This window comes from Schistocerca gregaria, chromosome 4, assembly GCF_023897955.1.
Source record: "Schistocerca gregaria isolate iqSchGreg1 chromosome 4, iqSchGreg1.2, whole genome shotgun sequence".
Lineage (NCBI taxonomy): Eukaryota > Metazoa > Arthropoda > Insecta > Orthoptera > Acrididae > Schistocerca > Schistocerca gregaria.
In genome coordinates, this window is record NC_064923.1 from 250,815,970 (window position 1) to 250,953,984 (window position 138,015).

A 138,015-nucleotide genomic window follows, 5' to 3' on the forward strand; every position below is an offset into this window, starting at 1 on the left:
GAATTCCACCGCCTAGAACACAGTGTTGTTGCAACAAGACGAAGTTTTCAACGGAGGTTTAATGTAACCAAAGGACCGAAAAGCGATACAATAAAGGATCTGTTTGAAAAATTCAACGGACTGGGAACGTGACGGATGAACGTGCTGGAAACATAGGGCGACCACGTACAGCAACCACAGAGGGCAACGCGCAGCTAGTGCAGCAGGTGATCCAACAGCGGCCTTGGGTTTCCGTTCGCCGTGTTGCAGCTGCGGTCCAAATGACGCCAACGTCCACGTATCGTCTCATGCGCCAGAGTTTACACCTCTATCCATACAAAATTCAAAGGCGGCAACCTCTCAGCGCCGCTACCATTGCTGCACGAGAGATATTCGCTAACGATATAGCGCACAGGATTGATGACGGCGATATGCATGTGGGCAGCATTTGGTTTAATGACCAAGCTTATTTTTACCTGGACGGCTTCGTTAATAAACAGAACTGGCGCATATGGGGAACCGAAAAGCCCCATGTTGCAGTCCCATCGTCCCTGCATCCTCAAAAAGTACTGGTCTGGGACACCATTTCTTCCAAAGGAATCATTGGCCCATTTTTCAGATCCGAAACGATTACTGCATCACGCTATCTGGGCATTCTTCGTGAATTTGTGGCGGTACAAACTGCCTTAGACTACACTGCGAACACCTCGTGGTTTATGCAAGATGGTGCCCGGCCACATCGCACAGCCGACGTCTTTAATTTCCTGAATGAATATTTCGATGATCGTGTGATTGCTTTGGGCTATCCTAAACATACAGGAGGCGGCGTGGATTGGCCTCCCTATTCGCCAGACATGAACCCACACTAGAAAGACCAGGTGTACCGCCAGAATCCAGAAACAATTGAACAGCTGAAGCAGTACATTTCATCTGCATGTGAAGCCATTCCGCCAGACGCGTTGTCAAAGGTTTCCGGTAATTTCATTCAGAGACTACCCCATATTATTGCTGCACATGCTGGATATGTGGAAAATATTGTACTATAGAGTTTCCCAGACCGCAGCGCCATCTGTTGTTGACAATTGTAACTACTGTAATTTCGAAAGTTTGTCTGCCTGAAAATCTACTGTTGTCCCAAGCATATTGCAAAAAACAGTGTATTTCTATCGCTGCTCGTTTAGTTTGTATTGCCGTTTCAAATATACCGGTCATTTTTGAAACACCCTGTATCTTCTATAAGCTTTTAAACATAACTGACAAATTGAATAGAAATAAATTTGTCAATACGATCCATTAAAGTTTTTTTATTAAATGATCAGTATTTTCACATCTAAATTAGATCAGTTTACATATATCCAACAATAGAAATCACCTTATCTGCAATTTGCTTATTTACTTATTTTTCCGAGGTTTCTTTTGGTGGCGCTTAGAAATGCAGAGTACTTTGTTTTTCGTACAGTTGCATTTGTTTGTTGTACAGTTTTTGATGCAACTGCATTTCACGAAGCTTTGCCCTGATCCAACAGAATGTTTTGTTACTGAAGTGCTTAAAGATATTTCCATATCATGGTAAATATCTCCCACATGTAAAAACTTCTGAATGCAGACGTCGAAAACAGTTCTAAAAAAATAAAAAAAGATGTTATGACAAATATTTAATATCTTATTAAAAAAATTATGGATAATTTTAATAAAATTATACCTGCAATAATGTTTCTGAAGTACGTCACGTTAGATGCCAACTTTGTAGAGGCCTTCATCAGTCTTTTGGAGTATTACTCCAATTATGTTTCGAAGGTCACCTCTGCCTTTATGTACATCTGGAATAGGTATGGTTATATTGTCTCCAATGTTAGCTAGTGGATGGGATTTTTTACAGGAAGCTTTCATTCTTTTAACTTGTTTCTTTAAGTTTTCTGTCGCAATTTTTCTAACATTTTGAATGTCGTTTCTGTCGATTTTCACAATGTTATTACCACCATTCTTTTCGTACTGTCAGTATTGTTCTCATCTTCGATTGCCTTCTTTAGGTCATCTTCATCCTGAGTATCATTTATGATTTCTTGAGGCAACGAGGAAGTGGAAAGTCCTATTTTAGGTTCGCTTCTTAATAATGCTTTGTAAGGTGATTGTTTTATGCCAGAGTGGTAAGCTCCATTTTTCATGAATTGGACATACCTTAATCCTTCCGACCACTTAGTCGAATTGTTGTCCTTTAACCAAGAACTTATCATATTTTCAATGACTTGGTTGGCACGTTCAACAGACCCCTGACTTTGGCTCTACCTTTGTTTTCCATGCACAGTTTTCAGTTCTCACGCAAGTTTTGCGAGTTCATTATTGACAAATTCTCTGCCATTATCAGACTGAAGAATTCCCGGTGCCCCTACAGTTACGAATATGTCATTCAAATGATAAGTCATTTCTTCAGCCCTCTTTGATATTAATGCACGAAGGAGAACAAATTTTGTGAGATGGTCTTGGTAAACTAGAATGAACTTTAAATTCTCGTCTGGTTGTGTTTGGAAATCAGTCACATCGACTTGGCATCTGCTGTTCATTTCCAACTGGAGAATTGACTTTGAAACTAGCCCTCCTTTCTTCTTTGTCTTATTTTGTTGACAAATATCACACATTGATAAATAGAGGCACATCATTTCCTTTGTGATACTGGCATATTTTTTGGATGTCTCATCTTACATCCTATCGCGGTCACCATGACCCACAACTACGTGAGCAGCGTCAATCAGATCATAAAGTTCATCAACAGGAACAAAGTATTTTATATTCCCTTCACTCCGTGCAATGAGTTTTTTCACATCACCAATTTTCAAAACAGCAAATCGTTTCAGTCTTCGTTTTTGTAAAGATGTTCTTTTTCCCAACTTTCCCGCGTCTTCTACTTGTTTAACCAAATTCGAATATTCCTCTACTAATATCACATTATAATGAGAAGACTTTTTGTTTTTACTCTGCAAAATTTCCTCCGGAAACTTTTACCTCCACAGCTTTTGCTTGGCTCGTCCATGCTGAAACGCCTCACAGTAATAACACTAGGATTGTAATAAAATCTTTAAAACGCAACCAGCAACGTAACACGCGCACTCGTCGACGCAAAATACCGTTAAAAACAAAGAACAGTGCGAGGGAAGAGCGGTTGAGGTGCGCGAGGGGCGAGCCGGAGATGATTCAGGGATTCCCTGTTCGTACAGGCAGCGACATGCGTTCCGACTAGGCAAAACTAGTTCAGACGTACCAGTTTATCCTAAAGCATGTAAATTCTAACTATAATAAACCGATTGGACCTAGGCTAAACTGTTTTATCCTATCGGTAACAGGATGAACGAGTTTGACCTAGGCGAAACTAGTTCATCCTAAAATCAGATTTTTCCGGTAACACATACATCGGATGTCTTTAACAAATGTCGTCACTGTCAAGACACAAATGCAGCAAGAGAGCACTGTGCATGGTTATTTGAAACCTACAACCAAAAATGTTCGAAACTGGTTGAATATTAATAACGAATACTACTGATGAAAAGGCGTGACTAATGATCATGTAACCATTCTGAAATCGTGTCCGGACCAGCGTGGTCTAATTACAGCATGCGGAGGCGAAGTTAACATCCCTCAGTGAGTGGTCATCGGCTATTAAGCAAAGAACTGATGAAATAAGCGATAAAACTGTGAGGTTCCGTTTTTTTTTTCGTGAAAGTGTGAAGCATTGGTATGAGAAGGATGATCCAAGGATAAAACGCACTGTGTGATTCTCTAGATGCTCGTTTCTGATTTTGTGGATAATAACTGTCGAATGAAAAATGCTATAATTATAGCAGCTGACATATAAACATTAAACTTACAGCAAAGTGTCTTCTGGACAGCATATGGTGCCTCTCACTACAATGACTGATCTCCCGACTACAGAGCACAGGCCGAAAATGGATAACAACAGCGTAAGACTGATACATAATTCAGGTACTTTTGGACACTAAATTAACTATGGGCATTGACGATCACGCCAGTGTGTGTGTGTGTGTGTGTGTGTCACAAGTGCGATGCCATCGTTATATCGACATGATGAATATTATGCCAGCGTATCCAATTTCTCAATTATACAAACAGATTTGATGCCAGATTTTGCAGGCTATGCTATGATGTCATTAATTTAAACTGTCAAAGTATCTTACCTCACCAACTACTACAGCGTCTGATCTCCTCACTGCAAAGCTAATTGCCTCGAAAATGTAGAACCCTATAGCATTTTTATTTTTTGAATTTTTCGGTTTATTTCCGATTCCACAACAGTGCATGATTAATGAATAATTCAGAGCAGCTCTCGTCACAGTAGGCAGATATACACACACATCCACATAAAGCATTCATTTATCTTGACTTCATGGGGGTGGGGAGTTGGAGGCCTGGTGTCAGGAGGCAGGGGTGGCCTTGATGATTCGAAAGTGCCTATACGGATTCAGGGTTCCTGGAATGACTGAGCTTTGTTGCAGGACGCCATGATGTCATGACATTGACTACAAGGAAATGCTGATTCTGATAAGCAAGTGCTGATAGATGATGAGTCAGCGAATTCTGCCAAAATGCCCAGTGAGCCACTACTTTTAATATCAATTAAAGCATCTTTTATACTTATCTTAATACGCTACTGAAAGAACATGTAAATCATTATTTGACTAAATAACGTCTACCTGAAGAAACGAATGTGGGGAAGACTAATGTGAAACTGTGACACATATCTTCGTGGCAGTGTACTAAGACGGACATATTTACATCTGAGGAAGATTCAAAAGCACAAGAAGTTACATGTACATCGCAATTAAAGTTCCAGTTTCAAAATGCTGTAAATATCACTGCTCAGAATCAAGTCAAATCTTAACGGAATTTTATGGAAGAATGTGGAAACGGTAAGGGGAAAAAAATTATTACTAGATGGCACTGTAGGCGGCAGAATAAAAGACGCTCAACGTGATTGTCTCATAGGATTGCGCGCTGCTGGTAAACCTCTTTTACGAAGACGATGAGTATCTGCAGAAGTTCAGAACGCTCAGCGGTATGAAAAAAGTCGTTGGTTTGATGTCTGTCAAAAGTCTCTAGAAAGCAGTTACGAAATTCAGATTCCTTTGAAGTACATTGCGGCAGGGGGAGGAAAACAACTGATCCAATGTCAGTAGAATACGAGGTGCGACAGTAAAGTAATGAATGTGATGTGAAAAAAAATGTTGCTTACCGTTTTAGTCAAGTTTAGTGTTGTCTCCTTCAAAGTGGTTCCCTTCTGACTGCACACACTTTTTTCAGAGCTTCTGCCATTTATGGTAACATTTTTGGAACTCATCTTCTGTAATATCCTCCAAGACGCTCGTCAGAACTTTATGGACATCTTGTGTTGTTTGAAAATGGTGTCCCTTGACCGCCGTTTCGACACTTGGAAAGAGAAAAAAGTCGCATGGAGCGATATCTGGTGAATAAGGTGGCTGTGATAGTACTGAAATTTGTTTTGAGGTTAAAAATTGCTGTACTGACAGAGCGGTATGGGATGGCGCATTATCGTGTTGCAGAATCCAGCTATCAGCAATGTTGGTACGGACACAAAGAGAACTTTTCTGAAGTCTTTCTACAATTTCTTTGTAGTAATATTGGTTAACTGTTTGTCCAGGAGGCACCCACTGTTTATGAACAATTCCCTTGGAATCAAAGAAGCACACAAGCAAGCATTTCACTTTTGACTTTGACATGTGAGCTTCCTTTGGTCTGGGCGATTCTTTTCAGCACCATTGCGAACTATGGCGTTTTGTCTCTGTATCGTACTGAAAAAACGAACTTTCATCACCAATAATAACACGGCTCAACAGTTCTGGATTGATTTCCGTTTGCTTCAACAGATCGGCTGCCATATTTTTCCGTGCTTCTCGCTGTTGTGGTGTAAGATTTTTGGGACCATTTTTGCACAAATCTTTCTCATACCAAGATCTTCAGTTATTATCAGACGAACCATTTCTCGATTGATATTCAGTTCTTCTGCAATCATTTTCTCCGATAATCTTCGATTAGATCGTAAGAGCTCACGCACCCTGGCCAAGTAGACATCCGTCCGTGAGGTTGATGGTCGTCCACTGTGGTCTTCAACATTCGTTCTGCCTTCTCTAAACATTTTATGCCAATGACAAACTTGAGCTCTTGACATAACCTCCTCTCCAAAAGCCTTCTGAAGTCTACCATAAGTTGTCGACGCGTTTTCACCCAATTTAACGCAAATGAAATTTCATACCGCTACGCAATATTATGCGGTTTCATTTCCGTGACGAGGGACACAAACACATGTTAACTTATTACAGCACAACTCACGACTGAGCAGTTGCATCGATGTGCCTCGTGGACTAGAAACAGCTTATAGACCAAGGTCAAAGACATTGTGCCTACGCAAGCCTGCAGGGTTCCCATGGGGTTGCCACATCTTGCAAAGAAAATCAGTCTCATTACTTTATTGTCGTAGCTCCTATATGGTCACAGTATTGCAGGATGGGTCAAGTGGTGGAGAGCAATCATGGAAATTACCCAAACTTTGAACATGGCTTGGAATATGGTGTACAAAATTTCACGAAATATCTTGCCCTGTTGTCCATATAAGACTACCAATGTGCAGGGGTTGCTTCATGCTGACCTGCCAGTAAGACAAACATCTGAATTTCTTGCTCGCATGGAAGTGCACAATGAATGGCCATGGTACATTCTGTGGAGAGACGAAGCCTAGTTTCATCTCCAAGGACATGTCAGTGTGCAGAACTGTTGGATAAGGGCAACGGAAAATCGGCTTGCATGTCAACTGGTTCCACTTCATTCTACACAGCTGCTGCATATGCTGCAGGTTGTTGACCATATGGTTGCGAAGAGATTCGTCCAGCAGGTTCTGTTATCTGTCCTGTCATTGTTAACACTATGAGAGTCTTTTGCATACCAATTCATTTGAAACCTTCAACAGCGTGAATGTGTGGGTAGGATCATTTTTATGCAAAATGGAGCTCCACTGCACATTGCACAGCCAGCGAAGCAGCTGCTCCAGAGACATTTTTAAAATGCTAGAATTTCCAGCCGTCACATCCATACAGCCTGGCCATCCGTATCACCTATCTTAATCCGTGTGAATTCTGACTGTGGGGTTATCTGAGAGATGCAGTGTTCAATGAGCCGATTACAAAGGTAGCTGAACTAAAGGAATGCATTGCGCAACGCATCTGAATGTAGCCCTTGAGACACTGTTGTGGAGCATGGTGTTTCTCAATTTCACGAGGAAGAGGAAAAATGACAATGTTAAATTAAATGTAGATGGCACCTCTATAGACTGTGTAACAAATGCAAAATTTTTAGGAATGAATATTGATTCTCAGGTGAAGTGGTGTGAACAAAGAAAGGTACTTGCAAACAGATTGTCATCAGCTTAGAATGCTATCATCAGTATGTAACATGCAGTGTCTTTTAATTACATATTACTCATGTGTACACTCATTGTAAAGGTCTTTTCAAAACACTGGGGATTTTAACTGCTCCATGTGAATACGTCAAACTAGTCGGTTGTGCACATCAAAAATAGCATTGATAATTACTGCACAAACAGCTCTGTCCATGGCCATGCAACAAGAGATAGACTCAACTTACATTTACAAAAAAAAAAAAAAAAAAAAAAAAAAAAAAATCATAAAACTCAAGACAGCACTTTTTACCAAGGAATAAAACTGTACAATAAATTACCAAAAGAGATTAAAGAAACTGCAAAAATACACTTATTTAAAAAGGCAGCTAAAAAGTACATGGAAGGATCACTTAGATAAAACAGAGCAGGGATTAGATACAAAAATGTTATACAAATAAATAATAATTATTATTATTAAACATCCAACATCCCACATAAAACCTTCACTTCATGTTTTTTCCCTTCTTCACAATACTAACACCTTTTCCTCTTTCTGAGTTCAACACCTCACTCATTATGGAGGGATGCTGACTCAATTTTTCAGGACTTCAAATGGGAAATTGCGGTACAGAGAATGGCCCAGTGATCACCAGTGTGTGTGTGTGTGTGTGTGTGTGTGTGTGTGTGTGTGTGTAGTGAGTGAAGTGTTATGAAACAATGTATGTATAGTGTGTGCAGTGACTGATAGTGAGATATGAGTGAACAGTGTGGCATTACATTATTTAATAAGTCATTTGTAAAGAAAGTATTATATACCAGGAGTAAATCTAATGATTGTCTCTAACTAGAAGTCCGTAAATATATGTGTATACGAATTAGCTTACTTTAAATTGAACTAATCTTGTAATACTTTGACATGTCATATATCCTTACAAAAATAGATCTGCAGATGAATAAAGCTACTACTACAACTACTGCTACTACTACTAGAAGGTGAATGCAAATTTACTACCTCGTGTTTCACAGCTCACGACGCTAGCAACTGAACTACAGCTTCAACATGGCAGCCCGAGTACACGGAATGAAATTCGCAAATACTTCTTGCGCTGGTATCGACATGCCCCCTTGTTTATTATATTTGCCATGTGACTGGTTAAACTCTGCTGCAGCGTTACTCATTCATCCATCAGTCGCCAAAGTTTAAATTTTTCATTTTCCGTCGATACTTGTACGAATATCGAATAGTAACCAATGTGCATAGCTCCTTCGTGGTTTTATTTTTATTTTACTTTTGTCTTAGAGTGTATCTGTTAGAAATGAGCACGTTTGTTGAAATAAGGTACTCTGTGTATAAGAAATTCACACAGCGACTGACTAACCGAGTCATCACTACATTACTAAATCGTCTGACGTCGTAGCAAAATTCTGATGCTTGGACCCAAAGAAACTTCGTGTTTTGCGCAGCACTATACAAATAAACAAAAAAAAAACCTAGAGAGTCCGCTGACCAGCATTTCTAAATCTGTTTCTTGTGAGTTGTTAGATAGATCGTAAAATGTTAATCTACCCACACATCTAGGCGAATTGTGTGCATCCATCATCTCGGTGAGGTTAGCCTGTCGGGAACACCTAGCAGAAATGCCGTATATAAACTCGTGCATCCCTACAAAAATAGGGTTAGGACGTGTTAAAACGAGCTAGTTCTGACATTAGTGGGAATAACGACATGATAGTGAAATTCTGATGCCTGCAACTAAAGATACAGTGTGTGTTTGTGTGTGTAGCACAATGCTATAAAAATACACAACTAGAGAAGTGGACAATCTCTCAAACAACCCTCCAAGTTGGCGGCAGGGTAGCCCACTCCCTCAAACTCGGACGTGTTGTATGTAGCAGCGAACACAACCCCCGCCCGTTTCCCACCCGCATGCGGTCAACAGCCGGGGAAGTTGCGTTAGAACTGGGGTAATCCTCTCGTATCTGGTTGCTACATAAAAGACATTGCTGCTGTATCACTTCGGGCCGAGGGATCTATGCCCACGGTAATAATGGCGAAAAGATCCCAACATGTAGTGTAAATACGAGAGACTGCTCCAAAGACACGTCTAGACTACGAGAAAGTCTCCCCCTTCATTCTCTAGATAACTCAGAGCGAGCGAACCAAGTGAGACACCTTCAGGGTATGGAACTCTTCGTGCGGCGGCGACAACTACCAAACCCTTGGCCGTGAATAAGAGAGCTCCACATGTCTGTCCAACACTAGGCCACACCATCTCCCCAAACATTTTAGAGAAATTTGCGTTGTTTAAGGGGACATCCACAGCTTCAGATTTTAAAAAGGTCTATTTTTCAAAATTATTGTTTCTTATGTTCCAAATGCTTATGAAATTTTGGTGAAAAAATTGTTTCAATCTCTCAACAGTTTTCGAGTTATCGATTAAACAGAAAAGCGGTGCCCTCTCATCTGTCCGTTGAGTCACATCCCTTCAGAGTTTAATGTTGCTTTCACGAAGTTTGTCATATCGTTGTAAGCAGTTTCGAAAATAGATTTCGCATTCTAGCAGTCATCAACTTGGAAGCTAAATTTCTTATATTTCTATCCCTATTGTGTGAGGTAAACTGTACAAGGGCAAAAAGCTTTCCGACGGAATACTCCTGTGTAGTATAAAGATACAGACAGATGCTGCCATTAGTACAGTAATCTCATATTATGGGAACACGATCACAGAAAATTTGATTCTGTTATTAAAATAAGAGCAGCTATATGGGCTATATTGTAATACAAATTATTTTCTGATTCAAACTCGATGCATTATTTTTGTCGCAAGGGAAATGAGTCATGGTGTCCATATTAACATTTAGTGTCTGAGGGAATTTTAATGCCTGTAGGCACAAAAGTAGTTAACTACCTGCAGTGACGGAAAGTAGAAGGAATGTGTTTAAAAATTTAGTTGCCAAAGAGCTCTTAAAAGATGTGTTGGATCTAATATGCAAAGTGTTAATGAGTCACTGAACAGCAAAATTTAGAAAGTTTGATCCAAAATTGAATTTATTGGAAAAATTGTTATTAAAATTGCTACCAGAGATGTAGTAACTGCATTCAATGAAGGAATGAAAGCTGGACTGGAAGTAATTCAACAACTAGGAGTTGAAGTTGGGAAGTTTTGTAAACTTGCATTGGACCAAGTGAATACAGCGCGAATGAAGTCAGCAGAGAAGAAAGCAAGAAACTACAAAGGAGGTAGGAAAACGAAGGAGAAAGTTGAGATTAGTAAAGACACACCGCCGATCATAATTACAAGGGATAACCTACTCTACTGGTAACTTTTGATTTACATTTATACAACAACAGAGCTAATAAAAATGCATTAACAATGTTTATCGCTCTTTTCCCACACTTTTTGTTTTCCTGAGACATTCACTCCATAACTCAAAAACTAAGTAACATATAGCTTTGAAATTTTTTGACTGCATGTGATTATATACTATCAACAGGATCATGCAAAATCTTTCCAATAGCCCCTCAGTTAAAAATATGTTACAAGGTTTAAAAAGTTTAAAAAACTAAATTCGTAATCTGAAAGGTAATTTCAGATATTTCTTCATGTGGTATGCAACTAAAAGAGCTGTGTAAATATGTATTTAACCAATAAAGCAAACTGAAGACAACAGTAAAAAGTCTAAAGTTATTCCATAATGAGGGAAGTACTACACTCCTGGAAATGGAAAAAAGAACACATTGACACCGGTGTGTCAGACCCACCATACTTGCTCCGAACACTGCGAGAGGGCTGTACAAGCAATGATCACACGCACGGCACACCGGACACACCAGGAACCGCGGTGTTGGCCGTCGAATGGCGCTAGCTGCGCAGCATTTGTGCACCGCCGCCGTCAGTGTCAGCCAGTTTGCCGTGGCATACGGAGCTCCATCGCAGTCTTTAACACTGGTAGCATGCCGCGACAGCATGGACGTGAACCGTATGTGCAGTTGACGGACTATGAGCGAGGGCGTATAGTGGGCATGCGGGAGGCCGGGTGGACGTACCGCCGAATTGCTCAACACGTGGGGCGTGAGGTCTCCACAGTACATCGATGTTGTCGCCAGTGGTCGGCGGAAGGTGCACGTGCCCGTCGACCTGGGACCGGACCGCAGTGACGCACGGATGCACGCCAAGACCGTAGGATCCTACGCAGTGCCGTAGGGGACCGCACCGCCACTTCCCAGCAAATTAGGGACACTGTTGCTCCTGGGGTATCGGCGAGGACCATTCGCAACCGTCTCCATGAAGCTGCGCTACGGTCCCGCACACCGTTAGGCCGTCTTCCGCTCACCCCCAACATCGTGCAGCCGGCCTCCAGTGGTGTCGCGACAGGCGTGAATGGAGGGACGAATGGAGACGTGTCGTCTTCAGCGATGAGAGTCGCTTCTGCCTTGGTGCCAATGATGGTCGTATGCGTGTTTGGCGCCATGCAGGTGAGCGCCACAATCAGGACTGCATACGACCGAGGCACACAGGGCCAACACCCGGAATCATGGTGTGGGGAGCGATCTCCTACACTGGCCGTACACCTCTGGTGATCGTCGAGGGACACTGAATAGTGCACGGTGCATCCAAACAGTCATCGAACCCATCGTTCTACCATTCCTAGACCGGCAAGGGAACTTGCTGTTCCAACAGGACAATGCACGTCCGCATGTATCCCGTGCCACCCAACGTGCTCTAGAAGGTGTAAGTCAGCTACCCTAGCCAGCAAGATCTCCGGATCTGTCCCCCATTGAGCATGTTTGGGACTGGATGAAGCGTCGTCTCACGCGGTCTGCACGTCCAGCACGAACGCTGGTCCAACTGAGGCGCCAGTTGGAAATGGCATGGCAAGCCGTTCCACAGGACTACATCCAGCATCTCTACGATCGTCTCCATGGGAGAATAGCAGCCTGCATTGCTGCGAAAGGTGGATATACACAGTACTAGTGCCGACATTGTGCATGATCTGTTGGCTGTGTCTATGTGCCTGTGGTTCTGTCAGCGTGATCATGTGATGTATCTGACCCCAGGAATGTGTCAATAAAGTTTCCCCTTCCTGGGACAATGAATTCACGGTGTTCTTATTTCAATTTCCAGGAGTGTATAATATTACTGTTGAAGGAAGACCAGAGTGACAACTTTTATTCTTGTGAGTTTTGTATGTTAGAAGAAAAAAATTGTTGAATGTTGTCAAACTTTTGGTGAGTTATGCTGTGTCCAGCGCCTTGAACAATATCTCCGACTTGACCAACCTGGGGCCTGGCACAAATGGCGATCATTCAGGAAGAGAACTTCCGCCACAGCAAATCAGTCGTAACTCGCCGACGCCCTTGCAGCACAAAATGCAACCACGCCTAACAACAACAATGAAAGTAGAAAACAATGGAATCTGCTTAAGGCTGTTTCTAGTGTACATTCCTTCGAGTGGTTCTGAAATCAGTCATTAGATTTAAAAATCGACCAGGAAAGAAAAACAATGTGTTCCTATGTAAACTATCGTCCAGCCCAACACCCTCTTCCAGTGATAGTTTTCGCAAATGTTTCGGACAGTCTGTGTAGTATATAACCTGTGGCGGCTTCCACGATTACGCGCGTTTCATCGACTCTGGCCATCGTCGTATTATCTTTGCTGGGTTGTGTGTTTCCTCTGGGGCTGAGTGGTGGTGGGTGGTGTGCCGGGCATGGAGCTGAAGAATGGCTTGAAATGGCTCTGAGCACTATGGGTCTTAACTTCTGAGGTCATCAGTCCCCTAGAACTTACAACTACTCAAACCTAACTAACCTAAGGACATCACACACATCCATGCCCGAGGCAGGATTCGACCTAGCGACCGTAGCGATCGCGCGGTCCCAGACTGAAGCGCCTAGAACCGCTAGGCCACACCTGCCGGCAATGGAGCTGAACGGGCGTGATAGCGTAATTGGCGTCCAGGGCGATTGAAGCGAGTTAATACCGGCGACTGTTGGGCATCGGGGGCCCGCAATTTCCTACAGCATTGACCGTTAAGATCGGCAAGTTTAGTGGGTGAGGAGCCGCTCTCGTCGTGTGCAGCCAGGTTACGACGTGCATCAGTCAATCGTGCTGTGCTAAATATATATCGAACAACTTGTTAGCAGACACGAGCAGCGGGGCAGTATTATCCGGTGCCTAGCTCGAGTCATGAAGCTATTGGCCTCCGCGGCATTTGTTTGAAATTATCTATGAAGACTGTTTAGTAAGTACTGTACTTAAAGACTGTTAATTCTGCCCGGTGTGAGCTGGCAAGGAACACAGTTTCTTTATACCTTTCGCTGACCCTTATGGGGCTTTGTATCTCAATCTGGAGGTTTCTGCATGCACCCAGATAGTATTTTGCAATTTTCATCTTGTACTTGAAATTATGGTTTGTTATTATTGAGTATTTGATTCTATTGATTGTAATCCCTGTTCGTTGTAGGCCTCATGGTCCCTTCTAGGGTGATTTATTGGATTTGGCCTGTAACTAAAGTTGTGTACGATCAGCATAAAGGTACTCACGTGTAGGTCAGGTGTGTGTGTGCTTGTATTTTCACATTCTCTTACTCTGTGTTGAGGAGCTCGTGTAGGTCAGGTGTGTGTGTGTTTGTATTTTCACATTCTCTTACTCTGTGTTGAGGAGCTCTTCAAATTATAGGTGTGCACTTTAACCGACCAACTTTTAGCGTCACATCCCGTTAATTGAGATTAATTATTTCACTTGCAATTAATACGAAAGGCAAATTCGGATTGGGAACTATTGCCATATGAAAATGAAACGGCAAAGTTAAAAGAAATTGGGGCCTCTTCCGTTAAATGACTGACGTACTTCAGAACATTTACGAAAGTTAATGCAATTTCTTCTGAAATTAGCAACAGTCCACGATATTGGCTCAGAGAGCAAATATTTTGGTAAAATTTGTTACTGACCATGGATTTAAGTATGTTCCCTTTCGGAACTTTGTATTAAACTGATTGTCGGACTTCGTAATATTGAAACGATTGCAGGTTCTATCGTATTTCACCAACAAAAGACTACAGCACATAAAATGTAGCACGCAAACAATAATAACCAAAAGAAATGCTTCTGTATTTAAGAAAACACACAAAATTATGAGTCTGGAAAGCAAGGACAGGTTTATAAATGAGATATGGTTAAACGTTAGGAGTATATTTTAGAGAAATAACAGTCAACTTACATTATTACGCATGGCCTAATATTTAATATTGCACTTCTGTCACGTTGGACGATTCTCTTCAGTCGTCGTTGGTCCCGTTCTTGCAGGATCTTTTTCGGGCAGGAACGATGTCGGAGATTTTATGTACCGGATTACTTATATTCACGGTACATTCGTGAAATGGTCGTACGAAAGAATTCCCACTTCATCGCTACTTCGCAGATGCTGTGTCCCATCGCTCGTACGACGACTATAACACCACGTTCGAACTGCCTTATATCTTGATAATCTGCCATTGTAGTAGCAGTAACCGATCTAACAAATGCGCCAGACCCTTGTTACCTTATATAGGCGTTGGAGACGGCAGCACCGTCGTCTGTCTCTTTACATGTCTCTGTATTTGGATACGCATGTCTTTACGAGTTTCTTTGGCGCTTCAGTGTATTTGCGGGGACAGAGTTCCGCCGCTGGTTTATTTAATTAATTATCTGTTTGTAGTCCGGCCACCATTGTGTTGCACAGCTGCCATTTTTTAAAGTACTACTTGATTTGTTGTACAATGCAAATCTCCTAATACATTGTGAATTTAATCTAAAAATCTTAACTATTTATATGTATTTCGCAAGAATCTTGGTTGGCTCATGATTAAATTGATAATAAATAAACATATTTGTTTGAGAAAGATGAATGACGCATCAAGTTGGGTCATCCTTCCACGTGTTTTCCCTAAATTAATCCCGATTCTTGTTCTTGGTTTCAGTATTTGTTTGTGTCAAAACGTCTTCGAACTTGGAACAGCAAAGAAATCTCCCATTACAAGAAGGAATCAAAGAAATGAGTAACATTGTAGTAAATAAAAATAAAGAATTCTAAAAACATTTCTTTCCCGGTTTCCTGCGGAACTTTGCCTCCAAAACGTCGCATCGTAAGCAGCAGCAGTGGTCGGACAACACTGCCGTAATCCATTCTCCTTGATAACTCATTTAAAATTGCGAAATTTCCGGTCGCAGTGGTCAGCTAATCGCGGTTCTCGAGCCACCTGCGGCTGTTTGGTATCTCACGTGTGGCTCTACCACAAAATACCACGTACGCGTGTGCACGTACACCGCAACTGAAACTTCGTTGCCCATGCGAGAATGACCAGAGTTGTAACTCAAATTTCACACCCACGTGGTTGGCGATTCCACCTCCCACTAACCTGCAGGGTTCCCTCGCCAGAGGCACTTTCCTCTCTACTCGCTGCCGTTCCACACATTTAAGGGAGACTAAGTTTCACTAGGAGTAAGACAGATGCCGCCTACAGAAAAATCTAAGAAATCTTTGGAGGAAAGAGAACCACCTGTAAGAATATCAAGAGCTCAGATGGTAAACCAGTCCTAAGCAGAGAGGGGAAAGCCGGAAGGTCGAAGGAGCATGTAGAGGATTTGTACAAGCGCAATTTACTTGAAGACAATATTATGGAAATGGAAGAGGACGTAGATCAAGACGAGACGGGAGATATGATACATTGCGAAGAATTTTACAGAGCACTGAAAGGTCTAAGTAGAAACAAGGCGCCAGGAGTAGACAACATTCCGTTTGAAATATTGATAGCCTTGGGAGAGCCAGGCCTGACAAAACTCTACCATCTGGTGAGCAAGATGTATGAGACAGGCGAAATACCCTCAGACTTCAAGAAGAATATAATAACTCCAATCCCATAGAAAGCAAGTGTTGAAAGGTGTGAAAATTACCGAACTATCTGTTTAATAGATCACTGCTGCGAAATACTAAGACGAATTCTTTACAGACGAATGGAAAAATTGGTAGAAGCCAACATTAGGGAAGATCAATTTAGATTCCGTAGAAATGTAGGAACACGATAGGCAATACTCACCCTACGCCTTACCTTAGAAGCTAGGTTAAGAAAAGGCAATGTTTCTAGCATTTGTAGACTTAGAGAAAACTTTTGACAATGTTGACTGCAATACTCTCTTTCAAATTCTGAAGGTGGCAGGGATAAAATACAGGAAAGCAGTGATAAACAGTCGAGGGGTACGAAAGGGAACAATGGTTGAGAAGGGAATGAGAAATGGTTGCAGACTATCCCCAATGTCATTCAATCTGTACATTGAACAAGCAATAAAGGAAATCAAAGAAAAATCTGGAGTATGAATTAAAATCCAGCGAGAAGAAATAAAAAATATGAGGTTTGCTAGTGACACTAATTCTCTCAGAGACAGCAAAGGGGTTGAAGAACAGTTAAACGGAATGGACAGTGTCTTGAAACGAGGATATAAGATGAACAACAACAAAAGCAAAACGAAGATAATGGAATGCAATCGAATTAAATCAGGTGATGCTGAGGGAGTTAGGTTAGGAAATGAGACAGTTAAAGTAGTAGACGGGTTTTGCTATTTGGGCAGCAAAATAACTGGGGATGGTCGAAGGAGAGAGGATATAAAATGTAGACTTCTATGGCAAGAAAGGCTTTTCTGAAGAAGAGAAATTTGTTAACAACCACTATAGATTTAAGTTCAAATGGCTCTGAGCACTATGGGACTCAACTGCTGTGGTCATTAGTCCCCTAGAACTTAGAACTACTTAAACCTAACTAACCTAAGTACATCACACACATCCATGCCCGAGGCAGGATTCGAACCTGCGACCGTAGCAGTCGCACGGTTCCGGACTGCGCGCCTAGAACCGCGTGACCACCGCGGCCGGCATAGATTTAAGTATCAGGAAATCTTTTATGAAACTATTCATACAGAGCGTAGTAATGTATGGATGCGAAAGAGAGTGGAAGTTTTTGAAATGTGGTGCTACAGAAGAATGCTGAAGATTAGATGGGTAGATCACGTAAGTAATGAGGAGGTACTGTTTGGAGTTGGGGAGAAGAGGAATTTGTGGCACAACTTGACTAGAAGAGGGGATCAGTTGGTAGGACACTTTCTGAGTCATCAACGGTTCACCAATTTAGTACTGGAGGGAAGCGTGGAGGGTAAAAAAAACGTAGAGGGAGACCAAGAGATAAATACCTTAAGCAGATTCAGAAGGATGTAGGTTGCAGTAGTTACTCGCGGATTAAGAGGATTGCACAGATGGAGTAGTGTGGAAAGCCGCATCAAACCAGTGTTTAGACTGAAGACCACAACAACAAAAAGTTTCGCTCTGCGTGTAAACGCGGTGGAGGTACGCACGATTCATGCAGGACTGCGTAAGTTGCTTGAGACAATCAGTGAGCAGTCTTATTTTGCAGTGGTTAGCCGCGTCCCAATATTACGCGCGTAAGACAGAAGTACGTAGTCGAAGGATGACGCTAACGATATTTTTCCAGCTATCTGCAAATCCTACAGGTATTTTTGTCATCGATTTAAAAATTGTAATTAGTTTCTATTCGGTAGGATTATTAATATACACTGTGGTGCCGGCCGCGGTGGTGTCGCGGTTAAGGCGCTCAGTCCGGAACCGCGTGACTGCTACGGTCGCAGGTTCGAATCCTGCCTCGGGCATGGATGTGTGTGATGTCCTTAGGTTAGTTAGGTTTAAGTAGTTCTAAGTTCTAGGGGACTGATGACCATAGCTGTTAAGTCCCATAGTGCTCAGAGTCATTTGAACCATACACTGTTGTGACAAAATTCATGGGACAGCGATATAGATATATACAGATGGCGGTAGTGTCGCGTACACAACGTATGAGCATAAAAGGGCAGTGTATTGGCTGAACTGTCATTTGTATACAAACGATTCATGTGAAAAGATTTCCGACGTGATTATAGCCGCACGACGTAATTAACAGACTCTGAATGCGGATTTATAGTTTGAACTAGATGCGTGGAACATTCAATTTCAGAAATCGCAAGAGAATTAAAATCCCGAGGTCCGCAGTGTCAAGAGTGCTTCGAGAGTACCAAATTTCAGGCATTACCTCTCACTACTTAACGACCCAAACAGCGGTATTTGCGTAGTATTGTTAGTGCTGACAGACAAGCAACACTGCGTGAAATAACTGCAGAAATGAATGCATCCGTTAGGACTGTGCGGCGGAATGTGGCGTTCGTGGGCTATGACATCGATGCGAGTGCCTTTGCTAAGAGCACGACATCGTCTGTAGCGCCTTCCCTGGGCTCGTGACCAAATCGGTTGGACCGTAGGCGACTGGAAAACTGTGGCCTGGTCAGATGAATCCTGATTCAATTTGGTAAGAGCTGACGGTATAATTCGAATCTCGCGCAGACCCTACCAAGCCATGGACCCAAGTTGTCAGCAAGGCACTCTGGAAGCTAATAGTGTCTCCATAATGGTGTGGACTGTGTTTACATGGAATGGACTCGGTTCTCTGGACCAACTGAACAAATCATTGACTGGAAATGGTTACATTCGGCTACTTGTAGACCACTTACAGCCATTCGTGATTCCAAACAACCATGGAATTTTTATGGATGGCAATGCACCATGCCACCGGACCACAATCGTTCGCGATTGGTTTGAAGTACATGCTGGGCATTTCGAGTGATTGATTTGGCTACCCAGATCGCCCGTCATGAATCCCATCGAACATTTGTTGGACGTAATTGAGAGGTCAGTTTGTGCATAAAATCATGCATCGGCAACACTTTCACATTTATGGACAGCTATAGAGGCGGTATTGCTCAAAATTTCTGTAGGGTACTTCCAACGACTTCTTGAGCCATACTACGTTGAATTGCTGCACTACGGCAGTAAAATAGAGGTCCGACAAGACATTAAGAAGTATCCCAGGACTGTTGTCACCTCAGCGTAAAAAGAAAAAAAAATAGGCACCCAGTTTGACGGACCTACAAAGGAGAAGCACAGAAAACAGTAGACAACACTTTTAATTCAAAGCTGAATCGATCGAGACTTTCGCGTTTGCTAGAAACTTAAATGGCCTTCTAATCCTTATTATTATTCAGGAAAAATTGGCTCATAACAGGAAATCAAATTTGGAGAGGTACTTTTCAACTGAACACGCGTCATTTAGTACTCAATATCCTGTCGGTGATACAAGGAGGAAAGTAGTTGAGGAAATTGAGAAGAGTCAAGAAAAATGTTCTGTATTGATTACTAGATGAAATCTTCTAACAACGGCCTATTGTAAGTATGGTGCTTAGTCAAGAGATTTGCAACAGATGGAAACCATATTTACATATGGCGAATATACAAAAAGATGTTTGGGGATTTTAAGAACAAAGCAGATATTTAAAAAAAATTGAGAATTACCATTGTCTGCTGAAACAGTGAAAGGCTAAACAGTTAAAATGTTTTCAAATACAACCGACTAGCAAATCAAAGGTATTCATTTGTTTTCAACATTCGCAATAGCAGTTGAAGAATCTTGTGACGTGAATGATACACTGCAGGTTTCACTTTTTGTGCAGTTTATTTCATCAACAGGTTCTAAAGATGAACTATTAGGACCCATAGCTATTCAATGGTAAAACATGTCTAGAGGTTGTAGCAAATGTAGTAACTGTGTGCACTGAGAAACGTCATAGTCCAACCGATAAAACTGTCTCCTTTTCAACAGCAGTGTGAAAACCACGAATGGCGTAAAAAAGGGTTTTGTTGTTATTTTGAAATAAAAATATCATGACTTACTTATTTACCGTTGCATCATTCATCACGAAGCACTTCGTATGCAGACAGCTCTAGAAGAAGTTTTAAAAGTTGCAGAATTTATGATTATTAACTGCGTTGAGCGCATAATCATCATCAATTATGAGAACCTTTAGCTGAAATGGTAACTGAGCCCACTCATTTTTTGCTGCATAAGAAGGTACGCTGGAAATCAAGAGGACACGTTTTGAAACGTTTTGTTTCTTGAAAAACTACAGGGTACAGAAAATACAACTTTTTTGAAGTCAGAAGAAGTTATTTCATTAAAAAAACAAGTTACCTCATGCGAAAGATTAAACTTTGATTCACTTTGCGGTATCACACCTAAACTGACTTCCACAGTCTCGTATTCCAGGCGACGTAAATGAAAAGAGCATGCCCCAGCAGTGCAACTTATTTAAGAACTATAGTTAGAACAAACTATTACATATTTCACAACGTCATGATTTATACAATATAATATAGAAGTGTGCACTTGCTATTATCAACATCTCTCTTGGTACTAATATTGTGAGCACCTGTTTGCAGACTGGTGTTATACAAGCGTGTAAATGTGGAGACTACTGTTCCTTTGCCTCCTTCCGTGTACATGCGAGAATCTTTTTCATTGCCATTATCGAGACCCATACCTTTTTTGGTACTTAACACTACGACGTTGGCTGAAATAGATATAATTGGGGGGGGGGGCAGAGATGTGATCGTGACCCTAATGACCCCAGCATTCGATACGGATTTACGACAGGTTTTTGAAGAGTGCATTTATTTAAATGATAGTGGACAACAAGAGGTGGTGTTGCAATGGCCATCGGCGGCCCACGCAAGACCGTGATAAGGGCGCTTATATATACGAAGACTGTGCCCCACAGATGCAAACGTCACGATGCGCTCCTCAGGATTGAGTCTGCTGCTGTTGGCAACACTGTTGGCGTCCGCGCTGGCAGCCGTCTCCTACAGGGGGTGAGTGAATCTGACAGGTGTCCACTTGCCGTTCATAGAAATGCACTTAAACTTCACACATTTCGACAATGTAGTAAATGTTTCATTTCGCTGATGACTGTTAATCTAACTTTCACAGCATCCTCACTCTTCCAGTTTGCTTAACATTTCTATGAAACAAGCGAACCCGGCAATACTTCGTAACTGCTAAATATGTAGGGGCATTAGAAATATGCCCTAACTTCCGTCTGCGCCCTCTCTCTGTCCATAATATTCTTCCTCCTACTTCTCTTCCCTTTCTCTCTGTCCATCTTAATTCCAACGTTTCCCTGACCTTCAGCTTTGTTTATTGATAATTCAAACGGAACCTTAACTGGGAACTGAAGTCGCTTAAAATGTATCGGGAAATGGTTGCTGATCTTCGGTGTACGGCGTATGGCAGAGATCTCTCCATCTGCTGGTTCTGGATATACATGGTGTCCGTAAAAGACCCAGTTTCAAAATGCTGTAGAAAGAGAAGCAATGCTCAGAATGACGTCAGACGTGAACAGCATATTGTTGACTCAGTGGGAAACGTCATAGAACAGAAAAAAGTAACAAAAAATTGACCAATCTATGGCACTGTAAGCGTCGGAATATGCATACCAACAAACGCGCGGCACACAGCTGTTCCTCAGTTTGGGTCCAAGACGCCCAATATGAACTTTTCCCTCAAAGGATTGCACGCTGCTGATAAAGCTCTTCTATAAGAATGACGATTGTGGGCCAGTAGCCTTCGGGACACTCAAGGGTATGAAAAGAGGCATTGGTCCGATGTCTGCTAAGTGTCTGCAGAAAATGACTGCAAAATTCCAAAACGGATGTTTTTTCAAATGGTTCAAATGACTGTAAGCACTATGGGACTTAAAATCTGAGGTCATCAGCCCCTAGACTTACAACTACTTAAACCTAACTAACCTAAGGACATCACACACATCCATGCCCGAGGCAGGATTCGAACCTGCGACCGTAGCTGCAGCGCAGTTCCGGACTGAAGCCCCTAGAACCGCTCGGCCACAGTAGCCAGCTGAGGTATGATGTGGATTTGGGCGGAGGGAGGAAAGTAGTAGATCCGATGTCCGTCGGAGATGTGGCCACAGAATTGCGGCAGGAGTCGAGCGATGGTGTGCAAACACGCAGTGCACGGGGAATTGCCTGAATGTTGGACAGGTCTGCGAGCAAGGTGCACAAAATCCACGAAAAATCCTGCATTGCTATCCGTTCAAGAGATGCTCCCTGCTGACCTGCCAGCAAGACAAAGGTTCGCTCTGGAATTTCTTGTTTACATGGAAGTGGGCAATGAATGGCCATGGGGCATTCTGTGGACAGACGATGTCCAAGTCCATCTCCAGGGATTTGTCAATACATATAACTACAGAATACGGGAATGGAAAATCCGCACACATATCAACCGCTACCACTTCATTCTATAAGCATGTGTGATAATGGTTAACGGCATCGTTTATCGTGGGGCCATATTTTTCCGAGATGAGTCCTGTGGGCCCTGTAACCTGTGCCGCAACTGGTAAACGTTATGAAAATCTTTTGTGCACCAAAGTCATTCCAACCCTTCAACAGTGTGGATGAGTGGGTAGGATAATTTCTATGCAAGATGGCGCTCCTCCGCGTACTGCACAGCCAGTGATGCGGCGACTGCAGAGACATTTAGGAAGTGCTAGAACTATCAGGCGTCATTTCCCTACAGCCTGGCCTTCCAGATCACCTGATCGTAACCCTTCTGACTTCTGGCTGTGGGTTTATCTGAAAGATGTTGTGTTCAGCACTCCAATTACGAACGTAGCTGAACTGAAGCACGCACTGTGCAATGTATTCTGAATGCGACCCCCGAGACATTCCGATCTTTTGTGGAAGAAGCTGTTTCTCGAATTCAACTTGTGGCAGGAAAAGATGGATACCATACTGAACATGTCTAATACCAGTTTCGCGACACTTAGACACCGCTTTTTGGCGCTAGGACAATTAAAAAGCCATGTCAATTTATTTGTAACGTGGTTTTTGGGCTCAGGATAGTTAAAAACCGATTTTCCCCTTCAGATGTGGCACCACCTTGTTGCGGTGCATGGGCTTACCTAACTACCAGTGCCACATCTGCTGACTACTGAATTTCTGCGGTCGTGCACACTGAATAGTACGGACGGTGTAACGTGCAACTCAAACCATAGCAATCGTATTGCGATTTATTTGTCACATTTACGTGAAGACGCCGTCTGCTGCGCCATAAATTGGTGGAATTCTCGTCAATTTTTTTTCCTTCCATGACGTTCCCCCCTGTGTCAATAATATGCTGCTCAAATTTCATTCTGAGGAGTGGTTCTCTTCCTACAGCGTTCTGAAACTGCAACTTGAACTGTGGCTTATGTTTATATGAGCGTTTATTTGAGTATCACTTAAAAATTTGAAGTAAATCGACGAAGAAATTCTCTGGATTTTTGCTAGCAATGTTTTCCCCTAACACATATAATACACTAGCAGAGAAAGGCGTACCTTATTGGTGTGTGTCCATGCCAATACCACGCAGCGTATGGCGTTGTGCTTAATGTATGAACTCTGTGTCGTACAGTGATATAATTTTGTAGGTATATGGAAAGGGGCATATATGAATACTGTCTGCGAAATTTACTGGGAATAGCATTCGTAACAAAGAAGTAATAAATTCAAATGTCACTCTAATACGGAAGTTTTCAAGCTTCTCATTGTTTATTACGTCATATCTCCTGAACTATGTGTCATACATTGATGTAATTTGGTATTTACATTCACTGGTACTTGTGCATACTGTCTGTAAAATGTGTCGCAAATACAGTTAGTAGCAAAGAAGGAATAAAATAAGTGTTTAAATCATAATGTCATGCCTCATCCGGTAATTTCACTGCTTGTACGGCAGTAAAGTTGTAAGCCATAAACATTTTTCATTTAATCATTTTGTGGGAGTAGCCAGCGAGAAAACATTTCAATTGTTGCAAAATTGCTTGCAAGTCGCTAATTGCTCTCATGGATGAATAAAGTGTGGGAAATCATGCCTCACGGGCTTCGCTTCTTTTTCATCCCCGTTCCCATCCAGTTGAACTCTCACAGTGATTGTTGTCTGATTGTACGGTATATGTATACTAAGTTTCGTTGAAATCGTTCAAGTTGATTAGAAGGAGATGTGGAACAAACACACACACACATATCCATTTTTATAATATGTATTGATTTACATTTAAAATATATGAACCCTATACCCATACAAACATTTATTAAAGCATCGTGAAAAATTTGAAGTAAATCAGTTAAGAACATTTCGAGAATTTTGATATCAACGTTAAAAAACTACTTTTATTTATGCAGTAGTACAGATATTTATATTTACATACTACATAAATTAAAAATATGAATTCTATCTTTTAGAGATTTTTACTAACAAAATTTCCTCTTTATAAGTATTTTTTAAAAATGTGAAGCTTATGTCGGTCCGAACTTTCATTAGAGGCTCGTGTAAAAATGTGATCTATTCTAGATTTTTGATGACAAAGTTAAAAAAACAACTTGTCATTATATAGTATTATAACTACGTTCACTGATACCAGTGAGATAGTGATAATGAGAATTCGTTACAAAAATACACACACTGTAATAAAACACAGTAGAAATCAGTTAGAAGAAGTAGTTACTAACGAAAATTTAAGACATGGGTTGGTTGGATTATTACATACCATCTTTAACACTTACTTTGAATTCATTGTTCATAAATGTAAACGTAAAAGTTTATAGTAATAAAACGAAATCAATGGCCTTGTGAGGAAAATGTCCAGTCAGATCAAAAATTGTTTTAGATAATTCCATTTAGAGCAAGTCTATCTCAAATCTCTTATTTAGCTTGTGCTGTAAGTTTTGCTTTCGACTCTGGTACTGAATATAAAGTACACAAATTTCAAACTACTCGTGGCAGCATTTTCAGAACACTGGGCCATAAAGTACAAAAGGAGGCCGTCACGAAAGTCTATAAAATGATGGGGGTTGCTGTGTTATTCTACGGAAGCGAAAACCGGGTTTCCACAAAAACAAGAAATTAAATTCAAACAGTGGAGATGAGGTTTATAGGAACAACAAGAAGAGACATGATCAGAACTGAAGATATTAGAACACAATGAATTATTTTCAACATGAGTAAAAAAATTCAAAAGTATAGTGAATAGGGGATAATGCCAGGTCACGGAATTCATCAGAAAATCCCAAACTACAAGCCAAACGGGAAAAAGAGATATTGCAAGACTGCAAAAAAGATATGAATGATTTTGGCTGTGATTCCAGAACAGGAAATAGAAGAATTCTTGAAAGGAAGGTGATGAAGATGATGATCATGATGACGAAACTGTGGTACGAGGGTGACTCAGACAGCCCTCCTCCCCGTTAAGCTTCAACAGGATGTAAGTTAGGTAACTGTAGTTGCACACATACTTCTCAATGAAAACAAAAATTTTGGTTGTTCTATATTACTTATTTGTTTCGTGAAGCAGTTTTCCATTTACAAGGCTGTCGCAAGACAGTAATGAATATATCGCTGCCAGATATTACTTATGAACGGTCTGTTGCGAAACTCACAGGCCAAAAGCCACCTTCGTTGCACGGAGTGAATTCTCTTTAAATTAAAAGTTCAACTAAGTCAAAATTTGTAACAAGGAAATTGCCTACAAGTCACAGGTAATACATAAATTGGGGCATAATATAAATATAGCTACCTAAATGATGTGCACCTGGTAAATCAGAAGAATATCAAAGAATTTAGATCTTGAAAATATCAATAAAGTAAATTCAAAACAAAATAGGTAAGCAAGACAAAATAAGCAATGTGGGAAACCTAGCGAAATGAGAGGATGAGGTAAAGTTCAAGAGCGGGAAAGTCATAACCTGAGTTTGATCGTTTAATGTTAAGTATTGGCTGTCAGATGTTTACGGATATTAGATTAACTTTCGGTCTTTTTGCACCTGTAATCTGCACGCCTGGTATCTGTGACGTTTACCCAGCACGTGTGGAGATCTCTGCAACTTCCAATTACATTCTTGTTTATACAGTACAGCTACCGCCAGCTTGTTCTTTGGGGACGATTGTCAGCTATTGTTTGGAAACCAAAATCCTATTCACAAAATGAATCAATTTTTAGAGGTTCACAATGTATGCTGTCATTCATAAATTCATAATTTTTCCGACGAGCAGTGACGACAGAATTTATCGACACACACAACTGCTCTAGATAGTTCGCTTCTTTATGGCAAATCAAAAGGGGGCTTCACTGGAGCCTTTTTAAAAAAAATTAAAATTTTGTATGTTAGCTATTTGTGAAAACGTACGTCCTTTCTTTAACGCTTCTCCTTCCTTCACTCTCTGTCAAATAGGCCTATCTTTTTTGTTTTTATTTTTCCCGCTATGTATATGTAGCATTGACGAGTACTGTTAAATATATTGCACTAGCCTTGGCAATATTCTTGATCCTGTATCATCTGAAAGAGGTAGTAACTGATACGCAGTCACGACTCATATAACAGTACCTGATGAAAAATGATCGTTTCCTAAGAACCATCGAGTGATAGGTGCTGAATCATACTACCATAAATCATTCGGATTTTTTCTATCACTTCTTTAATGACATACGCCCAGTCCAATGCGTCCTTGTATTGATCAAAATCATTAAACTGTCATCAACTCTGAATTCTATATGGAAAGGTGAACAGCTTATAATTAACTTCTGAAATGTCTAATCAGAGTTGGGCTGGCAATAATTTTTAAAGTGCGTATGCCTGCCCAAGCGTTGTCTTTCCTTTAGAGATATCACAGCGTAGTCGACTGCACAAAAATGAATGCTACACAAATGTATGCTTTTACTATATCACGAAAAAAATACGAACTCTTTCAATTATGTTTCTAAACTTCTTTTGTATCTTCTGATGATGTTGACTGAATGTTATTGTTTGACCTTCTTACGGTTTAAATCTTTGCCGCATTCGAAGAAACATTTCGACATTAAAACTGGTTTTTTTCTATCTAACTCAGTACACTGGTTGGTTCGGCGCTGATTCCTAGGAAAACCTGATAAATGCACTAATTCTCTACTATTAGAAGCCAATGTTTCCTATTGCAAAAAATGACATTTAAATCAGTGCTAATTCTACATGGCTTCGCGACTTCCACACTATCACTTCCCACGAGGTTTTGTAAATTTACTCAAAGGCCTACGAAGCGTTTGAGAATCAAAGCATGCTTACCGCATATTAACACAAAGTTCAGAATATAATACACAGTGCTTCATATGCTGGTTCAGGCTTAACTGTCTCCAAAAATCTTACATACATCCTCAAACGGTCAAAGGAACAGTACTTACATTAGTTGTAATACTAATAGCCTTCAAATTAAGCTGCCAGCTCGGCACTGACCTCCGACAGCACGTAGGATCCGCGTTCCCGTTTCTTGATGACTCTGGCCTCGCTACGTCTCTCTCAAACGGCGTGATACACATGCAACCTAATATTATAATCACACTGAATGTACATTACAAGGTAAATATTGTCTTTTAGTCAACTCTTTACTTTAAAAAATTTAATTAGCAGCTCGAAAATATGGTACTTACTGAAATCAGTAGACCAAGGTGGAATCTCATATCTCCTTCTCACACCAAGTAAAAAAAGAAAGACAAAACATTTAAATATTAAGATATTTAAATATTAAAAGTGAAATCAATAGCTACTGCGCCGCCTCAACGCTATTCTCATCTCCTCATTCCCCAGAGGGCAGTCTGCCCTTGGCAGTGGTGAAGCACAGATGTCTTGCTTCTCTCTTACCATCGGAGCTGTGCAGGGGGAGTTGTTCACTTCCCAGCTGTTGTGAGACATTAGAAACAAGTTCTAAACATCAAGCACTCCTATAGACAGACCATGATCAAAATCACGCCAGACTACATGCATATGAGGTTGAAAGATTCCTGTGAGACAATCTTGACATCGTGGGCATCCACTTTTCAATTCCAACCAGGGTCATTTACATCAAGATGACAAATGCTGAGGCTTGCACAACTGTGGAGAACAAATTTGCTAAGTCGCTTAAGTTCAAACACTCCAGTAATCACATTGGATTGTTACAGTGGACCACATGAGCGTGGGGTGTGTACCATTAGAGTCTAAGAACTTCCCACTGAGGTGCTGGCCAATCTCGAAATTGTGGCCTTTCGACTGTAGGGAAATGTGATCAGCCACGTGGCTCAGAAATGACAGATGTTAGGGCCTTATGAGGTGTACGATGGTACATGAAATATAAAAATTGTACTGATAAAACACATACTGCTATACTGTTGTGCTATGCCGTAGTGATGTACAACGGCCAACCATGCATATGTTTTAGCTGTGGACAGGAAGGTCATGTCAGGTCGTCGTGTATTCCGTGCCGACTGATGCTAAATCCGATTGGAGAATTGGAGCCAGCGGAGGTGAGGGTGATCCTCCCCTCGCCTATGTCAAAACAGCACTGACATCCCTCATGGACGGAGAAACCACTGATCAACTGTGGGTGCTGACATACTGTGAATCGAGGACACGACCGAGGCGACGACAACCTTGCAACATCCTCACCCACCACAAATGAGCGAAACACAAGAAAAGAAGGACGTCAACAACAGGGGCGTGCCGAAAGCAGCCTTCCTTACTGAGGGAGCAATGGTGTCTTATCAGCTCCACACTCTGACACAAAAACTTACGTCCGCAAGTAACGATTGAATCATGAACACAATGAACGGTGGCAAGCACGTTCTGACAAGTGAGCAGACAACATTGAATGTGGCGCTCTAACAGACGACATGGAGAATGTTAGGGGTGATACCCAGTGTGTCATTACTGTTCCGGCGCCCAAGTAAGTGGCAGTGAGTCAATGGCGTTTTTATGAGGATATTCCTTCTATCGTCGTCCATGACAACACCACCTGAGGTGGAGACAGGGCAAAAAACTTTTCAGCTGGTAGCGAACAACCTCCTCACTCACAGAAGGCGCAAAAAATTCTCCATGCCGCAAGAAATGGTTAACGCTGCAGAGATAGCATCGCTCTTTTGCAAGAGGTCTACATAGCCGGCTTTCCCCATCCCTTAGGTTACGCAACTAATGTCGCCCATGCTTCGCTCTTTGGCAGCAGCATCACCATCTTACTTAAAGAGAGCTTGGTAGAAGATGACGTGCGATATCTCCTCAATGCATGGGTCGTGGCTGCCACAGTGAACTGAATCTGAATTATCAATATCTATGCCCCTTCTGGTACAGAACGACAGCAAGAACGCTTCGGCTTTTTGCCAAAGACATCGCGCTGCTCCATCAGTGCCGTCTAGACGACATGGTGGTTTGGAGAGACTTCAAAAAATGGTTCAAATGGCTCTCAGCACTATGGGACTTAACATCTGTAGTCATCAGTCCCCTAGAACTTAGAACTACGTAAACCTATCTAACCTAAGGACATCACACACATCCATGCCAAAGGCAGGATTCGAACCTGCGACCATAGCAGTCGCGCGGTTCCGGACTGCGCGCCTAGGAGAGACTTCAGTTGCACACAAGTACCAGCTCTCGCGCCATTACAGTGAGACTGACATCCACGATGTTCAAGTGGTGGGCATCTGGCGCCACATCCATGGCGACAGACACAGCTATATTCACTTCACCAGTCACTCCTCCAGCCGACTCGAATGGATTTATGTCACGTGCTCCATAGAGACAGCGATATGCGAAGCGGAGGTATGGCCAACAATTTTATCGTATGACTTGGCCTTCATCTGTGACATAACCCTCAGTTCACTCAGAGAATGGTGAAGCACAAGCTCACGGAAGCTAAATATTGCCCACTTGATCTTCCTGATCTGTCGAGTAGCTGGAGAAGGTACATGGAGTAAGTGTGTTCGCAGCCATGGTCTGTACCACTCGACCTTAAGATGGTAGATTGATTGCACGAAACTGGTCCTCAGAAGAACCTTCTTGGCATGCAGTAGAGGAGCAGCTTAATGGCACAGACACAGAATGGACTTTTATTTTACGTCCTCATGGAGTGTTTCCATCAGCTGCATTCATCGAACATACAGATGTCAACTGGCCACAGCAAAGATCGTTTGTGTTAAACGCTTCCATTTAGAAGGAGCTGTAGTACACATACGTGCACAAGACAGTCTGGCCTTGGAACAACTTCAGTCTGCTGAATGAAGACTGCAATAACAACATTACAAAGCCAAACTGATTCCCTCACATTGTTTGATTTTGGAAACGAAATAAATCACTCCAGAACTCATTTCTGTTGTTATGTCAGACAGTGTGATTTGACTCACGAAACGTTTTCAGTAAACGTATCACAATAATCGCTTAGATAGTAAGCAGATGGCAGCAACACAAAGTCAGCAGAAATCTTCGTTGATGTAATGTTACATACAATAAACATGCACCAGAGTAATCAAAAATAGACTGTTAATTGACAAATTGATCACTGAAGCTGCAGTGAAAACTTTTGAAAAAGAAAATAATAAATAATATGTTAAATTTTGAAAATGAAGGACGTTTCAAACGGATATAAATGAGTTTTAACCAAAGCTATGACCAATATTTTCTATATCTCTACGTGTGAGATTTACAATCCAATGAAAAAATAGTTTGAGCCGCTAGGTACATGTAACATTACCAGTTAACATTGATTGTAGGAATTAACGTATCTAAGTGTGTCGTACGAAGGCAAGGCCCTATTAACGACAGGTCTCTGCAAATTTCTTAAATTTGCTATGAAGAAGCAAAGTCCCCACATCAGTTGTCAGAAGGAACAACGAAAAAAATGTGTGCCTGAGCGCTCTCGAAACAAAGAAAACTTTATTTTTATGAAATTGAATTTAGAAATGCTGGTAAGTAGCTTACGTAACACAGATCCAGATACTATTGAATCCTTTAATGTGCTCAAGCCGCCTTTTCTAGAGTAGCCCATCATCAGATGAACATTTCAGATCATTAAAAGCATAGACAAGGACACTGGAGAATGTCCGCGCAATTATCGTAAATGGTCATCTGATTATAGGTTAAGCTCGAAATGCGTCATGAGCACATTAAAGGATTCAGTACCACTTGGATCTGTATTACTTATATGATTAACCAGCATTTTTAAATTCACTTTCGTAGTTACTGTTATGACGGTCGCACACTTCTACCAGGACTTCAGGTCAGTTTTACAACATTTCTGTTTATTGTGAAATGCTTCACTATTTCACAAATTTTTAATGTTTCTGAGAGTCTTGAGAGTGTTGACAGCACATCACTGGAGTGATCTACATGTAAATAGCAACGAATGCGCCTACCTGTTGGTCTTGGTAGGTGCTTCATGAGGAATCGAGGTGTCGGGAAGTCATCTGCGTTCATTGAGTTACTTCTACGTCTGTCGATGACTCTCCACACAAAATAACGTACTGGTTCCTCCCTATCAAGGTATCCTGAGTCCAGCCACAAATTTGATTCCACATATGATTGTATACACATTAATGGTCGTTGGGCTAATACTGTGTCAAAGGTTTTCTGGAAGAAGTACTACATCTCCCTGATTTCCCTGGTCCATAGCTTTCAAATGTCAAGCCAGCAAAGAAAGAATTGGTTTTCATTTGAGAGATGTGTACAGGATCTATTCTCTTTGGTATGTGCGAGGTACTATTCCTCGATATAGCTCATTACATTTGAGCTCAGAATACGCTCTCAAATGGCGTAAAATATGGATGTTGGTAACACTAAAAGGTAGTTTTGGAATCACTTCCATTGTGCTTCTTCTACAAAGGTAAAAACTTTGTTTCGTCCAATTATTGGTAACAGTTCTTTGTGGTAAGGATCTACGATGTATTGTGGTTTAAGGAGGGGTAATTCAGCTACAAATTGTGTCTGGCAGGGATTCCATCGGGCTCCACGGTCTTACTTACTTCTAACTTTTTCAGCTGTTTCTGAACGGAACTGACACTAAAATCTAAGTTACTCACCTTAGAAATGGTGCAAGGATGAACTGAGGTAATAATCCTGCATCTTTCTTCATAAAGGTGCATTTGAAAACATAGTTCGACATATCTGAGTATGCATGCTTCCTTCACTTTCTGTGTCTGTTTCTTCTAAGAGTTTCTTACTTTGGTGCTAACGACGGGCAGAACAAATGATTAGAATTTTTTTTTTTGATTTGCTGAGAGGTCTTCGATAAGATTCTGCTCTGGCAGTCTTTGAAGGCTTCACGTATTTCCATTTCGACAAACGCTTTTCCTGTAGCATTTACATATATTTGTAGGTTTGTTTTAGTACCATTGTCTTCGTATCTCTACTACTACTATGGTCCCTCCCAATGTAAACTAGATGTCCATTTGGGTCAAATTACGAGTGATAATAAATCATACAACAAAGTATGTACTAAAGGTGTGAAAACCGGAACACCTTGCGCAAATCTTTAGAATAAATACAATCTTGGAGAATACACATAACAGTTTTTAAGCAGTAAATGATTTACATCAATGGCCAGCACACACAGCGTCCGTCCATAAGGTTCCGGGACTGATTTTATGCCTGGAGTATAAGCGACGTCAACGCAGTAAGTACTGTGGCAGCCTGAACTAACAGTTGTAAACAACAGATGCGCATTCGACCAGGAAGTCGTGTGTGGACAGTAGACAGCGTTAAGTAGCGGAATAGCGTTCGTAGTACGCCAACGTAGTTCATTGTCACAAAATGCAATGGAGCAACATCTTTAATTTATCTTATACTTTTGAGTATGGCTGTCTTTCAGCAACCGTATGCAGGCTGTTACCGTAAGAGTGTGCAAATCTTTAACAGGACATAGAGGATGCTTCGCTGAACAATTTGAGGCAAGGAACTTGGTGTCGGCGAAGCCATCTTGAGGAAAAATTAGGAATAAAATAATATCACTGTGTAGTTTTTTACTTACATCAGTTTACTGCAGATACCAACATTAACACAATGAACATACCGTTTGGACTGTGTCTCAGAAAATATGCTGAAATGGCGGTCATCAAGCTCAATGCAAGCGTGAAATCGACAAGCAAGATTCTGATGCACCCTGACAAATATCGCTGGTGTACTCCGAATCACAGCACTGGCAGATATAATTCTGGCAAATAATTCCATCTCCGTATCCACATGTCAGTTTAGATATCCGCATAGGGAATAATCAAAGGCATTCAGGTCCGGTGACCTCGCAGGCCATGGAATAGAGCCACCCCTTCCAATCTAGTGACCAGAAAGTATTGAACGGGTTCCGCCCCATCGTATTGTGCTGTATGTCTCTGAAGAGAATTGAGTAATGAATGAGTCTGTCGTTGATTCATAACGCCTTCTTTCATGGGATAATGTATATACGATACAACAGAGCCATCTCATGGACAAGAAAAGTAAACAGAACCTGCATCATGACTTCCTAGTAATCAGGCTCGCCCTCCATGGCTCCTTGCAGGAAGTAAAGAATGTACATGTAAATAAACAGTACAGTTCGTGCAAACTTGTACGCATGTTAGTTGTAAATAAGCTGGAAAACAGTAATGCTAGACAAAGCGATGTACAAGTTTACTTCCATATCTCCTTAAGCAGGCTTCTCCGACCCGAGATTCCCTAACTCAAACTGCTCAGTGGAGCATTCTCTATGTCGTGTTACATTTTTGCACGCTCTTACGGAAACACCCTGCATAACTTTCAGTGGAGAAATAACACAGCCAACCGTATGTAAATAGTTGTTTAATACATTTATCTAGGTTTCGACGCCTCTAAGAATTTCTTCATCGGACAGTTTGTGTTAACACGCCTGGACTCAAAAGCCCTCTCATTGAACCATGGTAGCTCTCCTTATATCATGATAATCCTGGCGGGCGGCTGTTCTGCGTGGACGTCCAGAACCATGTCTACGGGTGTGAGAACGTTCACGTGACTACTGATTTCAGAATCGCTGCACCACAGACGTAACACGTCCAGCGCGTGTGGCAATTTTCCGAAAGGACAGTTCCTCCATTTGGAAGGCCACAATTCGAGTCCTTTAAGACTCTTTCTGCGTCGCATAGTTGTCTACTTGCTTAAAAAAAATGGTTCAAATGGTTCTTTGCACTATGGGACTTAACATCTGTGGTCATCAGTCCCCTAGAACTCAGAACCAATTAAACCTAACTAACCTAAGGACATCACACACATCCATGTCCGAGGCAGGATTCGAACCTGCGACCGTAGCAGTCGCGCAGTTCCGGACTGAGCGCCTGTCTACTTGCTTCACACCTTTGCACCACACTGAGGCTGGCAATCAACATTGTCTGTGACAGGGTAGACTCAGATGTCGCTCTGGAAACTATGCCACTATGTTGGCGGATGACGTTGAAACAATTATCAGTACACCTACTATCCCCAGATGGCATATGTCGTCATCAGGCATACTAATTTTTTTTTTTCCGGCAGAGTACATTTCGTCTGCGGTGCTTCATTCTTCACAAACGCTATGGTATGGCAGTTCCTCCGCAGTCCTCAAGTAATGCATTTGTTTAAATAGATATCAGGAAGAACGTAACGAGGCAGTTGTCGTGTTTCTGCGGCAGACACAAAGTCTACCGGCTGGTGCCGACGGCGGAGCAGCTGCAGGCGCTGTCTCAGCTGCGGGAGCACCCGGCGCTCGACTTCTGGTCGCGAGCCCACCGCGCCGGCCACCCCGTGGACGTGAGGGTGCCGCCGCACGTGCACGACCACTTCCGGGGATTCCTCGACCGCCACGGAGTGCTGCACCACGTGCTCATCGACGACCTCGAACAGTAAGTTCTCGACTCTCTTTGATAGACCTCCTTCATGTCACATCTCTCCTACACGTAGCGTATATGCTGGGGGAATTAGGTAAGAGTGATACACTAAAAGTAATAGACGGGTTTCGTTATTTCGGCGGCAAAGTAGCTGGTAATGACCGAAATTGAGAGGGTATAAAATGCACACTGATTATTGCAAGGATATCATTTCTGGAAAAGAGGAATTTGTTGACATCGATTATAAATTTAATGTTAAGAATCATTTTCTGAAGAAATCTGTCTCGAAGGTAGGCCTGTATGGAAATGAAACGGAGACGGTAAACAGATCAATTATTCTCGACGGCCAGTGCTCGTCAGAGACAAGTGCATCGTCTGGAATGACCCAGGAAAGTGTGATGTGAATGCTGTTACTTTCTGTGTGCACTGGTGTCCAAAGTTAAAGCAATAACCTAAGTTTTCCAAGGGTGCGTTTATTTTGTCACACAACAGTGTAAAAAGGTGATACTAGAGTGGAAATAACATAAAGTACAGAAAATGTGAACAACCGCAACATGCATAACAGTAGACGATAATATTCTTCGTTTCTTTCCAACTTAACAGGTTTGCACACAAATTCCGACAACTGGCTCACTGTGGTGTGTGACCACCTCTCGTAAAAATACAGGCCTGCCAGCGACGGTGCATGCTGCGAATAAAGTCGTCAATGTCATGGTATAATGCTCACTCTTCCTGCGGAGCTGCTCCCATGTCCTGGAGAGTGGTTCGTGGATATTGACGTGATGCAATCCGTCTCCCAAGTGCATCTCAGACATTCTCAGTGGGATTCAAATAGGGAGAGCGAGTAGGCCACGCCATGCATGCAATATTTTCTATTTTCAAGAAAATAACAAGCACTCGTGCTCTATTAGATCGAGCATTACCGTCCATCAGTACGAAGTCTGGACGCTCACTACATCGCAACAACCGTAAATGAGGTTCCAAGATCTCGTCACATTACACGTTAGCTATTAAATCTTGCTGATTCCCCCGTAAAATTTCATGAAGGGGTGTTCCAGTAGTCAACATAATCCCTGCTCACATCATTAGCGATCCTCCTCGATATCGGTCTCTTATCACAATATACGGGTTTCAAAATCTTGTTCTACTTTTCCTTGAGATGCGAATCCGGCGAGAATCACTCTCGGGACCAGATCGGGACTCATCTGTGTAAAGAACTTTGGCCCACTGTTCGACTGTCCAGATGGCATGTAGACGGCCACGATGTGGATGCTGCGAGGTCAGATGCCAGCTGCTGCGGAATACTAAGGTGGTAATGTCGTGCCCTTACAGCTAAGTAACGGTCCTCGCATTCCGATGCAACTCGTAGTCGGTCCTGCCCTCGTCTTCTGGATACAGTTTAGGGCTCTGTAAACTGTCGCCACATCCGAGAAACAACAGAACGATTCACGTTAAGCCATCGGGCCACATGAGTTTACGAATGCCCTGTTTCCATTCTTGATGTGGCCCTCCACGCACAGAATCTGGTAGGCGTCTTCTCTGTGTCAAACTGCACGGTCTGTGACTGTGTACACAGAGATTGTGGATGTGGGACTACCCGGTAAACACTAGCTCGTTTGATAGGTGCCCTGACTTCATCGTTGGTGTGGTTTTCCGTTGACCGAAATGGCATCTTCCGTGCACAACTAGAACATATGGACAGTTTGTATGATTATATCGTGGAGTAGACACAGGACTGGGAGACAGCGTTCTGCATTAATTTTGGACACCGGTGTATTTGGTATGACGAATGACAGCGTGGTCTAAATGTTAAAAACGTAAGTTGATGCAGATCAGCGGGAATATCGATACTGTAAAGTTTTAATATAACACTAATAGTGTGTTGCTTGACACACACACGTCAATTAAACCTCTAGGGGTTGCAAAACGGTGTCACATAGAACGACCACGTAAGGACGGTAGTAGCGAAAGCGAATGATAGACTTTGGTTCATTGGGACAACTTTAGAAAATGTAGGTCATCTATCAAGGAGCCGGTGTACTGAACGCCAGTGCGATCCATTCTTGAGTACTGCTCGAGTGTTTCGGATCCAGTTCGAATTAAAGCAAAACATCGAAGCAGTTCAGAGGTGTGGTGCTATATATATTACCGGTAGGTTCGACCAGCACGCAAGTGTTACGGAGATTCTTCGGGAACTCAAATGGGATTCCCTGGAGGGAAAGCGGCGTTCTTTTGGAGGAAAATTCAGGGAATCAATATTTGAGGTTGACTGCAGAACGATTCTACTACAGCCAATGTACATTTCGCTTAAAGGCAATATGAAAAAAATTACGGCTGTAACAGAGGCATATAGATAGTCGTTTCTCACTCGCTCTGTTTATGAATGGAACTGGAAAGGATATGACTAGTAGTGGTACAATGTACCCTTCGCCACGCACCACAGTGTGGCCTTTGGAGCGAAAAATTGATACAAATGAAGACAAAAGGTGAACAGAAACCGTTTTGTGTGGTGCTGTAGAAGTATTCTGAATATCAGATGGGTATCTCGAGTAACTAATAAAGATGTACTGAATCAAATTGAGGTAAAACAAAATTTGTGCAAAACTTTAACTAAAGGGAGGGATTCATAAAGAGGACACATCTTGATTAATCAGGAGTTAACCTGGTAATGCAGGGAACAATGCGGGTATAGTGGAGATATTCACAGAAACTACAAAGTAGTTGATCACTTTTTTTAAATTTTTGATATGCGTAATGTACACAATTATGTTGCGTACAGATCATTTTCTAGTGTCTACAACGTCACTGAGTCCAATCGTCGCGTTCATGAATTAAATGAAATAACTTGGTACCAATGATGATTTCTAAAGCAACAAAGGAAAACTGAGAAACAATATTAATTAATGACGAATAAATTTTATGCACTAAAGAAGGCAAACAATGTGTAATACTGATACGTGGCCACTAATAGTAACATTAGTTAAACGGTATTGTTAATGTTTATGACATAATTCGTTAACACGTTCTGGAACAAGCAATTAGAACACTAAGCTAATTGAGGGAGTGGTGCTGATTTTGAGTTTGATTTGTGTCTGTATCATGAAACATATGTATAGATAAAGTTACTATACGTTATTTTTTTGCGTTCATTCACGTCTGCTGTTTTACTCAGTGATCTATATCCGATGCTTTGAATACAGGAATACTTTGGAGTGTAAACTTCAGGTTGAAAACGGTAGGAGATAAAAAGCACACTGCGCCGTAATTTCTCTAGCGATATGCTTGGTAAACAGTGTACTAAAACACAGTACTTACGCTATAGCTTTCTCGCAGGCTACTTTTATTTCCCTGATCAACTCTTTTTCTCTTTGTTGTTCGGCAGGAGAATGTCACGAAGGGCCTACGATTGTTTTGTTTTCTTTTCCCCTCAACTACTGCAAAGAACTTGGACCTGCTCGTACAGTTTAACGCACTGTGCGCTAGCTTGTGAGACAGGGAGGTGCACCAGACCCGAACAGAATTCGTGCCGCCGATTAACGACCGTGGACTGCTACAGCGGCCAACCTGAATGTGGTTTTTATTCAGTTTTCCACTCTTACGCTAATGCTGGGCTATCCCCCAAACTCCGCTTGAGAGAATACGACAAACAAACAGTGAAAATACGATAATGCACAAGACAAAGTGCACACTGTTCACTGACACATGCTCACACAAATTCCCCCCCTTAACGACTGTGGCTCTAGGAAGAGTATCCGACAGCAAGGTTAAGTAATACAATAAAACTTGCAGGTCAGTGGCAGTCAACGTGGTCCCTCACACACACTAGTGAGCGTGCCAGCTTTCGTGGTGAGCGGTGGGCGGCGCAGGTTCTGAAAATCTTATTTAGGTTTTCATAAAATTTTGACATAAAGTATTTGGGAAGCAATTATTATTATTTCCTTTAACTTGTTACTTCACTACTTTAAAAGAGTGCGAAAGACGTTCAATAAGTAATGCAACACATTCTTTCTTGTTTGTTGCGGAAAGCGGATTGGTTTTATTCAGGATTTTAGTACACCATATTATTCCTTATTCTATTGCCTACAAAACGCTAATTTTCAACGTAATCTTCGTTCGATGCTGCGGCCTTACGCCATTGTGCTGAGACGGCCTGTATGTCCGCATGGTACCGCTCTACTTGTCTTGCTGCATCAATAACCTCTCAATCATCCACTTACTGCTTACCGCGAAGTACATCCTTCATCTGGCCAATCAGATGGAAATCAGAAGGTGCGAGATCCGGGCTGTAGGGTAGGTAAGGAAGAACAGCCCAATGGATTTTAGAGAGCACCCCTCGGGTGTCCAGACTTGTATGAGGCTTTGCGTTGTTATCGAGAAGTTTTGTGGTGGCGAACGCGCTGAAACTGTTTCTTCAGTTTCGTGCAGGTAGCGCAGTACACTTCAGAGTTGATCGTTGCACTATGCGGGAGGACATAAGGCAGAACAACCGCTTCAGAGTCCCAGAAGACAAACGCTAAGAACTTACCGGCCGAGGGTCAGGTTTCACGTTTTTCGTCGGAGGAGAGATGGTGTGCTGCCAGTCCGTGTATTTCCGTTTTGTTTCGGGTTCGAAGTGATGAACCCATGCTTCATCGCCTGTGACGATGTTTGACAAAAAAGTATCGCGATCAGCCTCGTAACGCGCAAACAGTTTCTCACAGATGGTCCTTCATTGTCTCTTTATTGTCTTCTGTTATGTGGCGAGGAAACCAGCAGGCATATATCTTTGAATACCCTAACTGGTGGGCGAGTGTGTTAGCACTACCAAGAGAGACGTCCAGTTGAAAATCTAGGTCTTTGACTAAGATCCATCGATCAAATCGAATGAGTATTGCATTAAAATGTAATGGCAGTCGCGAATATGGACCACCATGAGTTGCATACTGGAATGACGACAGTGAAAATTTGTGCCGAACCAGGACACGAACCCGGATTGTCCACTCTGCGTGAGAGGTCGCCTTACCAACAGCTATCCGAGCACGGCCAGATCCGTAGCTCCATATACCGTCAGCCATGTGGCTACAAACTGCATCCATTGTATATATTTCCGTACAGATAGATATTTTAGCTGAAAGACGCTTGCCTGATTTCTTCGGATAAATACGGAATTGCAGTGCCGGGTACTACAATATCGTATCGAATGAGAGTGTCCGCACGTTCCATATTCACAGCTGTGTGCGGACAGCTGGCACGCTGGAGGTAGGACAGGTTTGCGCGACCTTGTTGCAATGACGACCGACGCCCCGCCTAACAGCTCACAGTACTTTTGTTCGCAGTCAAGTCTGTGCAGACATTATGGAAGCGCCTGTCAGTATCTGCGATGCTCGGGTTTTCCGCCAATGACAGCTCTCTGCTTGGAACACACCTCCGTTGCAGACGCCACTTTGAAGGCTGCATGTAGCGCCGCCACCTATCGGAACTTGATGAAACTAGGGGGGCTCAAGCAGGGATATTGCACGAAGTCCCACAACAAATTCTACACATTTTCAGTCGGAACTGGTAGAGAAAAAGAAAGTGTTGCGTTACTTATTGAACGCCCTTCGCAGATTACTAATAGTGTAGAACCGATAGGTGGTTAGTAAATTTACTACTGCAGACATACGAAAGTAGGCGCTATGAAAAAACGATTGGCTACCCCTGCTGTCGATGGTGTATAAAGCGTATCTGGCGTTAATATAACGCTCTTTTGTTGTCGTCCTCACTCCTACCCTCAAATACCTTGACCTGACCCTCGACCGCCACCTCACCTGGACTCCCCATCACCTTACCATCCAACACAAAGCTCACAACAGACTCCGCCTCCTGAAACTTGTACAGCTGGACATGGGATCTGCACCCGTTTACCATCCTTCACACCTACAAATCCTTTATCCGCCCCATCCTCTGTTATGCTAGCATAGCTTGGATTTCTGCCCCTCCCCGGTTCTATAAAGCCCTCCAAATCCTCGAAAGCCATGCGCTCTGCCTCACCTTCCGCATCCACCTTCCATCCCCCATGTGCATCCTCTACGACCTCATCCCCTTCCCCCACCTTCTCCTTTTCCTTGAACACATCCGCACAATGTATATTGTCCACCATCTTGATCCCCCTCACTCCCTGTTGTCTCCCTTTCTCTCCACCCCCAACCTGTTGCTTCGCCTTTACCTTTGTGTCCCACCCTCTCTCCATCTCCACACCCTCCATCTGCTTTCCCAACACAACCTCCACCATCTGCCCCACCTGAATGATGAGCTTCATCCTGACATCTACGCTTCCTACCAACTCTAACCCCATCTTCCTGCTTCCTCCTCACGGCTCCCTCTCCTCCCCATCCCTTCTCCTGACCGGCTTCCCTTTCCTACTCGCTCTCCCTCTCTTGTGCTCCCTTTCAGTGTCTCTGAACTCCCTCCTGCCTTGTCTTCCCTCTTCATCTCCTGCCCCACGTATCTCCTGCCTCTTAGTGTACCCACTGATGCCCCTACTCTCTTTATCCCGCCGCCTCCCCTGCTGGCCCTTGCTCTCCCCTCCTTTTCCATCCTCTCTGACCTTACCCTCAGCAGGTCTCACCTGGCAGTTGTATTCTTCATCATGTGTGCTCCAAGTGGGTTTTAAGTGTGTTGTTCTGGAGTGCTTTTAATACTGTGGCTGACTTTTAAACTGTGCATGTGCATTCAGTATCTTCTTTGTGTTTTACTAATCGCCAACTGTGTTTTTTAACTATCTGGTGACTTTTTTAATTGTCCCCCATGAACGTCTCCATGTGACTGTATTATTATCTCCATTTTCTCCCCTTACTTTGTTTTATGCTCCCTTTTTTATCGCCTTATATATGTAACATTTTATTCTTGTTGTAGTTGTCAAGTCACACGGCTGAAGAGCGGCGGCTTGTGCCACTGACAGCCCTCCCCTACCCATATGGGGCAGGGGAATGAAATCACAATAAGGAAAACAGAAAATTGTCGTAACACATGGCAGTGAAGTGCTGTGCATGTGACAGTAGATGGTACGGAATGAGCACATTAAGATGGGTCGATCTGGAGGTATGATAGAATAGCAAAAAGGAACTGTCGTGCTTGGATTATCATATTACCTCACTTTGAATCAGGTTGATCGATCTGTTGGTGCCGGCCGCGGTGGCCGAGCGGTTGTAGGCGTTTCAGTCCGGAACCACACGACTCCCACGGTCGCTGGTTCGAATCCTGCCTCGGGCATGGATATGTGTGATGTCCTTAGGTTGGTTAGCTTTAAGTAGTTCAAAGTTCTAGGGGACTGATGACCTTAGATATTAGGTCCCATAGTGCTCAGAGCCATTTTTGATCTGTTGGTGTAACAAAACGAACAGTGCAAAGTGCCTACAAACACTGGAGTTCCACTCGTAGGCATATAAAGTGTCATATGAAAATCGCCCGTTAAAATGATCCCATACTACAGGGACTGCAGACGATCGTCACAATCAATAAGAAATGATTTCAAACCCGGCTTACAATATATATCTATAACAAAAAAGGGATGTCAAATGACACAAAACTCAGATACAACAACGTAGTCATGAAAGGACAGTGACTTCATGAGCCTGTAAGACAAATATTAAACAGCAAGAGAAACACTGGAGGAGACCAAAAGAGATAACTAAATGTAATCTGGAAACTTTTAGGTTCAAATTATGAGCTCGTGCTGAAAAGTAACGCTTCATAGCTTTTTATACAGAAACTATTAAAGCTTTTTAAACATCATAAATGTTAGTAACATCCCACATCTTTCTTCTTCATGTCAACAACAAAAAATGGCTCTGAGCACTATGGGACTCAACTGCTGTGGTCATTAGTCCCCTAGAACGTAGAACTTCTTAAACCTAACTAACCTAAGGACATCACACACATCCATGCCCGAGGCAGGATTCGAACCTGTGACCGTAGCAGTCGCACGGTTCCGGACTGCGCGCCTAGAACCGCGAGACCACCGCGGCCGGCTCACGTGAACATATTTGCAGCGTTTTACCCTCATCCTTCTTACGGTCCCGACATGACCCGATGCAATTTTGATTAGTGTCCAAAACAAGAAAAACACCTTCGAGGACCTAACTTTAATATTGAAGAAACGGTGCAGCAATAGGTTTCATCGAGAAAGTCAAATGTTCTACACTGATAGTGTCATCAAACGGGTTTTTCATTGGGAGAAATGCTGAGAAATAAATATGTGCACATGAGGAATGATGAGGCAGAATGTTAATAAATTTTGTTTTATTCGAACACGTAAGAGTATTGTGATAAAACATTCAGAGGCATTACATTTCACCCTGTTATCGTATACTGAAACGTGAATGTATAGACCAAGCACAAACAAATAACTTGAAGATTATACCAACATCAATTCATATACGCAGAACCTCGTTCTAAAATTCTACGGAAAATTAAAAGAATGGATCCAAACCGATTCACAAGGAGGGCTGCGCAGTTCTACGAATTTCGCAATAACGCTAACAAGGAAATGTGAAACGGATTGAGGTCCGGAAGTAAGCAAGTATAACACGACCTGATATATTGGACAGAAAAAAAAAATAGGTAAAAATTCACGAGTGAACGGTTTTGTTTCTGAGCCCTCAGTCTTCTGTGCCACCCTCTTCATCTCACAGTAGCACTTGCAACGTACGTCCTCAATTACTTGCTGGATGTATTCCAATCTCTGTCTTCCTCTACAGTTTTTGCCCTCTACAGCCCCCTCTAGTACCATGGAAGTCATTCCCTCATGTCTTAGCAAATGTCCTACAATCCTGTTCCTTCTCCTTGCCAGTGTCTTCCGCATATTCCTTTACTCTCCAATTCTGAGCAGAACCTCCTCATTCATTATCTTATCAGACCACCTAATTTTCAACGTTCGTCTGTAGCACCACAACTCAAATGCTTCGATTATCTTCTGTTCCGGTTTCCCCAAGTTCATGTTTCACTACCATACAATACTGTACTCCAAAAGTACACACTCAGAAATTTCTTCCTCAAATTAAGCTCTGTGTTGGATACTAGCGGACTTCTTTTGGCCAAGAATTCACTTTTTACCAGTGATAGTATGTATTTGATGTCCTCCTTGCTCCATCAGCTATTGGTTATTTTGCTGCCTTGATACCAGAATTCCTTAACTTCATCTACTTCGTGATCATCAATCGTGATGTTAAAGTTTCTCGCTGTACTCATTTCTGCTACTTCTCATTACTTTCGTCTTTCTTCTATTTACTCTCAATCCACATTCTGCACTCCTTAGACTGTTCATTCCATTCAGCAGATCAATCAATTGTTCTTTATTTTACTCAGGATAGCAATGTCATCAGCGTAAAGTAACATCGATATCCTTTCACCTTGAATTTTAGTTCCGCTCCTGAACCTGCCTTTTATTTCCATCATTCCTTCTTCGATATACAGATTGAACAGTAGGTGCGAAAGTTTACATCCCTGTCTTACACCCTTTTTTATCCGAGTACTTCGTTCTTGGTCGCTCTTGTATCTTGTACATATTGTATATTACCCGTCTCTCGCTACAGCTTACCCCTATTTTTCTCAGAATTTTGACCATCTTGCCCTATTTTACATTGTCGAACACTTTTTCCAGATCGACAAATTCTGTGAACGTGGCTTTTCTTTAGACTTACGTTCATTATCAACCGCAACGTCAGAATTGCCTCTCTGTTGCCTTTACCTTTTCTGAAGGCAAACTGTTCATCATCTAACACACCCGCAATTTGCTTTTTCTTTCTTAGGCATATTATTCTTGTCAGCAACTTGGATGCATGAGCTATTAAGCCGATTCTGTGATAATTCTCGCACTAGTCAGCTCTTCCAGTCTTCGGAGTTATGTGGATGATATATTTCCGAAAATCAGAGGGTATTTTGCCAGATTCATACATTCTACATACTAACGTGAATAGTCGTTTTGTTGCCATTTTCCCTAATGATTTCAGAAATTCTGAGGCAATGTTATCGATCCCTTCTGTCTTATTTGATCATAAGTTCTCCAGAGCTCTTTTAAATTCTGATTGCAATCTGAATCCGCTCTATCTTCTAAATTCTCCTGTTTCTTCTTCTAAACAAAACTTTTCCGTATAGAGTCCCCCAGTGAACTTTTTCCACCTATCCACTCTCTCCTCTACATTTAGCAGTGGAATTTTCGTTGCACTCTTAAAGTTGCCACCCTTGCGCTTCATTTTATCGAAGGTTGTTTTGACCTTCCTATATGCTGAGTGAGTTCTTCTGGCAATCATATCTTTTTCGATTTCTTCACATTTTCCATGCAACTCTTTCATCTTAGTTTCCCAGCACTTCCTACTTATTTCATTGCTCAGTGACTTGTTTTTCTGTATTCCTGAATTTCCCTCAACATTTTTGTATTTGCTTGTTCTATCGATCAACTGAAGTATTTCTTCTGTTACCCATGGTTTCTTTGTAATTATCTTCTTCGTACCTATATTTTGTTTTCAGCTTTTGTTATTGCCCTTTTTAGAGATGTCCATTCCTCTTCAACTGTACTTCTTACCATGCTATTCCCTATTGCTGTATCTATAGCCTTAGATAACTTAAAATGTATCTCGTCATTTCTTAGTACTTCTGTATCCCACTTCTTTGCGTATCGATTCTTCCTGACTAATGTGTTTAACTTCTGCCTACTGTTCATCACTGCTCACTGTGATCTGAGCATATATCTGCTCCTTTGTATGCCTTACAATCCGGTATCTGATATTGGAATCTCTGTCTGACCATAATGTAATTCAACTGAAACTTTCCCGTATCACGTGAACCTTTCCAAGTATACCTCCTCCTCTTGTGATTCTTGATTCACTGTTACTAACTGAAATTTATTACAGAACTCAATTAGTCTTCAGAACCTGCCAGAAAGTTTCAATTAGTCTTTCTGCTCCCTCATACTTGTCCCAAGCCCATATTCTCCTGTAACCTTTTCTTCTACTCCTTCCCCTACATCTGCATTCCAGTCCCCCATGACTGTTAGATTTCATATCCCTTTACTCTTGGTATTACCCTTTCAGTATCCTCACATACTTTCTCTATTTCTTCTTCTTCATCTGCTATATCTAGATTGAGCTTTGGCATTTCCCTTTTCAGATATTCCAGCTTCCCCACCACGTTCAAGCCTCTGACATTCCACGCCCCTAGTTGTAGAACGTTATACTATCGTTGTTTATTCAGTCTTTTCCTTATGGTCACGTTCCCGTGGGCAGTCACCTCCCGGAGATCTGAGTGGGGGACTATTTCGGAATCGTTTGTGAATGGAGAGATCATCATGTCACTTTTTCAATTATAGGCCACATGTCCTGTGAATACACGTTATTTGTCTTTACTGCAGTGGTTTCCATTACCTTCTGCTCCCTCATCACTTTGAATATTCCACCTTTAGGAGTAGTTTCCCATACTAAGGGCAAGAGAATGTCCTGAAACCCGGTCCGCTCCTCTGTCCTCTTTGAAAAGGCCGTTGGCAGAATGAGAGTGATTCCTTATGCCGGAAGTCTTCAGCCGCCAAAGGTGATTATAATTAAAACTTAAGCAAGGGCGCCTTTCGAACCCAGGACCGAGGACGTTTTGATTACTAAATTTACCCCTAGCCCGCTGGTGATTCGGGTACTACAGTGTCATAAAAACCCAAGGAGATGGGAACGACTCGGTCTGGCGGACGGGAAGGAGCCGATTCTGAGACAATGAAAGTGGAGTATAGTCGTATTGCATGTAATGTTAGGAGACCACAAAGGACAGGTTCAGCTTTCTAATTGGAGAATTGTTTACTATGCATCCACGTCTACAGGCATCTTTCCTTCGTCCTTGTGTGGAAGTGTATATGTTAAGTGTAGGTGACACTAATAGATGTGCGTGTAAAGTAGCATCGCGTTCGCGCAGAAACAATGAGAGAAGGGGGAGGGTGAAATCCGGTGCCAACACACAGCCTACTCCTGTCGAAGAGGACCAAGGGGGCCGCCCCAGCTTAACCTCCCCATCCGACCACCGTATCACCCTCAACACTTCACGAGACACTGCTGACAAATATGGATTTTAATCCACGATATTGGCGCAAAGACAAAAGATCCACGATTTTCGCAACCACCCCTCCTGTCACCTTTGTCTTTAACAAACATCGATACAATGAAAACTTAAAACGTAACTCACAAAATGTGCTTTGTTGTACATTGCGTGGTTCACTAGAAACGTACGTGCAAATAATAATAATAATAATTATCATTAATAATATTATTTTCTTCTCGGAAGTGCCAACTAAGGACGAAGTGCTATTTCACCTCCTCATTCCTTGTTCTTCCTTTCAGCATTCTTTCATCTGTTCACTACGTTTTTTCTTCATGTCTTCTGGCGATTTCACACCAATTTTTGCACTCACCTACCTTGGAATCCTTCCATTTTCGATACGTTTCCCCTAAACGCTTCTCTGTCTGTCGCTTCTTCACCTTATATATTATTATTTTTTTCTAAATGCTCTTTTACTTCATGGACACAAGTTGTAGACATCTTATCCCACAGCTATTTGAAGGTCTTCTTTTGGATAATCTAGAGTCTTGTATTTGATATAAACGTCCCAAAACGTACCAGTCTTTTTCTCTCATTAGTTCTGGTATGTTTTACATGTTTGATAACGTTCATCATTGCTGTATAACTTCCAAACTGCCACAGTTTGTCGTGGGCAAATATTTACCTAATGATTTGGGTTTCTAGTATTTCTAATTGATCTAGAATATGTTTTAATGCTACAAGCAGCTCGGATAGCGGCACCTATAAACACTCCTCTACTGGAATTACGACAGGCGTGCCGGCCCCGTATCTAATTCGCCCAGCGTATTAACGATGAGATCCAATGTGTCGGCCAGCGTAGTTGTGATTTTAGGTGGTTTCCCACATCCTACTAGGCGCATACTGGGCTTGTACCCAAGTCCCCCCTCAATTACACTATTTGCATTCATTTAGAAAACGTTCCCACACTTTTACATCACATGACGTTCCCACACTTTTACATGATACAGACGGTTGGGGTACACAAATTCCTTCCCAGGGGCGAAGGGAAGGTGACAGGAATAGCAGCTTGCCACCCTCTAACATTAACGGTGCCAAATTAGATACTAACAATGACGACCCTCTGTAAGTACGGGATAAAGTCTAAAGAAAATGAAAATAGTTTAATACTAGACATTCGCTTGCATATAGACATTCCGGCTTCGTTATTCTATTGTAATGTCTAGCTTTTGCAATAATAATAATAATAAAATTTATTATTATTATTACTATTACTACTACTCTTATTATTATTATTTGTGTTGTGATAACGATGTGTTCTATTATAAACAGAATCATTTCTATGATAAACAAGTACTACCAATGACGATTTTCAGGATTTTCGAAAAGGAGCGAAATCTGACGCTAGTGAGATCCATCCCCAAAAGCCCCGAGGACCGCATATCATTCACCGAGTACCAGCGCTACGATGATGTGAGTATTGCCAGAGCTAAGAGTGTATTGTCTGGCTCCCTATAACAGCAAAAGGATGGAAGTTCAAAATTTACAACAATTTATGTACGACCAATACTAACATATGAGCCGGACATAGATACCTATACATAATTTGTAAAATCCTTACCCATTCTCTTGCGCCTGTCTGCTAATTATGATGAACATTTCTCTTGAAACTGTTACAGTATCTTTACACGTTTTATCGAAACCACACTGTTTCCTATTTTATAGTATCTCGTACGCCTAGACGATAAGCTGAGAACATGGACCATGGTTGTTGTATGCCAAATGTTTCATCTTGGTTACAATGCTTGCTGTCAATCGTCTGTTCATTGACACAGCAAAGCGCAAATTCCTGTTCAGGAAATATTTCCTTGTATTTAATGCTGCCACGTCATGACATAGCGTAGAAAGCTTAATTTGCAACGTGGCATTGATAACGGCGCTGAATATCTCGTAACTGGTCATGCGCGTTAATTAACTGGAAAGTGCTAACACGGCTGTACTGTCCTCATAATGAACTGACATCTTTGTACGCTGTTAAATGCCTACGCTTACCACAGAAGCGCTTCTTTTGTCGTTCGCTGAGATAAACATCACATCGAGGCACGTCGGGACTGTAGGGAGGACTCCAATAAATCCAGTAGAACCACCGAAAAAGATAACGTATGGTCTTATTCGAATGTGGTGGGCGTTATCATACCGAAATACTATTTAAAATTGTGGGGTGGACCATTTTCAACCATTCCAGCACCTCTCTAAAGGAGAATGATTTAAGGTAGAGCGACCTTACAAAACTAATACAAGGTAAGGCATATGTCTGACTGAGATTCACTGGAAGAATCCTCACCTACTGTAGTCCACCCACAAAGGAAGCAGCCTATAAAACCATTGTTCGACCAATACTAGAGTATTGCTTGTCAGTTTGTGATCTGTGCCATATAGAGCTAATAGAGGAAACTGAGAATATCTAAAGAAAAGTATCGTGTTCATTACAGGTTCATTTATTAAGAATGAGGCCGTCGCGGAGAGTTTGTGGTCATGTCGAGTTCTGAGAAGTGGGAGTGCATAGAAGGGCAAAAGAATATGTAAACTCACATGCACCCTGCTTTAGCGAAGACGTTATTAATCATGCAGCGACACGAAAAAATAGAGAAAAAATGTCGTGAACTACTACCGTCCACGTGGGATATGCCAACATTACATCAAAATCGACGTCATCTTTGAGGTGAACTAATTTATTTCCGGCTGTGTAGTAGCCGCTCTGGACTTTGAATTGTTTGGCCCGTCCATTCACCTGGCTACGTGCCCCGTCCAGCTCCATTTCGTTTTCAGTATGGCTATAATTAAGGCCTCCACTCCAGTCTTTTTCCTGCTCTGCACGCTTGTTCCATTGACTCCCTTAGGAATTCACATCATGCATCTGTTCATATGTCGGTGAGCAGCCCACAGTGCTTGTTTCTCGCACCGAAAATCTTTGTCTCACTGTTAAAATCTAAGCTAGTAATGCAGTGTGACTACCACTCCTTTAACTCCTATATTCAGCTGAGGTCCCAAAACTCATCCCTCCTGCATACCTACTACAGTATGCTGAGAACATGACCTTCCCTGCACTCAATACTATCCTACATTCATCCCTGAAACTCCATTTCAACAACTTTATCCCATGAAATAATCAGTGATATCTCTCCATCATTCCTGCAAAACCCCAGTCACTAATTGCAGGAAATGTCACACAAGTATTTTGCACCAAAAGCCTTCACCTGACAAACTACAACAGTCAAATAAACTAAATTAGTCTTAAAAGCACACCATATCCTCTCCCCGTCTAATTTCTACGCCATCCCCTTCCATATCACGAACTAAGCGCTGAAATCTATCCCTCCCAACCCATTGCAAAGGTAACCTCCAACGTACTCTTTCCGCGCCCAACTCACATCCTATTCGTCTCCTGACACCTACAATCCAACTATCACTTCCTTCCCACATAGCCATGCCACATATTTTTCCAACTAACATCTTCTGCAGTATTTGCAACATCGCAATTCCTACCCATAATTACTGGGAGCCTTCATCAAGACGTTCTCATAAGGAATATAATCTACGTAACATCATTGTGTCACGAAAATAATTTACACTGCCTTACAGAAAACCTGAAGCTCCCAGAAGACATGGTCGATTGTCAATGTAACTTCGCACACATACTCACCATTGACTGGTATGTTAATCATTTGAGTTGTAATTCTCTGTGACAGTTAGAATGGCCACTGGAGTAGATTAATGTTGTTTGTGTTTAGTGCTGTTACCAAGTCCGGTAGGACGTGGACAACGTTAGAAGTTGAATGATCACTGTGAAAGCCACTGAGTTACCATTACTCATATGACACAGAATTGTCAGCACATGGCAGAGTTCTAAAGCGACGTCATTGAGGTTTCCATTTGACCGGTTGCTCCAATCGGGCAACATCAAGATTTGTGGGGCAGTCGAACCTGACAGTAGCCCGTTGTTGCGCTGCAGGTGAAGGTGACTGCAGACATACACGTCCTCAAGATTCTAGTCAACCACATCTGACCAACACAAAGATGGATGAACATAATGTGTACCGAACACATGGTAACCCCTTCACACCTGCATCTGTCATCCGAGATAAAGTAATGGACTTCCTGCAACGTTCTGTGTTATTCGACACTATCGGTCGGAGAACAACAGCGTCTGGACTAGAGAATTACCGTCCCACGCGTAGGCTGCCGTTAACACCATGACACAAACGGCTGCGTCTGGACTGGTGACGCGACAGTGAAGCAAGGAAGATGAAGGGCATAGCGCTGTGTCCGGATGACGGTCGTCGGCGAGTTTGCTGGCCGCCTGGGAAGAGCTGCCATTTATCCAATGTTTTGGAGAGACTCGGATGTGTTACTCATGTTGTGGGGTGTTATCAACCATAGCTTCAGCTCACGGCTGGTAGTGGTGAGGAAACTCTGACAGAATAACACAACATCAGGAACATCTTGTGTGATCACGTGTTATCTCTCATGGCACAGTACCGTTGTGCCATTTTTTCGACAAGGCAGTGTTCGTCAATATATGGCGAGTGTTCCTGTGACCCATCATCGGGATGTTGATGTACTAATGTGGCCAGCAAGATCCTCAGATCTATCCACAGTAAAATATGTGGGAGACCCGTTCGGACGTCAACTCCATTCCTGTGTCAATATAAAGGATATCATGGATCAGATATAGTAGTTGTTAGCTATTTCGCCTCACAACAGGACACAACAGGTTGACAACACTTTTCCCAACCGAATTAGTTCCTGTATCCTTGCCAGAGGGAGTGCAACATCATGCAGATAAGTCCAAAGATAAGTGTACTTGTAGTGCCAAGTTCTTTGGTAATAAGTGATATCAAATAACATATCCTCTCAACCCGTGAAGATTCATTTCCTCATTTCCTCCGTTTCTCGGTACTTAACTTTTGTGATAGGTATTGTATTTTACCTACATAAATTATAAATTAAAGTACGCAATGGCTAAAGAATGTTAATTTGGTAGCTGTCAGCCTCTACCCAGTAGCAGAAATGTAAACTACCCTTAATAAAAGAAAACACAGAGACGAAAAGTTTTTCACTTTCAGAGACGTTACAGTTTTTGAAACTTCGTTTAGCTTTCCAAATGCCCTTTATGTTTTTATTATTCACTTATTAATTCAAATCTTGTGGCTTAAATTACAAATTATGGATTTGCACAGAGCTATAAATTTAATTTCTAAGAAAGCTGAACAGATAGAACTTTGCTTGAGAAGAGTCTTGGCACAGGGTCAGTTTATTTGGACGGAACATATTTGTAACAGTGTTTGGAAATATACTATATCGATTCACAGCAGATACCAAAAGGAAATTAATAATTTATGTAGTGGGCCAAACAACACTTAACAATCTTAGGTAGTTTTAATTGTTCTGTTTATTTATTTTGCTTTCCGGCCTAACGTTTTCTTCAGCAAAACTGACTGCAATACCACGTTATATGGTTCTATGACATCATTTTTAATTTGATCTTTTATTCAATGTGTTGATTGTGTATCATCTTTAATTATAGTTGACGTTTAGGCCTACTTTAAACCTTACTCGTCCATTTTCGAAATAACATTCAGTAAAACATTTAGCTGCGGCTATAGCTCGCAGTACCGAACCCCAGCAATCCACAATCGTCATTTTAAATACAACTAATATGTTTACAGAAAAAATGACAATTCTGCCCTGGTTGTTGAAATCGTAATGTCGCCACCATCCTTCGAGAGCCAACCAATCAGAGTCCAGAAGAAAGCGGAAATTTTCACCATCGACATTTAAAGCACTGGAGGAGGGTTGCCTAAAGTTCCAGATCAACAGACTTTTTACGAAAGTTGTACCTTAATTATTCATCTTCTACGCATCGACAGATAGTAGGAGTATCTGACACAGCTGGCTGTGATCTGTCCTTCCAATAGGAGACACTTAGCTTGTCACCCAGTTAGTATTACTCGAAACGGGTAGCCTTCTAGTGAGTGTCGAGTTGTACACGTCTCGGCACCATGCTTTACCCTCTCCCTTTCACTCAATAAACACAATGCCATAACCTCACAACGGTACACTGCCCATGCATCCATCATAGTCTGCCATACCGTTGGTTACCAATGCGGGATCCCTCGGTTTGTCCCTAATTTCGAGGCGCCCGGCTAACATTCTGCCTTGGGTTTCACAGATTCGGCAGTACCTGTCGCAGCTGGCATCAAGCTATCCCAGTACAGTGACTGTGCACACCATCGGACAGACGTACGAGGGTCGCCCTCTGGATATCATCCAGATATCCTCTGGAGGCGGAGGCTCCCGGCCGGTCATCCTGATCGACGCCGGCATCCACGCCAGGGAGTGGATCGCGCCAGCTGCCGCCCTCTACATCATCAACCAGCTGGTCGAGAACGCAGCCGAGAGCGCGCTCACAGACGGCGTCGACTGGCACATCATCCCCGTGCTCAACCCCGATGGATACGAGTACACCTTCACAGAGGTAGTGACTGCTTGGCTATCTTTGTCGTAGGGCTGCTATTTATAGAGAAACTGTATCCCAACGAAGCCACTCATTTGGACTGACACTCTTTAATTACTGATTTATTAATGAATTACAGAGGGTCTGCGTTCTTGCAAGAGCAGAATTATTGCTCTGTTCAATCCCCAGACATGTTTCACTGCAGTTCTGGCATCTTCAGTGCGTTTTATGTTTTATTGTATATGAAAGACAAATACACATTTTACACAGGTTAGGAACATGTGGACATCACGTTGTTTAGATCACAAATAATGTTTACATTTTTTGTATTGTGTATGCCGTGTGGCTTTCAACAAAAATCAGCCACAATTTCCGAGCAACACTTGAGTTAAATTTTTGTCGAGAATATAACGTCTAAAGCCTCGTGATGACTGGGTGTTGCGTGACGTCCTTAGGTTAGTTAGGTTTAAGTAGTTCTAAGTTCTAGGGGACTGATGACCACAGATGTTAAGTCCCATAGTGCTCAGAGCCATTTGAACCATATAACGCTTAAACGGTGAAATATTGGTAGATTCCCCTTTTTGAAGTTTATCATTGCTGCAGTTGAACTGTCTTGAGCTGTGCTTGGCTATTCTTTGCCTGCTGAATGTGCTGTTGTTTTTATGTTTAAAGTGACTCGTGAACATCAGTAAAATTTCGTTTAGAGTTTGATTTAAAAATCCGCTTGGTGCAGTTTAGTATATATAGATTGTGTTGGGGATTCACAACGGTAAAACACGGTAATCATCTCTATCATTTATCAAGAATAATAAAAGATTACCACAATAGCTGTCATATGGGGCGAGAAATTCATCATTGATCCAGCAGTATTTTGCAACACTGTAAACTAACTAACAAACAACAAAGAATAAATTCGGCTGCAGCCGCGCAATCTATGTCGTATTGTCACGGTTCGCGCGGCTTCCTCCGTCGGAGGTTCGAGTCCTCCCTCGGGCATGGGTGTGTGTGTTGTCCATAGCGTAAGTTAGTTTCAGTTAGGTTAAGTATTGTGTACGCTTAGCGGACTGATGACCTCAGCAGACCTCCCATAAGATTAAGTAGTGTGTAAGCTTAGGGGCCGATGACCTAATCAGTTTGGTCCCATGAGATATATATACAGGGTGTTACAAAAAGCTACGGCCAAACTTTCAGGAAACATTCCTCCCACACAAAGAAAGAAAATATGTTATGTGGACATGTGTCCGGAAACTCTTACTTTCCATGTTAGAGCTCATTTTATTACTTCTCTTCAAATCACATTAATCATAGAATGGGAACACACAGCAACAGAACGTACCAGAATGACTTCAAACACTTCGTTACAGGAAATGTTCAAAATGTCCTCCGTTAGCGAGGATACATGCATCCACCCTCCGTCGCATGGAATCTCTGATGCGCTGATGCAGTCCTGGAGAATGGCATATTGTATCACAGCCGTCTACAATACGAGCGTGAAGACTCTATACATTTGGTACCGGGGTTGCGTAGACAAGAGCTTTCAAATGCCCCCATAAATGAAAGTCAAGAGGGTTGAGGTCAGGAGAGCGTGGAGGCCATGGAATTGGTCCGCCTCTACCAGTCCATCGGTCACCGAATCTGTTGTTGAGAAGCTTACGAACACTTCGACTGCAATGTGCAGGAGCTCCATCGTGCATGAACCACATGTTGTGTCGTACCTGTAAAGGCAAATGTTCTAGCAGCACAGGTAGAGTATCCCGTATGAAATCATGATAACGTCCTCCATTGAGCGTATGTGGAAGAACATGGGGCCGAATCAAGACATCACCAACAATGCCTGCTCAAACGTTCACAGAAAATCTGTGTTGATGACGTGATTGCACAACTGCGTGCGGATTCTCGTCAGCCCACACATGTTGATTCTGAAAATTTACAACTTGATCACATTGGAGTGAAGTCTCATCCGTAAAGACAGCATTTGCACTGAAATGAGGATTGACACATTGTGGGATGAACCATTCGCAGAAGTGTACCCGTGGAGGCCAATCAGCTCCTGATAGTGCCTGCACACGCTGTACATGGTACCGAAACAACTGGTTCTCCCGTAGCACTCTCCATACAGTGACGTGGTCAACGTTACCTTGTACAGCAGCAACTTCTCTGACGCTGACATTAGGGTTATCGTCAATTGCACGAAGAATTGCCTCGTCCATTGCAGGTGTCCTCGGCGTTCTAGGTCTTACCCAGTCGCGAGTCATAGGCTGGAATGTTCCGTGCTCCTTAAGACGCCGATCAATTGCTTCGAACGCCTTCCTGTCGGGACACCTTCGTTCTGGAATTCTGTCTCGATACAAACGGACCGCGCCACGGCTATTGCCCCGTAATAATCCATACAATACTCCGCATTTGTAAACATCGCACTGACTGCAAAACCACGTCCGTGATGAACACTAACCTGTTGATGCTACGTACTGATGTGCTTGATACTAGTACCGTAGAGCAATGAGTCGCATTTCAACACAAGCACCGAAGTTGACATTACCTTCCTTGAATTGGACCAAATGGCGGTGAATCGAGGAAGTACAGTACATACTGACGAAACTAAAATGAGCTCTAACATGGAAATTATGCGTTTCCGGACAGATGTCCACATAGCATCTTTTCTTTATTTGTGTGTGAGGAATGTTTCCTGAAAGTTTGGCCGTACCTTTATGTAACACCCTGTATACATATGAAAACTCGGGTGCGCTCACGCGAATTTCGTGGCCGCCAATCGAAAACAACACAGTGGAACAAACGACTGTCAGCAGCCTACCTGAAAGTTAAATGTCAGTGAAAAGTGCCTGAAAGCCACAGCAATGTGGTAACATTCTGGACTCGCCAATGAGCACGAGAAAACGTAAGTAAAAGCAATTGTAAATCCGCAACACAAGCAATAAATAGGGAACATCGCCAAGTAATTTCTCAAACCAAATATCACTAATTTTTACCGATGCCCACAGGTCACTTCAAGCATAAAACCGATAATACCAACACATTCAGCAGACTTATAATAGTCAAGTACTTGTTAGGACATGTCAAGTACTGAAATGGTAAGTGCAAAAAGGGGTATGGGTCACCATTGTACCGGAATACATAGTTTAAAACATACATTCTGAACAAATATTTGGTTCATACCTTGTCCTAAAATTCTAATGTTGCGTATGAAATGATGTACACTGGCGAAAAACAGGTCGCAACACCAGGATGGACTTCTGTGACATAAACGAAAGTTGGCAGCCGTGTTTCTACCATTGACTGGATGTTGCTTCTGCAATACTGGAGAAAGACTTGACAGAAATGTAGCCAATACACGTGAATGCTGATAAAGATGGTCAAGAGAATGTATGGTCGCAAGAAGACCGGGGGTCCAGACGGACACATGGCACTACCGAATGGGAAGACCATCGTATTCGCCGTGCTGCTCTGCCGCATCATACTGCATCTACAGCAGAAATTTAAGCAGCAGTTGTCACCACAGTGACACAACGAACTGTTACAAACCGCTTACTTGAATGACAGCTCCGAGCCAGATGCTCTGTAGCGTGCGTTCCGCTGCCCGCAAACCACCGCCATTAGCGACTTCAGCGGTGTCGAGCGAGAACTCATTGGAGGTCTGGGTGGAGGTCTGGATGGAAAGTGGGGTGGTTTAGCCTCAGTGCCAGTTTGGCCGTGTGTTGGTTAGAAGGAGGCACGTTGAAGGCCTGCAACCAACCCGTCTGCGTGCTAGACACACTGGACCATCTGTAGTTGTGGTCTGGGGTTCGATTTTGTGTGGAGCACTCTCGTGGTTGTCCCACACACCCTGACTGCAAATTTTTAATTCAGTCTAGGATTCGACCTGTTCTGCTGACATTCATGAACAGCATACCAGGTACATTATCCAACACGATAGCGCTCGCCCGCGTACCACTGTCTTAACCCAACACGCTGCACGGAGTGTTGACATGTTGCCTTGACCTGTTCAATCACCATATCTGTCTCCAGTCGAGCACATACGGTCACGCACGATAACTACAGCGTCATCCAGAAACAGCATTAACTGTCCCTATATTGACGGACCAAGTGCAACATACATAGAACAACATGCTCCAAACTGACGTCTGGCACCTGTAAAACACAATGGATGTACGTGTGCACGCTTGCATTCAACATTATTGCTGTTACACCGTTTTTTTTATGTACCAGCTTTTCACATTTGCAATGCTCATCTAGCGCTTACATTAATCTGTAATCTTGCGATGTTAACCACTTACGTATGTTGCCTAGACAAACGTATTCCCGAAATTTCATTACTGTACGTTAATCATTTTTTGGTTTCTTTTTTTTGTTTTAGTCGGTGTGTTAATATAGACTTATAGCTCATTTCTGTTGGCAGCCACAGAGTACACAGGATGTAAAAACTTGGAATCTAAACAAAAAATCTGATGTCAACGCATTCCTAACATAAAGGGTTTCAATAATTAATGTGTCAGCTTCAAAACAGGGTAGAAAGAGAGCTACTGCTCAGAATGACGTAAAATCTGAACTGCATATTATTGACGCAGAGAAAAACGTCATGGAAAAAAAAGAAAACGAAAATTTGGCCAGTAGATGGCGCTGTAAGCACCAAAATACCCACACCAACAGACGCGTGGCTCACGACTTTTAGATCATTTTGCTTCCTAGACGCCCAACTGACTGTGTCCATGAAGGGCCGTGCGCTGCTGGTAAAGCTGCAAAAGTGTCGGACACTCAAGGGAGTGATAGAAGACATTGGTCCGATGTATGCTAAGAGTCTGGAGAAAATGATTACAAAATTGGAAATGACAAGTTTTTTTGAAGTGCATGTTGCCAGAGGGAGGTGTCTGTCGAAGATGTGGTCGGAGCAATGCAGGAGGGGTCGACCGGTGGTGTGCAAACAGGCAGTGTATGGGGAATTGCCCGAACGTAGGACATGCCTGCGAGCACAGTGCATCTGCGTCGTTATCCATACAAAATCACCGAAGTTTAGGAGTTGCTTCTTGCTGAGTTGCCAGCAAGATAAACGTTCCCTCTGGAATTTCTTGCTCGCATGGAAGTAGGCAATGAATGGCCATGGAACATTCCGTCGACAGACGAAGCCCATTTCCATCTCCAAGGACATGTCAATACGAAGAATATGGGCAACCGAGAATCTGCGTGTACATTCGCTGGCATTACTTCATTCTGTAAATACACTCCTGGAAACGGAAAAAAGAACACATTGACACCGGTGTGTCAGACCCACCATACTTGCTCCGGACACTGCGAGAGGGCTGTACAAGCAATGATCACAAGCACGGCACAGCGGACACACCAGGAACCGCGGTGTTGGCCGTCGAATGGCACTAGCTACGCAGCATTTGTGCACCGCCGCCGTCAGTGTCAGCCAGTTTGCCGTGGCATACGGAGCTCCATCGCAGTCTTTAACACTGGTAGCATGCCGCGACAGCGTGGACGTCAACCGTATGTGCAGTTGACGGGACTTTGAGCGAGGGCGTATAGTGGGCATGCGGGAGGCCGGGTGGACGTACCGCCGAAGTGGTCAACACGTGGGCCGTGAGGTCTCCACAGTACATCGATGTTGTCGCCAGTGGTCGGCGGAAGGTGCACGTGCCCGTCGACCAGGGACCGGACCGCAGCGACGCACGGATGCACACCAAGTCCGTACGATCCTACACAGTGCCGTAGGGGACCGCACCGCCACTTCCCAGCAAATTAGGGACACTGTTGCTCCTGGGGTATCGGCGAGGACCATTCGCAACCGTCTCCATGAAGCTGGGCTACGGTCCCGTACACCGTTAGGCCGTCTTCCGCTCACGCCCCAACATCGTGCAGCCCGCCTCCAGTGGTGTCGCGACAGGCGTGAATGGAGGGACGAATGGAGACGTGTCGTCTTCAGCGATGAGAGTCGCTTCTGCCTTGGTGCCAATGATGGTCGTATGCGTGTTTGGCGCCGTGCAGATGAGCGCCACAATCAGGACTGCATACGACCGAGGCACACAGGGCCAACACCCGGCATCATGGTGTGGGGAGCGATCTCCTACACTGGCCGTACACCTCTGGTGATCGTCGAGGGGACACTGAATAGTGCTCGGTACATCCAAACCGTCATCGAACCTATCGTTTACCATTCCTAGACCGGCAAGGGAAGTCAACTACCCTGGCCAGCAAGATCTCCGGATCTGTCCCCCATTGAGCATGTTTGGGACTGGATGAAGCGTCGTCTCACGCGGTCTGCACGTCCAGCACGAACGCTGGTCCAACTGAGGCGCCAGGTGGAAATGGCAAGCCGTTCCACAGGACTACATCCAGCATCTCTACGATCGTCTCCATGGGAGAATAGCAGCCTGCATTGCTGCGAAAGGTGGATATACACTGTACTAGTGCCGACATTGTGCATGCTCTGTTGCCTGTGTCTATGTGCCTGTGGTTCTGTCAGTGTGATCATGTGATGTATCTGACCCCAGGAATGTGTCAATAAAGTTTCCCCTTCCTGGGACAATGAATTCACGGTGTTCTTATTTCAATTTCCAGGAGTGTATAACTGTGTGGTGCGAGTTGACATTATCTTTTATCACAAGTCCGTACTTTTCCGAGGAGATGGGTGTTGCAGCTACTGTTACCTGTATCATCACTGGTAAACGCTGCTAGAGTCTTCTGCACACCGACAACCTCCTCCTCTCCCTCCTGCCAACCCCCCCTTCACCCCTTCCGCCCCTCTCTGTCTTTTCTAACAGTGTCGATATGTCGGTAGAATTATTTTCATCCAAGATGGCGCTCCTCCACATATTGCACAGCCAGTGAAGCGGCTGCGGAAGAGGCATTTCGGAAGTGCTATAGTTATCAGTCGTCAGTTCCCTACAGCATTCGGGAGGAAGACGATTCAAACCCGCGTCCGGCCATTCTGATTTCGCCTTTCCATGATTTCCATAAATCATTTCAGGCAAACGCCGGGACGTCTCCTTTGAAAGGGTACAGCCGATTTCCTTGCCCATACTTCCCAAAGCCGACCTTGTGCTCCGTCTCTAATGACCTCGATGGCGACGGGACGTCAAACACTAATCTCCTCCTCCATTCCCCTAGAGCCTGGTCGTCCAGATCACCTGCTCTTAATCCGTGTGACTTCTCGCAGTGGGATTATCTTAAAGATGATGTGTTGAGGGTTCCAATTACGAACGTAGCTGTGCTATTATTTATTGGTCGATTTATTCATCCTATTAACACTAAAGCCACAAGAAATACTTTTTCATCAAACGAGACATGCACCATAATTCTCATGTGCGTTATTCAGTTGACTGTACACACAGTGTATCTGTGATCATAAGACTACAGAGAAATAGGTCTCAGCTCAAAACACGCAAACGATCCTTCTCAAGAGGGTGGGATAAACCTTTCCTGGAGCAGTTTACGGTGAATGTCTGGTTACACGATAAAGAAGCTCTTGTGGCAGGATGAATAAATCACCAAAACCTGCGTTCTCAGTGTAGTTACGTAGAGCGCGCTGTAGATCTAACCGTGAATGGACAATGTGTTTTGTAGATACTGTGCTCTCTGTTCAGTTGCTTTCAAGTCCAAACAGGGTGTGAAATTTCGTTTTAAGGCAAGTTGGATTGTCGGCAAGCTAAGTTGCCCGCCTGATCGCAAACATCAGAGCGACGTCAGTCGAACATTCAGCCTGTATCGTGATCACAGAACATTGAAAAGCTATCTCTTAGTGGTCGCCAGCTGTTAAGATCAAGTGATCACCGCTACCGACGAACAATGAGTGAATTTATCTCGAGGGGGATGAAAGAGAAATGTCAGGCTGCCATTTTTAAGGCAACTGGGACGGCTGTGTCTATCCAGACACTATGCAACTACTAATGTGGTCAATTTGGCCACATTATGAATCTGGCCACTACGCATTCTTATGAATATCTGTACACGCCCCTTACCACTCCAATTGCCGGGAAAAGTGGGCAAGAGAACAATGCTAATGGAGCATGAATCAGTGACATGGAGTTCGCTTCATTGACGACTGTTGGATTTCTCTGACAACTACCGATGCTTGAGTAAATTTCGTCCACGTCGCAGACATCTAAAATGTTCCTAATTATTATTCTCTCCAATATTTATTTTTGTCTGATTTGTAGTTCAGTGCTATACACTGAACATAATTTATCTTACATTAGCTTTTTGACCGCGGCTTCACTTGCACACGTGTACCTCACGTATATTTCACACATCTTATATATTACAGGTAGTGTGGATAATATATTTCACACATATTTGTACACATATTCCACAAATGTGCCTGTACACATATTTCATCTGTTACCTATGCCCATGTAGGTTGAGTTCATTCCTAAGCAAACGTATAATTCTGTATCTACACAAAGTACGCAGAGTTCATTCTCGAGACCTGCTGACGCACTGAACAACAGAAATAAGAGCTACAGAGTACTTCGTACATGTGGACAAAATATAGCAAGAAATACGAACAGGCTGTTTTAAAACATATTTACGCGTTACCCCCATCATATCTTTCACCTTTAGACTTCATAGAGACATCTTACACCCACAGTATTTTTAGACAAGTAACGAGTGACATACACACGGTATCCAAGAAATGTTGCGACAAACTTCGAGGCCTTGTAGAGGGTGTTTTGAGGAACAAATTAAGGACAGGAACCCATGTACAGACAACACATCATCCAATGGTGCCATAGACGTTTGAATTTATAGGAGTCAGCACTTGCAACTAGGCCACACCTTCTGCGGCAAACGTGACTTTGTACTCTGACGGACCGTAGGCGGAATGTCTTACGGCGTTGTTTGTTATGCAGTGATCACGGCTGGTAGCCACGATTTGCCAATTTAGCAAAACGAGCTAGCTACTGCGTAGAAAGGCCTTGTCACCTATGAACGCGATGCTCATTTGCCTTGGTGGATGATGGTTTCGGACATGAGCTACCATCAGCAGCGTATTTTCTTCCTGTATACCGAGAAACACTGATGATTTTAGAGGGTTCCAGGAGAAACATAAACAGCGGATGGAAACCTGTGTCCCAAACGGTCACCACCACGGCAACAGAGCATCGCATTCATAGGAGACAAGGCTTTTTTAAGCACTCGTGGCAATCAGTCACGATCACTGACTAATAAACAATATTGCGATAGTTCCTGCGAAATAGTATGGGTAGGGGCTATAATTGACAAGAAAACCCGAGTCTCATTTCAAATAGGTAGCCCACTCATACAATTATAGTCGGTGGTGACTTCAATCTACCTTCGATATGCTGGAAAAATTATACTTTTAAGGCCGGCGGCAGGCATGAAACGTCATCCGGAATTGCACTGAATACTTTCTCAGAAAATTATTTTAAACAGTTAGTCCACGAGCCCACTCGAAGCTTAAATGGTTGTGGAAGCATACTTGACCTCTTGGCAACAAATAATACTAGAAAAATGGGAGTATCGTGGAGAAAACAGGGATTAGCGACCACAAGGCAGTTGCTGTTAGGCTGAGAACCGTAACATCTACAACCATCAAAGAGAAGTGCGAAGTATATCTATTTAAAAAAGCTAATAAAAATGGTCTTAACGCCTATTTAAGAGACTGTGTACACTCCTTCCGATCTGATCATGTAAGTGTAGAAAAGTTGTGGAATGTTTTCAAAGAGATAGTATCGATGGCAATTGAGAGATATATACGACATAAATTAATAAGTGATGGTACTGATCCTCTATGGTACACAAAACGGGTCAGATCACTGTTGCAGAAGAAACGAAAAAAGTATGCCAAACTTAAAAGAACGCAAAATCCTCAAGATTGGCAAAGTTTTGCAGAAGTTCGAAATATAGCGCGTACTTCAATGTGAGATGCTTTCAAAAATTTCCACAACGATACTCTACTTCGGAACCTGGCAGAGAGTCCAAAGAGATTTTGGTCATACATAAAGCACACAAGTGGCAAGACGCAATCAATACCTTCACTGCTCGATAGCAACGGTGAAGTCTCTGATCGTAGTGCCACTAAAGCAAAGTTATTAAAAACGGTTTTCCTAAACTCTGTAAGTAGGCTGTTTAGGTTCTTTTTATTGGTAACGCCACATAGCGCTCTGTATGAAAAATCACTGGCTGTGCTGTGTGCAGTCTGTGGCTGGTTGGCATTGTTGTAATACTCGCCATTGTAGTGTTGGGCAGCGGCAGCTGAATGCTAACAGCGCGTAGCGTTGCGCAGTTGGAGGTGAGCCGCCAGCAGTGGTGGATGTGGGGAGAGAGATGGCGGAGTTTTGAAATTTGTAAGACTGGATGTCATGAACTGATACATATATTTTGACTCTTAAGGTAAATACATTGTTCGTTCTGTATTAAAATGTTTCATTCGCTAACTATGCCTATCAGTAGTTAGTGCCTTCTGTAGTTTGAATCTTTTATTTAGCTGGCAGTAGTGGCGCTCGCTGTATTGCAGTAGTTTGAGTAACGAAGATTTTCGTGAGGTAAGTGATTTGTGAAACGTATAGGTTAATTTAGTCAGGGCAATTCTCTTGTAGCTATTATTGAAAGTCCGATTGCGTTACGCCAAAAATATTGTGTGTCAGTTTAAGCACAGTCGTGTATAATTTTTCTAAGGGGACGTTTCAACTCCTTCACCAAGGAAGACGAAGTAAATATTCCTTAATTCCAATCAAGAACAACTGCCATGGTGAGAAACATAGATGTAGATATCCTCGTTGTACCAAATCAGTTTAAATCACTTAATAAATTCAAGGCCTCCGGTCCAGATTCTATACCAGTCAGCATCCTCTCAGAGTATGCTGATACAATAGCTCCATATTTAGCAATTATATACAACCACTCGTCCACAGAAAGATCAGTTCCTAAAGACTGAAAAATTGCTCATGTCACACCAATATCCAAAAAGGGAAGTAGAAGTAATCCGCTGAATTACAGGCCCATATCACTAATGTAGATTTGGAGTAGCGTTTTGTAAAATATACTGTGTTCGAACATTATGAAGTACGTTGAAGTAAACGATTTATTGACACATGGTCAGCACAGACTCAGAAAATATCGTTCTTGTGAAAGACAACTAACTGTTTATATAATGAAGTAATGAGTGATATCGACAGGGGATGTCAAATTGATTCCATATTCTTAGATTCGCAGAGGGATTTCGACACCGTTCCTCACAAATGTCTTCTAACGAAACTACGTCCTATGGAATATCGCCTCAGTTGTGCGACTGGATTCGTGATTTCCTGTCAGAAAGGTCACAGTTCATAGTAATAGACGGAAAGTCACCGACTAAAATAGAAGTAGTATCCGGCGTTTTGCAAGGAAGTGTTATAGGCCCTCTGCTGTTCCTAACCTATAGTAACGACATAGAAGACAATCTGATTAGCCGTCTTAGATTGTTTGTAGATGATGCTGTCATTTACCGTCTTGTAAAGTAAACCGATGATCAAAACGAATTACCATATCATTTAGATGAGATATCTGTATGGTGCGAAAAGTGGCAATTGACCCCGGATAAAGAAAAGTGTGAAGTTATTCACATGAGTACTGAAAGAAATCAGCTAAATTTCTATAACGCGTCAAGCCGCACAAACCTGAAGACTGTAAATTCAACTAAATACTTAGCGATTACAATTACAAATAACCTAAATTGGAAAGATCTCATAAATAATGTTGTGGATAGAGCAAACCAAAGACTGCGATTCATTGGCAAAACACTAAGTAGGTGCAACTGGCCTACTAAAGAGACCGCTTACACAAAGCTTGTCCGTCCTATTCTAGAGTATTGTTGATTGTTGCGCGGTGTGGGATTTGCATCAGGTGGGACTGACTGATGACTTCGAAAAAGTACAAAGAAGGACGGCTCGTTTAGTATCATAGCGAAATAGCGGAGATAGTGCCGGAGACATGATACGTGAACTGGAGTGGCAATCATCAAAACAAAGGCTTTCTCGTTGCGACGGGGTCCTCTCATGAAATTTCAATCATCTGTTTTCTCCTCCGATTGCGAAAACATTCTGTTGGCCCCCACCTACATACGGAGAAATGACAAACACGATAAAATAAGAGAAATCAGGGCTCGCACTGAAAAAATTAAGTTCTCGTTTTTCCGGCGCGTCGTTCGAGAGTGGAACGTTAGAGAGATAGCTTGAAGGTGGTTCATTGAACCCTCTTCCAGGCGCTTTGTTGTGAATAGCAGAGTAATGAAGTAGATGTAGGTGCGAGACGTTCCGCATACTGTCCGTCAGCGTACGAAGTGACGTGTTCTGCCAATGGGGTGGCGCAGTGGCACGCGCCTGTAACTTCGTCCCTCTGTAGCGTCGTTGACACAGGCTCCTATTCTGGACTTGTTCCTCGAGACACCCTCTACAACACCTCGACATTTCTCACTACCTTTGCGGGCACCCTGTTTACCAAATATGCTCCAGGCGTCTCTGAGTTACGTTTCTGTGTGACACCTTATCATCTACACCCTCAGTCGTAGGCATGATAGGGTTCTCTTCCTGTCAAATAGTTTTTTCCACGAAGCTAGTGTGGCAAAGACGTTGCTTCAGGTTTTACCGAGGTACGCTGATACGTTGCTATCTTTGCCCCCATACCCCTCCCCTACGAATAGGGGTCTGTCACCACTGAGACAAGTGACCCCATAAAACTATGGATTAGATACTAATATGACGTCGTTGTCGAATTTATTTGCATGACATGGCTTCTCACCCTCAAGTTCACCGCTGCGGGTATACTGCCACAGTATTTTTGCACAAATGATACAAATAATAAGTATATTAATTTTTTTTCACTTACTCAAGAAGTTCCTGACTTAATATTCTATGCCAGCTCCTTTTTATCCTCACCCACATCTGTATGGACAGTAGGTGTGTCTTACCTCACAGTATTTTTTTCAGATAATATGATGTGAGTGTAGTTTCCATTTAATTTTGATAACAATCAGTCTTTAACATAAAACTAACCAAAGGTGGTCTAAAAAGCTTCTTCCTTACATCTGTGGAGCAATTACAAGCCGCTATCACTAACAAACGCTTTAACATTTGGTTGCAATGATGCTGTCGATATGTGGAAACTTTTACTGCAGCCGCGCGGGATTAGCCGAGTGGCAGCCGGCACGGTAGCTCAGCGTGTTCGGTCAGAGGGTTACGTGCCCTCTGAAAAAAAAAGAGAGACAGAGAGAGAGAGAGAGAGAGTTAATCGATCACCAACAAACTTAAACGGATGTCTTACGACGACCGCCTCGAGCAGATGCAACGAGCAAAAGCGAACAAAATGAGATAAGAAAAGAAAATAAAAAAGCTGCCTTAGGCGCTGCTGTCATGGACTGTGTGGTTGATCCCGGCGGAGGTTCGAGTCCTCCCTCGGGCATTGGCGTGTGTGTTTGTCGTTAGGATAATTTAGATTAAGTAGTGTGTAAGCTTAGGAACTGATGACCTTAGCAGTTAAGTTCCATAAGATTTCACACACATTTGAACATTTTTGCACTTTTACTCAGGCGAAGACGCTCACAGTATATACCATTACTGATATACAGTTTTGTTTCTCGCAGGACCGTATGTGGAGGAAGACCCGATCAAAAACAACATCTCCTAATTGCCCTGGAGCGGACGGCAACAGGAACTTTGACTTCCACTGGAATGGTAAGGAAGCAGTTGTGTTTTACATACTAAACGTCGATTGCATTGTATTAGATTCGTACATACTGAACACTGACTTTACAGCAAACAGCTAAACAGTTTGGTCATAATGATCGCAAAATTGCGCTACGTTTTCCTTCTTCTCTGTACGATCCAGAAAATATGCCTTGCCAGTATTCACAACATGTGTTGTGTCGCTGCACGCAGCCACTCTCAGGTGTTTGAGGGCTGTGAATGGAGTCAGCTTCAAATGGCTGTGAGCACTATGGGACTTAACATCTAAGGTCATCAGTCCACTAGACCTTAGAACTATTTAAACCTAACTAACCTAAGAACATCACACACATCCATGCCTGAGGCAGGATTCGAACCTGCGACCGTAGCGGTCACGCGGTTCCAGACTGAAGCGCCTAGAACCGTTCGGCCACTCCGGGCGGCTCCAGTCATCTATCGCCTATTGTGTAGCCAAGCGATATCGCTTTTTTTCGCCTATTTACGCATACTGTATTCGATTAATTAGGTAGATAGTGGAAGCCATTCGAAAGCAAATCGTTGACCGACTGCTAACTTCTCTTAATTTCGTAACAATTTTCTAATGTCATGCCTCAGTCTACACAAATATGCTGGACAAAAAAGTCTCCGAAACATTACGAACGTATTTCGTACAGGAGTTTCGGAAATGAACCTTGACAATAAATACAACTGTACATTATTCGTTCCTGATTGTTTTGTTTAATGTCTACTTTCAAACTGCAATTATTTTTAAATCACTATCGAACAAATTAAATTGGCAGGAATAGTTTATCTTAATCTTGAAAGCTCTCAACATCCCTCCAGTAAAGAATTCTGACTCCAAGTCTACCTTTAGGAAAACAGCATTACCAAGCAGGAAAAGTCAGCGGTGGCACTTCGATAACTGAAAAATTAAATTCAATATCTCGACCAGCGACAAGGAGAATACTTTAATAATAACAGCTAGCAATCCGCCCCGCCTTCTCAAGGGTAGCATTAAATATCTACAGCCCGACGGCCTGCCTTCACGTACAGACATAGAAACGTATCGGGGGACTTGAATCCATACATACGTCCCACGTAATGCCGGTACTCCTCCTGCGCGAGATTCAAGTAATAATGAACTAACTAAAAAAGGGTTGTTGTTGTTGTTGTGGTCTTCAGTCCTGAGTCTGGTTTGATGCAGCTCTCCATGCTAAGCTATCCTGTGCAAGCTCCTTCATCTCCCAGTACCTACTGCAACCTACATCCTTCTGAATCTGCTTAGTGTATTCATCTTTTGGTCTCCCTCTACGATTTCTACCTTCCACGCTGCCCTCCAATGCTAAATTTGTGATCCCTTCTTCTAGTCAAGTTGTGCCCCAAACTTCTCTTCTCCCCAATTCTATTCAATACCTCCTCATTAGTTACGTGATCTATCCGCCTAATCTTCAACATTCTTCGGTAGCACCACATTTCGAAAGCTTCTATTCTCTTCTTGTCCAAACTATTTATTGTCCATATTTCACTTCCGTACATGGCTGCACTCCATACAAATACTTTCAGGAACGACTTCATGACATTTAAATCTATATTCGATGTTAACAAATTTCTCTTCTTCAGAAACGCTTTCCTTGCCATTGCCAGTCTACATTTTATATCCTCTCTACTTCGACCATCATCAGTTATTTTACTTCCTAAATAGCAAAACTCCATTACTACTTTAAGTGTCTCATTTCCTAATCTAATTCCTGATCATCACCCGACTTAATTCGACTACATTCCATTATCCTCGCTTTGCTTTTGTTGATGTTCATCTTATACCCTTTTTTCAAGACACTGTCCATTCCGTTCAACTGCTCTTCCAAGTCCTTTGCTGTCTCTGACAGAATTACAATGTCATTGGCGAACCTCAAAGTTTTTATTTCTTCTCCCTGGATTTTAATACCTACTCCGAATTTTTCTGTCGTTTCCTTTACTGCTTGCTCAATATACAGATTGAATAACATCGGGGAGAGGTTACAACCCTGTCTCACTCCCTTCCCAACCACTGCTTCCCTTTCATGCCCCTAGACTCTTGTAACTGGCAATTTAAAACCTGGTTCCTAAATCTCTGTCTTACCATTATATAATCTATCTGATACCTTTTAGTATCTCCGGGATTCTTCCATGTATACTACCTTCTTTTATGATTCTTGAACCAAGTGTTACCTATGATTAAGTTATGCTCTGTGCAAAAATTCTAACAGACGGCTTTCTGTTTCATTTCTTAGCGCCAATCCATATTCACCTACTATGTTTCCTTCTCTCCCTTTTCCTACTGTCGAATTACAGTCACCCATGACTATTAAATTTTCGTCTCCCTTCACTACCTGAATAATTTCTTTTATCTCATCATACATTTTTTCAATTTCTTCGTCATCTGCAGAGATAGTTGGCATATAAACTTGTACTACTGTAGTAGGCATGGGCTTCGTGTCTATCTTGCCCACCATAATACGTTCACTATGCTGTTTGTAGTAGCTTACCCGTACTCCTATTTTTTTATTCATTTTTAAACCTACTCCTGCATTACCCCTATTTGATTTTGTATTTATAACCCTGTATTCACCTGACCAGAAGTCTTGTTCCTCCTGCCACCGAACTTCACTAATTCCCACTATATCTAACTTTAACCTATCCATTTCGCTTTTTAAATTTTCTAACCTACCTGCCCTATTAAGGGATCTGACATTCCACGCTCCGATCCGTAGAATGCCAGTTTTGATAACGACGTCCGGAGATCCGAATGGGGACTATTTTACCTCCGGAATATTTTACCCAAGAGGACGTCATCATCATTTAACCATACAGTAAAGCTGCATGCCCTCGGGAAAAATTACGGCTGTAGTTTCCCCTTGCTTTCAGCCGTTCGCAGTACCAGAACAGCAAGGCCGTTTTGGTTAGTGTTACAAGGCCAGATCAGTCAATCATCCAGACCGTTGCCCCTGCAACTACTGAAAAGGCTGCTGCCCCTCTTCAGGAACCACACGTTTGTCTGGCCTCTCAACAGATACCCCTCCGTTGTGGTTGCTCCTACGGTACGGCTATCTGTATCGTTGAGCCACGCAAGCCTCCCCACCAACAGCAAGGTCCATGGATCATGGGGGGAGGTAAAAAAGGGTAGGTAATAATAATGATCTTAAAAAAACATGTAGTTACTTGCACTTAATTTTCTGGTGATGCGCAGTTTAGCCAAATTTTGAGACAGTGTTGCAACTTCGCCAACAATTTAATTAGAAACGGTTAGCCAGTACACCAAGCGTACTGGTTTCATGTGGGAACACTGTACAATAAAAAAGTATTTACACGTGTATGTCTATGTGTTCCACATGTCCTCCTAAAACACTGGACCGATTTCAACCAAACTAGGTACACATATCCCTTACCGTCAAACAACAATAACCGCCTACCTATCATACCTATCACAGTTCAGGAGATACGGTGACGTAAGCATTGAGATGCGTGAAAAACTGCTGAAGCATGCATGACGTTTAAATTTATTACTTCCGTGCTACTGACTCTACTAGCAGTTAATCTTACAGGCAGTGTCCACATATGGCGCTAAATGCACGTGCAGAGATATGACATGGTAGCACGCATAGTAGAGATGTGACGTTATAAAATCTAAGATGCGTGAAAAAACATTGCATTGTACATGAAGTTTAAATTTATTACTTCTTTGACTTCCAATTAATCCGCAACTTACTTCTCAGACGGTATCCACATATACTGCTGAATGTATCTACGGAATTATATCAATGTACAAGTCGCTGTACAAGAGATATGACGTTATAAACGTGAAAATATGCCGTATTATGCATGAAATTTTGATACATTTACCCCTTATTAGTAATACACTTCTACAATCAGAAAGGAAATCCCTGACACCTGACAGAGTTTTTGACAGCAAATGGCTGTATGTAACAATAGCCGCCTATAGAGATATGAAAAGACGTTACCATTGAGACGTTTACAAAATCACATTGTAGTCAGTCAAACCAACTGCGCACAGCGTACAGACAGTCTCCGGGACCACGTTTATTTATTTGGATACTGCACTTATAGATTTGTACGTTATGCATATTTTCTTGTACGACTGTTTCATAATATCATACGTATTTTCACGAATATATGGAAATGAATTTTTTTCGATTGTTCACTACAAACACTATTTCTTTTTTTGTTTAATTTTCTAATAGAAAACTGAAGAAATAAACACCCGGGCAAAGCCACGTTTGCCAGCTAGATTATAATATTTATAAGTTCTGGTTAAGTTTCGCTGCTCTCTGGATTTACGGCGGCAGTTGGTTTGCTCTTTTCCCACTAGATACGGCCTCCTCTCCAGCTGACGGACTTGTAACTGCTGTCGACGCCAGGAGATGTCTCTCCAAACGCCAATTAATTATGGAACACATAAAAATACATATGTTACACACTCATATTTAATTACAGATAATAAATTATGTACAGAAACCTTCTTCGCGATTCAAGCTATCTATTAGTGAAAACGGTATCAAAATTGCTACAGTATTTCCTGAGACTGGTTCTAACATACAGACAGAAACTTTGGCGGTGGACTATATAACATAGACAATAGAACCAGAAAGATACCCCCTCCTTTCCCCTGGGCTTCCTTCCCCCCCCCCCTTACATCCTGCTTTCTCCCTGCCTAACCTCTCCCTTCTCCCCCTCCCCCAAGTCCTTTTGCATTCCCCTCCTCTGCCTTCCCCATTCCCTGTCGCGTCTGCCCAGCATCCCCCACCCCTCTTATGGGTCCTCATCCTCCATCGGGTCCTTTCCCCCCGCTGCCCCCTTCGTTTTTCCTATCATTCCCCTCCTTTCCCATCATCTGTCCAGTTTCGCACCACCTGCTCTCCGGCGTGGTATGTCATATTTGCCAACTTTTTAGTGCAGTGTTCAAGTGATTGTTCAGTGTTATTCGTCTTCCAAATTGTTGTGAACAGAAACCATGCTGTCGCTTGGGTGTGAACTTTTTTGTGAACAGAAACCAGACTGTCGCCGTGCCTTTTAATTGTCTGTCTATTATTTTAGCTGTCTGCTTCATATGTATCTTATTAGCATCATCATCCCTTTTTTCTATGTTTTAAGTTCCATGATTTTTCCACCATGTTACCATTTAAGTCTCCGATTTCATCACCTTTTTTTGTTATTTATTATCTTCATCTTTTTCAAACAAAGTCTGTAGGATGAAGAGCAGCATACTAAGCTGCTGCCAGCCCGCCCTCTCGGGGGGAATCGAAACTCAGTAAATAAATAAATTAAAAAAACAGAAACAAACAGAATCACCTTGACCTTTTGGCTGCATGGTGTAGCCATTGGCTCCTGAAAATCATCAATCCTTCCAAGACCCAGGCAATCATCATAGGTCATACCACTCACTCCTTCCGGCTCCTGGATTTCTCCCTTACCATTAGCCGCCGCCCTGTCCTGTCCGGCTCTCCCCAACCCTCACCTACCTTAGCCTCACCATTCACTGTCACCTCACCTGGATCCCTCATCTCCGCTCCATCCAATCCAAAACCCACAAAAGCCTCCTCAAACTCCTCTCTGTCAGGACATGGAGGTTGCACCCCTCTACCATCCTCCACACCTACAAATCTTTAATCAGTCCCATCCTCTGTTGTGCCAGTCCCACACGGATATCTCCCCCCCCCCCCCCCCCGCCCCAAGTGTTCTGCAAGTCCTTCTAGATCCTCGAGTGCCATGCACTCTGTCTTGTCTTCCGTATACACCTTCCGTCCCCCACGCAGATCCTCTATGATCTCATTCCTTTCCCCATCTGCTACTATTCCTCAAATATATCCACATACTCTACACCTCACACTGCCTTGATCCCCCTCACTCCCTGGTAGCTCCTCTCCTCTCCCATCCCCACCCTCTGCCACGCCTTCACTGTTGTGTCCCCCCTATCCTCCATCTCTACAACCTTTATCTCCTTTCCCATGGTGGCTTCCATCAACTCCCCCTCCCAGACGATGCCCTCTCTCCCTCCATTTATCCCGCCTATCAAATCCGATCCTCACCCCCCCTCCTCCTTTCCTCTGTCCTTTCCCTCAGCCCCCTCTTACCCACAATGAACAACATGGGTAGATGACAAAAACTACACGAAACTCCATCCGAACAGGTCTCGAAAGGCCCATCGATGCCAAGGGACCATCCTGCCATACTCAGCCGATAGGCGTCAGTGGATGCAGATGTAGAGGAGAATGCAGTTAGCAGAATGCTCTTCCGGCCATTGTCAGTTTTCAAGATCGGAGCCACTACTTGTCAATCAAGTACCTCTTCAGCTGGCTTCACCAGGGCTAAGAGCAGATGACACCTACCCAGAATGTATGGCTCGTACACACACCATTTGGTCAAAACCATCTGGGCACTTATTGCTATACGTCAATGCAGGGCGTGTCAAAGCTTCGCCTTTATGACGTTTTGAACTCGGCTGGTAACACTTTCATTTAGGTGTCTGAATGTGTGTGAAGAACTGCCAGCTCATTATTACTGAAGAGTCGAAATCAGAGAAGACAGTGATGTTGCACACTCAGTTCAGGAGCGAAGTCATCGTTGTAGCTTATCCCATTTGGTCCAGATCGGGGCTCTAGGCAGGCCAGCCCATGTTAGGAAGATTATTGTCCGCAGGCTATTTCCCCACAGATGCCTCAGCACTACACAATACTGTAAAATGTGTTCATATCCTTCTGCATTTAGCGTTTTGTAAAGCGCAGTAAGAGGACTACACACTAACCACGAAAAACACCCCCATGCCGTAACACATCCTCCATACTTCACTCTTGGCATTACACATTTATGGATGGTAAATTCTACAGGCAATGACCGGACCCCTGTCCTTCCACTGGATTGACACAGGGTGTATCCTGATTCATCATTCGTTTCCAGTCGTCCAATGTCCACTGGCGTTGCCCTTTACACCGCATCAGGCGTCAGTATTGGCTTATGAGCAGCTGCTCGACCACTGTATCCCAATGTCTTTAATTCCCTGCGCCTATTCGTGGTTCCAGCTGGATCGCTGTTGCACTACGGAACTCACTCGAGTGATCCCTTCTGCTGATTATATGCCATTTTGTACCCCCCCCCCCCCCCCCACCTCCCAGAAACAGTCGACGGTCCCTTTTAGTCAGTACATGAGGTCTACCTTGTCTTGGTTTGGCTGTGGCTGTTCCTACGTCTTTCCATTCTGTAATCGCACCACCACAGTCGGTTTTGGCAGCTTTAGAAAGATTGAAGTGTTCCTGGCAGATCTGTTACTCGAGTGACATCCAATGACGTTCTAAGTCAGTGAGCCGACCAATCCATTATGCTGTTACTGGTTCTCTACTGACAACTCAATACTCCCCACCTCCTTTTATACTGGCCGGTTCTCCTCCCGTGACATCTAGCGGTCAATTCCATATGGGTGTCCGGATACTTTTGCAGGGTTCTGGCAGGATTGTGTTGGAAATCCAATTTGTCCTGTAGGAGTCCATAACGAACAACAGTACAAACTTGTCAATATGAATGAAGTTCTCCGACACCCATGTAACTGTTGATAGCAGGTCTTCGAATGAAGCACTAATGAAGCAGTTGAATTCACCACATCCAGGGATATGTGGCAGTATATGACATTTTCATTTATTTGGAGAGATTGCCGAAACAGGTAGCCTTCAAAATAAAATAAACTAACATCTGAATTTCATTGACATTGACAATTAATTAACCACCCGATGTCCCCTGTGCATGATGGAACAACATAGAACAGTACAAACCTCTCAGCATAATGGAGCGCCAAGTAGAAGTTTGGAAAGGAAACATGTGGCATTGAATCTGGATCAGTGACGTGTATTCTCTTTACCAGCGAGTGTAGTATTTGTCTGCTGCATGACGACCATGATAGACGAGTGTGGAGACTGCAGGTGCGAAGGTACGTCTCAAGCATGGAATCTGCATCTACATCTACAAACACCTCCGCAGCCCACTGTATGGTGCATGGTGGATTATACCAGTGCTAGTCATTTCTTTTCCTGTTCCACTCGCATATGGCCCGAGGGAGCAACGACTGTCTATACGCCTCTGCGCAAGCCGTAATTCTCTCATACGTACGTTGGAGGTAGCAGCATCATTCTGCAGCTAGTTACAAATGCCGGTTCTCTAAATTTTCTCAACAGTGTTTCGTGAGAAGAACGTCATTTTCCCTATTCAACGAGTGAGGTGGTGCATTGGTTGGTGCTCTGCACTGCGATTCTGGGGAACTAGGGGTCAGTTACCAATCCGGCAATCTAGATTTCCATAAATTGCTTAAGGCAAGTACCGGCATGTTTCGCCTGACAGGTCACAGCCAATTTTCTCCTGTTGTTGTTGTCGTGGTCTTCAGTCCTGAGACTGGTTCGATGCAGCTCTCCATGCTACTCTCTCCTGTGCAAGGTTCTTCATCTCCCAGTATCTACTGCAACCTACATCCTTCTCAATCTGTTTAGTGTATTCATCTCTTGGTCTCCCTCTATGATTTTTACCCTCAACGCTACCCTCTACTACTAAATTGGTGATCCATTGATGCCTCAGAATATGCCCTACCAACCGATCTGTTCTTCTAGTCAAGTTGTGCCACAAATTTCTCTTCTCTCCAATTCTATTCAATACCTCTTCATTAGTTATGTGATCTTTCCATATAACCCTCAGCGTTCTTCTAAAGCACCACATTTCGAAAGCATCTATTCTCTTCTTGTCGAAACTGTTTATCGTCCATGTTTCACTTCCATACATGGCTACACTCTATACAAATAATTTCAGAAACGACTTCCTGACACTTAAATCTATACTCGATGTTAATAAATTTCTGTTCTTCACAAACGCTTTCCTTGCCATTGTCAGTCTACATTTTATGTCCTCTCCACTTCAACCATCATCAGTTATTTTGCTCCCCAAATAGTCAAACTCCTTTACTACTTTAAGTGTCTCATTTCCTAATCTAATTCCCTCAGCATCACCCGATTTAATTCGACTACATTCCATTATCCTCGTTTTGCTTTTGATGATGTTCTTCTTAAACCTTCTTTTCAAGACACTGTCCATTCCATTCAACTGCTCTTCCAAGTTCTTTGCTGTCTCTGACAGAATTACAATGTCATCGGCGAACCTCAAAGTTTGTATTTCTTCTCCATAGATTTTAATACCTACTCCGAATTTTTCTATCGTTTCCTTTACTACTTGCTCAATATACAGATTGAATAGCATCAGGAAGAGGCTACAACCATGTGTCACTCCCTTCCCAACCGCTGCTTCCCATTCATGTCCCTCGACTCTTATAACTGCCATCTGATTTCTGTACAAACTGTAAATAGCCTTTCACTCCCTGTATTTTACCCCTGCCACATTCAGAATTTGAAGGAGAGTATTCCAATCAACATTGTCAAAAGCTTTCTCTAAGTCTACAAATGCTAGAAACGTAGGTTTGCCTTTCCTTAATCTTTCTTCTAAGATAAGTCGTACTGTCAGTATTGCCTCCCGTGTTCCAGCATTTCTATGGAATCCAAACTGATCTTCCCCGAGGTCGGCTTCAACCAGTTTTTCCATTTGTCTGTGAAGAATTCGTGTTAGTATTTTGTAGCCGTGGCTTATTAAACTGACAGTTCGGTAATTTTCACACCTTTCAATACCTGCTTTCTTTGGGTTTGGAATTATTATATTCTTCTTGAAGCCTGAGAGTTTTCTCCTGTCCATCACTAATTCAAGCTTTTGCTCCGTCTTTCATGACCACGATGTCGACTTCACGTTAAACGCTAATTTTCAAGCTTTTTTACAGAAATTCTCATTTGAATTCACAGACGATTTCCCCAGTATTCGCATGATGACCAAAACTACCGGTAACAAAGCTAGCAGTATTCCTCTGAATTGCTTCGTTCGCACTAGTATTCAACACGCGGTCTCCCTTGTAAATGAGCTACGCTTTCCTAAAACTGTCCCAATAAACCAAAGTCGACCATTCGCCTTCCCTACTACCGTCCTTACGTACTTGTTCAGTGTCACATAGCTTTTCTACATTACGTCCAGATATTTAATAGACCTGACTGTGTCAAGAGGCACATCAATAATACTGCATTCTAACATAACGGTATTGGTTTTCGTACTCATTCGGATTAACTGACATTCTTCCGCATTCAGAGCAAGCTTCTATTCATCACACCAAATAGAAATTCTGTCTAAGGCATCCTGTGTCCTCCTACAGTCACTCAGCGACGGCATTTTCGCGTCACTAATGATTATACTATTTGGTGAACAGCTCGCCGTTCAGTGGAAGGTACAAAATTCTACTATTTAAGAAGTCTCGAGCCAGTGACGTATCTGGAAACATATTCCGTGTGCGTTCTCAACAGGGAAGTGGGCTAGACACGCTTTTCACCGGTGTCGAAAGTAATGTCAGGTCTGGCTGCACATACTGATATAGCATTCTGCAACATAGTGTCCAGCCATACATCAACATTCGGCGATGACTTCGCCTCTCACGGTGATCATACCCCAGCATACTTTCCCCACCTCGGGAACACCTTCCTGGAGAAGGTAGCAATCAACCGAATGGAACAGCGTGCAGTATCTCTGACGTAACTGACTTTTTATGGGGCCAGCTGAGACTTGCCGATCGTCACGACAGGAATCCTTATTCTTCAATTTCATAAGATTTCTCTTTTCCTTTTTAGAGTAAGAACGCGTTCGTTCGCAAATATGCAGGTGGTGCAAACAATGTTCTTAATCAATTTCTGTCTATTCACCCACCTCCTGATGGACTGTGGAGACGCACTGGTTGGTCCAAGAACTGGCGCACATCATGATGGTACTCAAAAATGGTATGCGGAAACATATGCTTAGTTTTCGGACTCTTATTCTCGTCAATAAGTGGAATTGACACAGCTGCAACTTTCGTCTTTACCAACGCACAAGACAGTACGGAAGGCCTTGATCTCTCACAAGGTGTTGGTTTCCTTTTTTTCAGAGGTCGGCGCTGACAGCTTTCCCTGCTCTGATGTTTACGCTGGTCCTCAGGCGTTCTCGGAGCCTGAAACCCAAGCTCTCAGAGACTACATCTTGGCCAACGCCGACCGCATCAAGCTTTACCTAACGTTCCATAGCTTCGGAGCCGTAAGTAACTAATAAAATATTATTTAGGTGTTGTTGTATTGGGTTGATGCCTAGGTTCGTAGCTTTTTTTCTAGCTTTTTCCCATAATTTTAATATAAAAAAATGGTTCAAATGGCTCTGAGCGCTATGGGACTTAACATCTGTGGTCATCAGTCCCCTATAACTTAGAACTACTTAAACCTAACTAAACCTAAAGACATCACACACATCCATGCCCGAGGCAGGATTCGAACCTGCGACCGTTGCGTTCGCGCGGTTCCAGACTGTAGCGCCTAGAACCGCTCGGTCACCCTTGCCGGCTTTAATACACACAACAGATACACATAACAGAGACTGTAGTCATCAGTAATATAGTCTCATTCACTATTTACAACAGTCTGCCAACGCTGGGGAACTTTTCGATTCCGCGACTGTGGAAACCACATGGTTTTGAGGTGAAGAACTCGTCAAGCCATGTTCGAAAGCATTTTCATACGGAAAGGAATTTCGTTGAAGGTTGTTCGATAGAGAACGGAAAAGATGAAAATGTGAGAACATAAGACCAGATGAATAAGGTGGGTGCGAAATTACTTCCCAAAATTGTTAGAACGTGGGTGAGCGTTATCATGAAGTAGCAACACTACAGGCAGTCTTCCTGTTCGTTGTTCCTGGTGCGTGTCGGCAAGACATCTCAGATGCTGCAGTGATGGTTACACCACAGTGTTATTCTTAGTATATCCACCGGATGCGCAACGTTACCATTCGTGGATGCACTCAAGTCTTTGTGCGGGCAGATGCTGCTTCATTTGGGCTCGCCCATTCCTTTCTTCTCGTCACCAGTAACGATAGTGGATAGGAATGGTCGGTGTTGTTCAGGAGTCAACTGATGACAGGCAAGCAGAGACGCACGTATGTTCACACATTTTTTGTTATTTTGGCTTAGAAAAAAAATGTTCAAATGTGTGTGAAATCTTAAGGGACTTAACTGCAGGTCATCAGTCCCTATACTTACACACTACTTAACCTAATATACCCTAAGGACAAACATACACACCCATGCCCGAGGGAGGACTCGAACCTCCGCCGGGACCAGCCGCACAGTCCATGACTGCAGCGCCCCAGACCGCTCGGCTAATTCCGCGCGGCTTTTGACTTAGACCCATACACCCGATTTTTAAATCTGCCCCATTGCATGCAAATGTCGCACGGTGGTGGAATGATCACAGTTCATTACATCTGCCAGTTCTCGATCACACTGATCTGGATCTTTGTGGATTAATCATGCAATGAAGGCTTTCACGACCGGATGTTTCAGCTGCCGAGAATTCTTCCGGGTTGTATGGCCGTGGTCCATGGAACTCCTCTATCCCTGGCGTTTCGTCTAAAGATACGTTGGATATCTTCGGAGGTGCTCCTGGTTGTATTGAGTCTTGTCGACTGACGAGTCGGGCGTCGAATAACGGCCAAAGTACAGTGGAACGTGGGCGTGGTCTGGATTTCACGTGATAACAGAGATAAACCTTGTCAAGGATAAAATATGACTGTTGTTGTTGTTGTCTTCAGTCCTGAGACTGGTTTGATGCAGCTCTCCATGCTACTCTATCCTGTGCAAGCTGCTTCATCTCCCAGTACCTACTGCAACCTACATCCTTCTGAATCTGCTTAGTGTACTCATCTCTCGGTCTCCCTCTACGATTTTTACCCTCCACGCTGCCCTCCAATGCTAAATTTGTGATCCCTTGATGCCTCAAAACATGTCCTACCAACCGATCCCTTCTTCTAGTCAAGTTGTGCCACAAACTTCTCTTCTCCCCAATCCTATTCAATACCTCCTCATTAGTTACGTGATCTATCCACCTTATCTTCAGTATTCTTCTGTAGCACCACATTTCGAAAGCTTCTATTCTCTTCTTGTCCAAACTAGTTATCGTCCATGTTTCACTTCCATACATAGCTACACTCCAAACAAATACTTTCAGAAACGACTTCCTGATACATAAATCTATATTCGATGTTAACAAATTTCTCTTCTTCAGAAAAGCTTTCCTTGCCATTGCCAGTCTACATTTTATATCCTCTCTACTTCGACCATCATCAGTTATTTTACTTCCTAAATAGCAAAACTCCTTTACTACTTTAAGTGTCTCATTTCCTAATCTAATTCCCTCAGCATCACCCGATTTAATTTGACTACATTCCATTATCCTCGTTTTGCTTTTGTTAATGTTCATCTTATATCCTCCTTTCAAGACACTGTCCATTCCGTTCAACTGCTCTTCCAAGTCCTTTGCCGTCTCTGACAGAATTACAATGTCATCGGCGAACCTCAAAGTTTTTACTTCGTCTCCATGAATTTTAATACCTACTCCAAATTTTTCTTTTGTTTCCTTTACTGCTTGCTCAATATACAGATTGAATAACATCGGGGAGAGGCTACAACCCTGTCTCACTCCTTTCCCAACCACTGCTTCCCTTTCATGCCCCTCGACTCTTATGACTGCCATCTGGTTTCTGTACAAATTATAAATAGCCTTTCGCTCCCTGTATTTTACCCCTGCCCCCTTTAGAATTTGAAAAAGAGTATTCCAGTCAACATTGTCATAAGCTTTCTCTAAGTCTACAAATGCTAGAAACGTAGGTTTGCCTTTTCTTAATCTTTCTTCTAAGATAAGTCGTAAGGTCAGTATTGCCTCACGTGTTCCAACATTTCGACGGAATCCAAAGTGATCCTCCCCGAGGTCTGCATCTACCAGTTTTTCCATTCGTCTGTAAAGAATTCGCGTTAGTATTTTGCAGCCGTGGCTTATTAAACTGATAGTTTGGTAATTTTCACATCTGTCAGCACTTGCTTTCTTTGGGATTGGAATTATTATATTCTTCTTGAAGTCTGAGGGTATTTCACCTGTGTCATACATCTTGCTCACCAGCTGGTAGAGTTTTCTCAGGACTGGTTGTCCCAAGGCCGTCAGTAGTTCTAATGGAATGTTGTCTACTCCGGGGGCCTTGTTTCGACTCAGGTCTTTCAGTGCTCTGTCAAACTCTTCACGCAGTATCGTATCTCCCATTTCGTCTTCGTCTACATCCTCTTCCATTTCCATAATATTGTCCTCAAGTACATCGCCCTTGTATAAACCTTCTATATACTCCTTCCACCTTTCTGCCTTCCCTTCTTTGCTTAGAACTGGGCTGCCATCTGAGCTCTTGATATTCATACACTTGGTTCTCTTCTCTCCAAAGGTCTCTTTAATTTTCCTGTAGTCAGTATCTATCTTACCCCTAGTGAGATAAGCTTCTACATCCTTACATTTGTCCTCTAGCCATCCCTGTTTAGCCATTTTGCACTTCCTGTCGATCTCATTTTTGAGACGTTTGTATTCCTTTTTGCCTGCTTCATTTACTGCATTTTTATATTTTCTCCTTTCATCAATTAAATTCAATATTTCTTCTGTTACCCAAGGATTTCTAGCAGCCCTCGTCTTTGTACCTACTTTATCCTCTGCTGCCTTCACTACTACATCCCTCAGAGCTACCCATTCTTCTTCTACTGTATTTCTTTCCCCTATTCCTGTCAATTGTTCCCTTATGCTCTCCCTGAAACTCTGTACAACCTCTGGTTCTTTCAGTTTATCCAGGTCCCATCTACTTAATTTCCCACATTTTTGCAGTTTCTTCAGTTTTAATCTACAGGTCATAACCAATAGATTGTGGTCAGAGTCCACATCTGCCCCTGGAAATGTCCTACAATTTAAAACCTGGTTCCTAAATCTCTGTCTTACCATTATATAATCTATCTGATACCTTTTAGTATCTCCAGGGTTCTTCCACGTATACAACCTTCTTTCATGATTCTTAAACCAAGTGTTAGCTATGATTAAGTTGTGCTCTGTGCAAAATTCTACTAGGCGGCTTCCTCTTTCATTTCTTAGCCCCAATCCATATTCACCTACTATGTTTCCTTCTCTCCCTTTTCCTACACTCGAATTCCAGTCACCCATTACTATTAAATTTTCACTATCTGAATAATTTCTTTTATTTCATCGTACATTTCTTCAATTTCTTCATCATCTGCGGAGCTAGTTGGCATATAAACTTGTACTACTGTAGTAGGTGTGGGCTTAGTATCTATCTTGGCCACAATAATGCGTTCACTATGCTGTTTGTAGTAGCTTACCCGCATTCCTATTTTCTTATTCATTATTAAACCTACTCCTGCATTACCCCTATTTGATTTTGTGTTTATAACCCTGTAGTCACCTGACCAGAAGTCTTGTTCCTCCTGCCACCGAACTTCACTAATTCCCACTATATCTAACTTTAACCTATCCATTTCCCTTTTTAAATTTTCTAACCTACCTGCCCGATTAAGGGATCTGACATTCCACGCTCCGATCCGTAGAACGCCAGTTTTCTTTCTCCTGATAACGACATCCTCCTGAGTAGTCCCCGCCCGGAGATCCGAATGGGGGACTATTTTACCTCCGGAATATTTTACCCAAGAGGATGCCATCATCATTTAATCATACAGTAAAGCTGCATGTCCTCGGGAAAAATTACGGCTGTAGTTTCCCCTTGCTTTCAGCCGTTCAGTCAATCATCCAGACTGTTGCCCCTGCAACTACTGAAAAGGCTGCTGCCCCTTTTCAGGAACCACACGTTTGTCTGGCCTCTCAACAGATAGCCCTCCGTTGTGGCTGCACCTACGGTACGGCCATCTGTATCGCTGAGGCACGCAAGCCTCTCCACCAACGGCATGGTCCATGGTTCATGGGGGGGGGGGGGGAATATGACTATCGATCATTAGATAAAAACTTCTCATCGATACCGTAGCGTCACTGTCCATATATCGATGAGTTTCATGGATTCTTCTTTTCTGTTAAAATTATCCCCATGTTTTTATATTTCGATTGCTTCGCTATATAGCTGTGGGTAATAGTTCGTCTTAGTACACAAAACTTCAGTTTCCGAAAATTTCACTACATGATCACCCGACTGAAGACCATTTTCCGCCATAGCTGACTGGTCTGTTTTCCCTAGTCGGCATTCCACTGCTGAACCTTTCTTTTACTTTCATCATTGCGTCTTCCAAGTACAGACTGAACAGTATGGGCGAAATGCTACATACTTATCTTACACCCTTTTTAATCCGAACCCTTCGATCTTGGCTTTCCACACTTATTATTCCCTCCTGGTTCTTGTACATGTTGTGTTTTACCCGTCTCTTCCTATAGCTTACCAATATTTTCGTGAAAATTTTGAACATCTTGCACCATTTTTCGCTTTTTTGAGGCCGACAAATCCTACGAACGTGTCTTGATTTTTCTTTAGCCTTGCTTCCATTAACAACCGCAACATTGGAATTGCCTCTCCGGTGCTTTTATCTTTCTTAAAGTAAAATTGATCTTCATCTCATATATCCTCAATTTTCTTTTCCATTCTTCTGTATAACATTCTTATCAGCAACTTGGATGCATGAGCTGTTCAGCTGATTGTACGATAACTCTCGTATTTGTCAGATCTTGCACTCTTCGGAATTGTATGGATGATATTTTTTCGAATATGAGATGGCATATCGGTAGACTAGTGCATTCTACACATCAACCTGAATAGTCGGTTTGTTGCCTCTTTCCCGAATGATTGTAGAAATTCTGATGGAATGTAATCTATCCCTTCTGCCTAATTTGATCGTAAGTCTTTCAAAGCTCTTTTAAATTCTGATCCTGATACTGGATCCCCTATGTCTTCCAAATCACATCAGACAAATCTTCCCTTTCATGGAGGCGCTCAATGTACTCTTTGAACCTACCCGCTCTCTCCTGTGCATTTAACAGTGCAATTCCTGTAGCACTCTTAGTGTTACCACCCTTGCTTTTCATTCCACAAAAGGTTGCTTTGACTTTCATATATGCTGAGTCAGTTCTTCCGACAATCATTTCTCATTCGATTTCTTCACATTTCTGATGCAGCCATTCCGTCTTAGTTTCTCTGCAGTTCCTGCTTCTTTCAGTCCACAGCGACATGTATTTCTGTATGCCTGAATTTTCCAGAACTTTTTTGTACTTCCTTCTTTCATCGATCAACTGAAGTATTTCTTCTGTTGCCCATGGTTTCTTCGCAGATACCTTCGTTGTACTTCAGTTTTCATTTCCAACTTCTGTGATTGTCTTTTTTAAAATGACACTCCTCTTCAGCTGTACTGCCTACTGAGATATTCCTTATTGCAGTATCTGTAGTCTTAAAGAACATCAAGCATATTTCCTCACTCCTTAATATTTCCGTATCCCACTTCTTTGCGTATTGATTCTTCCTGACTAATCTCTTAAACTTCAGTTTGCTCTCACCACTACAGCATTGTAGTTTGAGTTTGTATCTGCTGGTGGGTACACCATACAATCGAGTATCTGAATTATGACTCTCTGCCTGACCATGATGCAATGTCACTGAAATCTTCCCGTATCTCCTGGCCTTTTCCATGTATACCTTCTCCTCTTGTAATCTTGAACAGAGTATTCGCTATTGCTAGCTGAAATTTATTACAAAACTCAATCAGTCTTTCTCCTCTCTCATTCATATTACTGAGCCCACATTCTCCCGTAACCCTTTCTTCTACTTTTTCCCTTACAACTGCATTCCAGTTCCCTGTGTCTATTAGATTTTCCTCTCCCTTTACTTACTGCATTACCCGTTCATTATCGTCACATACCCCTGTCTCCTACCTCTACTGTTACAACAGCATTCCAGTCCCCCATGTCTATTAGATTTTCTTGTAGAATGAGATTTTCACTCTGCAGCGGAGTGTGCGCTGATATGAAACTTCCTGGGAGATTAAAACTGTGTGCCCGACCGAGACTCGAACTCTGGGGGACCGAGCGTGAGTCGTGCTTCGGTATCTCGGATGGTAGAGCACTTGCCCGCGAAAGGCAAAGGTCCCGAGTTCGAGTCTTGGTCGAGCACACTGTTTCAGATTTTCTTCTCCCTTTACTTTCTGAATTACCCGTTCATTATCCTCATACACTTACTCTATCTTTCAGCTTCAGCTTGTGACGCCGGCATATATACCTGAATTATCGTTGTCGGAGTTGGTTTGTTGTCGATTCTGATGACAGCAAGCCTATCACTGAATTATTCACAGTAACACTTTTTCTGCCCTACCTTCCTATACACAACGAATTGTACTCCTGTTGTACCATTTTCTGCTGCTGTTGATATTATCCTATACTCATCTGACCAGAAATCCTTTTCTTCTTTCCTTTCCACACCACTGACCCCACTATACCTAGTTTCAGCCTTTTCATTTCCCTTTTCAGATTTTGTACCTTCCCTATCACGTTCAAACTTCTGACGTTCAATACCCCAACCGACAGAACGTTATACTTTCGTTGGTTATTTAACCTTTTTCTCATTGTCACTTTCTCCGTGGCAGTTCCCTCCCAGAGATCCGAATGGGGGACGATTCCAGATTCTTTCGCCAGTGGATTGGTCAACCTGACACTTTTCGAATTACAGGTCGTATGTTCTTGAACACACATGATGTGTACTTAATGCAATTGTTTCCATTTCCTTCTGCATCCCAATGTAGTGAATATTCTTCCGCCTTTATGGTCAGCTTCCCACCCCAAGCGCGAGAGAGTGCTCTGAAACTCTGTCCGCTCCTCTGCCCTCTTTGACATGACCGTTGGCAGAATGAGAGTGACTTCTTATGCCGGAAGTCTTCACTCGACAGTGCCGATTGTTATTCAAAATGTAAGCGGTGACGGGTTTTGAACCGGATCAAAGCACGTTTTATTACTGATCAAAGACACTATTCTTAGACAGCGGGTGCACACTTGTATTTTCATATTAACCCCCCAAAAAGGTAAAAAACTTGAACGGAAGTGATATGTGCCTTTATTCATGAAGTGATTTTTTTCCCTCGCTATCAGCTATTTTTTCGCAATTTCATATCACAATTTACTCTACTTTTATCAATGTCATTTTAAATGTGATTGTCCATAATGTGTGCTGAGTACAAATATATTGCTGAACGATTTTCCTTTCAAAATCTTGTCATGTTCTATTACCAGTTTATAAATTGAGTATGATGTGAATAACTTGTCTGTAATCTCTTTCCAGTGCATACTCTACCCGTGGGGTTACACTAGCGAACTGCCTGACGACTGGGAAACTTTGGTAAGCCCTCTTTTGTTCTTGCCGGCCTCTTTAAATCATCGACCATCTTCATTGTGTAGTACTATCAGTCTGAGCAGGAAAGCGTTCAATGTTACTAATATTCTGTTTCCACGCCGCCACAGGACGCCTTGGCACAACAAGCAAACGCCGCCCAGGAAGCAGCGGGCGGTCCTACCTACGAGATCGGCAGCTCAACAAACGTCTTGTGTAAGTACTCCTCCCGTGTCCACTTGCTCTCATGAATCGGCAGCTGTAAGTGGGTAAATGATCTTCCCTGCATCATCTTCAACTCGCTGTTTGTGCTACGAAAATGTAACCATAGTGGTCGCATTGTTGTCCGACACTCCCGTCGCCCACTGTCCCTTTTCCCAAGTTTTGTCACTGAATCTTTGTGGTGTGGACTCAACTAGTCGTTGGAAGTCCCCTGCAGAAATATCAAGCGATGCTGACTTTATAGGCGTCCATAATTACAGAAGTGTTGGCGGTGCTGCATGAACTGATCTGTCCGTTATGTCCCATAGATGTTAGATGGGATTCACGTCGGGCGATTTGGAAGGCCAGATTATACGCTTGAATTGTCCAGAATGTTCTTCAAACCAATAGTAAACAACTGTGAGATGGTGACATGGCACATTGTTATCCATAAAAATTCCGTCGTTGTTTGGGAACAATCCACATGCACAGCCCACTCCATTATGGAGCCACCATCAGCTTGCGCAGTGTCTTGGTGACGATTTGGGTTCTGCCCCACTCAGGAAACCTACCATCACCTCTTACGACTTCAAATCGAGACTCATCTGTCCAGGCCACGGTTTTCCATCGTCTAGGTTCCAACCGATATGGTCACGAGCCCAGGTCAGGCGTTGCACGAGATGTCGTGCTGTAAGCAAAGGCACTCAAGACGGTTGTGTGCTGCCATAGCTCATTAACGCCACATTCCTAACTGATACGCTCGTCGCACATCGACATTGATTTTTGCGGCTATTTCACGCTGTTTTGCTTGTTTCTTGGCACTGACTACACTACGAAAACGCCGCTGTTTTTGGTAGTTAACTGAAGGCCGTCGATAGCTGCGCTGCTGGTAATGAGAAGTAATACCCGAATTATGTTATCCTCGACTCTGTGAATCTCACAATATTGGATTCCTTAATGATTTCCGCAATGGAATGTCCCATGCGCATAGCTCCAACTACCGTTCAGCGTTCGAAGTCTGTTAATTCCCGTCGTGTGGCCATAATCACGTCGCGACAGTTTCACGTGACTCAGCTGAGTGCAACTGACAGCTCGGCCAAAGCACTGCCCTTTTATACGTTGTGTACCCGATACCACCGCATGTGTGTACCTGAATATCGCTGCCCCATGTCTTCTGCCGCCTCAATGTATTGTCTACATAGGGCGTCATTGGTTGGTGACTAATTTAGACATTTCTCGCTCAAGATGACGAAATATAGCTCGACTTCCTGGCCGGTAATTAGAATCTTCGTTGAAACCATGCGGTGGTAGATATATACAAAGTCTTCTGCGTTCTGGGAATCCCCGCCAGTTCGGGCCACCCAACTTGAAGGCAAGAACTCGGTCGCTCCAGTCGGCCTGAACACCGGAAGCGTTTACATCTCCAACTTCTGTTAGGTTGGCATTGTGGTCTGTAAGTAGGACGGAGAGCAGCTCTCCGCATCTGTCAGTTACAGTTACTAAAGGCGTCGACATCGCGATTTTCGTCGTACAGCAGTTACCGCCATTATGTAGCAAGTGTTGTCTTCCATATACTCGGGAGCAGCCTTGTGTTAACCATCCGCAAGTTCCTCGTAATATTTAGAGCTACGAAGCACGCTGCAACTTTGCTGTCGTTATATTTTCACCGCCAGATACCGGCACTGCAAATCGACATTTAGCGTGGTAGGCTCTATAGTCTGTTATTGTTACTTTTCTTGTCTCATGGCTAACTTCTTTGTTGTATTGGCTCAGACTGGTCTTCATACAGAAGAATTTATTGTTTCTGTAAACTTTTGTTATTTTGACTAGTCCTACATCAAGTCTATTGCTCGACTCGAAACTGCTTTTTTATTTAGGAAACTAGTGAAGAGGCTGTCTCTTATTTATTTGTCCATTTCTGAATTGATACGTGGCCAGACAATAGATAACTTCCCTGCTGTTCCTGTAATCAATTCTTTACGAGGTGAGCAAATACTGTATTAAGAAACTAAGTCCGATGCCTGCGACAAAAGATCACCAGGGGAGCAATCTTCTAGGGAAGAATGTAGTTGGTACAATTACTTCAGACTCTTGAGGGGGTATGTGACGGAGACTGCAGCCATAACTACAGCTATTCTCCGAACCAACCCAATCGCTGCAACTGACACGAGCTGCCTAGGAAGGCGCCACAGCAGCCTGACTTGGAATTCTGTTCATCGGATTGCTTGTTTATAGGTGCAAAGTAATTCGATGCAACAGTACGGTCCGGATGATTAGTCTACATGTACTGACATACCTGTTGCCTAACGCAAATACCCCACGATGTGTATTACGAATCGAATCTGAGAGAGATGTTCTATTCACTGATGCGAGTAATTTTTCTATGTGTCTTGTAGTTTTCGTGCAGAAGACTTCTAAAACCATGGAGGTAATTATGAATAACTCTGTATGTTACAGGGACAAGCAAAGAGCAGAGGAAGAATGGATGAAGAAACATTTGTCAGCTTAGAATTACTTTGATTTATACTATTTGTATTTTCACAAAAATGATATGAAAGTTGCGTTTGTGCAACTGATTCCTTCTGGAGAGTTACGAAAACAGAGCCGGGCCAATCGAAAGTACAGAGACTGAAGAAAAGTGATAACAGCAAGAAGGAGTTTTGCGACATAAACGAATATTGGTAGACGTGTTTCTACATCCGAAAGATGATGTCTGATCATATTTCGCGCCAGTCGCGTAAGAGTAGCGCTAGTAACCCAACAAGGAGGATGCAAAACAGCTTTTCTTTCTATTCGCTCTGTAATGGTTGTGAACGTCAGTTAGCTTTGACACCAGTCTTGATGAGCTGATGCTAGCCAGGAATACCGTTAACGCGACAAGACGCCATTATGAACAACTCAGTGTGTTTCAACGAGGTCGTCTAATAGGGCTACAGGAAGCCGGATGTTCCTTCTGCGACATTGCAGAAAGACTTGGCAGGAATGTAGCCACCATACCTGATTTATGACAACGGTGGTCACGAGAGTGTGTGGGGCGGCGGGTGGAATAATAGAGTAAATGTTTTGTATTTATGCTGTTTGCCGTTCTCAACACTGCCTCTCTAACTACAATATTGTCAACCAGAAAGTGATTAGCAAAACGTGAAGCCTGTAATTAGAATTCCTAGTGCCCACTTCGTCTGAGAAATACATTTATAGCTACAGCTTATAGCTCTGAGGAATTAGGAGATTGTCTGGAATTCATAATCAAAGACCATTCTCTCTAAAATGTTCACTATATTCTGAAAGTCACAGACCATCCAACTACCAGAGCAGTTCAGAGTCTAATGCGCTGATGCCACTATAACTGTTCAAATTAAATGTTTAAGTGAATGCTCGCCATAATTTGATGATAATGTTCATCAAACGCCACGCTAAATAATGGTAGAATGTGTGTCCTGCGGCGGCACGTGAAAATACGACGTACGCAAACTTAAGATTGATCATTAACGTCATCGCAAAATTAACACTTCACTAGAAAACGATTTCGTGGTTACTCGTGTCCCGAGTAACTTATTACTGCATCCGAGGCTGTTTATATCAACGATACCGACGCGATGCGACTCCCGGCACAGGTGGTGCGCTAATCAGCGTCTGGAGAGAACTGGGGTCTTTCTTTTTTCTCGCAGTGTCCTTACATATGAAGCTGTGGTGCGGATGACTAAGGGAACGCCTCATCAAATCTGCTCTACCGCCTAGCCGCTGGGCTAGTAATGCACCAAATTAAGTTATCGATTAAATCATTGCTTCCTTTGGTGATGCCCGATGAAGCACAATTTAATTGTGCAATCAGCACACAGCTAAGTAATCATAATAAAAGTCTGACGTGGCTAAGTCAAATATTTTGGGCGAGAGAATTAATTTAATTACACTACACACAGTAGACAAGCTCTGAACTTGCTCTTAGGAGGTAGGCTATAGCTATAGTTTTATAGTTATTCTATTGAAATTTCTCACATTTTTTATGATTATAGCGGATCTCCCTTCTACTTAAATTTAAACATCCTAGCTTTATTTATTCGCCTACTTAATCTACCTTGCTTCCTTACTTTCCAAGACAAAAACCAGAAAATCATAAATTTCAACTAAAATTTTAATTTGTGAGATCCAGAATACTGTTTCTACTAAATTATTATGCATAAGGAATCTAAATTTAAATTTTTAAGTTTCTAGCTTTTTTCTGTTACACCAATGATTTTTACAGAAAAACATCCAAATTTCGAAAATGGTTAAAGTTATTGAACTGATATCCAACACATATTGATTTTGTATTACTCCTGACATGATAGAAACGTTTCAGGTTATTTACTTCATTTTAAAATATTGCGCAATATTTACGATGTCAGAGCTAGTTACAGCGCATTAGGCTGGCACACAATGGATACACAGATGTGAATTTTATACGGCGTGAGTATGCTGGTTCCCTACAAGTGGTCGGTAGCAATAAGACCGGCGCCTGAACGGCCACATGGCAGTATTGAAGGGGAAGACCATTGCGTTCGGTGTATGTCTCTGGCGCATCATACAGTGTCTGCAGCAGCAGAAGTGGCAGTAGCAGTCGGCATCACAGTGACACAACAAGCTATTACAAATCGGTTACTTCAAGGACTGCTTCGATCCAGACGCCCTGTTGCGTGCATTCCACTGGCCCCAAACCAGAGCCATTTGCGTCTTCAGTGATGTGAGACGAGAACTCACTTGAGAGCCGGGGGGGGGGGGGGGGGGGGGGGTTGGGTTGGGTTGTTGTGTTTTCTGATGGAAGTCGATCCGTGCCAGTATGGCCGTGTGTTGGTTAGAAGAAGGCCACTTGAGGGCATGTAGCCAACCCGTCTGCGTGCGAAACACACCGGACCTACACCAGGTGTTATGGTATGGGGTGCGATATCGTACGATGGAAGAAGTATTCTTGTGGTTATCCCATGCACCCTCAGTACAAATTTGGACGCCCGGCTGATGTTCAACCTGTTGCGCTGGCATTCGTGAATATTATTCCAGGGGGTGTTTCCCAACAGGATAACTGTCGCCCTCATACCGCTGTTGTAACTGAACATGTTCTACAGAGTGTCGATGTGTTAACTTCTCCTGCTCCATCACCAGATCTGTTTCCAACCGAGCATATATGAGACATCGTCGGACGACAACTCCACAACCAACATTAACCGCCTCCATGTTGACCGACAACTTGCAGCAGTCTTGGAACTGAGTCTCAGAAACTGACATCCGGCTGCTGTACAACACAATGCATGCACGCTTGCATTCAGGGTGGCCACACCGGTTATTAATGCACCAGAATTTCACATTTGCAGTGGCTTATCTTGCAATGTTAATCACTTAATTATGTTACCTAGACAAATTAGTGTACAATAATTATCTTTTGTAGTTTGGACTCGTTTTCCCCGTCAGTGTATTATTTTTTACTGGAATGCGTCGGTCGCCAAGTTGTTATACTCTGTCGTATTCATATTGTAGAATGTCGTCGGCTCTTTCGTGGATACACATTGTTCCATATTTGTTTCCATACTGAATGACACTAACGTTAGGGTGTTTTTACAGACGCAGCTGCCGGCGGCAGTGATGACTGGACCAAGGGCGTTGGCGGAGTAGCCCTCTCCTACACCATCGAACTTCCCGATGGTGGCTCGTACGGTTTCGATCCTCCAGCGTCAGACATCCTCAAATTGGTGACGCCATTCTTCGAAGCCGTGCGCGTCTTTGGGCAATATATTGCTGATAACTACTGATAAAAAGAATCACTACTGAGTGATCAGTTGTGTATGATACATGTATTACTGAAATAAACAAAGATTGCTTTATAAATCTGTGATTATCAGTGCAATTCTGAATAGTAAATCGTTTGTAATCTTCATCTTCTCTCCTCAAATGCAATATAAATTACCAGAAATGATGATGATGTTTGGTTTGTGGGGCGCTCAACTGCGCGGTTATCAGCGCCTGTACAAATTCCCAAACTTTGCTCATTCCAAACTTGTCACTTTCAAGAATGATGAAGAAAACATCCAGTCATCTCGAGGCAGGTGAAAATCTCGGATCCGCTGGGAATTGAACCCCGGTCCCCGCGCTAGGGAAGCGAGAACGCGACCGCGAGACCACGAGCTGCGGACACCAGCAATGAATTAATATTGCAGGGTTATATCAGACCGAGCGACGATCGTTAGCTTCAATGGGTCGTAGCATTGTAACAAATTTTGAGAGTGTCCGGTGTTCCCTCATTTTCTTAGAGTAAACAGAAAAAACAGAATGTACCAGGCCAGTACTAAACAGTAATGTAGAATTCATGTTCGTGCCCGACCTTGGTTTGGAGATGATCACTATCAATAGAATTTCATTGAAATTTGTTTGGGTTCCGCAATTCAGTCGGAAAAAACGTAACTCTTGCAGGGTTACTTTGCTGTCCGTTTGTCTGTATGGTTTTTCGACTGGCAAACACATTCATCAAATACAGACATGAACAACCTGAACACATGTTGGACATGGCGGTGATCAAATTTCGACCGGACTACGGCCCTTTCAGTCTTCGTTACAACCAGCCTTCACTTCTCAACGACGTGAGGAGTCGCCGGATACAATACGAGGTTCGGTTTCCGCGTTAAACTGTAGGTCCCCTTTCCCCGGCTGGATAACTGAGGGACATGCAAGCCGCCAAAGTGGCCTCCAATAGAAAGACTAAAACCAGGCCGTTGAGCGACGCGAACTTATTATCTGTTTGCACAATTAAGCTTGTACGTAGCCCTCAGAGGACGACTCCTATTCGTACTTACCTGAATTTATTTTTACGTTGTTCATTATTTTCAAAGGAGAATTTTGTTTGCGGATTCGTAACTAATGAAGTTCTTCTTTCTTAGAAACAGAAACTGAACACTTACATTTCGTAAAAAGTGTAGATGTGGAACTTCTGTTTGCGGCACAAAATATTCGACAACAAGCCTACTAGTAAAATTTTTCCTCAAAAATAACGTAAAAGATTATGGAAAATGCGTCATGTGAGTAGGAATATGGAAATGGAAAGAGATTAATAATTGCTTGAATAATTGGAATGTTTGATTGGAAAGAACTGTTGAGAAAATTTCGAAGGTAATTTATGAATCTGTGCACAGTCTTGGATGAACATTGACTGGTACCGATATCAACAGACCTTCAATATCATTACATTCAAGGCCAATAAATACAATTTCTATTACGTACTGCTTCTCCCAATAGTGTGCGGTATCAAATAATCACCGCAACCATTGAAACTGTCGATCTGTCTATAAGTTCTTAAACACACGAAGCACAATATTTTTAGTAAACCAATTTCAATAGGTGCCTATCAAGTCTGAGTCACTACCTTCACATTAATTACATTGTGTTTAGTCTTGAGTGTGACAATGTCGATGCAGGAACGCTCCCCCAGATACGGCGTTAATTATTGTTGTCTGCACCGAACTTCTCGATGCAGGATCTCGGCGGCGAGTGAATGATGAACAGATGGCAGTTGAACTTATAACCGTGAGAATAAATATTCCTTTTCTAATAACTTTTTATAATACTTTTAATGAAGGGTTAAAATACACATTCTTAACAACGCTGATACGACGGATCCAAGCATATATCCGTACGCTACCACTTCCCAAAACAAAAGGGTGAAGATACATGAATTATGAAATTGAAGAGCGTATTTCTTACTTTGTTTCATACAGATATTAAACGATGTATGAAAACATTATCCTTGCCACAAAACAATTCGTTAATTTACTTTCTAGCGGCGTCTTTGGTTTATAACTCATTTAATTGACATATAACTTATATACAAGAGAAGAAAACAAAGAAATTACGTGACGGTAAATATTGTCTTTGAAGAAACTAAGCCGGCCGGGGTGGCCGTGCGGTTCTAGGCGCTACAGTCTGGAACCGCGAGACCGCTGCGGTCGCAGGTTCGAATCCTGCCTCGGGCATGGGTGAGTGTGCTAACCTTAGGTTAATTAGGTTTAAGTAGTTCTAAGTGCTAGGGACTGATGACCTCAGAAGTTAAGTCCCATAGTGCTCAGAGCCATTTGAACCATTTTTTGAAGCAACTGGCTGACGCAGTTACTTTCGTTGTTGATTAATTTTGTTTTCATGACGTAAAATCACATGAGGTGAAATTGCCTTACACAGAAAATATAACACGCTAGGGTGATTATTAAGGATTTACCTGTGTCCAACATCGCACGGCAGCTAGAGGTCGCAGACATAAGATTAACAATGATCCAGCTGAAAAGTGACATAGGTAGTTAAACGAACCAATTCGAGTTACAGACTGTAAGCCAAATGGTATTTTGGGGGTGAAATGTTATGTTTCTAAAATGAAGCGATGAGCATTGGATGTACTGTCGCCTGCTACTTTTCCTCATTAATTCTTCGGAATCGCTATAGTTGTTTTGGAGACATTACAATTGTTAGAACTACGAACATATCTTTTCAAACATGAAACTGACTGCTGTCTTATGAGGAAGCTTATGATGTTTGATGGGAACATCATGGGAACAAGATTCCAGCTAGACGTAGTTCAGATAGTTTATTTACAAAGGTTAATTTAAAACTGATTGTAATCACAAGTGCCTGCATGTATTTGGATAGATGCACCAAATGAAAGACGAGGGACATGGCATCTAGGGATGATTCTCCTGTTAACAATGATAACTTTTGTTTCTGCCAGAGCCTTGAAAGAAAGGTGCCCATCAAAAATTGAATGGATTTGTAAAAAAAATAAAACACAGATATAAAGACTGTTAAATAATAATACTATATCAAATTTAATACCAAGAAACTCACTTACAGTCCAGAATTACTTCAGCAACAAAAAAGAATGAGGGCACATAAAAACTTCCTTGAAACACTATTTATCATCAAATATTCGGAATGTCCACCGTCTACAGCAACAATATTGGTCAACAGAGTTTTTCAAACTCTCAGTTTCATGAGATTTTTTAGTGATTATTATTGTTTTCGATCTGTAGATTTGAAATCTGTAATCGTTGTTACTCTGCATACACTGGTTTTCATGTAATTCGAAGTTTTCCATTCCAGCTTGTTTCTGTTAGATTAATTACTTAGAAGAGAGATGGGACAAACATATGGCAGTGGACTGCTGATAGAGTATGAAACGAGATCTCCTGAATTTGTCACAAAGGAAAGAGATTGAAACGAAGTTGGGTCTCTCTCCAAACGCAGCTGAAGTGTTAGCTCTAGACTGAAAGAACAATGTGACATCGAGTTAGTTAGTTAGTTACATGTCCCTTTCGTCAATCTCACGGTAATCGTTATAATGTGGAATGTGTCAAATGTGCATCAGAAATGCACACATGAATCAAGGCGCCTTTTTTTCCTTTATTTTTTTACTTGCCCCATATGAAAAAAATGTTCATATTATACCTATAGATCTATTTATTCCTATTCAAGAATTCATGTATGGTGTGGAAGAAGTTGTCAACAAAATATGACGTCAATTTATTTTTGAAACAATTTCTGCTGTCTGTTAGAAATTTTATTTCATCTGGTAATTTATGGAAAAGTTTTACAGCAACATACTTTACACCTTTCTGTGCCAAAGGATGGTTTAAGTATAGGATAATGTAAGTTTTTCTTTCTTTTGGTATAATAGCCATGAATCTCACTTTTGTCTTGTAAATGGGTCCGTGTTGTTGAGAACAAATTTGACTACTGAGTGAATGTACTGTGAGGCTATTGTAAGAATTCCTAACCTATTCAATAGATGCCTACAAGATGTGTGACTGTGAGCCCTACTCATAATTCTAACCTCTTTCTTTTGAGCAGTTAACACGTTTTGACTAAGTGTTGAGTTACCCCAAAACATTATTCTGTATGACATCAAACAGTGAAACTATGAAAATTATGTTAGCTTACTAATTCATATATCCTCAAAATTAGCAATTATTCTGATCGCAGAAGTTGCTGGACCTAGTCGCTTTAGGAGATCCAAAATATCAATTTTCCAATTAAAATTCTCATCTCTTTGTACACCCAAAAACTTGATATGCTCTACCCTGGTTACTGACTTCTGTTGATGTGTTGTAGTTATTGAAGGAACTATATTCCTTGCAGCAGAAAATTGGATGTATTGTGGTTTTTCAGAGTTCAAAGCAAGCCCATCACAGAAAACTATTTAATAACTTTTCCAAAGCATTATTTGTATCATTTTCTATTGGAGTTTCTTTTAATGCGTTAATATTGATGCTTGTATCATCAGCAATCAGTGTCATTTTACCTTTGTGTTTCAGATAAGAAGGGAGGTAATTCACATACATCAAGAACAGAAAGGGACCAAGGATCGAACCCTGTAGAACACAAAACGTAATTTCGCCTCAGTTAGATGAAGTGACAAACTTTCTTAAATCACTTAAACCATATAAAAAAACGATTTGCCTCATGTTCTGTAGATATAACTTAACCCACTCATATGTTGTTCTATTTATACCATAGAATTGCAAGTTCTGTAACATAATGTCATGGTTCACACAATCAAATGCTTTGGATAAATCATGGAATATTCCTATTGGCGACATTTTATTATTAAAAACTCTGTTACGTGGGCAGTGAAATTGTATATTGCCATCTCAGTGGAACATCATTTTTGAAATCTGAACTGTGGTTCACTACATATCCCATTACTAATGAGATGGCTAACCACTCTTGAGTACATTACTTTCTCTATGATTTTTGAAAGTGTTGCAAGAAAAATTACTAAACACTAATTATTAACATCTGTAGTGTCTCCTTTTTTGCATAGAGGCTCGACTATGGCATATTTTAAGTTATCTGCGAAAATGCCTTTCGTTAGTGATGCATTACATATGTGACCCAGAACACCAGCTGTAACTGCTCCAGACTATTTTAATATCTAGTTAGAGATGTCATCTACTCAAACAGACCATTTATTTTTCAAAGATTTTATGATTTTCTTTCTTTCACAAGAGAACATTAGGTGAAAATTAATCTGAATAAGATTTCTCAAAACTGAATCTTCCATGTACGGCTTGGTTTTTTCTTCTGAACTATTCTCACCAATTTTTTCACCTACGCATAACAAAATTGTTGTTAAATACATTGCTACTTGTGTACTGTTGGTTAAGCTGGTCTCGTCCTCTTAAATTGTAATACTACCTACACCAGTGGATACTTTTCCCATCCCCCTTTTAACAACATTCAATATTGGAAATGCATTGTCTAGTAAAGTGCTACTGTCTTGAGCTATACACACAGGGAAATTGGTCACTGATTCTATGTTATGTATCATTTACAACAGTTTACTTCATTTTTCCTATCAGAATTGCTTAGAAAGTTTACATTGAAATCACCACAGATTAATAACTTCTTCTTCTTCTTGTCTGACAAACAGCATAATAGAAAGTCAAACTTTTTATGAATAGCTCCCAATCTTCTAATGCGGATCTGGACACTGTTGCTAATATCAACACTAAATTATCTAGCTGTAGTATTTTTGAGATCATCTAAACACACTAAAAGCTCATGTACTTTATTTTTTATTCCCCTGATATTTTGAGGTGGTGAATTGATACTACCCTTAGCTTTTCTTTCATTCAATTTTTCCTGATTGTTGTCTGTCTGGACTTTGGCTTTAACCTAAAAAGCTGACTGCCTGGTCCCACTAACCACAGGGATCATCCCTTGTGTGACTGAGGTCCCCCTTACAGTACCTGCTAATAGAGAAGCTAGCTTATTTTTCACCTTCCTATTAGGTGCAGGTCTTGTGTAGAATATTCTCACGTACCAATACCATCAATTGGAACAACACTTATGTGAGATTTTGACAGCGTCTGGAGCATCCAGTGTTTACCAAGCGCCGATAATGGCGCTGAAAGACATCCACAAACCCCACATTTGGGTTGGATGTTTCTGCTCCTATTTTATCCAGATCACTGCTAATACTATACACTGAATTCATAGCCTGGATGTTTCTTGCTCCCCGAACAATAATTACCTGATCTTCCTTCTCAAAGTCACTGCATGGCTGACTTATGTTTTCTGTTCCTGGCTAAGGCTTGGACTTGGTGTTACAAAACTTGTAACGTGGTACCCTGCAGCTAATTTCTGCTGAAGCTGCTGGCCTACACCACTCTCATTACTGCTACCCGGGAGTGGAATTCTTCTTTTGCTTTTGCAGTTTGATCACGACCTGTATTTTCTCTTTAAGCTAATATTATACTTCAGCCTACCTTCAATTACATCTGGATATAGTTGATACTGTAAAAATATCATATTTCCGAAATCGGGAAGAGCTCTTCCCTTCATATTTTAGAGAGCAAAATAAGTTTGTTTTGCAATAATATGTGAGGTCCTCTCTAGAAATTAGGGATTACATTGTACAGTCCTGATGGCTGGTGTTTATTTGTAACAGTTTAGAGCCCAGTCTTAAGTGTGTTCTATTATATAATGGAAATGTCTGTGCATTTGTCCCAGTTGATCAAATACCAAGAGCTCACTAGGCAATAATTTTGAAAAATGAGCATAAATAATGATGATCCATGGATAAATACCTTATCCATAGTTATTACTTCAAATAAATGCAAAAACGATGTACATCCATCATTTAGTGATTGATTAATCCGCTGAAAAAGGGATTAAGGGAAGAAATGCCAAATTATTACAATACTTCTATGTACACCTTGCTCTGAATAGAGATTAGTGATAAATCCTCTCCTTCACTAGCAGAAGATATCACATTACAACATCTTATCTCCGAGATTTTACACAGACTTGATAAACCTATGCACTCCTGCAAGATATAAAAACAGGATTTTTGTTCACTATCTGACATCTCAAAGGTTAAACTTCTACGTTTCCAGCATCGTTACCAAGATTTTCCACAACGAAACTAAGTGAATAAGAACTACTGAACAGTACTAAACACATAAAAATTTACCTTTAAGGCACATGCTCACAGCTCCAACTGCTACCTTCTGAAACACACCCTCAGTGCCTCTCCAACATTTCAGACTCTGGTCATCTGTGGTGAACCTGTTTTTCAGTAATTCTTGGAGTAATACTAACAATGTCCATTGTAAAGAAGTACGGCATAAAGTATAAGAAACATGTACCTAACAAAATGAATGAGACATTATGACAATAGGTGCAGTATATGTAGACCCACCTTTTGTTGCAGTAGCAAAGTATACTCAGTGATGTTGGTACACATCAGTACCTCTTAGATTACACTACTCTTTGTTATACTCAATTCTTCTTCGATCATCTGAACGTACTTATTTCCTTTCTTAATCATGAGACAACGTTTTCTATTTTGTACCAGTCAACTCACAAAAGATTTAAATCTACATTTGCTGATTCCCCAAACATAAAATGAATGAAAAGGATTCTGCAGTCCACATTTCATCTGAAACAGATTTCCCATATTAACATGAGATCAGTATGACATCTTCCACACTTATTACGATCTCAAAATTGAAACTTAAAAGGAGTGACCCATCGTGTGCACCAGTGTACCCATTCATGGAAAGCCTCTGCATATCACATACACCACAACATGTAGAAAACCTTCCAATCTTCATCCTACTAACTGCACAGAAAAGTCTTGTTTATGCACTGTGAATCTTAAGAGACAAAAAGGGAAAAACAATGTTTTTACTCTTTCACAATTCACATACAAAATGCTGTATGTCTTCCTACCTGCTTTAAAGCTATGGTCATAATGTAGCTGTTCATATTCTGTTAATAAATCATTGGTCACCAACCGTCACAGGACTACAAATGGTCAAACTCTCATCGTAGCAAACATGGGAGGAGGCTAACAGCACTCTCCTTGCTTCCTCCCTCAAACACTCACTTGGCTGCATACATCTCTGTAATAGCAAAACGAAAACGCACATGGAACCTCATCATTAATTCGTAGACTCCTAATGTCACATACACCACTTATTAAATCATCGTAACATTCCCTGGAATTTTAACTACATCGTATATTTTCCAGTTGGTGCCCTACACTATCCAAACAACAACAACAAAAGAAATTACCTTCTAACAGCCTGTACCTGTGGGGAACCAATACTACTTCTCGTTTGTTCATAAAGCAATACTAGTTACGTGTGGTAGCAAAAGATAAACATTTTTATTTCCTTTACCTGGAGGGAATCAGCAACCATCTAACAATTATAGGAAATTTGTCCAGGGTGAGTCATAATGTTGTGCTCGTGAGTTAAGGCAAGATTGTTCGCTTAGAGACAATGTTGCCACTTTTCATAGGCTGGTCGTAACATGGCGGTAGCTTTGCTTTTCTCGGCCGTTATTACCACTATCTGGGTGACCGTAATGTTGTTGACTCCACTCCGTAGAACCGTCAGAAAGACGTCGAACCATTTTAGTTCATTCTGCCGATGACAATACTTCAGCATCTAGATATCTCAACTGATCCGCTGATTGGTCTAAAGCTGAGACAGACACTATGACTGACAGAGACTTTAATGATGTCTGCTGATTTGAGTGGTCTAGAGTGCAGGGCAGTGGGTCACTACAGATAGTATGTTTCTCAGAAGTACATTCCCCGCTTGTATGATTATTATTTATTGTTATATTATTGATTCAGTAATATTCAGCAGTGACCTCCATTACAGATGATGAGCTTTTGGTTGGTGACTGACAAAGCAATCACTCATGTAGAATGTTATGTGATATATTACGATTGTGTTTTGAGCAGTATTGTGACAAGTATTTCAACGCTAAACAAATTAATGGCATCCCTTAGAATTTCAATGCCGTATTGCAAAGCAGAGCTGAATTTTTCCCATAACAGATTCAATACTAAATAATAAATGGAACCACGACCATGCATGGTCTTTTGTGAGAGAGACATCATCCATGGAAGAGGCAGGATAAAGAAATAGAAATATGCGATATATGCCTTACATTGTGAAAACAAACAACAACATTATTACCACTGCAACATTATTACATCTTACGGAGTAGAAGTGTTGCTACTATATATAATATTTGTGAACAACTTACAGCCAGTAATAAATTCAGGACCAGCAGAGTTTAGAGAGGTTCACAATTCTTACACTAAAGACTTAACTGAAACGCTTATCACAAGATCTTTCCTTGTCTTATGTCACATTTTAGACAATCTCTACATCCTTCCCTTTCACTGACCATATAATTACCACATTTCAACGGATGACCTGAGCCTTGTATCGGTAAATGAAACCTTTTCAGAATTTGCTACACTAGAAAGATAGGCAGAAGAAGAATGGGTAGCAATACAGAAAAACAAATGAAGAAATACTGCTAACATCTGCAGTTGTCCATGCATGGCACACATGTACAAACAAAATAGCTGTGAGTCCAAAGGTCAGTATTTGAACTGTCAGATTCAATACAGATTTTTTTATTTAGATCAGGACGTGACAGGATACAAGAAGTAAGATGAGACTGTTTATCACCTTCAAATAATTTATGTTTGGGCATAAAATCCCACTGAACATCTCTACCCATTGGTACACAGAGATCTCAAGTACCTAACATGTTGAGCTGCATGAAACGTTTATAATAATTTAAAAGGCCTGGAAATGAACAAAGTTCCATCTTGATTGAAGGGACAGAAATTCTTGAATTACATCAGTTTTATCCGGATCGGGATCAATACATGACAAGTCACAACATCTTCAAGAAATTTTACTTGGCTTCTCCTGAATCCTGATTTTGTTAAAGTGGCAGTAACCTCAAAATCTTCGAAAGAGTCTCAACAGTCTATTCATTATAGCTTTCCCAGAAACTTTCTGCTGCGACACATCGGCAGGAATTGTAATCCTTTTTCACAAATCAGCAAGAAAAATACTATTTAAATCTTTATTAAAGGTAGCTGGGCTCATATTTAGCCAAAAAGGCAGCTCATGAAATTGATAACAATAACTGTAACGCAAAAATATAATATACTTTCAGTATGAAGAATGTAGTTCAGTCTGCCAGTAACTTACTCTGAAATCAATGGTCATCGGAACACTAGCTTCATAAATCTTTTTATAGTTCATTTGATGTTAAGTGCCTATCAGTTTCTGATAGTATAATAGCGGACATGTGTTCATGTTGGCTACTGGAAGTTCGTGGTAGAAGTTTCGAGATCTTTCGAGGGAGTCTGTCCGTTAAAACGAACGAATAAGAAATCCACAGGGGATACTTTCGATGCGAGCCAACTGGGCCGTTGTGTGGCGCCTTGAAGCTAGAACTGTGATTGGGCAGAAGGTGAACCAAAAAGTATGCCCTGTCGTGGGTCTGGTGGAGCGAACAGGGCAGTTAAAGACAGGACTAGCTACGTGCTGGATGCGTTGGAGACACTGTTGGCCAATGGGGACACGTTGTGCTGCTGTACCACGAAGCAATGAAGGTGAGTCGCGATGCAGCTGCTTGCTGGCGTACCATTAGTTAGTTCGTGATCAGAAATGTTTAGTAGTACTAACTGTTTGTACCAAACTCTTTCTGAATTGCTGAACTTCTCGCCACATGAGTCGCAAGCTAAAAGCCTTACACTGCCATGTTCGGCGTTGAACGATATGTTTACTATCTTGTTTCAATGATTGTAATTATCATCCATTATTTCTCTCGCCCTGTTCTTGTCCCGTGCAAGGTGGTTAACGTAATTTTAAGTCTGTCAGCACCGCGAATTTCTGTGAATGAGTAATAATAACTTTCTCTCTTGTTCTTTGCCCCGGTTATCTGCGGCTTGTTGAATCACACAAATGCTTATAAAATACTTTCCCTTGTTCCTAAACAGGCAACCCCCCCCCCCCCCCCTGCTAATTTCTTCGTCTGTTAAGTTATCGTCAAATCTGCATTTCGTAAAGGACAGTGGCATTTAAGAACATCGTTTATTGCGCAGTTAAACTTCCTCTATGTAAAAAGTAGCTGTAATCATTCCAAAGTATTAAGTTCAGTCTTTTACTTCGATCTTGCCATGTCATTTTCAGATGCGTTAGGCAATATATAATCGGGTTCATCTCCACTGTGCTGCTTGTTTCCGTTGAGTCATGGTAAAGACATTGTTCTACTGGTTTTCAGAACAGAAACCCCTTCTACTTTAATTAAGCACAGTGTGGCCGTTTCGCTTATGTATACGACGCCTCCATCAGTTAATGTGATGAAAAGACGATGGGCATTAGCAGTTAATGATTCAAGTTCCATTTTTGTCTGTTTTTGAAGAGAAATACAGTTTAAGATATCTACACAGTTAAAACAATTAGAGGATCAGTTGAGATATCTAGATGCTGAAGTATTGTCATCGGCAGAATGAACTAAAATGGTTCGACGTCTTTCTGACGGTTCTACGGAGTGGAGTCAACAACATTACGGTCACCCAGATAGTGGTAATAACGGAAAGTTGCTGCATAGGGGGCTCGTATTAACTTGTATTTACCAAACGAATTACACAAGCAATTGGGTTCGGATAGTGTAGTGACACTACAACAACAACGTGACTTACCTGAAGCTATGGCATGCAGAGCCGTATGGACTCAGAGGGAGGTGGCTGCAGCTATTGGAGTGTACCAAAGTGTAGTTTCCAGGACGTGCACGTGATTTCAGACAACAGGAACCGTTAAAAGAAGACAAGGCTAAGGTCTTCCACTGATAACATGAGCAAGAGATGACCGTTATCTCCGGTTAACAGCACATCGAGACAGGAGGCTGAATGAAACTCAACTGCAACTCACCCTCCATGCAACGACATGACGCGAACATCAGTACAAACAGACCGAAATCGCCCTCGGGAATATGGCCTTTACACACGGAGGCCTATAGTGTGCGTACTATTAAAATCACGACATCCTTTAGTCCGCGGAAACTGGCCGGAGGAACATCGGGATTGGAGTCGTAACGAATGGCCCCAGGTGCTGTTCACAGATGAGTCAAGATTTTGTGTTCAGCCGGACAATCGTCGTTCCCTCATCTGGAGAGAACGTGGAACTCAGAACACTCCTGCTTATGTGCAAGAAACATCACCGTATCATGGTGGTGGACGAATGGTGTGGGCAAGAGTCGGTAATGGCGGACGTACGGACCTCTAAGCCGTTCAGAATGCCACTTTGACTGCTCAAAGGTATAGAGGCGAAATCCTTCTACCTTTTGGTGCCATAAGAGATGTGTTGCATCTGGTGGACGATAACGCTCGCCCCCACAGAGCTGTATTGGTGGGCAACATGCTTGAAGATGAGGGAATTGGATGAATGGAATGGCCAGCTTGTTCACCAGACTTACGCCAGTTTGGGCCTGTCTGGGATGCACTTGGCAGACGCATTGCAGTCAGACCAGCACCTCCTACGAAGGTTGCAGAGCTGGATGTTGCACACAATCTTTACAGAAGCTCTCCTGCGAACCTTGCAGAACTAGCACTCCTGAAAGAAAGGATACTGCGGAGACATGGCTTAGCCACAGCCTGGGGGATGTTTCAGAATGAGATTTTCACTCTGCAGCAGAGTGTGCGCTGATATGAAACTTCCTGGCAGATTAAAACTGTGTGCCCGACCGAGACTGGAACTCGGGACCATTGGCTTTCGCGGGAAAGTGCTCTACCATTCTGGAAACATCCCCCATGCTGTGGCGAAGCCATGTCTCCGCCGTATCCTTTCTATCAGGAGTGCTAGTTCTGCAAGGTTCGCAGGAGAGCTTCTGTAAAGATTGGAAGGTAGGAGACGGATACTGGCAGAAGTAAAGCTGTGAGTACCGGGCGTGAGTCGTGCTTCGGTAGCTCAGTTGGTAAGGCACTTGCCCGCGAAAGGCAAAGGTCCCGAGTTCGAGTCTCGGTCGGGCACACAGTTTCAATCTGCCAGGTAGTTTCATATCAGCGCAAACTCCGCTGTAGAGTGAAAATCTCATTCTGAAGAATGGATAGCTTTGAAGAATGAAATAGTAAAGGCAGCAAAGGATCAAGTAGATAAAAAGACGAGGGCTAGTAGAAATCCTTGGATGACAGAAGAGATACTGAATTTAATTGATGAAAGGAGAAAATACAAAAATGCAGTAAGTGAAGCAGACAAAAAGAAATACAAACGTCTCAGAAACGAGATCGACAGGAAGTGCAAAATGGCTAAGCAGGGATCAGTAGAGGACAAATGTAAGTATGTAGAGTCTTATCTCGCTAGGGGTAAGATAGATACTGCCTACAGGAAAATTAAAGAGGCCTTTGGAGATAAGGAAAGCTTGTACGAACATCAAGAGCTCAGATGGAAACCCAGTTCTAAGCAAAGAAGGGAAAGCAGAAAGGTGGAAGGAGTACATAGAGGGTCTATACAGGGGCGCCAGATACATACGAAGTCTACACCTACTATAGTAGTACAAGTTTATATGCCAACTAGCTCTGCAAATGACGAAGAAATTGAAGAAATGGATGATAAAATAAAAGAAATTATTCAGATAGTGAAGGGAGGTGAAAATTTAATAGTCATGGGTGACTGGAATTCGAGTGTAGGAAAAGGGAGAGAAGGAAACGTAGTAGGTGGATATGGATTGAGGCTAAGAAATGAAAGAGGAAGCCGCGTGGTAGAATTTTTCACAGAGCACACATAGCTAACACTTGGTTCAAGAATCATAAAAGAAGGTTGTATACATGGAAGAAGCCTGGAGATACTCACAGGTTTCAGATAGATTATATAATGGTAAGACAGAGATTTAGGAACCAGGTTTTAAATTGTAAGACATTTCCAGGGGCAGATGTGGATCTGACCACGATCTATTGGTTATGACCTGTAGATTAAAACTGAAGAAATAGCAAAAATGTGGGAAATTAAGGAGATGGGACCTGGGTAAACTAAAAGAACCAGAGGTTGTACAGAGTTTCAGGGAGAGCATAAGGGAACAATTGACAGGAATGGGGGAACGAAACACAGCAGAAGAAGAATGGGTAGCTTTGAGGGATGAAGTAGTGAAGGCAGCAGAGGATCAAGTAGGTAAAAAGACGAGGGCTAGTAGAAATCCTTGGGTAACAGAAGAAATATTGAATTTAATTGATGAAAGGAGAAAATATAAAAATGCAATAACTGAGGCAGGCAAAAAGGAATACAAACGTCTCAAAAAAGAGATCGACAGTAAGTGCAAAATGGCTAAGCAGGGATGGCTAGAGGACAAATGTATGTAGAGGCTTATCTCACTAGGGGTAAGATAGATACTGCCTACAGGAAAATTAAAGAGACCTTTGGAGATAAGAGAACCACTTGTATGAACATCAAGAGCTCAGATGGATACCCAGTTCTAAGCAAAGAAGGGAAAGCAGTAAGGTGGAAGGAGTATATAGAGGGTCTATACAAGGGCGATGTACTTGAGGACAATATTATGGAAATGGAAGAGGATGTAGATGAAGATGAAATGGGAGATACGATACTGTGTGAAGAGTTTGACAGGGCACTGAAAGACCTGAGTCGAAACAAGGCCCCCAGAGTAGACAACATTCCATTGGAACTAGTGACGGCCTTGGGACAGCCAGTCCTGACAAAACTCTACCATCTGGTGAGCAAGATGTATGAAACAGGTGAAATACCCTCAGACTTCAAGAAGAATATAATAATTCCAATCCCAAAGAAAGCAGGTGTTGACAAATGTGAAAATTACAATCAGTTTAATAAGTCACAGCTGCAAAATACTAACACGAATTCTTTACAGACGAATGGAAAAACTAGTAGAAGCTTTCCTCGGGGAAGATCAGTTTGGATTCCGTCGAAATGTTGGAACACGTGAGGCAATACTGACCTTACGACTTATCTTAGAAGCAAAATTTGGGGAGCAAAATATATGATGATGGTCGAAGTAGAGAGGATATAAAATGTAGACTGGCAATGTCAAGGAAATGGTTTCTGAAGAAGAGGAATTGTTAATATCGAGTATAGATTTAAGTGTTAGGAAGTCATTTCTAAAAGTATTTGTATGGAGTGTAGCCATGTATAGAAGTGAAACATGGACGATAAATAGTTTGGACAAGAAGAGAATAGAAGCTTTCGAAATGTGGTGCTACAGAAGAATGGTGAAGATTAGATGGTTAGATCATATAACTAATGTGGAGGTATTGAATAGAATTGGAGAGAAGAGGAGTTTGTGGCACGACTTGACTAGAAGAAGGGATCGGTTGGTAGGACATGTTCTGGGGCATCAAGGGATCACCAATTTAGTACTGGTGGACAGCGTGGAGGGTAAAAATCGTAGAGGGAGACCAAGAGATGAATACACTAAGCAGATTCAGAAGGATGTAGGCTGCAGTAGGTACCGGGAGATGAAGAAGCTTGCACAGGATAGAGTAGCATGGAGAGCTGCATCAAACCAGTATCAGGAATAAAGACCACAACAACAACAATGTGATCAAAAGTATCTGGAGTGTCAGATAGACCACCTGAGACAAAGCAACTCGTATTCCTGTTGCTAATAAGGCGAGTACACCATTCATTTGTTATATATTTTTAAGAGCCTCCAAAAGGACCGACTTATTTACAGATATCTGTGTAGTTACTAACTATCGACCATTACATCGATCCTCGTATGGAACAGGCTTTTGTTTGTTTTGGTTAGTATAGCTCAGTGTCGGATAGACCGCCAGAGACAGAGAACCTCTTGGTCCTGCTGCTAATAAGGAGAGTACACCGTTCGTTTGGTATATATTTTTACAAGCTTCCAACAGGCTGCATTGGCTTCCATCACACTGCTTGAGGCTGCTGCCAAGGGGCATCACTGTGGGGGGCCTGACGTGGGGATGCGAGAGACGTCGAGCACGTCCCACATGTTCCCCGATCGGTTCACTGCTGTGGCCGCTCCAGGTACTGCCTGCACTGAGGTTGACCCCTCGCCTGTGGTCGAGTGGGAGACCATTTCAAAGTCTGGCAAGCAGCGTAAAACTTTCCGAGGGGCCGATTGTAGGGTCTCTCCAGTTCGTTTGACGAACAGGTTTCGGGCGATACCTGTCGTTGACGATGTCGCTGAGCCGGATGCAGTCGTCCACCCTGTTCCAGAGGAAGCTTCTCTGCCCGCAAGGTCTGGGCATTCCAAGAGGGTGGGATTGCTGGTAGTTGGGAACTCTAAAGATAGGCGCGTAATGGGTCTCCTTAGGAACATGGCTGCCAAGGAGGGGAAGGAAGCCAATGTGCACTCAGTGTGCATACCGCGAGGAGGCATTCCGGATATGGAAAGGGTGCTTCCAGATGCCGTGAAGAGTACAGGGTGCAGCCAAATGCAGGTGGTGGCTCATGTCGGAACCAATGACGTGTGTCGCTTTCAATCGGAGGAGTTTCTCTCTGGTTTCAGGCGGCTAGCGGAAATGGTACAGACTGCCAGTCTTGCTTGCGAGATTGAGGCAGAGCTCACCATTTTCAGCGTCGTCAATAGAACCGACTAGAGTAGAGGGTCTGAATCAGAGGCTCAGGCAGTTCTGTGACCATGTAGGCTGCAGATTCCTTGACTTGCGCCATCGGGTGGTGGGTTTCCGGGTTCTGCTTAACAAGTCAGGAGTCCACTAAACACAGGAGGCGCCTACATGGGTAGCAGGGGCTGCATGCAAGGGACTGGGCGGTTTTTTTTAGGTTAGATGATCTCAGGGAACCACAGAAAGGGCGTCCGTCTAAATGGGGACAGGTAAAACACAGAAAGTTAGTTGTAAAAACCGATCGATATTGTGGTTGTAAACTGTCATTGCTGTGTTGGGAAAGAAAGAGAGCTCCAAGCCCTAATAGAAATCACAGAAGGTCATATACACTCCTGGAAATGGAAAAAAGAACACATTGACACCAGTGTGTCAGACCCACCATACTTGCTCCGGACACTGCGAGAGGGCTGTACAAGCAATGATCACACGCACGGCACAGCGGACACACCAGGAACCGCGGTGTTGGCCTTCGAATGGCGCTAGCTGCGCAGCATTTGTGCATCACCGCCGTCAGTGTCAGCCAGTTTGCCGTGGCATACGGAGCTCCACCGCAGTCTTTAACACTGGTAGCATGCCGCGACAGCGTGGACGTGAACCGTATGTGCAGTTGACGGACTTTGAGCGAGGGCGTATAGTGGGCATGCGGGAGGCCGGGTGGACGTACCGCCGAATTGCTCAACACGTGGGGCGTGAGGTCTCCACAGTACATCGATGTTGTCGCCAGTGGTCGGCGGAAGGTGCACGTGCCCGTCGACCTGGGACTGGACCGCAGCGACGCACGGATGCACGCCAAGACCGTAGGATCCTACGCAGTGCAGTAGGGGACCGCACCGCCACTTCCCAGCAAATTAGGGACACTGTTGCTCCTGGGGTATCGGCGAGGACCATTCGCAACCGTTTCCATGAAGCTGGGCTACGGTCCCGCACACCGTTAGGCCGTCTTCCGCTCACGCCCCAACATCGTGCAGCCCGCCTCCAGTGGTGTCGCGACAGGCGTGAATGGAGGGACGAATGGAGACGTGTCGTCTTCAGCGATGAGAGTCGCTTCTGCCTTGGTGCCAATGATGGTCGTATGCGTGTTTGGCGCCGTGCAGGTGAGCGCCACAATCAGCACTGCATACGACCGAGGCACACAGGGCCAACAGCCAGCATCATGGTGTGGGTAGCGATCTCCTACACTGGCCGTACACCTCTGGTGATCGTCGAGGGGACACTGAATAGTGAACGGTACATCCAAACCGTCATCGAACCCATCGTTCTACCATTCCTAGACCGGCAAGGGAACTTGCTGTTCCAACAGGACAATGCATGTCCACATGTATCCCGTTCCACCCAACGTGCTCTAGAAGGTGTAAGTCAACTACCCTGGCCAGCAAGATCTCCGGATCTGTCCCCCATTGAGCATGTTTGGGACTGGATGAAGCGTCGTCTCACGCGGTCTGAACGTCCAGCACGAACGCTGGTCCATCTGAGGCGCCAGGTGGAAATGGCATGGCAAGCCGTTCCACAGGACTACATCCAGCATCTCTACGATCGTCTCCATGGGAGAATAGCAGCCTGCATTGCTGCGAAAGGTGGATATACACTGTACTAGTGCCGACATTGTGCATGCTCTGTTGCCTGTGTCTATGTGCCTGTGGTTCTGTCAGTGTGATCATGTGATGTATCTGACCCCAGGAATGTGTCAATAAAATTTCCCCTTCCTGGGACAATGAATTCTCGGTGTTCTTATTTCAATTTCCAGGAGTGTAGTTATAGTTACAGAAAGTTCGCTAAAGCCGGAAATACATTTAGCCGAAATTTTTCAATCTTTCTAACAGTGTTCAGAAACGATAAATTCAATACAGTTGGTGGTGGAATATTTATTTCTGCCAGAAGTAGTTTGCCTTGTAGTAGATAGTTCCTGCGACATAGTATGGGTAGAGGTTAAACCTGACAATCCGACTAAACTACTAATTGGATCGTTTTACCGGCCTCTCGACTCAGAAGATATAGTTGCTGAACAGTTCAAAGATAACTTGAGTCCAGTTTCAATTAGGTACCCCAATCATACAGTTGTAGTCCGTGGTGACTTCAGTCTACCCTTGCTATGATGGAGAAATGTCATCCGAAATGGTACTGAATGCTTTCTGAGAAAATTATTTTTAACAGTTAGTTCATGAGCCCACTCGAAGCGTAAATGGTTGTGAAAGCATACTTGACCTCCTAGCAAACAAATAATCATGGACAAATATTGAGTATCGTGACGAATACAGGGATTTAGCGACCACAAGGCAGTCGCTGCCAGGGTGAATACCGTAACACCTACAACCATCAAAGAGAAACGGAAAGTATATCTGTTTAAAAAGGTTATAAAAATGCTCTTAACACCGTTTTAAGAGACAGTCTTCACTTCTTCCGATATGGTCATGTAAGCTTTGAAAAGTTGTGGAATGGTTTCAGAGAGATAATATCGACAGCAATTGAGAGACATATACCACATAAATTAATAAGTGACGGTAATTATTCCCTATAGTACACAAAACGGGTCAGATCGCTCTTACAGAAGCAGCAAAAAGCGCATGCCAAATTTAAAAGAACGCAAAATCCCCAAGATTGGCCAAGTTTTATACAAGATCGAAATACAGAGCGTACTTCAATTCGAGATGATTCTAATAATTTCCATAACGAAACTTTGTCTCGAAATGTGGCAGAAAACCCAAAGAGACTTTGGTCATACATAAAGGACACCAGTGGCAAGACGCAGTCAACACCTTTACTGCGCGATAACATCGGTGAAATCACTGATGGCAGTGCTGCTGAAGCAGGGTTATTAAACACGGTTTTCCGAAACTCCTTCATCAAAGTATACGAAGTAAATATTCCTGAATTCCAATCAAAAACAACTGCCAAGATAAGAAAGATAGAAGTAGATATCCTCGGTGTCGCAAAGCAACTTAAATCACTTAATAAAGGCAAGGCTTCTGGTCCAGATCGTATACCGGTCAGGTTCCTCTCAGAGTACGCTGATACAATAGCTCCATATTTAGCAATTATATACAACCGCTCACTCACAGAAAGATCCGTACCTAAAGACTGGAAACGGCTCAGGTCCCACCAATACCCAAAAAGGGAAGTAGGAGTAATCGGTTGAATTACATTGCCATATCAATAACATCGATTTGCAGTAGAGTTGTGAAACATACACTGTATTCGAACATTATGAAGTAAAGAAAACGATTTATTAACACATAGTCAGCACGGATTCAGAAAATATCGTTCTTGTGAAACACAACTATCTCTTTATACTCAGGAGGTTATGAGTATTATCGTCAGGGGATGTCAAATGGATTCCATAATTTTAGTTTTCCAGAAGGCTTTCGACACCGTTCCTCACAAGTGTCTTCTAACCAAACTGCGTGCGTGAGGAATATCGCCTCAGTTGTGCGACTGGATTCGTGATTTCCTGTCAGTAAAGTCGCAGTTCGTAGTAATAGACGGAAAGCCATCGAGTAAAACAGAAGTAATATCCGGCGTTCTCCAAGGAAGTGTTAATGGCCCTCATTGTTCCTCATCTATATTATCGATATAGGAGACTGAGTAACCGCCTTAGATTGTTTGCAAATGATGCTGTCATTTACCGTCTTGTTAAGTCATCAGATGACCAAAATTATTTCCAAAAGACTTAGATAAGAAATCTGGATGGTGCGAAAAGTAGCAATTAACCCTGAATAAAGAAAAGTGTGAAGTGATTCACATGAGTACTAAAAGAAATCCACTAAATTTCGATTAAGTAATAAGTCACACAAATCTGAAGGCTGTATTTTCAATTAAATACTTAGGGATTACAATTACAAATAACCTAAATTGGAATGATCATACAGATAATGTTGCGGGTAGAGCAAACCAAAGACTGCAGTTTATTGGCAGAACAACATAGTTGGTGCAACAGGTCTACTAAAGAGACTGCTTACACCACGCTTGTCCGTCCTATTCTCGAGCATTGCTGCGCGTTGTGGGATCCGCATCAGGTGGGACTGACGGATGACTTCGAAAAAGTACAAAGAAGGACGGCTCGTTTAGTATGATTGCGAAATAGGGGAGATAGTGCCGGAGACATGGTACGCCAAGTTGAGTGGCAATCATCAAAACAAAGGCGATTTTGTTGCGACGGGGTCTTCCCATGAAATTTCAATCACCTGTTTTCTTCTCCGATTGCGAAAATACTCTGTTCGCACCCACCTACAGAGAAAGAAATGATCTTCACGATAAAATAGGGCAAATCAGTGCTCACACAGAAAAAATTAAGTTTTCGTTTTTCCCGCGCGCCGTTAGAGTGTGGAAAGGTAGAGATACATCTTGAAGGTGGTTCATTGAACCCTCTGACAGCACTGTTAGTTGCATTGCGCTGCCACCAACTACCAGGTGCTCCATATCAGGGACATCAGTAGTCACTAGTCATCGTGAGAGAACAGAATGGGGCTCTCCGCGGAACTCACGGAGTTTGGACGTGGCCAGGTAATTAGGTGTCACTTGTATCATATGTCTGTACGCGAGAATTCCACACTCCTAAACATCCCTACGTCCACTGTTCCCGATGTGATAGTGAAGTGGAAACGTGAAGAGACACGTACAGCACAAAAGCGTACAGGTCGACCTCGTCTGTTGATTGACAGAGGCCGCCGACAGTCGAAGAGGGTCGTAATGTGTAATAGGCAGACATCTATCCAGACCGTCACACAGGAATACCACACTGCATCAAGATCCACTGCAAGTACTATGACAGTTAGGCGGGAGGTGAGAAAACTTGCTTATAAGCCACACATCACGCCGGTAAATGCCAAACGACGCCTCGATTGGTGTAAGGAGCATTGACGATTGAACAGTGGAAAAACGTCTTGTGGAGTGAAATATCACGGCATACAATGTGGCAATCATACGGGAGGGTGTTGGTATGGCGAAAACCCGGTCAATTTCATCTGCCAGCGTGTGTAGTGCCAACAGTAAAATTCGGAGGCGGTGGTGTGATGGTGTGGTCGTGTTTTAATGGAAGGAGTTTGCACCCTCACAGCACAAACCCACATTGTAGTTTTAAGCACCTTCTTGCTTCCCACTGCTGAAGAGCAATTCGGGGTTGGCAACTGCATCTTTCAACACGATCGAACACCTGTTAATAATGCATAGCCTGTGGAGGAGTGGTTACACGACAATTACATCCCTGTAATGGACTGGCTTGCACAGAGTCCTGACCTGAATCCTATAGAACACTTTGGGATGTTTTAGAACTCCGACTTCGTGCCAGGCCTCACCGACCGACATCTATACCTCTCCTCAGTGCAGCACTCCGCGAAGAATGGGCTGCCATTCCCCACGAAAGCCTCCAGCACCTGATTGAACGTATGCCTGCGAGAGTGGAAGCTGTCATCAAGGCTAAGGGTGGGCTAACACCATATTCAATTCCAGCATTACCGATGGAAGGCGCCACGAACTTGTAAATCATTTTCAGCCAGGTGTGCGGATACATTTTCTCACATAATGTATCTTAAGTAAACAGCATTGATATTTTGATTCAGATTATTGTGCTTGCTTGTGAAATAACCGTATTAGTTATCGATTGTGAAATTCGAAAGCCCTCAATGTTCTTATCTCAAGTATTAGTGTTGTTCGAAGTTACTTTACAATGGCTTACTCGTAGTTAAAGTTCGTGTTTACGTCAGACTTCTTATTTACCTGGACGATAAGAATCTATTGTAATTGTTTCTTGCTATCTAAATGTTGAACTCTTGCCCTGTTGGTATCTTTCTCTCACTTGCATAGAAAACGATAAGTCATTCTGATTTTACAATATTCATTTGGGTTTTAGACCGCATCATACTGTAAAATCATTAACCAACATTACTACCACTATTCTAAAAGACCTTGTAATACACGGGGGCAGAGCTACTTCACTCTTTCATGCTGTACTCATAACTGCTGAATAATTCACTCAAAGGAGTGTAAGTAAAATTCGTCTGATTTGACTGACTGATTGTCAGGCGTGAAAAGGAAAGGAGCTGTTGTTCGTCATTAGGCTATTAGTAATTTAAGACTGAAATTTTTACAGTACGTCGCCGTGCACAACACAGAAAAATTTAATGGCATGATGCTGGTTGACGTATTCTACCACTCACCGACGTCTGGCAAGTCTTGGGTTGCTCTAAGACTGGTGCTGCGACAGCCAGTTGTTCGGAGAAACACAGTAATAAGTGAACATGTCTTAAAGAACAGACACCCCCCAGACTCCGCAGGTATGTTACTTGTTATGTAAATTGAAGGGGGACGGGGAAGAAGGAAAGGAAACGAACTATCGATATCAGCTACATGGGAACTATGTGCAGAATCAGCGACCATGAGTGATCATGTGTGTCGGGCCGGGACTCGAAACCAGGATCTCCTGCTTATTGGACAGTCGCGTCAACCACTCCACCACCAGGACACAGTTTATTGTAAATGCACGGCTCCTCGTTCTACGCTCCACGGCCGACTAACACTCCCACATAGAGCCACCTATCTGCCGTTCCTGTGCATGTCCTCGATGCTCGCTAATTATACACTGCTGGCCATTAAAATTGCTACACCAAAAAGAAATGCAGATGATAAACGGGTATTCATTGGACACATATCTTATACTAGAACTGACATGTGATTACATTTTCATGCAATTAGGGCGCATAGATCCTGAGAAATCAGTACCCAGACCAACAACCTCTGGCCGTAATAACGGCCTTGACACCTCTGGGCACTGAGTCAAACAGAGCTTGGACGTCGCGCACAGTGACTGGCATATTGTGACGATCCAGTTGCTCGGCCGCCATTGACCAGACGTTTTCAATTGGTGAGAGATCTGGAGAATCTGCTAGCCACAGCAGTAGTCGAACATTTTCTGTTTCCAGAAAGGCGCGTACAGGACCTGCAATGTGCGCTCGTGCAATATCCTGCTGAAATGTAGAGTTTCGCAGGGATCGAATGAAGAGTAGAGCCATGGGTCCTAACACATCTGAAATGTAACGTCCACTGTTCAAAGTGCCGTCAGTGCGAACAAGAGGTGACCGAGACGTGTAACTAATGGCACCCCATACCATCACGCAGGGTGATACGCCAGTATGGCGATGACGAATACACGCTTTCCATGTGCGTTCACAACGATGTGGTCAAACACAGATGCGACCATCATGATGCTGTTAACAGAACCTGAATTCAACCGAAAAAAAAAAGTTTTGCCATTCGTGCACGCAGGTTCGTCGTTGAGTACACCATTGCAGGCGCTCCTGTCTGTGATACAACGTCAAGGGTAACCGCAGCAATGGTCTCCGAGCCGATAGTCCATGCTGCTGCAAACGTCGTCGAACTCTTGGTGCAGATGGTTTTTGTCTTGCAAACGTCCCCATCTGTTGAGTCAGGGATCGAGACGTGGCTGCACTATCCGTTACAGCCATGCGGGTAAGATGTCTGTCATCTCGACTGCTAGTGATACGAGGCTGTTAGAATTCAGTACATCGTTCCGTATTACCCTCCAGAACCCACCGACTCCATATTTTGCTAACAGTCATTGGATCTCGACCAACGCGAGCAGCAATGTCGCGATACGATAAACCGAAATCGCGATAGGCTACAATCCGACCTTTATAAAAGTCGGGAACGTGATGGTACGCATTTCTTCTTCTTACACGAGGCACCACAACAACGTTTCACTAGGCAAAGCCGGTCAACTGCAGTTTGTGTATGGTTGGAAACTTTCCTCATGTCAGCAGGTTGTAGGTGTCGCAACCGCCGCCAACCTTGTGTGAGTGCTCTGGAAAGCAATTCATTAGCATATCACAACATATTCTTCCTGTCGGTTAAATTTCGCGTCTGTAGCACGTCTTCTTCGTGGTGTAGCAATTTTAATGGCCAGTAGTGTATTAGCACGAAGAATAACTCCGAAAGTATGATAGGAGCTAACAGTTTGTGGGACAAAATTTGCATAGGACAAAGGGGGCCTTAATATGACGTTGGTTTTTTATTACTAGGTGGGGTCGCTTCAGAGATATGAAGGACAACTTTGTTTCTTTAAATAGGATGCTATAGTTTGTTACTTATTTTCTGAGAACGGCTTTCGAGACGAATCCAATGATTTGTAACTATTAGGTCTTTGAAGGTCAACGAAGGTAATAATGGAGGCATGAACGTCCATTTACAGAAAGTGTTCGAAGTGACGACCATTGGTATCAATGCCGTGTTACAATCTTATCATGGATTGAGTGGTATCCTTAACACATCGGTACTTATTGAAGCACATGCTCTGACAATTCTCTCTCGCATATCTTCAGGTGAAGTTGGAACGTCTTTATAAACAATGTCTTTTACGAATCCCCACAAGAAAAATCCAGAGGCGTCACGTCTGGCGAACGATCCGGCCACCACCCATCTCCTCCGCGTCCAATCCAACGATTTGGGAATTGTCTTTGCAACTCATTTCTAGCTATCAGCTAAAAATGTGCCTGACGCTCATCGTGTTGATACCACATTCTTTTCCTTGCTCCTGAAGGTGTTTTTTCCGCAGACCTAATGTTGCTTGCAGGAATGTGGTGTACTTCCTGCCCTTAAGATTTCCTTCGATGAAATAGGGGCATATAATTCTCTCCTTCAGAATCCCACACCATACATTCATCGATCACGGATTTTGGTGTGCAGCTTGTCGCAGCCAACATGGATTTTCAGTTGCACAATAATGCATGTTATGCAAATTAACATTTCTATGGTTCGTGGATGTAGCCTCGTTAGTAAATAAAATATATTAATAAATGTGTCGTCCCTCTGAATCTGAAGTTGAGCCCATCTGCGAAATTCAATGCGACGCATACAATCCGTACCAGTCAAGTATTGGTGGAGACTGATATGGTAAGGATGATATTTATGGCGATGCAGAACATAAACAACACTACTCTGGTTCATGCCAGATTCCTTTGCGATTTGACGCGTAGTAACACAAGGATATCGAACCACCGAGCAAGAGTACCAATTTCCGTTTCCTCGTTAGTAACTTTACTTTGCCGGATGTGTTTCCGATGCGTTAAAGATCCAGTTATTCTCAATTTATCATACACATGTTTAAATGTACGACGTGTAGGGTAAGTATGTTGAGGATATCTTTCAGCGTATAAGTCTCTCGCTCTCACTGTATTTCATTGGCATTTTCCGTAAAGGAGAACATATTGACCTGTTCTTCAAAGGATCACATCATTCACATTCGCCTGATTCGACGATACTAATCTTACCGTTCCTATTAGCAGTGTATTGCGCAACCGTCGAATGGTGTTTACATGTCAATGGCACGTTAGATGGGTACGTCGTATTCGTCGAATATTTGCTATTTGCACGATATACGAAGTGAGCAGTCAGCAGTGAACGCAACGATATCAATCAGAAGTGCGCGATAGAAGGACCTTGAATATTAAAGATTTCATGTTTTATAATTTCTTAGTTACCAACGAGTGGATCTGAGAATATTACGGAACTCTTAAGCGCCCTGTAGGTCGATAATATTGCACAATTTTTCCTTGAGCGCAGTAATATCGATCATTTAGAGGCGAGATTGAGAAGAGAGAACACTTTTCTTAATAGTTGCTAGAGCTCTACAAAGCAATACTCGCTCTGTGGGATGTAAAATCAGAAAGATACAAATACAGTAATACGAATAATGAGTGCTTTGAAGCTTTACTAACAAAATACACAGAAGCGTATCAAACAGTCACAAAGGAAGACGGTTATTGTTGTTGTGGTCTTCAGTCCAAAGACTGCAGCTCTCCAAGCTACTTTATCCTGCAAGCCTCTTAATCTCCAACTAAGAACTGTAACCAAAATCCTTCTGACTCTGCTTACTCTACTCATCACTTGGTGTATTTCTACCATTTGTACCCCCTTCCCCCCTCCCCCCCCCCTCCCCCCCTTCCCCAAGCCTTTCCTCCAGTACTAAATTGGTGATCCCTCTGTAACACTTATATCGATTAGACGTAGGTTTATATTATGTAACTATTCATCTGAAATTATGGAGTGTGTATTCTGATTTATTTAAACTCCTTGATATGTGACAAGAAAGTTAGGCTTCGTAATGTATACAAGAAAAAAGCAAAAATATACGTTAAAACGATAAATTATTATAATATGTGTATGTTCATAAAAAGAAAATATTTATTGAAAGCTGGTTCTTGCTTAGGGCACTCGTATTCTTAACATGTAAAAGCTGTAGGGAATTCCCCCCGTAACGGACGTGGAATGGCGCGATGTAAAAGGTGGTTTTGGCGGTCGAATTGAGCGGCTCCTTGGTGTGGACGTGACGCAGTATGTGGGTAGCCGTAGCACGCTACACTTCGACCGTGTTAAGAGAGACAATTGGAAGCTGCTTTACAAAGGATTTGCCTTGGATGTAGATCTGGCTATTATTTTGTACTCTCGGCATAAAGGAATGGCTAAGTATGTTGAAAATCCGACGCCAAGGAGAGATTTCACAGAGCATTCGAACATCAAGAGCCGTGAGTACAGTTAGCCGCCATATGGCTGCCACCAGTAATATAAAAGCTGCAGTAAAATTTAAAGTTAAAATCACAAAAGTGAAGATGGACAGACTTTTGCTAGTTTATTACAAAATATAGTTTTGTCGGATTACAGAGCAAGATTGTGTAAACATTATTATCTGGATACCTGCTTCACGGGTGACAAAAAGGCAAATAAGTTAAGCGCATTTTAAATGTAGTGTGGTTTTGATTTCCTTTTTTGAACTTTATTAAGCCGAGTGTTGTATTTTATTGTGTTGCAAAGTAACTTATGAACTACTCCAAGTGAAGTGAATGGTTAGCTTTTTGAATTAGTCTTTTCTACTGTAATAATGAGAGAGCATTGACTAGTGAAACTATACTAGGTTATGGGTCCCCATCATATTCTCCACCTATTAGAGAAAAATTAAACTATAACTCTTGCTAAGGAAAACTGATATATGTAGATGAGTTTAAACAGCGAATTTATAATATTATTCATCTTTATTTTTTTTCATGTCAGTTAAGATAAAAGCCCGTCATGTCCAAATTAGTTCTGCACTTCATGCAATAACATTTCAGTATATGATTAAGTAATGATCTCGAGTGTAGCTGTCATTAGTATAAGCTTGGTGCAAATTTGCTTCCTATAATTCACTGGTGTGTGTGTTATTGGTAACTGCTGCTACACACAGTTCAGAGTGCACTGTATCAGTTTGTATCCTGTGTGCTATTCAAAGGGAAATATCAACGAAAGTAATTTTAATAACCAATATTCAATTTTCTTAAACATATGTTTCCAAATTAATTTGCCTAATTGGGCTGGCGACTGTTCATTTCTTTTTCAATCACTTGTGGTTTTACCACTTGCATATACTCCCAAGGTTAAAGACCTCCTCATTAGTTAGGTGATCTACCCATATAATCTTCAGCATTCTTCTGGAGCACCACATTTCCAATGCTTCTATACTCTTCTTGTCTAAACTGTTTATCGTGCATGTTTCACTTCCATGTATGGCTATGCTCCGTACCAATACTTTCAGAAAGTACTTCCTGACATTTAAATCTATACTCGATGTTAACAAATTTCTCTTCTTCTGAAACGCTTTTCTTGCCATTGCCAGTACATTTTATATCCTCCCTACTTCGCCCATCATCAGTTATTTTGCTTCCCAAATAAAAAAAAACTCATCTACTACTTTAAGTGTCTCATTTCCCAGCCTAATTTCCTTGGCAACACATCATTTAATTCGACTACATTCCATTATCTTCATATTGTTTTTGTTGATGTTCATATTGTAGTCTCCTTTCAAGACACTGTCCATTCCGTTCAACTGTCTCTGACAGAATTGCAGTGTCATCGACACACCTCAAAGTTTTTAGTCCTTCTTCCTGGACTTTAATCCCTGCTCCAAATTTTTCTTTTGTTTTCATTACTGCTTGTTCAATATACAGAATGAACAACACAGTTGACAGGCTACAAGCCTGTCTCACTCCCTTCTCAACCACTGCTTCCCTTTCCTTAATCGATCTTCTATGAGAAGTCGTAGGGTCAGTACTGCCTCGCGTGTTCCTACATATCTCCGGAATCCAAACTGGAGTTCCCTAAGGTCGGCTTCTACCAGTTTTTCCATTCTTCTCTAAGGATTCGTGTTAGTGTTTTGCGGCCGTGACTTATTAAACTGATAGTTCGGTAATTTTCACACATCTCAGAACTTGCTTTCTTTGGTATTGGAATTATTATATTCTTCCTGAAGTCTGAGTGTATTTCGCCTGCTTCATACATCTTGCTCACCAGATGGAAAAGTTTTGTCACGGCTGGCTCTCCCAAGGCCGTCACTAGTTCCAATGGAATGTTGTCTACTCTGGGGGCCTTGTTTCGACTCAGGTCTTTCAGTGCCCTGTCAAACTCTTCACACAGTATCGTATCTCCCATTTCATCTTCATCTACATCCTCTTCCATTTCCATAATATTGCCCTCAAGGACATATCCCTTGTATAGACTCTCTATACGCTCCCTCCATCTTTCTGCTTTCCATTCTTTGATTAGGACTGGTTTTCCATCTGAGTTCTCGATTGTCATACAGGTGGTTATCTTTTCGCCAAAGGTCTCTTTGATTTTTCTGTAGGCAGCATATGTCTTACACCTAGTGATATATGCTTCTACATCCTTGCATTTGTCTTCTAGCCATTCCTGCTTATCCTTTTTGTACTTCCTGTCGATTACATTTTTTAGACGTTTGTATTCCCTTTCACCTGCTTCACTTATTGCATTTTTATATTTTCACCTTTCATTGATTGAATTCAATATCCTTTGTGTTACCCAAGAATTTCTACTAGCCCTTTTATTTTTACCTACTTAATCGTCTGCTGCCTTTGCTATTTCATCTCTCAAATCTGTTCATTCTTCTTCTACTGTATTCCTTTCCTCTGTTCTTGTCAGTTGTTGTCTAATGCTCCCTCTGAAACTCACTAGGATCTCTGGCTTTTCAGTTTGTGCAAGTCCCCTCTCCTTAAATTCCCACCTTTTTGCTGCGTCTTCAGTTTCAATCTGCAGTTCATTGCCAATAAATTGTGGCCAGAGTCCACATCTGCCCCTGGAAATGTCTTACAATTTAAAACCTGGTTCCGAAATCTCTTTGTTACCGCAATGTAAGCAGTCTGAAACCTTCCGGTGTCTCCAGGTCTCTTACACTTATACAAACTTCTTTCATGATTCGTAAATCAAGAGTTAGATACTGTTAGATTGTGCTCTGTACGGAATTCTACCAGGCGGCTTCCTTTTCCATTTCTTTCTCCCAGTTCATATTCACCTACTACTTTTCCTACTCTTCTTTTTCTACTAACGAATTCCAGTCCCCCCATGATTAGTAAATTTTCATCTCCCTTAACTATCTGGACATTTTCTTTTATCTCATCATACATTTCCTGTATCTCTTCGTCATTTGCAGAGCTAGTTTGCATATAAACTTATATTACTGTGGTGGGTGTGGGCTTCGTGACTATCTTGTTTACAATAATGCGTTCACTGTACTGTTCAAAGCAGCTTATCCGCGTTCCTGTTTTTTTATTCATTATTAAATCCAATTCTGCACTTTCCCTATTTTATTTTATGTTTATAACGCTGTATTCACCTGACGAGAAGTCCTGTTCCTCCCATCACCGCCCTTCACTACCCACTATTTCTAGCTTTAACCTATTCATTTCCCTTTTTATAGTTTCGAACCTACCAGGCCGATTCAACGATCTGACATTCCACACTCCGATGTTTTGCTTCTCCTGAGTAGTCTCCTCCCGGATCCTTATGAGGGAATATTTTACCTCCAGAATATTTTACCCGCGTCATCACCATTTAACCATACAGCAGAGCTTCATGGCCTCGGGAAAAATTACGGCTGTAACTTCCACTTCCTTTCAGCCATTCGTGGTACCAGTAGAGCAGTTTTGGTTGATGTTACAAGAGGGTATCAGTCAATCATCCAGAATGTTGCCCCTGCAACGTTTGTCTGGTATCTCAACAGATACCCCCCTCCATTGTTGTTGCATCTACGGTATGGCTATCTGTATCGCTGAGGCACTTACGTCTCCATACCAACGGCAAGATCCATGGTCCATGGGGAGAGGAATACGGTAAAGAGTTTAATTCTTTAAGGACAACATTTCGGAAAGAGGTGAAAAGAATGAAGGATTCCAGGAAAAGTGGTGCTGGCTGGAATAAAGTATTATTTGTGGTATTTCAATGAAATGAGTTTTCTTCTTACCGAACTTGTAGTGAACTCGGCAGGAGACTGGACTCTGTAGATGGCCTGGAAGAACCACTCGGCTGTCTAAGTATTTTTCAGTTGATTTATTATACTCACGTGAAATACACATCAGTTGTTGACAATAAATATCTCTGGTTATAAAATAGGTATGTCAATATATCAAAAGATGTTAAAGCGATACTATCATGGTTTATCTTCCCAATATACCTTAGCTTCACTATTGAAGTAACAAATAAGACAAGAAAAGTTGTTTGGGCTTTCAATCCTGCGTCATTCTAATTACCGATAAATTTTGCTGCAGGTCAATGAAACAGAGACTGCAGGTTGTGCATTGTCTCCAGTCAAAAGGAATTGGAAGTTGTCGAGTCAAGAGGAGATCCTAACTTCAGCCCGTCAGTGCCTGCTTTCCACCGGAAGCGACACGATGCCAACTGTCAAATCTGTGAAACTGGACAGAATGATTCCAGAACAACAGGTAAATGCCAAGAAAGCAATTCATCAAATATTATAAGAAGGGCAAACGGGAAATTCGTACGCAACTCCTACAACCACGGATTTCTTCTCTGCATCTACTTCTCTCTCAATAGCACTGATAAGAAGAGGACGCCTACTTGACATCGCCGAATTCGTCCAAATTTATGGTACGCATAGGGGGTGGCGAGACAAGACAGTGCCTCAAGTGGAAGCTCCAGATGGCCAAGCGTTTAGGAAATAAAATGAATTTTGATAAGGATGTATGAAAATGAGTATCTTATCAATAGTCCCTGTGAGATTATATTCAGGAAGCGGTGTTTGGCTCAGCGGTAAGGGATCGGATTTCGCATTGAAAGGGTCGCAGGTTCGACTCCTCCAGGTGGCAATTGTTTTTGTGCTCCTTGCATACACTACTGAGATCACAAATAACAGCAACATCATATAGGTTATTTTATTGGTTCAAATGGTTCAAATGGCTCTGAGCACTATGGGACTTAACATCTTAGGTCATCAGTCCCCTAGAACTTAGAACTACTTAAACCTAACTAACCTAAGGACATCAAACACATCCATTCCCGAGGCAGGATTCGAACCTGCGACCGTAGCAGTCACGCGGTTCCGGACTGAGCGCCTAGAACCGCGAGACCACCGCGGCCGGCTTCAAATGGCTATGAGCACTATGGGACGTGCCGGCCGCGGTGACCGTGCGGTTCTGGCGCTGCAGTCCGGAAATGCGGGGCTGCTACGGTCGAAGGTTCGAATCCTGCCTCGGTCATGGGTGTGTGTGATGTCCTTAGGTTGGTTAGGTTTAAGTAGTTCTAAGTTCTAGGGGACTGATGACCTCAGAAGTTAAGTCCCATAGTGCTCAGAGCTATATTTTGACTTCCGTTATGCGATTCTCCGAGATCTGGACACTCAGCCGCTATCCCCAACCAGTTGGTACGGCAAAGAACTAAGGCGAGAATAATTGCGCTGGCACGCAGGAAATTGCAAGGGGTTGTGATACGGACGGTGTCACGATCATGCGACTTTTGAAACTCCATCCATGCATCTTATAGTGTCCGACAAACGACCGCGTCGTCAGCAGATCATCAACACTCTGACCACTTCTCATGGCACACAAGTGACCAATCAGAATGACATCTTCGACACATTCGTCGAACACTACCTTCGTACTTATAGTGAAGAAGATCCTGATACTGAAACAGACGACTCCACTTTGCATTACATCATGCACACCCTTCCCCACACGGAGGTGGATGCTTTAAAAATGGCGGTCACGCGAAACGAAGTCGGAAACACAATCAACAAGGGTGCCATCAACAGATCGCCTGGCATTGATGGCTTACCCACTGAGTTTTACCGTGCCTTCAAGGACCTCATGGCACCGCGGTGGTGGACTATGTATCAAGAACTGATGACATCCGACCAAGCAATCCCACCCACCTTTGTTGAGGGCATCATCATTCCGGTCCACAAACCAGCCCGTGGTTCGACGGTCACGAGTTACAGACCGCTCACCCTGTTCAATGCATATTGCAAGATTTTCGCTCGTTTACTGGCAATGCGTCTCTGACAAATACTCCCTCATATCCTCTCCCCAGAGCAAACGACGCCTGGGGGTCAGGTTAAAATACAGACTGCCACAGGGGAATGCTGTGACTTAATTGCGATGGCGGCTGCCTGCAAACTCCGTGCAGCGGTCGTCGCTATAGACTTCGGTAGGGCCTTCAATACAGTGCGCCATCATTTCCTGTTTTCGGTGGCGGCCCGAATGGGCATCCCCTTCCATTCCTCAATGTCCCCCGGCGTCTTTACAACAGTGTCAGTTCACGTGTCCAAGTCAATGGACGCTTAGCAGGACTGGTACCCATCTGCCGTTCCATACGGCAAGGGTGCCCCCTCTCTACTCTCCTGTATGCCATTTCCGTTGAGTCGCTCATTAGGGGCTTGACAACCAAGCTCTCTGGCCTCACCCTTCGCTTTCGGACGTAAGCTGATGAGCTCCTCCTCTTCATTCGTTCCGGCTCTGAGATTCGAGCAGTCCTCGAATTGATCACAAGTTATGGGGCTGCCACTGGCAGTGCCATGAATGTAACCAAATCTTCTGCAATGCTTTCTGGACGAGGACTCCAGGAAGGTTAAGTGACACCCTTGTGCAGACATTCCGGTATCTGGGCATTACCTTTAGCCCAACGGTCTCACGCACAGTGGCAACGAATTTCCGTCGCCTGTTACACGTCATCCGCAACAACGTCCACCAGAACCTCCTGCGCTGAAAGTACACACTTCAACGCATTGAGTTTCTTAAATTGTTATGTGGCGTCAAAATTGGTCCACATCGCGCAAGTGCTCCCTCTGCCCACGTCGATTGGGTGCAACCTTAAGGCATGCTTTGGCTGTTATCTCATTGCGGGTTCCATGTTTAAAGTCCGTTATGGGACACTAACCCTGCCCCAGGGGATGGTGGCCTCGGGTTGGTCAGTGTCCGTCTGAGAGCTGCGGTCTTGTGTAGGAGTACCATGAGAAGAGAGTGGACTGGACGGGGCACATCTCTAATATGCAGCTTGCTTGAGGTCCTCCTGCCTGCTTCCACCATACCAGCGCTGTCTGTCGGCCACATCGTGCCTCATTTGTCTCACATTTTGACCTTTTTAGTCGACTACAGTTACACACATACCAGTCTGCCAGATACGCGCCCACCCAGGGCTAAGAATTTTCCAGGCTACTCTTGCCCCGTGATCCCCATAATGTGATGGACACCAAACATCCGTCCATCCAGTGGCCCTTAGTGTGGACTACGATCCACCAGCCCTTTCTCCCTATGGACGTCCGGGCACTGTGTTATCACATAGCCAACAGGAAATTCGCCACGAAACAGCGACTGCGCAACATTGGCTTGTCAGTTTCCCCTCTTTGTGTCCTTTTCTAGCAAATGGACACTGATGACCACCTTCTGACATGCGCCTCTTCACACGATGTCTGGCGCTTCGTGCAGCAAATCGTTACCTGCTATCTCCGAGTGCCACCAAACACAATCGAACCTCAAATGTTTCTATACCCGGAGGACAAACATTTACCGGCGCCAAACGACATGCATTTACGTGGGTCAGAGGGTGAGTGGTCGCTTATCTCTTTGATGAGGGACCTAAATCCCGCCTCGACTTCAGCTCTCGAAAACACGCCACGTTACCGAACTTTATTTTCTATCTTCGAGGGGTCCTCGTTAGACCTCCACCAAGTTGGGGGGTGCCTGGAGCTGAGGGCACCTACCCCTCCCCCTCCCCCTCTCCCCTCCCCAGCGGTGTCTGAGTTTAAGCCGCCTATGATCGATTCTACCTCTGACCTCTGGGGATGGGAGTGAGCGTCGTAGATTGCGCGGATATTATTTCTTTTTTCTTTTCCTTTATCTTTTATTTTTCTTTGCCCAGCATTTATATTATGTTCCACATTATTTCATAATGATAGTGAATATTACAAAAACGAATTGTGAATAAATAAACGACTTTCACTTCTGTTGATTCTTGTGTCTCCCACTTCCCTAAGCTCGGTGGTCGGTGGTGTTGGTGAGGGAGACGACACTGTGGCCAGGCCTCGTGTTTCGACTCCTGCCCACCTTCTCCCTGAGCCCCTACCGGTCAACTACCGCTAAAAAAAAAGAAAAAATGGTAAGAGACTGTATTTCGCATTGAAAGGGTTGTTTTTGTGCTCCTTAACAATGCGTACACTACTGACATCTACTGACATCACAAATAACAGCAACATCATATACAGATTGGGACGGAACGAGGACCGTACAGATGCAAGCGCATTGGTCGGATAAGGCCAGTGGCCAGCGTTCGGCGCTCTGTATCGCAGATCTTAGAGTTTGTGAGGCGTATATCCTGTCTAGACGGACTGGAAAAAAAAAGGTGTGGCCAGAACGGTGGCCGTGTTGAACTTCCTAGGTATCGTGAAGCAGGCACTCCCGCACAACTATACGTAGTTTCTCGCATGTAATATAGTGTGCAATCTGATCTTTTGTGTGCAGAACGCAGTTAAAATCAACTCCCAGTAGGCAGTGGTCATATCGACCTAAAAACAGAGGGGCATTTCTCCTGAATAAAGCTGGGCCCGTTCATGTCGTTGTTCGGTGCCTGAAGAAGCGTAGACATTAATGATACATGCCCCGGTGGCAGTGAGTGCCATGCCTCGAGCTGATGGAAGGAAGGCGACGTCGGTGACAGAAATCCCGTGGCGGACGTAGATGGTCACTCCAAGGACCACAGGATCACCCGTGGAGGCGTGGGTAGTATAGCCATTGATATGCGGGAGACTGGCCAAGTAAACTTCCTGCAGACGGGCGAAATCAGCATCAGAAACCGAGAACATCTCCTGCATAAGGCGGATTTTCACCCCAGAACAGATGGAGGCTGGTCCACTCTGGCGTCAGCGCAAGGGCGTGGGCATCGCAATGGAACGTTATCCCGCTCGCCCACAGGTGATTTTGGGGAGAGTATGATTAGTGGATCGGCTCCGATGGCGCAGGCTCCCGTAACGGGTCCTGCTCCTCGATCTCCTCCTCGTGCCACGCTGTGGCGGCGGGCACCGGTGTATCGTCCATTATGTCCTCAGAAGATGATTTAATGGTTCGTGGTGTAGTGTCGGCTGTGATATGTCCATCAATTATTTCAGCGTCCGCATGGGGCGTCGGGGAGACGGGCGCAGGCACACCGGTGGATGTCTCCGCGCTAGGTGCGTCGTGCTGGTCGACGGTTGCGTCATCCTCGACTTGCAACGTCTGCTCTTGGCCGGAAACGGTGCAACGCCTTTTCTTGCGACGTTTCGAAGAACGTTGTTCCCCAGTGCGACCTACCGTGTCCGACGACGGAATGGATTCGCGTCGCTATGGCAGGAAGGCATCCGCCGATCTGTAAGTAGGACGGGACGTGGCTTCGGAGATCAGTGGTTACCTGACGGACGCCGTTTAGGTGAGGATATGTCCGAAACTGTGTCCGCTTCTCCCGCTGTATGGCTGTGGACTGTGCCATATGGTCGGACTGCCGCGACGACGTCCTCAGCAGCAAGTTAGAATGGCAATTCGAATGCGTATCGTACGCATACCTAAGCTAGTGTGGTCGACTGTTAACGCCCCCACATTGCCATTAGCATGACAGAAATTGAACCCCTTTTTGGTCTCACGTAAGATCCCTTCGCACGCCGCGTCGTTGATGATTTTAACATACACCGTGCTGCTCACAATCGACAAATGTATGCCGATAATATCGGCCGTCGGGATCTTCACTTCGTCTCGCAGAAAACGCTCGATCTCGAGTGCTTTGGGTCGGGCCTAATCGTTGTAGAAAGTAAATCGGAGCGTAGATTTACGGTAACGGTTCGCCATGGATCATATACGGTAAGACGGCACTTAAGCAACGGCCGTCAGAATGTGAACAAGGGCAGACTGTTCCTACTTACACCCTGACAGCGACAACTGATAAGGTGTACATGGTGATAGATCGGTATCAGAATTCCTTTTATTTCCTAAACTCTTGGCCCTCTGGAGTTACCACCTGGGGCACTTTCTTGTCTCACCACGCCTTACATGCACCATGAATTTGGACGAATTCGGCGATAACGAAGAGGCGTCCTCTCCTTGTGAGTCGACAGGAGACTATAACAATCTACACAGCGGATGCATCGCAATACTTTTCGCTGTTTGAGTCGCTCGTTCATGTTATTCTCGTCGAAATACCATGAAGTACGTTCCAAAACTTCATCAGAGCCTGCACTAGTTACCATGGAATATTTTATTCTTTTTCACTTCTTTCTGATTATTTGTCCTTAAAGAATTATTTTCTGTAGCATGTCATCCACTGTGGCTGTGTGATAACTTTCTCTGTGTTTTACTAGTAAAACCTTATAGTAATCATTCTTTATGTTTCTGTTTTTGTAACAACGTAAAATTTGCTCATTCTTATGCAATTTCATAGAAAAATATGCAAATAATTAATAAAAGTCACATAATTTTTCTACCTTAGATTTTCTGCACCGTCATAACTGCACTAAATGGACTATACCTGTCATTGTAGGCTAACCGTATTGCGTCCGCACGTCAACACTCCTGTCGCCCAAGAGAAAATAAACATTAACGGCTTGTTCTTGCCACATGTACCAACCAAAAAATATACCTCTCCTAGTAGCTATAATTATTAGTCTGCAAATGAAATAAATTCTGATATAATGTTGTCCACTACACTGCTGTCAGTCACCAATTAAAATACCTGCAATTGTACCTCCTGCACTCTGTACGTCTATAGGCCTGTTATTCCAAGCCATGTTTCCATAACTCATTCTGTAATACTGTGTTGTGTTGCTATGGTGTAGTGTTTCGAGAGTCTGGAATGAGTGGTAAAAAAAAAGAAAAAAAGGAAAGAGCCTTTTCATTAGATTAGATCATTTCTAGCAATGTGGTATGTGAGAGAGAGCTTAACGAGACGCACATCAGTTAATGGCTACACATGTAGATAACAAATATTAGGTGTCCGTGACAACTGGATAATACATACCAGGCTATCATAATCCTATCAAATACAACTAACACATTTTACCTTGTCAAGATACTTTATCCTGGTTGTTGAAGTAATTACGGACAGAATCTTTGATTATTTTGCTACTTTGTCACGGATTTTTTTATGTATGTGGGCTGAAAACAAACTAAATCTCTCCATGATCCTTGGTATCGTACATCTCTCCTCATTCTCACTATCTGTTTGACCTGTATGGCAGTAAGATACAGATTTCCTCCTCCTCAAGCAATTGCTGCAGGCAATGAAGCGATACGGCCTATTTACTTCCCCATCCTTGAGACAACCCGACGCTGTGCTCCGTCTCTAATGACCTCGATGTCGACGGGACGTTAAACCTAATCTACTTTTACGACTGAGACGGCAGTCGGAAATTCTTTGTTCTGTAGTCAGTTCTACCTGACTATAAGGTTTCAACAAATTATTTGTCATTGCAATTGATTTATCCCCTGCGAATACAAAAGAAGCAGAGATGACACTCATTGGTAGGCCTTCTTCTGGCAGGATGCTACGTTTGTTCGATCTAAGCAAGTCTCCAGACTTCAAATAATAAAGAACACCACGACACAAGGCCATTCGCTCCGACATCCAGCATTGACAACAAGTAATTGGCATTTATAACTCCCACAGTAAACGTGGCGGTGAAGTGTTCGTAGAACTGGTAAAGGGACCCAGAGGTCAGGTGGTATTTTGATGGATACATGTTGGGATCCAGTGGTCAAGCAAGCTGTGTAAATACAGTGAACAGACAATGCGCTGAACGAAACCGAGGGTTCCAGCTGGACAGATCATGGAAACCACACTTATCACGTCTGCGCTCTCAGAGGAATTATTGTTCTGAGTCTTCAATGCCTGGCACTCCGGCGCGTGCCATCTATTTTGATAATCAACCACTTAATTCTGAAGTACTGTAAATTTGCTTCCTTTCTTTTACTCTTAGATACATGAAGTTTTATCTGCGACTGAAGATCCTCTTGCCGACAAAGTTATCTCTGACGCACGCGCGTTTGCTCTACAGGATTGCGCCAAGTGGTTTTAATTCCACCACAGGTTTGCGTGACCTTACGATGATGACAGACGCCTTTCCCAACGATTCGCCATGCATTTGTTCACTGCCAAGTGTACGCAGAGATCCTGCAAACGTCTATGAACATCGGCAATGTTTCGGTTTTCCGCCAAAAGAAACTCAATGATAGTCCTCTGCTTGGAACGCACCTTCATTACGGAGTCATTTTGAAGGCTACGTAAAGCGCCGCCACCTATCGGGTTTTCATGAAACTATAGGGGCTGAAGCGAGGATGCTCCACGATGGCCCAGAATAAATTCCGAACTTTTTTATTGTCCAAGAAAATAAAATATGCTGCATTACCTACTGAACGACCGTCGTATAACGTAAGACTTTGGCCCACACTCCAGTCGTTCGTGAACGCGGTGGCTCACTGACTTCTAACTCAGCAATGACAGATGACAACTCTGTCAATGCCACCTGCGTGATTTGTACGTGAGAAGCGGCCACAGTTGTCTGCTGGGGCAGATCCAGTCGTGCCACAGGGCAGTCGAATACCTCTTGCAGCCACTACATCATTTCTCATGTCGGAGTTATGGATTTCCAGTTTGTAACCCAGTCACCCCTCTTCCAGATCCATCAACCCAGTCGCCGCAGTTCTGGTCATGCTGAAGCAGAAAATACAACAGCAGTATTTGCCAAAAACGGTGGTAGGGTCTAATACTTTACAATTAGCAAAGAAACTCTAAATAATTACTTCTTTCACTCACAGCATATCACAACATAATCCTGTTCTGCCACCATTACATATTGGTGCAGGGAAGTGACGGGGCCGGTTTGAGCCGTGAGTGACTATTAAATTAAAATTTTATTAAATAACATGCATGAATTTTCATTTTCCGACAAATTCAGAACATTAATAATAAATTTAAAACACCCACCAACGAGCCAATTAAAAACAAATAATTAGCAACAGACTAAAGCTTGGTCAATCAATGAAAAATGACAAAGTGATCACAAGAATCACAAGAATAATTAAAATTCGGGTGACAGAATAAGCACCAAAAGGTAAATGGAAATAACCATAACTTTAAAAATAAGGCATTAATTTGTACTAGGCAAAGTCATGGACTGAAAAATGTTCAGAAATAATATACAAGTTTGATAATAAGCTCGAAGTAAATGGAACCAGGGGTTTAATAAAATCATACTAGATAAGATGCAAAATACACGTAAAGGTTATTGTCGTTAATCGTGCCCCCAGGCTTGCCAGAAAACAGGAAACAAGAAGTCAAGGTTTACACGAAGCCTTATTTATTGCAAAACAGTTTTATTACCCAGCTGTACAAAGATCTCTAATCACAAAATGGATGATCAGTTAGCAATAATATAAGCCCTTGTAATCAGACGCAGGTACGATCATTCTTAATAAGTTGGTTAATAACATATATATAATCATATAGTCAGCCTTACGGAGAGTAACGGTCCATACACAACAAACAGTACTAACGTCTATTCTTCCGTATAAATACAGTACCAGCTATATAGTGGGCAGACTGAGCAGCAACATGTAGCGGAGCAAATACATCACATGATCACACTGACAGAACCACAGGCACATAGACACAGGCAACAGAGAATGCACAATGTCGGCACTAGTACAGTGTATATCCACCTTTCGCAGCAATGCAGGCTGTTATTCTCCCATGGAGACGATCGTAGAGATGCTGGATGTAGTCCTGGGGAACGGCTTGCCATGCCATTTCCACCTGGCGCCTCAGTTGGACCAGCGTTCGTGCTGGACGTGCAGACCGCGTGAGACGACGCTTCATCCAGTCCCAAACATGCTCAATGGGGGACAGATCCGGAGATCTTGCTGGCCAGGGTACTTGACTTACACCTTCTAGAGCACGTTGGGTGGCACGGGATACATGCGGACGTGCATTGTCCTGTTGGAACAGCAAGTTCCCTTGCCGGTCTAGGAATGGTAGAACGATGGGTTCGATGACGGTTTGGATGTACCGTGCACTATTCAGTGTCCCCTCGACGATCACCAGAGGTGTACGGCCAGTGTAGGAGATCGCTCCCCACACCATGATGCCGGGTGTTGGCCCTGTGTGCCTCGGTCGTATGCAGTCCTGATTGTGGCGCTCACCTGCACGGCACCAAACAAGCATACGACCATCATTGGCACCAAGGCAGAAGCGACTCTCATCGCTGAAGACGACACGTCTCCATTCGTCCCTCCATTCACGCCTGTCGCGACACTACTGGAGGCGGGCTGCACGATGTTGGGGCGTGAGCGGAAGACAGCCTAACGGTGTGCGGGACCGTAGCTCAGCTTCATGGAGACGGTTACGAATGGTCCTCGCCGATACCCCAGGAGGAACAGTGTCCATAATTTGCTGGGAAGTGGCGGTGCGGTCCCCTACGGCACTGCGTAGGATCCTACGGTCTTGGCGTGCATCCGTGCGTCGCTGGGGTCCGGTTCCAGGTCGACGGGCACGTGCACCTTCCGCCGACCACTGGCGACAACATCGATGTACTGTGGAGACCTCACGCCCCACGTGTTGAGCAATTCGGTGGTACGTCCACCCGGCCTCCCGCATGCCCACTATACGCCCTCGCTCAAAGTCCGTCAACTGCACATACGGTTCACGTCCACGCTGTCGCGGCATGCTACCAGTGTTAAAGACTGCGATGGAGCTCCGTATGCCACGGCAAACTGGCTGACACTGACGGCGGCGGTGCACAAATGCTGCGCAGCTAGCGCCATTCTACGGCCAACACCTCGGTTCCTGGTGTGTCCGCTGTGCCGTGCGTGTGATCATTGCTTGTACAGCCCTCTCGCAGTGTCCGGAGCAAGTATGGTGGGTCTGACACACCGGTGTCAATGTGTTCTTTTTTCCATTTCCAGGAGTGTATTTGATATCCTTAGTGATATTGCAGTTTTAATGACCAGCAGTGAAGGAACTACGCAGTTAGTTTCATTAATCGCAAGTCATTCTTCATTGTGACTGTGAACTGTTATTCGATTAATCATATCCTCATAAGTCTCTTATCATATTTCAAAATGCAAGAGTAATTATCTGACTGCAATATCGCCTTTTAAACAGGAAGTGGTACTTCATAGATAAAAAATAACTGCCTTTGAAAGTGCTTGGCTCGCATTTGTCACTGAAGAGATAATTACAACACTCATATATGTTTTCAGATTCATCTCAGACGACCTAATCTTTGATGCAAGCTACTATACTGGTGCTCGACTTGGATGTAGTAAATTGCAATATTTTTAAAGAGGAAAGCTACATCATCAGTATGTGGTCCTAAAGAATAGGAGATGTAATGTCACTTAGTTCTAGATCACCAGACTGTGCATCTATACGCTGTTTTGATTCCCAACCTCTCACGAGTGTCTTATGATGTGACTGAAGGTGGCTGTTTGCTGGCGACCCATTTACTGAAGAATGGCGTCCTCTAAGGATATTCAACACCACAGTACCAATTCTTTCATCTTCTTCTAAACAAAATCACAGGGAAACTCTTTTAATTGTGATAGGTTTCGTCCGTTGGCGCAGCCGCCTTTTCTGTCATTATTCATAATATTTGTAAGTGGTTTCTTGTTATTAAAATATCAAGTGTTAACTTGTAATCAGCCAATATGAATGCTCTGTCATCTATTCCTGCAGCCTATTAGGTATTTTGGTACAAAAGTGGATATCTAATGTTGAAAATATAACCTGCTTCTTCTGTTGCCAGGTTATAAGATCTAACGAATGACTCGACTTATCAAGTAAAACGTGTTTGTTACACGTGTTTTTGTGTTTAAAATACATCTAAGACAAAAAGACAAGATACAACAAAGGAGTTATCCGAATGCGACGAAAGCGACTGATATGATTTAGATGGACAGACAAAAAAATAATCATAATTTTAAAAAAAACGGCGAATTGTTCAACAGAAACAGCTTCACAAACTAAGAAAGTCGACAGCGGTTTGGAGCAGCTCTGGCCCTGACGCAAGCAGTTGTTCAGTCTAGTATAGATTTACAGAGGGTTTCGATTTCCTCCGGGGGAATATCGTATCAAATTCTGTTCAGTTTGAGTGTTAGATCTTCATAATACCGAGCTGGGTAGAGGATCCTGCCCATAATGGTCGAAGTGTTCTCCATTGGGGAGAGGTCCGGCGACTTTGCTGGCCAAGGTAGGGATCGGCCAGCATGCGCGGAGGGCATTATCGTGCTGAAAAATAGGCTCAGGATGGCTTGCCATGAAGGGCAAGATGATGGGGCGTAGAATATCGTCGACCTACTACTGTGCCGTAAGTATACCACGGCTGTCAACCAAAGTAGTACTGCTACGAAAAGAAACTGCACCTCAGACTATCATTACTGGTTGTCTGGCCCCATGGCGGACGACAGTGAGTTTGATATCCCATCGCTGTCAGGGGCACCACCAGACAAGTCTTCGCTGATCATCCTTGGCTTATATTTCAGTGAGATGATGCCAGCCCACACTTGGAGAGAGATAATACCGCTTGTATTCTAGCTTGCTGAACCCTATCCTGGGCAGCAATGTCGCCAGATATCTCCCATACTGAGAACGTTTGGAGCATATATGGCAGGGCTCACTAACCATCTAGGGATTTTGAAAATCTAACGTGCCAACTGAACAGAATTGGGCACTATATCCATGAGGAAGACATCCAACAACTCTGTCCATCAATGCCATGCCGAGTAACTGCTTGGATATATGACAAAGGTGGATCAACGCTTTATTGACTTAGTCAATTTTTGAAGCTGCTGCTCTTGAATAAATCATACTTTTCCGAAATTGTAATCATGTGTTCACGTAGATCACGTCTAACGATTTCCGTCCCATTCGTATAATTAATTCGTTGTTGTTCTTGTTTTTGGCCTTGGAGTGGACGTCTTTATCCTCTCATGAACTATACACGCTCCTTTCCACAACAATTCAACAAGGATTTTTTTGTCATCCAACTAACTTTGCATTTGAATGTCACCCAGAGGCTAAAACTTGTACTTTGACAACATGTGTTCAGTAGCTCTGCACTTTGTAAATCACTTGTAGAATACAAATCCTGTTTTGTCACATAGAGCAGTTTAACTATAACTGACTGCCAGTAGGTTCTTTATTTGTCGATTTAACGAACCATCCCGGACGTCCCGTGATAGATATAGCACATGGGGTCAGCAGGGGCCAAACATGTATGTTGGGTATGTAACCTATAAGTTTAACAAAAAGCTTGCAGTATAGGTTGGGAATTAAGGATCTGAAAGAACACCTCGTTTGCTGGATCTAATATTCTTAAAAGCTTAACACAAGTACATGGTGTTTCAAAAATGACAGGTATATTTGAAACGGCAATAAAAACTAAACGAGCAGCGATAGAAATACACCGTTTGTTGCAATATGCTTGGGACAACAGTACATTTTCAAGAGGACAAACTTTCGAAATTACAGTAGTTACAATTTTCAACAACAGATGGCGCTGCAAGTGATGTGAAAGATATAGAAGACAACGCAGTCTGTGGGTGCGCCATTCTGTACGTCGTCTTTCTGCTGTAAGCGTGTGCTGTTCACAACGTGCAAGTGTGCTGTGGACAACATGGGTTATTCCTTAGAACAGAGGATTTTTCTGGTGTTGGAATTCCACCGCCTAGAACACAGTGTTGTTATAACAAGACGAAGTTTTCAACGGAGGTTTAATGTAACCAAAGGACCGAAAAGCGATAAAATAAAGGATCTGTTTGAAAAATTTCAACGGACTGGGAACGTGACAGATGAACGTGCTGGAAAGGTAGAGCGACCGCATACGGCAAACACAGAGGGCAACACGCAGATAGTGCAGCAGGTGATCCAACAGCGGCCTCGGGTTTCCGTTCACCGTGTTGCAGCTGCGGTTCAAATGACGCCAACGTCCACGTATCGTCTCATGTAGAGTTTACGCCTCTATCCATACAAAATTCAAACGCGGCAACCCTTCAGCGCTGCTACCATTGCTGCACGAGAGACATTCGCTAACGATATAGTGCACAGGATTGATGACGGCGATATGCATGTGGGCAGCATTTGGTTTATTGACGAAGCTTATTTTTACCTGGAAGGCTTCGTCAATAAACAGAACTGGCGCATATGGGGAACCGAAAAGCCCCATGTTGCAGTCCCATCATCCCTACATCCTCAAAAAGTACTGGTCTGGGCCGCCATATCTTCCAAAGGAATCATTGGCTCATTTTTCAGATCCGAAACGATTACTGCATCACGCTATCTGGACATTCTTCGTGAATTTGTGGCGGTACAAACTGCCTTAGACGACACTGCGAACACCTCGTGGTTTATGCAAGATGGTGCCCAGCCACATCGCGCGGCCGACGTCTTTAATTTCCTGAATGAATATTTCGATGATCGTGTGATTGCTTTGGGCTATCCGAAACATACAGGAGGCGGCGTGGATTGGCC

General features: G+C 42.9%; 1 protein-coding gene across 1 annotated transcript; it reads left to right on the forward strand.

Moving 5' to 3' along the window:
• The first annotated feature begins 21,100 nt into the window (after positions 1-21,100).
• LOC126267673 (carboxypeptidase B-like) lies at positions 21,101-92,597 on the forward strand. Its single transcript, XM_049972973.1, has 9 exons — positions 21,101-21,177; positions 34,806-35,015; positions 48,407-48,503; positions 53,263-53,568; positions 67,142-67,232; positions 78,259-78,404; positions 86,493-86,549; positions 86,672-86,756; positions 92,334-92,597. Exons 1-9 carry the CDS (start codon positions 21,101-21,103, stop codon positions 92,519-92,521), a joined length of 1,257 nt encoding a protein of 418 aa, XP_049828930.1. The 3' UTR covers positions 92,522-92,597.
• Positions 92,598-138,015: the final 45,418 nt, after the last annotated feature.

Coding starts and splice junctions, on each gene's coding strand:
- LOC126267673 (XM_049972973.1), top strand. CDS start 21,101: ATGCGCTCCTCAGGATTGAGTCTGCTGCTGTTGGCAACACTGTTGGCG. Junction 21,178..34,805: donor GCAGCCGTCTCCTACAGGGG/GTGAGTGAATCT, acceptor TTTCTGCGGCAG/ACACAAAGTCTACCGGCTGG. Junction 48,504..53,262: donor AGTACCAGCGCTACGATGAT/GTGAGTATTGCC, acceptor TGGGTTTCACAG/ATTCGGCAGTACCTGTCGCA.